Source organism: Spermophilus citellus (assembly GCF_964194105.1).
Source record: "Spermophilus citellus genome assembly, chromosome: 10".
Classification (NCBI taxonomy): domain Eukaryota; kingdom Metazoa; phylum Chordata; class Mammalia; order Rodentia; family Sciuridae; genus Spermophilus; species Spermophilus citellus.
In genome coordinates this window covers 5,994,166-6,111,741 of record NC_138197.1, presented here as the reverse complement: position 1 = coordinate 6,111,741, position 117,576 = coordinate 5,994,166, and the positions used below count along the sequence as shown (strand labels likewise).

General features: G+C 42.5%; 3 protein-coding genes, 1 long non-coding RNA gene and 1 pseudogene across 6 annotated transcripts in view; 3 read left to right on the top strand and 2 right to left on the bottom strand.

Annotated features, from left to right (window-relative positions):
* Positions 1-4,247: 4,247 nt before the first annotated feature.
* LOC308658982 (dynamin-1-like) lies at positions 4,248-32,878 on the top strand. Of its 2 annotated transcripts, XM_081311940.1 has the most exons (16): positions 4,248-4,495; positions 17,320-17,393; positions 17,606-17,755; positions 18,041-18,244; positions 18,504-18,602; positions 18,685-18,845; positions 19,858-20,000; positions 20,121-20,256; positions 20,446-20,513; positions 21,596-21,734; positions 23,718-23,804; positions 26,234-26,304; positions 26,469-26,520; positions 26,731-26,742; positions 28,963-29,076; positions 32,677-32,878. In XM_081311940.1, exons 1-16 carry the CDS (start codon positions 4,335-4,337, stop codon positions 32,851-32,853), a joined length of 1,848 nt encoding a protein of 615 aa, XP_081168066.1. In that variant the 5' UTR covers positions 4,248-4,334; the 3' UTR covers positions 32,854-32,878. The 2 variants fall into 2 exon arrangements, with proteins under 2 accessions (XP_081168066.1, XP_081168067.1); XM_081311941.1 differs by lacking the exon at positions 26,731-26,742.
* A 3,410-nt stretch (positions 32,879-36,288) lies between these two features.
* Positions 36,289-44,063, bottom strand: LOC308659081 (golgin subfamily A member 2-like; annotated as a pseudogene). Its single transcript has 18 exons — positions 44,058-44,063; positions 43,444-43,482; positions 43,115-43,177; positions 42,932-43,025; positions 42,732-42,838; positions 40,829-40,887; positions 40,371-40,512; positions 39,797-39,960; positions 39,539-39,626; positions 38,791-39,128; positions 38,443-38,556; positions 37,866-38,111; positions 37,710-37,785; positions 37,424-37,515; positions 36,947-37,165; positions 36,764-36,866; positions 36,563-36,669; positions 36,289-36,483 (listed from the first exon to the last, which is right to left on the bottom strand). The product of its transcript is annotated as a golgin subfamily A member 2-like (transcript).
* A 350-nt stretch (positions 44,064-44,413) lies between these two features.
* On the bottom strand, positions 44,414-44,984 carry LOC308658659. Its single transcript, XR_014024220.1, has 3 exons — positions 44,911-44,984; positions 44,596-44,639; positions 44,414-44,477 (listed from the first exon to the last, which is right to left on the bottom strand). It is a non-coding gene; the product is annotated as an uncharacterized lncRNA (long non-coding RNA).
* A 2,307-nt stretch (positions 44,985-47,291) lies between these two features.
* On the top strand, positions 47,292-78,344 carry LOC308658658 (A-kinase anchor protein 9-like). The gene is made up of 7 exons (XM_081311474.1): positions 47,292-47,385; positions 69,098-69,154; positions 72,095-72,340; positions 72,864-72,908; positions 76,187-76,240; positions 76,617-76,790; positions 77,742-78,344. The coding sequence occupies exons 1-7, from the start codon at positions 47,302-47,304 to the stop codon at positions 77,937-77,939; spliced, it is 858 nt and encodes a 285-aa protein (XP_081167600.1). The 5' UTR covers positions 47,292-47,301; the 3' UTR covers positions 77,940-78,344.
* Positions 78,345-108,852: 30,508 nt separating this feature from the next.
* LOC308659080 (A-kinase anchor protein 9-like) overlaps positions 108,853-117,576 on the top strand; it is a gene marked incomplete at both ends in the record, with an annotated part of 26,020 nt that continues 17,296 nt past the window's right edge. The window contains 5 exons of the mRNA XM_081312073.1: positions 108,853-108,966; positions 110,117-110,209; positions 110,966-111,322; positions 115,400-115,562; positions 116,876-117,088. Coding sequence (XP_081168199.1) covers positions 108,853-108,966; positions 110,117-110,209; positions 110,966-111,322; positions 115,400-115,562; positions 116,876-117,088 — 940 coding nt within the window. The remainder of the gene's footprint in view (positions 108,967-110,116; positions 110,210-110,965; positions 111,323-115,399; positions 115,563-116,875; positions 117,089-117,576) is intronic.

The following is a 117,576-nucleotide window of genomic DNA, read 5'->3' as shown; positions in this document are numbered from 1 at the left end:
CCGCCCACCTGTTCCTCTTCCTATCAATAAATGGGGTTGGAGACAGAGGACAGAGGTGGAATTACCTTGTTGCTGCCCCTGTCTTCTGGAGTGGCCTGGGGCAGGCCCCCTGCTGCCCTTAGGGCCATCTCTTCTGAAGAGGACCAATGTGTGGGTAATAGGTGGTCCTCGTCTCCCCACACCTGGTCGCCACATGCAACAGCACCCTCCGCTTCCTTTGGCAGACTAAAGAAGTCTCTCTCTGGACAGCGCGATGTTGATGGGATTGCGATTACACTAATCACAGCGCTCACTATTCACTGTTCCAGTGCTTCCCTAAATTGTAATGACATCACTAAATCCTCCCAGCCTCCTACAAGTTGGGCTCTATTATTATCCATCCCCCTTTCAGAGATGAAGAAACTGAGCTCAGGGAGGTAAAGTAAGTGACAGTAAGACATCAGGTCAGAAAGTGGTAAAGGCGGGATGAACCCCCTTTTCCGCAGGACAGGATGAGCCCTGCATCTTGTTAACCTCTTCATGCCCTGTGTCTTGCATGAAGCCTGGCCACTGATCCAGACCTGTTGGAGAATACATGACGAATGAATGGGCAACTCCAAAGGCCAGCCTCTGAGCAACTTAGTGACTAAATATAGTGGCTTGAAACAGGAGTTATATGAGGCCACTGTTCAAATCAACTAGTGGTTTTTTGTGGTTGTTGTTTGTTTGGTACTGGGATTGAACTCAGGGGCACTCGACCACCGAGCCACATCCCCAACCCTATTTTGTATTTTATTTAGAGACAGGTCTTGCTGAGTTGCTTAGGGCCTTGCTAAGTTGCTGAGGCTGGCTTTGAACTCTCGATCCTCCTGCCTCAGCCTCCCAAGCCCTGGGATTACAGCTGTGAGCCACCCCGCCCAGCCCAGTGTTTTTGAGCACCTGCGACGTGCACAACAGAAATGCTACCAGAGGGGCTAGTGTATAGTTTTATGTGCATTAAAAAATATGTGGAGGGTATGGCGGAGAATATCAGTGTGGAAGCTGAGTCACCCACTTCCGTCCACAACTTGACTCAAAGTCACTTCTTGACTTTGTGACCTTTGCCACATCCTCCGTTACTTTTATGTAGCTCAGTCAAAATGAGCTAATGAAGGGTGGGAGACAGCTGGTGCCTCCCTTGGCCCAGTGACCTGGCTAGAAGGAGACGCCCAGTGAATGCAATGGGTTTAGCACAGTTGGTCAAAACTCTGGAGGGAGAGAATCCTGCCTCCCGGGTACTCAAAGCAGAGGGTCAGAGCCATTTCTAAGACTCTCATTCAATTCATCTGCCCCCAGGGGACCCAGCTGCCCTGAGCCTGGGACACCCATCTGTAGCAGCTCTCCTTTAGCCTCTGCTAAGCCCAGTGCAGAAAACGAGGCCAGGTAGGCTTCAGGTGTGTCCCCTTTCTGACTTCAGACTTCATGCTGTTTCCCTGCCCACCACATTCTCCCTCCTTCACACCTCCAAGTGGTATTTGGTGTATTCCCCCCACTTTTTAAAATACTTAATTTTTAGTTATAGGTGGACACTATATATTTTATTTTTTTATGTGATGCTGAGGATCAAACCCAGGGCCTCACACATGCTAGGTGAGCGCTCTACCTCTGAGCCACAACCCCAGCCCCACTTTTTTTTTTTTTGGTGGTACTGGAGATGGAACCCAGGTTTAGGGCCTCACACATGCTAGGTAAGTACTCTGTACTCTATCACTGAGCTACACCACCAGTCCTTTTCTTTTTCTTTTTGAGACAGAGTCTTGGTAAGTTTCCAAGGTTGATCCTTTTTAGTCTCTGAGTAGCTGTGATTGTAGACGTGTACAGCCACACACAGTCCATTCATTCATTGTTCAAGTCCAACCCAGCAATTTTTAGTAGACCAGGGAACAATCAAGGCACTACCAAATAGTAAAAAAAAAAAAAACTATGCAGCCCTGAACAAGGAATGTGGCAGATTTGGAAGATGTCTAAGACATTGCTTCTAAAAGGAAAGTTGCACACAGTATATATAAGAACTTCTCCAACTTTGATGTGCACAGAAATTTCCTGGAGTCCTTGGTTCTTTTTAAATACAGGTCATGATGCAACAGGTCTCTGCTGAGGCGTGAGACTGAATTTCCCCAGGAGGCCCAGTCTGCTGGCGTGATTATCAGTGACACAGAATCCTAAAGTATTTAGTATGATCCCATCTGTGAAAACAAAATAGAACAAAACAAATTCATATGGGGGGCGGGATCTAGAGGATAAACCCTAAGTTATAGATACCCGTCATCTCTTGGTGCAAGGATAATCTGAGGCCTTCAAATATTTGTATAAAGCCTGATTTTTATAAAAAGACTAGCTATTATAATTAGGGAAAAAGATAAAACCAATAAAAGCCCAGTGGTGACAGTATCCCTCTAGGCAGACATCTGTCAATGCAGCCCGGTTGAATGTACTGTTCATCCCAGCTCCCATCACTGCCCTCTCTGGTCCTCAGAGCATAATAATAGGCCAGCTTAGAGCAGCCACTCAGGATGCAGATGTGAGGCATATGGAATTGATGTTTCAGCTGGCTGGAAAGTTGTCCTCATCCAGGTTCTCACAGCTGGGGACTAATAAGAGCCTCCTGAGTACCTGGCCTAGGCCCTGCCCTACATGAGCATTCTGCTCTAGCACCATGTCCATTAGCCAGATTACACAACTAAGGCTCCGAGATGTGAAAGGACCTGGGTCAGACAGCTTGTCTAAGGCTGGGCTAGACTCCTAACCCACTCCCTGGGGCTCTGAGGGGTAGGGTCTACTGACTCCCCCTGCCTGCCTGGAAAATTCGTCCCCTACATGGGGCAGTCCCTTACTTGCTTCAAGTCTGCTCTTGACCAACCCGTTCTGTGTCCACTCTCCACAGCAAAACAAACCCTGCCCTGCTTCCTGGCCTGCAGACCTGCTTCCTTGCTCGTCACCATATGGCAAGCTGTGTCTATTGGCTGACTCGTGTATCATCCCTCTTTCTTGCATTAGCCTGTAAGCTACATTTTAGTAAGCAACATGTCATTTTGCTCGCAGCTATATCTCTGGGGCCTAGCACAGTGCCTGGTTCCATAATACGTACTCCGTGCATGAAAACTGGACAGTCTCCAACTCCTGGGTCACTGCTCTCCCTCACAGGGAAATGACCTGCTGAGCCTCCAAACATCAAAGTATGCTGCCTCCCTTTCTAGCCTCCCGGTGGAGAGTTCAAATTGTTTCTTAAGTGAAGAGGCAGATGGTTGTGCCTGGAGCCTCAGGGCCTCTCTGTGTGGAAAGACTTAGCAGGGAAGGGTTACGGTGGTCCTGGATTTGAATCCCATATTTTGCCACCATCCTGATGGAGTCAGGTACAGGGCGTCTCTGTCTAAGACAAGAACTTCTAACTCTCCCAAGGGTCTTGTTAGCATCGGGGTCTTTGTCCCTGCTCTTCCTCTTGATCTGCCCGTGACAGACTCTCTTCTCCAAGGTCACTTCTTTGGAGAACCCTAATTCCTTCCAGTTTAAAACGACTTTTCCACACCCACAGATAACGCTGCATACTCCCCATTGATTTCCTCCATTGCTCTTGCTATGAAAGGTTTCTGCTTTTACTATTCCATTTGCCTGCTCATCGGTTCCTGTCTATCCTGCCAGCTTTGTGTAAGATCTGTGAGGCCAGAGACCTGGCTATCTTGTTAGTGCTGAATCTGCAGGCCCAGGATGGGGCCTGGTTTATAGTGGGTGCTCAGTAGGTATGGTTGAATTAATGCTCCATCCTTCTCCTTCTAGGAACAGAGAAAATGAGGCTCAGACAGGAAAGGATATGCAGGAGACCAGTGTCAGACCCTAGGGCAGAAGGCAGCAAGGTCAAGAGGAACTCTGTCAGGGGACTGTGACCTTGGAGCAATTTGATAGTCTCTCCAGGCCTCAGTTTCCCCAACTGTACGATGAAGTAAGACAGGTGAGACCACCATCCAATATCCCATTGCGAGGGGTGGTATACAGCCCACTTCCAGAAACGATATCTTCTGCAAAGCATCAGTACCCCTAGATACTGGTAAATCGCCCCAAAAGCCGCAGGAGAAAACTACAACAACCATAACACCCCGGGAGGCGCCTGCGCACGGCCGCCTGCCCGCAGGGCCGCGGACGCCCTCTCGTGGCGGTCTGACGTAGTGCTCCGCTCCGATCCCGGAGGGGCGGGGGGCCCACGGCGCCCGCATTCGGGGCGCGCGGCTGCAGCGGCGGAGCCGGAGCCGGAGCCGGAGCCGGGAGCGGGAGCCGGAGCGGGAGCGGCGGCCGGATCGCAGCCCGCGGGGCCCGCCGCAACCATGGGCAACCGGGGCATGGAGGATCTCATCCCGCTGGTCAACCGGCTGCAGGATGCCTTCTCCACCATCGGCCAGAACGCGGACCTCGACCTGCCGCAGATCGCCGTGGTGGGCGGCCAGAGCGCCGGCAAGAGCTCGGTGCTTGAGAATTTCGTAGGCAGGTAGGAGCGGCGCGCCCCCGAGCGCGCCCCCCACCCCGGGGCCCCGGGCTCCGACGGCGCCCCGACCTCCCAGCCCCCGGGCTGCGGCGGCGGACGGCGCGCCCCCACCCGCTGCGGGAGGAGGCGGCCCTCCCCGACCGCGAGCCCCTGGGGGCGGCGGCGCCCCCGGCTAGTCTGCAAACGTCGGCCAGCCCGGGGCCACGGAATCACGCCCCCTCCTCCGCCCCGTCCTTTAGGGGAGACAGCGCTCTGCCAGGAGCAGAGAAGTGCCCCCAGACCCATCTCCGCGGGGGCCGCATTACTCAGCGCCTCCCTCTGCCCGGGAGTCCCTAGGACCGGGCAGCACCCCGGGGCAGTGCCCCCTTTCCTAGGCTCCAAGGGGTCAGCCCCTGGACCGTGACAAGGGACCTCCCCCAGGTCCTGGAAGAGGACACAGCCCCGTGGGCATCGAGGACCAGGCAGTCTCCCGGCTGACACACACACCTCTGCGGCTCCCGCCGCCATCCGTGCGCAGCGCGGCGCAGTGGGGGCGCGGGCTGCGGGGCGAGGAAGGGAGGGGGGAGAAAACACTTCGGGTCGCTTCTCAGCTGCAGCCCCTGGCCTCGCCTGCCCCCGGGTCGGGGGCGCCTGCCAGTGTGGTTCTCCCCAAGGCCTGGCAGAGGGATTGTGATGCAGGGAGCAGGCAGCGGAGGGCAGAGATGACTAAGACAGGAGGCAGGAGGCGGGCAGGGGAAGCCATTTGCAGAACCTAATCCCCCTCCCGCCTCTGATCCCACAAGGCGCTGGGAGGGCCAGGTGACAGAGTGGGGAGCAAACGCAAAGACAAAGGGTCCTGGGATGGGGGGGGCGGGCAGGTCATGACACCCCAGGCTCCCCTCTGAGACGGAGAAGATAGAGGTGGCTTTCTGGTGCTGAGAAGGAGCAGAGAGGATTCCGCGGTGCTGGAAGCGGATGGGGGGCTGGGCAGGCTGAGGCAGGAAAGCTGACAGTGACCTTCCCCTCCATCATCAACATCCCTCCACTCTCCAGGAACCTGGCTTTCTTCCGATGACCTTCATGGCTAAGGAAGTGGTTGGCACGCGGGAAAGGAGGCAGGGGCCCCTCCCCCCAAGGGGACAGCAGTTCTGTAGGGTGACATCCAGGTTCTGCTTTGAAACCTCAGGCTAGTCTCTTGCCCTCTCTGACCCTCAGTTGTCACATGTTTAATATAACAGTTGGAATGGACTGGATAGTTGTTCCTGCCCCTCAAATGTCCTGGGAAGACCGCTGCCAACCCTAGAGAGTCAAGAGAAGGACCTGAGTATCTGTGGGATGTTGGAAAGTCTCCCCCCAGGACATGCCCATCTGGTCAGCACAGAGGGAGGCCTTCTGTCTCTCCAGGACAGCTCCTACAGAACACCCCTTCAGATCACATGACCCCAGAGCTGCAGAGAAACCTATTCGGCACCTTCCCACAGCCCTGTCCAGCACTCAGGGTTAGGGCAGAGGGTACTTTGGAGACAACGGTCCCCAAGGGTGTCCAGCACTTGTTCCATATTCTACCTCTTGTTAAATATTTGCTGTGCCAGGCCAGCTGGTCTGGGCAGGGGTATAGAGTCAGGGACCTCAGCTCCTGTCCCTGCAGCCCCTCCCTCATGCCCCACACCTTGCTGAGTCCTCCACAGGCTCACAGCAGCCCCCCCCCCCAGAGGCAGGCACGTGAAGCCCACCCTACAGATGGGGAAACTGAGACCCTGGAGGTTAATTAAATGCCTTGCCAAGATCACACATTCAGGAAGTGCAGCCCATGTCAGTCCAAGCCCGGGTTCCTGAGGGTGACCAACAGCAGCCTCTGAGGGCCAGTCCCTGCGCTGGGCGTGGGAACGTGCAGGTGTGTGGACTTCGTTTTCCTTATCTGAGGAATGGGAACACTGACAACTGCTGCCCTGCCTTCCTGAGCCAGTGGCTGTGGGACACGAGTTCATGGGTGGCAAAGCCCTTTTGTAAACATGTGGGGGGAGGTGTTGACAGTCTAGATGTGTGCCGCTCCTGGCTCCCGCTTCTGGGAGTCCACTGGGCAGCAGGCCAGCCCTAGCCCCACCCTGGCCCCAGCCCCTAGCCCAGCCCCAGCCCCAGCAGATTCAGCCACTGTTGGCTCGTTCAGGGGCAGAATGAGGTGTGAACTCTGCTCAGGAGGCCTGGCCCTCTTGCTGCCCTCCGCATCTCAACACCCTTGCCGGGATCCCTGAAGGAAGATGTGTAGGGTGCCTGACACCCACCGGCCCAGGGAGCTGGAAGAGCCCTCCTCTAAGTGTGGGGGAGGGGTGGGAGAGCACTGGGATCCCGGAAGCGAGGGAGGGGGCCGGTGCTGGGGCAGAAGCAGGGAAACCGAGGCTCAGTGGCCCTCAGACAGCCCTGCCCGCTCCCTCACAGGCTCCCGACCTCTCCACCCAGGGCTGGTCCCCAGTCTGGTGAGCATGGTAACAGTAGCTCTGCCTCCTGGGGCTTCCCAGGAGCCAACCCCCTGAGGAGAGGAAGTGGAAATCGAGTTGGAGGAAACCAGCTGAGGTAGGCTAGCCTGGGCTCCTGGGTACCCACGAGGACCTTGCCGCCAGCTCTGCGATGGAGGTGGCCCGGCAGCTGCCCAGGACCCTGCTGGGACTTGTCTGGATCTATGCTATGTCTTCACTCCCCTTTCACAGAAGGGCAAATGGAGGTTGGCTCCTCGGGTCATTTAGCAAGCATTCCTGGAGGCCACGGAGCCTTGAGGCCAGGGATTTTGCAGGGAGGAGACAAAGGCAGAGGAGTGTGGCCAGCGTTGGAAGGGCAGAGAAGGCCTCCAGGAGCAGGCGGCACCAGGGTGAGCGATGAACCGAGAGGAGCTATGAGAGTAGCTGGGGGGAACTCTGGGCCAGGGAACAGAAAATGCAAAAGCCCTGGGCCAGGACAAAAGGCAAAGGCCCTGGGGCAGGACAAAAGGTGGTGTCGAGGAGAAATGAGATAAAAGAGGTAGGCAGGCAGGGGCTCGGTGAGGAATGTGTGTGTGTCTTCATTTTTCTTGGAAGCCTTTAAGTAATTCAATGACTTTAACTGATTCTGGCAAGTGTGTGACTTGGGGACAGGGTCAGAGAGAAAGCAAGAGTGGCTGCTGCATGGGCACGAGGCGGGGGCCTCGGCCAGAGCCATACCTCTGTCGAGAATTGTGGGGTTCAGGATCTGTGGTGGGTGGACACAAAAGGTGGGAAAGAGGGATCAAAAATGACTTCAGGGCCTGTCATCCCGGCGATTCAGGAGGCTGAGGCAGGAGGATCACAAGTTTGAGGCCAACCTTAGCAACTTAGTGAGGACCTAAGCAACTTAGCAAGACTGTCTCAAAATTTTAAAAAAAGAAAAAAAGGGAAAGAAAGGAGGGCTGGGGCAGCCCAGTGGTTTAATCCCGGGTACCAAAAAGAAAACCAGGTCTTTGACGCATGCTCAGAAGCAGGAATGTCGCCGTTGATGGAGTCAGGGATAGGGGGGCAGGGCAGATTGGGGGCCAGGGAAGAGGGTGCTGGGTTAGACATACTGAGCCTGAGGTGCCCATTAGACTCCCGGGGAAGTGTCAGGAGCTGGGGGAAGGCGGGCTGGAAATGGAAATTTGGGAGTTGTCGTGTAAACCCGGAGAGTAGATGAGCTCATTCTGGGGTAAGTTCAGAGGAGGATCCAGCAACACCTGGCCCTAGGTCAAGGGGCCTGTCCAGGGTCCTGGAGCGCTCCTCCAGGGCCAGAGGCGTGCCCGCCCCGCCCCGCCCTCCAGCCCCCCGGGAAGGCTGAGGCAGGGGGGATTTGTGGAGAGGAAGGTGCAGGGGCTGGAGCCAGGCCTGAGGGTGGCCCACCTGGAGCGTGTGCTCCACCCCTGCCCAGCTGCTGTCTCCTCATCTGTAAAATGGGGACAATGACACCTCCCTGGTGGGACTGCAGTGGAGCTGGAACTGGAGGGCCTGGCGTGGAGGACGCGCCAGTTCATCCCTGCTGGGGCCTGGGCAGGCAAGGCTTTGATGTCCTGCAGCCTGGGAGGGGGCCACAGTTGGGGTGGGGATCGGCTCCATCCAGGTGGGGTAGCGGACCCCTGGGAACCTCTGCCTGGATGGAGCTGGGGTTTTAGGTGGCTGCCTACCTACACCCCATGTGGGTCCCCAGCTGCTTCCCCAGGGGCCTGGTGCTGGCCTTGACCTCTGAGAGCCCTTCTTTGGTCAGGCCTGGCCCTCCTCTGGGAGACACCCACTCCCCACTGTAAAGCTCTGTGCTGTCCCTGAACACTCTGGGGCGCACACTGGTGTTCCCGTTTCTTAGACTGGGAGACTGAGACCAGAGAAGACGAGGGGTTAACTGGGATCTGAGGCAGGGAGTCGCTGTCTGACTGCAGATATTTCCTTGAAACCTGCCCTGGGCCAGGCCCCAGGGACGGGGCTGAGAACCAGGTAGACCTACCTGTGCTTCGGGAAGGTCCCAGCCAAGAGGACAGGAGACTGTGAAACCCACAAGGATCCCACGGGAGCCTGAGAGTGAAGAGAAGCCCTGGCCTGGGGTCAGAGAAGGCCCTCCGGAGGTGGCACTGAGGCTGGACAAGCAGAGGGAACCAGTCCAGGTGCCTGCTTGGCCCCAAGAGGGGAGAAGCCTGCGAGATTGAGGACCCTGGTGAAGGACCCTGAGTGAGAGGCAGAGGCCACAGGCCAGACTGAGAAGGTGGGGGAGGCAGGATTTTTGTCCCTGTCCCCAGAGAGCTGTGGCAGCTGCCCTGGGCGCCAGCCTCCGTGTGCCTCAGCGCACACACCTGCCCCATGCTCAGTGGTGCTGCCAGGGACTGCGTGTGGAATCCATTCCTGGGGGCTGGACTTAAGGAAAGGTGCCCTGCCAGGGACATTCTGCCCAAACCCCGCCCCTCCTGGTGGCCCAGAGGAGCTAGGAATGAAAGTTTACCCTGGCAGACAGCATCTGATCCCGGTGCCAGGAGACTGAATTTCCCAGGCTTTGGCCAGGGTCAGAGGGTGGGAAGGCAGAGGGTGGGGTGGGCAGGCAGGCAGGTGGGGCAGCGGCAGAGGAGCCAGTCACGGGTGCAGTCTTGTCAGACGTGGGCAAGAGCAGAAATGGAGGCCCACATGCCATATGGCCTAACAATCCACCTATAAATCAAGCTGCGGCTGCTAAACACGAGGCGTTCTGTTCTCCCACCTTGACGCACACCTTCACAACCGCCTGGTAGGCTGGGTTTGAATTTAGGACTTGAGGTCCCTCTGAGTGGGGACAGATGGCCCTTCCCCCTGGGCTGCCCTGGTCCCTCCTCACTCCACCTCACGCCACCAGGAGCCTCCAGAGCTCACCCGGCCCTCATTCTCCACTCCTCCATGGGCCCAAGAAGGACCCTCCTTGGGCCTGTGCTGCCCCCTGAAACAAAATCCATTTGCAGGAGGCAGACCCAGGGGTGGGCTAGGGACTGCTTGAGAGGGGATCCCAGGGTTCCCAAGGTAGCCTGGGAGGGGTCTGCAGGCTCTAGCTGGCTCCCTTCCCTTGGCTCCTTGCCCCCCGGGGAGGGTGAAGCCGGACAAAGTCCAGAGGGCCCCCTGAGTGTGAGACCCAGGATCAGGGCCCGATTCCCCATGTCTAAGGAAGACAGTGCCCACCGCAGTCTCCTTGGAATCAACATTCCACTTGCAGAGCAGCAGAAATGAACACCCCAGGTTTTTAGATGGCCAAATGGCACACAGAGGGTAGGGAACCTGCCTGAAGTCACACAGCGATTAAATCAAGAGGAAGGACAGGAAGCGGCACAGGTCTCCACACACATGTGCCACCCCATCTCCCCTCTCCTCTGCTCCCCCCAGCGTCTCTGCGCTCTTACCCATTCCTTGGGCTGAGATCTGGGTAAGAACTGAGAGTGGAGCCTGGTGCAGTGGCGCACGCCTGTAATCTCAGCGGCTTGGGAGGCTGAGGCAGGAGAATCATGAGTTCAAAGCCAGCCTCGGAACTTAGCGAGACCCTGTCTCTAAATAAAATATTTAAAATTAGGCTGGGGATGTGGCTCAGTGGTTAAGTGCCCCTGGGTTCCATCTCTGGTACCAGGGAGATTGAACAAGGGCTGGAGTTGGGGCTCAGAGGTAGAGCACTCGCCTAGCACTCATGAGGCACTGGATTTGATCCTCAGCACCACATAAAGTAAAATAAAGACATTGTGTCCGCCTACAACTAAAAAATAAATATTAAAAAAAAAACCTGAAAGTGGTCTGGAGAGCAGCTCTAGCAACTCGGAATTATCCTAGGCAACGGGGGAAAGGAATATCAGGTTGAAAGATACTCAGGACGGTCTTCTAGATGGATCTTCCCAGGGCCCTGGCCAGAGGCCCCGGGATCCACCTCCCCTCACCCTCCCCATCCAGTCCAGCTTCCTGCCCTGTCTACCTACCCCTGACCTCTACTGCCTTCACCCCTCTCAACCCAATCCATTCCCTGCACAATAGTGGGGGACTCTCCAAGCCCCCCATCTAACCTCTTCTGCCTGAAGTCTACTGTGGAGACCCTGCCCCCATAACCAGGCCCCAGCTCCCGAGTTGGGCCCCTGAGGCCTGGCCCCCGGCCCTGTTTCCCCCAGCCCTGCCTCCTGGGCCGCCTGAGCTTACAGGTCATGGGAAGAGGGAGCTGAGCCCTTTCCCATGGTCCTGGGTGCCCACTGCGCCCCGTTGCCCCAGCCCCATCTCCCTGCTTCACTGGCTCCTTCCCCCCGAGTCTCTCGTCAGCCGTCACCTACTCCAGGGTGCCATCCCCATCACCCGCCCCACCGACCTGACCCTCCTGGTGTTGGGTACGGCTCTATTTCCTCTTAGGATGTCCTGACAGACAACAGCAATGACCGTGGCTACTTTTCACCTCGAATCCGTTCATTACCATGTTACTCTTTTATCAGATACCTTTGGTCTCAGCACAGGGAGAAAGGAGGCCACTGGCCAGGAGGAGGAGGAGGATCTCTGTAGCTGAGTCACGCTCACCTGAGAGTCCCCAGCTGGAGGGAGTACAGAGAAGGTACCCAGTGCCTGCCAGTATCCAGGTCTGGTTGCCCAGTGGGCACCCTCTGTGGGGCCTTCCGCAGCCAGGACCTCAGGGCAGCCCCTCTACAGTCCAGGGAGGGAGCTGCTACATTGGCTCCCATTTCACGGATGGGAAAACGGAGGCCTGGAGCAGGGGCGCACTTCTGTGTTAGAGCTGGTGCTCCTGGTGAATCCAGATGTAGCTCCAGATTGAATGGCTCCAGCGTGTTGTCTGGTGAGTCAAGAAGCTTCTGAAACGTGGATAGGGACCCAGCTCAGGGGCACAGGGCTTTATCTCTCTGAGTGTCAGTTTCTTCCCCAGGGAGATGGGGAAACTGATGGCATCCACCTCCCACAGCCGTGGGAGGATCAATCCAGAGGACGCAGATCCCTTAAGCAGCTTTATTGTGGTGTAATAAAAAATTTATATACCATAAAATTCACTCATGCTAAGTGTATAATTCAAGGATTTTTAGTATATCTATGGAGTCGTGAAACCATCTCCACAGTCTAATTTTAGAATATTTCCTTCACCCCCAAAAGAAATCTCAGGATGGTGTGGATTTTGAAGCTGCTGGCAAAGGTTTGGCCGACAGCCAGCAATCCATCAGCAATTATTATTATTGATAATAAAATGTTTACAAAGGTTATCCCCCGGTGTTGGGATGATGATTGGTCATTTCTAAAGTATTTATGTATCTTCTGGACTTTTTCAAATGGAGAGCATATGATTTTTTAAAATTGGGGGCAAAAGAGAAATATGTTTCCTTTTTGGAAATACAGCCATCAACACTCGGAAGGAAGGAAGAGAAAAGAACATCAATGAAGGATGGAAGGAAGGAAGGAAGGAAGGAAGGAAGGAAGGAAGGAAGGAAAGTTAGTAGATCCTCCTTAGTGGGGAAGAGGAGGACAGGGTACTGGTCCAGAGCCCTGGTGCCCACCCTACCCTGTCACCAGCTTAACCACAACTTTGGGGCCAGACATGTCAGCCTTTGCTCCTGGGTTTCCATGCCTGCCCAGTGAGGCTGAGGGGGCACTGAGAGCTCACCTTCCAATCTTCTTGGCACTGGGCAGGGTGATCTGGGTGCTGCCACAGAGTGTCCAGGTGCTGGGACATGGTGGGAAACAGCGCCAGCCCAGTCCCTGTTCTTGGGACCAGCAGGACTGTCAAGGAACTGTCTTGAAATATCTAAACCTTGGGGCTGGGGCTGGGGCTGGGGCTCAGTGGCAGAGCACTTGCCTAGCCTGTGTGAGGCACTGGGGTGGACCCTCGGCACTGCGTGTGTGTATATATAAGCAAATAAAAGAAAGGTCCATTGACAACTAAAAAATATATGTTTTTTAAAAAGTAGAAACATTTGAAAAAAAATGTAAACCTCATCTTGGAATTCATGCGCTGTGATGTGGGCGGCTGTGGGCTCCCAGGGGCCTCTGGGATGGTGGGAACAGAGAGGGGCTTGTCGCCCAGGGCAGACTCACCCCTTCCTGCTGTATTTCTTGGCCAGCCCACTGCCGCGCCCAGCTCCCTGCCTCAGAGGGCACCTTGGAGCCTGCCCAGCCCCTGCCTTCCATTTTCAGGGCAAGATCTGGCCTTAGACACTCCAGCTCCCGGGCCAGCCAGCTGCTGGAGAGCCGCCTTCTAGCTCCTGCCGCTCAGCACCCAGCACAGCCCCGCCGCTCTCTGCGGCTCAGAAGCGTCGTCTTTATTTATCATCGCGGTGACAGCCAGTTCTTCAGGCATTACTGATATAAGCCTCGGAGCAGCCTGATTTCCTGATGTGGAAACGGAGGCTCAGAGAGGTGTGGTTGTTTGCCCTCGGCCACACAAGTCCATGCAGGTCTGACCTCAAAGCCCAAGAACTAGTGGGTCCCCCCACTGTCACTTTTATGCAACAGGGTTGGGAACCGGGATCCCTGAGCTCTGGCCCCAAATCTCAGCTCCTAGAGTGGAAATGGGGTCCCTTCAGCCTTTTGGTGAAGTTTCTCCAGACCCCCTTCCGGGGGCGACAGTACCAAATCAGACAGGGAGTCGGTGGCGTTTGGAGGTCCTGAGGTGTGCATTTTGTCCTCTCTGCTCCAGGTTTGAAGGTGCCTCTGCAGATGGCGAGGCAAGGCCTCCCTGGGAAGCCACCATCTGCTCAAAATGAGTGGGAGAGCTGGCAGGCCACCATCCACCCTCCCCCGCACGGAGCAGCACGCGGCCACCGCGGCTGCTGGGCCCCCACACACTTTGTCTGGGCACCTGCATGTCCTCCTTCCGCCTGGGCAGGAGCTGGCAGGAGCTGGGCAGGAGGTGCAGGGGTGCCACTGACTGGAGGCTGGATCAGGCTGACTTCCCCCAGGGATCTGTTAGCCTTAACAGGCACCGAGTGGGTCAGTGTAGGCAGGGGAAGGAATGGCCGAGCCAGGCTCCTTCTCTCCCGCATTGCCTGAGCCCTCCCTTGTGTCAGGCTCTGCCATCGGCGCTGTCTGTCAAGTCGTTGGGACTGGGAAGCTGGCCTCCAGGTTCTCTTCCCATCCTGGCCTTCTCTCCATCGCCGTGTGCCTTCCCAGTTCCCTGCCCTCTCTGGACTTTGGTCCCACCTTCTGGACAGTTATGGAGGAATGGGACATTGTCCACAAGCTTTGCTCTTCAAATTCCCATCCTTCCCTCTAACATTTCATGATCAGGGTCCCGAGATTCAATTCGGTGGCCATAAGAAGTGAGGTGGAGGAGGGTTCTGTGGGATTTGGGGATTGTTGATGGAATTTGGGGATCATCCCAGGGGGGGAGTGAGATCAGGGGACCCTCAGCAGCCCGCTCCAGTTGCGGGGCGGGCCTGGGCTCAGCTCTGGTGTGAACCAGCTCCGTGAATCCTCCACTGCTGCCGGCAGGGAGGTGCATGAGGCAGGGTTAATATGACGCCAGAGGACGTTGAGGCCTGGAGAGTGAAAAGACGTGACCAAGGCCACCAGGCTGGGGAAAGGCAGATGTGGGGTTCCAGTCCAGGGCATCTGCCTGCATGGGCTTTGAACCACTCAGCCAGTGAGCCTTAAACCTGACAGGGAGCAAGACAGCCATGTGGGGATGGGGTTTGAATCCGGATTCTGCCTCCCTGCATGTCTGAAGGTTGTGCGTTTGCACAAGCTGCCTCAAAAATTTGATGTGCCTCACTCTGTGCACCTGGGCCCTGAGAGCAATGGACACCTCCCTCCCTGGCACCCCCATGACCACCCTGCGGAGGAGAGACTCTTCCCCCAGACATGGCCCTGCCCGCTAATCTCTGCTGTCCATAAGCTGCTTGTCCTTTGAAGAAGCCCCAGGGAGGCAGTGATGTGGGGCAGGCTGGTCCAGGCCGTGGACCACCCATCACCCTGCCTAGGTGGGCCCTGGGCTCTGCATACCCCCTCCCTATTTGGCACCTCAGAGACCTCCACGCTCAGGGGTGGGCCCTTCTGCTCAAGGGGGATGCCTCTTGGGGAAGAACTCTAGGCAAGGTCCATGTCTCTGCATGGGGGACTCTCCGTGGGGAGTCCCATCCTTTCCAGCCCCTCCTGCAGTTTCCATGGCAACAGCAGTTGCCATGGTATTGCTGGGCAAGAAGCTGATGGGGAAGAAGGTGGACCCCAGGCCCCCACGCCCACTGAAGCCTCTATGAGAACAGCTGTCCTATCTTCATGGTCCTGGGGGTCCCCCAAAACCGAGGGGTTGTCTCCCAAGGAGTCACTGAGTAACACCTAGGAGAGATAAAGGAGGAGGTCCCCCCAGGAGGCCCCGCCCTGTGTGCCAGCCACTCTGCAGTGCAGGCCACACAGACTTGCATGTACTGTTTACTTGCCTGTCTCCTCCCCACATTGCGAGCGCCTGGGGTGGGGAGCTGTCTGACTCATCATCTCCCGTCCCCAGGGCCCAGCACAGGGCCTGGCACAGACCAGATTGAATTGAATTACATAAAAAGTGGAGTCTGGCTCCTCGGGTTTAGGGGGTGACACAGTTGGATGGGGAGGTTTCCAGGCTCTGGGGGCCAGCCTGCACTTTGTTTGAATCTCAGCTCTGGGGCTGGCGAGGCAGCTTAGTGGTGGAGCACTTGCCTGGCACGTGCAAGGACCTGGGTTTGAATCTCATCACCCCAAGGAAACAAAACCAACAAAAGCAACTTCTATCATAATCCCAGCTCTGGGGGCTGGAGTTATAGCTCAGCTGAGACTGCTTGCCTAGCATGCATTAGGCCTTGGGTTCAATCCCCAGCAGCAGCACCACCAATAAATAAATAGATGCAAGGAGAAGAATAATCCTAGCTCTGCTGTGTGACCTTGAGTGAGTCACTTCCCCTCTCTGAGCTTCAATTGCTTCATCTGTAAAATTATAATTTCCATATCAGAGCATGTTTGAGGAGTTGGGATTCACTCAGAATTTATTGAGCACCTCTGGAATACTGGGATTCTGAGCCCTGGGATCTGTGGCAGAGAGAAAGTGCTGGCCCTGCCCTCCCACAGCTCATAGTCTGGCAACAATGAAATTTGCTTGGCACCTGAAAATGCAGAAGCTACCTGCCATCTCCTTTCCATTGGCTCCTCCTCACCAGCTCTGCTCTCCCCAGAAGTGGCTCAGGCGAGGGCTCCAACAGGAGGCCTTGATCCTGGGAGCCCTGGGCCTCTCTGTTGCCCCAGGCCTTGAATCTGAGTCAGGCCCTGGGCAGGTGGTGGGAGACCTGGCTTCTACCTCTGGCTCTGTCAGTCCTGTGTGTTCCCCTCCTGGTCTCCATGTGTTGCTCCATGAGGCGGCAGCTGGCCACAGTCCCTCAGGCTCTGGCCTGCTTCCCCCTTTCCTGGGTCCTGGGGATCCCATGACAGCCTGATTCCTGGAGAGGCCTCTGCCCTCGTGTCTGCCTGGGGTGGGGTAGGGCGAGGTGGGTGGGGTGAGGGAACAAGAAGAGCTGACAGGACAGAGTACTTGCACCCTCAAGACTCAGCCAAAAGGACAGCTGGGGTTGACATCAGCATGAGCGATGTCTGCAATACAGACTGGACTGTTGGGTCTGGAGACAAATGACTTGTGACCCCTCAGTCCAGATCCACAGGCACTGGATCCATGGGGGGCTGAGAACAGAGAGCTTTCACTGCATGGTAGAACAGATCCAAGTCCAAGGTCCGCTCTGCTAGATACTGATTGTGTAATCTGAACATCACTGAGCCTCAGTTTCCTCATCCATAAAATGGGGATAGTAGCAGCAACTACCTCCTGAGGCTACTGTATGGAGTCTAGAGATATCGCCCACAAAGCAGCTGGCACACAATGGGCACTTTTGAAGCCCAAATTCTTTTCCTTGCCTCCTCCCCGCTGCATCTGCCTGTCCTCAACCCCAGCCAGATGGGACCTGAGAAAAGGGAAGTGAGACGTTGCCCTTCCCCACAGAGAAAGGAAGGGGATGAAGTGCAGGGCCATTTCTCGGGATCCACTCTGTGGCCACTGGACACTGAGGGTGTAGGCCAGCCATACCTCAGTTTCCCCCAGGCTGAGTGGCTGAGGCTGGGTTGGGGCAGGAACTTCCTGTTGGTCCTGAACCAACACAGGGCATATCTAAGAGGCATCTGGGGAATTGCTGGTGCAGTCTCCTGGCAGCTTAGGTGCATAAATTATGTGGGGACTTGGAAGAGGGTGTTTTCCACTTTTCTGGGTGGCATCACCCCTTCAGGGCCTGAAGCCCTTGTTCTAAGGTGCGGTGGGGTCAGCACTTTAAGGGGATTTTGGATCTCCCAGCTGCAGAACTGGTACTCCTGATCTTGACCTTCCTCTGATCCTTGCAGGGACTTCTTGCCCCGAGGATCTGGCATTGTCACGCGACGTCCCCTGGTCCTGCAGCTGGTCAATGCTAACACAGGTACATGCTCTCCATCAGCCCCAAGGTGAGGGGCTACCTTTCTATTGAACTTGAAAGTTACCAAGGAAGGGCTTCGTTCCCTCCTCGGGTTCCATTCCTTACCTGAACAAGGGAGATAAAAGTGTTTGGAGTCTGTTTCTGGTGGGAGATGGGGTGCAGGTGGGTTCCGGACTGTGATGCTCGCCCCCTTCCTCTACCCGCTTCTGGAGTAGAATACGCGGAGTTCCTGCACTGCAAGGGGAAGAAGTTCACTGACTTCGAGGAGGTGCGCCTGGAAATCGAAGCCGAGACCGACCGGGTCACCGGTACCAACAAGGGCATCTCTCCGGTGCCGATAAACCTGCGGGTCTACTCGCGGCACGGTGAGACCTGGCCCCGCCCTCCTGCTTCTTTGCCTAGCCACGCCCCCAGGACACTTTCTGGCTCCGCCCCTTTCTGGCGCAGACTCCGCCCCCGCAGCCGCCCCCTCCACGCCCTGCTAGCCCGAGCTCTGCCCCGCCGTGGCTCCGCCCATCCTTAGCCCCTACCCTGGTCCTTCTTAGACCCCGCTCCCACGCGGATCCCGTGGGTCCGACCCTGTTCTGTAACTCTGCGCGCCCACGGTCATGCCCCTTGCTTTGAGCCATCCCTCTTGTCGCCCCGTCCAGTACTGAACCTGACGCTGATGGACCTGCCCGGAATGACCAAGGTGCCCGTGGGAGACCAGCCTCCGGACATCGAGTTCCAGATCCGAGACATGCTTATGCAGTTCGTCACCAAGGAGAACTGCCTCATCTTGGCGGTGTCCCCTGCCAACTCCGACCTGGCCAACTCTGATGCCCTCAAGGTGGCCAAGGAGGTGGACCCCCAGGGTAGGTTCCCACTTGGCAGTCCGTGTGCCAGGCCCCGGGGGTGGTTGCTTCTTAGTTTAGGGGAGCCCCTGCAGGGTCTAGGTGGAATAGCGGTGGGAGCAGATCCATGCTTTTAAACGTCACTGTGTAAAATATAGGAGGGGTCCCAGGAGTGGGTGAGGGGATGGGCAGGGAGACGGGGAGCAGGGTGGGTGGGCTTGGGGATTTCCTCCTGAGGGCAGGTCTACATGAGGACTGCCCTCCTGCTGCCCACCCCCAGGTCAGCGCACCATTGGGGTCATCACCAAGCTGGACCTGATGGATGAGGGCACAGATGCCAGGGATGTGCTGGAGAACAAGCTGCTCCCCCTGCGCAGAGGTAGGCGACCACTCCCCTACCCACTGCCTGCTCCTCTGGACACTCCTGAGAAGGCCGCTTCCCTGACCTTGACTGCCCACAGGCTACATTGGGGTGGTGAACAGGAGCCAGAAGGACATAGATGGCAAGAAGGACATCACGGCTGCCTTGGCCGCTGAGCGCAAGTTCTTCCTCTCCCACCCATCCTATCGCCACCTGGCTGACCGCATGGGGACACCCTACCTGCAGAAGGTCCTCAACCAGGTAGGGGCACAGGCTAGGACAGAGCCTGGGGATACCAGCATGACCAAAGAGTAATTTAAATGTATCTTGAGGGAGACTGAGAGGTTCGCACCCATCATGCAGACGAACAAACACCCAGAAAAGCAAAGGAGGCTGCCCACATCCCATGGCCACAGAGCTTTGCAGCTGACCCTGTGTGGGACCTACCTGGGGAACCCCAGAACTCCTGGGACACAGAAAAGGCCAAGACCTCGTGTGGAGGGGGGCAGTGACAAGGGCTTGGTTTGGGGGCCATGATTGGTGTGTACGCAGCTGAAGACCTGGTTCCTTTCGAGATGGGGAGAGATGGACCCTAGACTGGGGTCAACACCCCCCGGGGTTTCCCTGGGTGCTTCTCCATCTGGAATGGGCCTCTAGAACTCAGGGCTGTGGGTTTTGACAGGAGAGGGGCAGTGGGGAGTGCCACAGACCTGGGTTCCAGCCTGCGCTGAGACACTCTCCAGCTCTCTGCGCCTGTATTCCTATATCTATGAAATGGGGAAATGTCGCCAGAGTCTGTTTCATGGGGTCGTTATGAAGATACAGGTAGATACAGTGTGGGGGGACCTAGTGAGAGTGGGCGCCTCAACTTGAGAATTACCTGAAGGGCTGAACCCTAGAGGGAATGAGGGGGCAGCCCTCAGCCTCCCCTGCGTTAGAGGCATTTGGTTTGCTTTATGATATCTGAAAACGTTAAACTGGTCAAAAATCAAGTAATGTCAAATACAAATCCGGGATTCTGGTTTTGTTTGAAAATGGAGTTATGTGCTCATTAATTCAAATAATACACCTCTGTGAACTCATGCCAAGGGGAAGCCTGCCTGCAAGAAGATTTTGTTCTGGAGCAGGGCAGCCCTCGGTGGCCCCATGTCCATCCCTCCAGTGTTCACCTCACCACATACGCAGGGCCCCCTGGTAGCCCGCTCTCTGCCTGGCTCCCTGGAAAGCTGGGTTGGTTCTGTGGCCTTAACCTTTTCCTCACCTTCACACCCAGCAACTGACAAACCACATCCGGGACACACTGCCTGGGCTGCGGAACAAGCTGCAGAGCCAGCTGCTGTCCATCGAGAAGGAGGTGGAGGAGTACAAGAACTTCCGCCCTGATGACCCTTCACGGAAGACCAAGGCCCTGCTCCAGTGAGCCTCTCCCGGCCCTGACGTCCCACTGCTGAGCTGTCCCCGCCCCAGCCTCTCAGCACCCTCTTCAGCACAGGACTCCCCAGGGCTCTCTCCACGGGGCCATACCTCTCTCCACAGGATGGTCCAGCAGTTTGCAGTGGACTTTGAGAAGCATATTGAGGGCTCTGGAGACCAGATCGACACCTATGAGCTGTCTGGGGGAGCCCGCATCAACCGGATCTTCCATGAACGCTTCCCCTTTGAGCTAGTCAAGGTAGGACAGGAAGCCCCAGGGATGGAGGACTCAGGAAGTCTCCACTCCCACCCAGGACATTCTGATGTGGTCCTTTGCTTAACTCTCCAAAGGCCCTGGTGCTCGGCCCTGGGAGTGGATGGGCCCTGCCTGGGCCTCCCACGCAACAGGGACAGGCCCTGACCATCTTTCTCTCTGTTGTCCTCATAGATGGAGTTTGATGAGAAAGAACTTCGAAGGGAGATCAGCTATGCCATCAAGAATATCCATGGCATTAGGCACGTACTGGGACCAGGGAGGGGGGTTGAACCCCAGAGGGCAGGGAGGGGGTTAGCTCTGATGCAGAGAGCAGGGAAGTGGCCCCCCTCAGGAAGGACCTGAGAGTCCTGCTCCCTAGTCCCCTCAATCCCAACTTTCTAGCTCCCAGCTCAACAGGCTCCAGCCAGGGGAGGCAGATGGGGGGGCTAGACCACTGCACTCCTTGCAACCCGATGGCCTCCTCTACTGTCCCTGGAGCAGGGCCTGGGAGCAGGGCACAGAGCCCAGAGTACAGATGGCCTGAGAAGTACCCTCTAGGGCTGGGCCCCTGCCCTTCCCCAGGGTGAGGCATCTCCACCCAGTCCTAGCCAGGTTACTGAGCGAAGGTGCCCACACCACTGGGCAGGGCCTGGGGCACAGCATCAACCCACCACACCCTCCCCGTCCCCATCAGCCCAGTGTTGACCGTTCGCCCACCTCCCGAGGCCATCCAGCCTGTGGAGCAGGAAGGCTTGGGAGGTAGACTCTCCTTGACAGCTCAGACCCCTGCAGAGACCCAGATCCGCACTGTGCTCACTCAGCCACTCCAGGCAGCAGAACAATGTAAAGCACTTCCTAGTGCCAGGCGCAGACAGACTGACATGTCCCTGGGTTTGTGCAGACTCATTTCGGTTTTCTTAGAATGACCCAAGACTGTAGACAGAAATGGAACTAGAAAAGAAAATCCGAGGTTGGACTTGGAGTTTACCTGCTGATGAGCACCATGGCCAAGATGCTCACTCCTGGGCGGCTCTTCGGGAGAACCCAGTTTGGCCATTGCCAAGCCATTTCTGGCCACAGAGCTTTTTGTAGGACCACTTAAGAGGCAGCAGGACATGTAAATGCACACAAGCAGCCCTTGTCTTGCCCCCAAAGACCTTGTAGGGAAAGCCCCTCATTAGAATCCCTTCACCCATCTGACAGGTGGGGACACTGAAGCCCAGAGAGAGTAATGGGACCCCCGCCCCCACCCAGCTCAGAGGTTTGGGAGGGGCCCTGGCCTGTCATTCCTGGCAGGTGCTGGCCTGTGACACTGTGCCCTTCTCCCGCTCCGGGCGTTCAGAACGGGGCTGTTTACCCCAGACATGGCCTTTGAGACCATTGTGAAAAAGCAGGTGAAGAAGATCCGAGAACTGTGTCTCAAGTGTGTGGACATGGTTATCTCGGAGCTAATCAGCACCGTTAGACAGTGCACCAAGAAGGTAACCCAGGCCAGCCTGCCTCTGTCCCTACCCTGCACTGCTGCCAGGCACTCCCTCCCCAGTCCCCACTGCCTCCTCGGTAGCATGTACAGGCCTCAGCGGGGTGGGGGAGGCAGGCAGCCACGGGCCAGCAGAGGGAACCCCGAGCTCCAGCCCTGGGGACCGAGGGATTGGAAGCTGGGAGGACTGGTCATGCTCTTTGGCAATACTCCCTCCTCCCTCCTTTTCCTGCCCCCCTCCCACCCTGCTCTGGGAGGGGGAGCCTTGGGGGCCACCTCAGAGGCCCAGTAGTGATGACTCAGTCCACAATCTATGCAGACTAGGAGACTTTGAGGAGTGGAGGTCCCTCCCTGAGCCTCGAGGGGCAGCAGGGTCCACTGGGTCCCGCCAGCAGTATGTCTAGTCCCTGCTCACAGGCTGCCCCTCCCCAGGTCCCTTGCGCTGGGCCATCCCAGCCACACCCTTGGCACAGCCACAGAACCGTGGGACCTAGGCATCTCCTGGGCTGGCCTGCAGGGCACTGCTACTCTCCGCATCCTCCTGCCTCTCCTGACTGGCCTCCTCCCAGCTCCTTGGCCTCCATCTTGCCCTCAGAATCACCTGTGACCCAGGCCTACCAAACCCCAGCTCTGTTCCCACACAGGGGGGTCCATGGAGGGGTTGGACCCAAGCATGGGAAGAAGGACAGGGAGCTGTCTTAGCTTGGCCCAGCTGGGTCTCACGTAGGGATGGCAGACAGCAGGACTGGAGGTCCCCCTGGGTGGGCCCCACCATCCGAAGTTCATTGAGCCTCCCTCCCTGAGGAAGAGCTGTTCACAAGCCAGAGGGTCAAGGACTCTGGGCCCACTCAGCCCGACAAGAAGGACAAAGACATCATCCTTCATTCATTCCCCCATCCCTTCTACATGCCCTCTTTGAGCTCTGGAGGCATGCCTGGCCCCTCCACCCCTGCCTTTGGGACAAGGACTGCCCATTTGGACGAGGGAGATTGGGTGCCACAGGGAGGCCCCTAACTCAGCTCTCAGTGGTCTGGTAGGGGCAGACTTTCTGGAAGAGGTGACATCCAACAGCCACTTGCAGTGCAGTCAATCATCTTGTCCAGGTGGCTGAGCTCAGTGTGGCTGAGATGACGGGACTCACAAGCAGAGGGGAAGAGTTTGGAGAAGCGGGGGAAATGGGTGCTGCTGAGCTCCTGCTCCAAGGAGTGGGTAGAGTCAGCCTGGCCTGCCAGCCGGGAGCTAGGCAGAGGAGGCTGGGGACGATGGTGTCAGGCAGGTGCATGCAAAAGGAGGATTTTACCAAGAGGGCCCAGGGCCCAGTCAGGCCCCCGCGGGGTACTGCTCATGCTGCTGGCACCCCCACCTCCGCATGTCCCGGTGCCCTCGCATGCCTGTGGCTCCTGCATGTCCTTTGGTGTGACCGCTGGTTTCCCCCTGCAAACCTGCCCCTTCCTCAGCTCTGACAAGGAGCATTGCCTGTGCCCAGCCTGACTCAGGAGGCCAACTGGCACCGTGGGCCCTGACCCCCCCAATTCCTCCTGGATAGGACTCGAGGCTCTTCCCCACCTGATTACCCAGCTGTCCCTCCAGGCCTTCGGAAGGCAAAGGGCAGCCACCCAAGGGCCAGTGCACACCTTGGGAGCTAATGGTCCTCAAAGGTCTCCATCCCTCTGGTCATTCTCCAAGATGGCAGCTGTCCAGGGAGCAAGCTGGTTCCTGTGGTGCTCCTCACCACCGGAACTGCCCTTCCCACCAGAGGTTGCCCCAGTAGGCCTCAGAGAGGGCCCGCAGCCAGAAAGAACTTTGAACCACGCGCTGGGGTTAGGGGTGGCCGTGGCTTGGTGCCATCAGCTTCCTGGGATCCCGGGCCCTCTTCCCGCCTTGCCTCTGTCCCCTTGTCCCTGGGCCCCTGGACTCTGGTGGGCCTCGGGGCCCCTCCCATGGCCCCCGTGCACGTGGCTCTCTTGCCTCCCACCCTTCCCAGCTCCAGCAGTACCCTCGGCTGCGGGAGGAGATGGAGCGCATCGTGACCACCCACATCCGGGAGCGTGAGGGCCGCACCAAGGAGCAGGTGAGCGCGGCCCCTGGCCCCCCTGCCCCTCTCTCTCCTGCTGTGGTAGAGTGCGCAGAACTGCATTCACACTGAGGTGCAGCCATCCCTAGAACTATTGTCATCTCTCAAAACGGAAGCTCTGTCCCCCATGAAACACTGACTCCCCACCCCACCCCCATCCCTGGCAGCCACCTTTCTCCTCTCTGGGAGTTTGCCTACACTAGGCCCCTCATGAGTGGAATCATATGATATTTACCCTGTTGTGTTGGCATATTTCACTTAATATATCTCCAAGGTTCATCCGTCTTGTGTCTTGTAGCACGTTCCAGAATCTTTGTCCTTTGTGTGTGTGTGTGTGTGTGTGTGTGTGTGTGTGGTGCTGGGATTGAACCCAGGGCCTTGTGCATGTGAGGCAAGCACTCTACCAACTGAGCTATGTTCCCAGCCCTTGTTTCCTACTCTGACTAATTCTGCTATGAAAATGGATGTACAAATATCTTTTCAAGTCTCTGCCTTCACTTCTTTTGGGTCTATACCCAGAAGTGGAATTGCTGGATCATGTGGTAATTCTACGTTTAGTTTCTTGAGCACCCGCCATCTTGTTTTCCACAGTGGCTGAGCCATTTTACCTTCCCATCGTGTGTCCTTCTCTTTCTTAGTCTGGCTTTCTTGGCTTTCTGGCCTCTGTCTTTCTTGTTGTCTCTCTTTGGGCCTCTCTTTGCTGTTTCTCAGGCTCACCTTATACTCCTTGTGGTTGACTCCTTCCTTTTAGGTTAGCATTCATCAAATATTCATTCACAGACATGGTCACTGAATGCTGTCTCTGAGCCGGGAGGAGTGGCGAGGAGCAGGGCCCATTATACCACTCTTCCCTGACCCGCCTCGGCCACCCCTCTGTCTGTGCTCATCTCTGGCTCCCATTTCCCACTCCTGTCCTCACATCTCCTCCACAATGATACGTCTGCAGTTCACTCGTATTTTTGCTGTTGATGTCATGTTTAAAAATCTTTATTCGTCTCTTTCTAATTTCAAAAGTGATCGATACGCAATAAAACATTCAATTCATATAGAAGTGATTAAATTGCGAGTAAGTGCACCTCCACTCACCCTTCCCCACCCCCGCAGTTTGGTGTGTCCCCACCCAGGCATTGTCCTGAGTGCTCACACTCATACACACACTTTGCAAACTGCACCTTTGTCTTCAAGAGCCACCATCCTGCTGTGTGTCTGCCCCCTTTTTTTCTCTAAAGATAATTATAGCACTTCACATCTTTGAGCACCTATTATATTTTGGGTGCATGCCGGCCTCACCTCACTGTGTCTACGCCAGCCCTGAGAGGCAGAAGCACCTCATTTGTAGGATTTTAGGCTCAGTGAGGACAGGCCCCAGGCTCCTAGGAAGCAGCCTGCCTCCTCAAAGTCACCTTGATCACCTTGAGTCTCTTCTCACTTCATAATGTGCCTGGGGAAGTGTTGTCCCAAGACAGCTCCTAGAAGTTCTCCTTATTCTTCTGAACGGCAGCAGACTGCCTATGGTTTAGGGAGTGCCATAATCTACTTCACCTTCTGATGGCCACTGGCTTGTTGGTAATTTTTCTCTATTACCAATTATACTGCAGCCAGGCATGGTGGTGCGTACCTATAGTCCCTGCTACGGGGAGGCTGAGGCAGGAAGATCATCCGACCAGGAGTTCAAGGACAGCCTGGGCTGTCCATAGTGAGACCTTGTCTCAAAACAAACACATAACAACAACAACAACAAAAATAAACTACCCTGAACACTCTGGTACCTATACCTTTGTTCAATTGGTGAGCGTGTTGCAAGGGAGTATGTGCATCTCAGTGTTGTTGTTAAATATTGCCAGGGCTGAGGTTATAGCTCATGGTACAGCACTTTCCTCGCACATGTGAGGCACTAGGTTCCATCCTCAGCACCACATAAAAATAAATAAGGTGAATATATTTTTAAAAAATAGCCAAAGCACCCTCCAAGAGGTGAAGTTAATTTATACCACCTGGGCTGGGGCTGGGGCTCAGTGGTAGAGCACTTGCCTAGCATGTGGGAGGCCTCGTTCAACCCCCAGCGTCACCAAAAACAAACAAACTCTTCCACTAAGAGTATAATGCCCCCCAGGGGTCATCACTTATTATTAATAGGTGGAGAAAGGGCCTCCTTGTTGAACTGACATTTCTCTATTATCGAAGGTGAGCCCCTTTTCCTCCATGAGTTGCCCATTCATGGCCTTTGACTCTTTGACTATTGGCTATTTAATTTGTGTTTCTTTTATCTTTCACTCACTGATTGTAGGGACTTTATTTTTATTAACTTGGTGGTTTTAATGGATGCTAAACTTCTGTATGTGCCGCAAGAGCTTTTCTCCCACATGGTCATCCATTTTTAAACTTTGTGGTCTTTTCCGCTTGCTGCTGACCTGCGTAACCCGAAGGTCATGCTTCTCATCGATATTGAGCTGGCTTACATGAACACCAACCACGAGGACTTCATAGGCTTTGCCAAGTGAGTACACTCCCTGCGCAGCAGAGGTGACACACTGTGTGATGTGGCAGGTGTAGGCAGACACAGGGCCGAGCCTGCCAGGGTAGGCCTCTGGGTCCTGTGGCCCCTGCACAGTGGGTGGTGGGGCTGAGAAGCTCTGAGGCTCCTCCCTCCCTTCCTCTTAGTGCTCAGCAGAGGAGCAACCAGATGAACAAGAAGAAGGCTTCAGGCAACCAGGTGAGTGGGCCCCAGCATCCCAGCGGCTCGAGGGATGGAGGGTACTGGAAGGACGCCAAGCTCTGGGAACCCCCCTCCCCTGAGAGGAAGGGTCCTATGGGGGCCAGGGAGCCTGTCATCTGCCAGCCACAAGCATCCCACTCTGCCTCAGTAACCCTCTCTCCTCTCTCCCCGATGCTTCTCGTGGTTGCTATGGTTACCTCTTTGCAGGATGAGATTCTGGTGAGTACCAGGACTGGGGTTCTTTGGCTTCTGTAGTGAGGGGAGGAGGGGGCCCTTTGGAAATGGGGGTCTGCAGTGGGCAAGAGGGCACCCTTTGGCTTGAATCACTTGCACACACTGGCACATGAGTGTCCCACACCTGCTCACTGACCAAGCAAGGTCAAGCCATGCACAGTCCCATCCACCCATCCATCAGGGTGGTGAGCCAAGCACCTGCTTCAGGCAGAGTTAGACCATGTGGGCAGGGGGCCTGATACTAGGAGCTGCTCCTTAGACATCTGTTGGACGGACGGGTGGATGAATGGATGGGTGAGTGAATACTGGGGTGGATGTTGGATGAGTGTATCCACTCATGCTTGTGGGGACAGGCCCATAGGAAGCTGATGGCCTTCACTAGAGCTGGCTAAAGAGATACAGGAAGTCCAGAGGCGAGTCCCTCCTCACCTGGCTTCCTGCTCTTTGTCCTTCATATGTCTGCAGAAACCACTCATCAGGAGCCCTTGCTCGACCCCAGCTGTACACACGAGCCCTAGAGCATCAGCACTTTCCCCAGTAGTCTCCCCAAACTGTAGTTTCCTTGTAAGAATCTAGGTGTTGGTGTGACTGTTGGCTCAATGTCTCTTTCCCTCCCAGGCCCAAGGGGAGGGCTGAGTCTGTCTGGCTCATTATTAAGTCCTCAGCCCCAAGCCCCTTGCCTGGTGCATAGTAGATCCTCCATAGAAGACAGGCATGAGTGGACGTAATGTCCTAGGGAAATGCAGTTGAGCCAGAACTCACAGGTGCCAGTCCCTGACTGAGCCTCCCCTGCCACCTGAGGGCTCCAGGTAGGGTGGGAGTTCTCTGGCGCTGGGGCTGCAGAGAGGGGCTTTGGATATGCAGGAAAGAGTCCAGGGCTGGGAGTGGTCAGGAGAGGACAAAGGCTGCAGGTCGGCAGAGAGTAGGTGGCAGCCCTGCTGGCCAGATCCTGGGATATGGAGTGGACTCAGTTCCAAAGATAGTGACAAGACACTGCAGGGCTTTTTGCCGGTTTGGTAGGGCAGGCAAGAGATGGTGGACACCTGTCTCTGTGTCCCTGTGAACCTGCCAAGACCCCTGTGATCCCCCCTCCGCTTGGCTGCTGATTGGCTGTGAGGTTTGACTTCTCAGAGGTGAGAAGTGCCACGGAAGGGCTTTGGGGCTTCAGAAGCAGGTCCAGGCCTCCTTAGGTCTTTCCTGGACGCTCAGAGATGCAGGTGAGAGCCAGAGAGAAGCAGCTCTCTCATCCTCTCTGGACAGTGACCCTGCCAGTGGAGTGGCATTCACAGGCTCTGGTCTGTGGCAGTGTTCAGGACAGTCCTGGGGACCGCTGCTTTTTGTCATGAAAAGGGACCTTTGATTGTAATTCTGAGCTTTCCCTAGGAAGAAGAGGGCCTAGGTAATTCATCCGCTTCCCCTACCCCAGGGAGCATGGGGCAAAGATTGCTAGAACTGTACAAGTGTAGCTTTCATTGTTCACACCACAGAACAAACGGAATCTTCCAAGAATCCTGCAGGGTGCTGGGTTACACTTATGAGCAAGAGCGTTCACAGTTTAGCAGAGAATGCTGCATCAATAGATAATCTCTCTCTCTCTCTCTCTCTCTCTCTCTTACACACACACACACACACACACACACAGTATATTAAAAAAAATCGCAGTCATCATTATAGAAGACCTAAGGGAGTGATCAAAGATTATCATGGGGATCCTGTTTTACATGGTGGGCCAGGGAGGGCCTGCTTGAGAATGTAAATCCTGAGTTGACACCCAAAGGAAGGGGAAGTACTTTCTAGGCAGAGGCAACAACTGCATGTGCAGAGTCCCTGAGGTCAGAAATAAATCTTAGGAAGATTAGACCTAAAACTTAAAAGACCCTTGCAGTTGTCTTCCCCACTCAGCCACAGCTTCTTGCACACTTACATCAACAGGGAGTTCACTCTCAACCAAAGCCTCCAGCCCTTTGCTCAGAGAGCTCTGGCTGTAGAGGCCCCTCATCTGGAGCTGACCTCTGCCTTCCTCTGTCTCCTACTCTGTTCACTTGTGGTTCAAACCAGGAAAGGTCTGGCCTTCACCCTCCCTGACCAGTTGGGCCTCCAAGTGTTGGCAGGGGGTGGGCTTTTAAATGCCTTTCTTTGCCTACCCCATTCTCCATGGGGAAGCCTGGCCCCTGCCCACTGACCTCCTTGCCTCTTCCCGTCCAGGTCATCCGGAAGGGCTGGCTGACCATCAATAATATTGGCATCATGAAGGGGGGTTCCAAGGAGTACTGGTTTGTGCTGACTGCTGAGAATCTTTCCTGGTATAAGGATGATGAGGTGAGCAAGGGGACACAGGTCATCGAAGAGTCCTGCAGGTGGCCAGAGTCAGGCTCAGACCCTGTCCTGCCCCTGGAGTGTCCTCCACCACACCACAGGGTTTTTTTAAAGTCTCATAAAAGACTCATGGGTAGAGTAGAATGCAAGGTCCGGAGGCAGCCAGTCCTGGGCTCTGAGGGAGGTATTCTCTCGCCCAAGGTGAAAGGAGAAGGTGGGCTGGTGGGACGGGGGAGCTCGGGCTGAGTGCCCTGGAGAGGGTGGGCCCTGACCCGCCAGTCCAGTGGCCTTCCTGTTTTCTCGCTCCAGGGCGTGCCGCCTCCTCCATGGCCCCTACAGGCCCATGACACACACGAGTCCAGCTGCCAGACATGCGGTTAACCCCTGCACCCCAGTCCCCTGGGCCCCTGATATCCAAGGGAGCTGGCCATTGTGCCTCCAGGCCGAGGGACAAGGAGTGATGGTGCCCTGCAGGGCCACCCACAGAACACCTCCCTGCTACTAGGGCACCCAGAAACCCCTGCCACCTCCCTCCCCTGTTGCTGTTCTCCTTTAAGAATGAGTCTGTTTGGCGTCCACATCTGGATTCCAGAGGTGACCAGAGAGAACAGGGAGGGCTGTGGGAGATTGTGGTCATGAGCTCCAGCTGGCCAAGGAGTGGGGGGAGGGACCCCTTCTTCCTGAGGGGACCGTTGGAGGTTAGGGTGCTGTCGATGGGGAGTAAGTCTTGGGGTGGGGGCCAGTGATTTTGGTTTCCATGTCCTCTCCTTGGTCCCTGTCTCCTCCAAGTCTGCTCTGGGCAGGGGCCCCACCTCCCCCCTTGGGCGGGGCCCTCTGTCGTCACTGGCGGGGGCGCCAAGCCATCTGGACCTCATTACCCTAACCCTGGCCTCTCCCTGAGTCCAGAGGACCCTGGAAGGGATGGAGTGTGAGGTGGCGTGGGGCGCCATTGGGGGGTGGCTTCCTGCTCTGTCACCCTGGCTGGCTCCCTAGACACCCCTCCTTGGGTCCCGTGTTACTCTATGGGGGCTTCTTACACAGGGCCAGGGGTTGTTGTGCCCTGTGCCTGGCTACACTGGGGAGGAGTGAACTTGACTGAGAGGGTCCCTTGTCCTCATACCTGTGGGTACGGGTCCTTTTGAAGCCTTGTGTGTACGGTGGAGTTTAGCTGTGTGTGAAAACTGGCTGGGGAGTGGGGGGGGGCTGTGTTCTGTGTCTGGGGCCCGGGGCTGTAGCTTGTGGATGTTGTGGGGGGGGTGCAGATGGGTGTGTTTAGGGTGTGAGCACCAGGTGTGAATGTGTGCTTCAGTGTGACTCTGCGTGCCTATGCTTGGGTGTGCGTGTAGGGATGGGGCTTGAGACGGAGGGGGCGCGTGGGAAGTTTGGGGTGTAAGGGTGGGGGAAGGGTGTTCCGCTGTGAGACTGTGTCTGGGTGTGTGTGCGTGCACGTGTGTGTGCACTTGTGAAGTGTGTGTATGCCTGGGGCGAGGGCGTGGGCGTTTGTGTGTGAGTTGTGCTGGTGCGTGTGGAGGTGTGTGGCAGGGGTGTGAGTGGATTTCTGCACCAGGACTGCTGGGGACATGGAGGCGCACAGAGGCTGGGGTCCGGCTTCCTTCTCCCCCTTAGCTGCCTGCGTCTGGGGTGAGGGAGGCCCTCGGGGCAGACAAGCGCTGCCCACGTCCCCAGCTCCCCGTGACCCCGTCTTCCCAGCCTTCCTCCGCTGACCCCCCAACTCCCCACCAGTCCCACAGCAGGGTGGCACCCCCATCTCTCTGCACATCCTCCCAGCCCACCCTGTGCCCCCAAGTCCCCTGCCCCAGCTGCGGGCTCCGGTTCTGGGATGGCAGGCGGGTCGGTCCAGCTTGCAGCGGCGGCGCCGAGGGTCTAACCCAGCCCAGCCTAACCAATGTGCAGACTACAGTACAATGCAGGAGTCCTGAACAGATAGTCTAAACACTGGGTAGACGGAGTGGAGGTGTCCTCTGGTCGTCCAGGCAGCAGGGTCCGACCGTCCGGTGGTAGCTTCAGCTCCATGGCCTGGAGATCCAAGGCCCCCCCCAACCCAGGCCCTGTGTCCCCCCAGCCCCAGCCCGGCCAGCCGCAGTCCCCTCTCTGCTCTGGACTCCCCTTCTGCCTCCTTTGACGTGGCAGGGGTGAGCGGGAGCTGGGCTGGGAAGGAGGGGCCTGGGGAGGGGGCTGGCCAGCAGGAAAGGAGGGGTGGGGGAGGAGGCCTCTCCTACCTAGTGTCCAACCCCCAAGCGCAGGGCGGGTGGCGGGCCTCCCTCGAACGGTTCCGGATGTTCCCTGGCCGTGTGTGCAACTTCCTCCTCTCCTCCCCCAGCGGCCCTCTGGGGCTAGCGGCCACCCGCCTGGCATAAAGAGGGCTTTATGTGGCTGCATGGGCCCATCGGGTGTGGGGGTGATGGGGGAAAGGATGACGGATGACGCACCAGGACGGGGAAACAAAGTCCCCCTAAACCCAGCTTCCCTACCTGAACCTTAAGTGATTTTCCTGTCCAAATCCTGAGTCCCCTGGAGATCATCCCTCCAACACAGGTCCCATGGTGTTGGGTGGGCAATTGGGTGGAGCAGAAACCCCTCCTACTCCTGGAGCCCTGGCCTGGGACACCTTCTCCTGAGATCCCTGAACCCCACCCTGGGATACAGCAGCCTACAGATGCATGTATGTTCACAGATACACACTACAGGCCAACCATGTTTAGCCCCTTGCACACACTGTATGTAGGTAAATCTGTGTTCCCACGCACAGGTCCTGTGGTCACATGCACGCAAACACACAGGCATTCACAACTGCCCCACATCCACAGTGTGCACACATCCACACCCATACACAGCATGGTCACACTCACACGTGCACACACCTCTGTACCACAGACACATGAACACCCACAGAACAGTGACAGGATGCATGCTTAGGCTTGCCTGTGCTTGCACAAATGTAACCACACACGTGCACAACCACAGACACTCCATCTCTGGGCTTGTGCTATGTGTCTGATTGCTAACACATGGGCAGCTGGGGGAGTGGGATGAGCTGGCCCTTTGAAGCTCCAGGCTGGTGTCCCCCCTTCCCTGTCTCTGTAGTCAGGAAATGAAGTCAGAGGCCACCAGGCCAGGGGCGAGAAAGACTCATGTGAGCTGTCCCTGCCTGGGGCTGGCCTGGCTTGCCTCCAGGATTCGCTTAGGGTGGGCTGTGGGACCCACACTCAGCCTCCCCTGCCTCTCCTGCCTCCCCAGTGCCTTGGGCTCTGGGGTATATGCAGAGCTGCTGGATTGGCTTGAAGTCAGGGGGCGCTGGTGGTGCCAATTCAAGTCAGGGTCCCACAGGTTTTATTGGGCAGCACCTGTGTGGTGGGAGGGACTAGCACCCAGAAGCTCACCACTTCCCCTGGGAAAGTCCTCAGGAAGGTGCCAGTAGAGGTCTGAGTCCCAAGCCAGGGCTGCATGCTTTAGTGTCCCTACGGTTCAGGGCTTGGTCCCTTTCCAAGTACTTTTCAGCGCTAGGTGCTGACCAGTGTGGAACACTTGGGGACTGAGGCATGGCATGCCAACCTCACCCGTGGCTCCTCCCTCCGCCCACAGGAGAAAGAGAAGAAATACATGCTGTCTGTGGACAACCTGAAGCTGCGTGATGTGGAGAAGGGGTTCATGTCCAGCAAGCATATATTTGCCCTCTTCAACACAGAGCAGAGGTACCTGCCTGGCCCAGCCGGGCTGCTGAGGCCCCAGGTTCTGCAAGCCCCCAAACACTCCTGTTGAGTAGAAACTGGGTACTTTCCAGGAAAGAGCAGGACTTGCCCGAGGTTCACAAGGAGCCATTTATTTGACCCACAACTGTTGACTTTGTCCTGTGCTCTGGACATCATATCTAGATCTCTTCCTCTTCCTCTCTTTGCCCTTCCTTCTTCCTTCCTCCCTCCCTTTCAGTCAGTTGCTTAATGCCTGATCTGCACTGATGCTCTGACAGGCACTGGGGACAGAGAAGAGTCCTGCTTAGACCTTGTCCCTTCTTGCATTGCCCAGTTTCTCCTGGGGCCAGTGGAAGCACCAGGTGAAGCAGCTCAGCCAGCCCTGGGTTCCCGCATTTTGGCCTGTTGCTCCTAAGGGTGACCTACACTTTTCAGCCTGGGGAGAGTACAGACAACAGTGTCTGCTAACTTGGGCGAGTCAGTCTCTGAGTTCCACCTGGCCAGGCCACAGTATGGGCCCGGTGACCCCACCTGCCACCATTCCCTGGCCACTGACTCTCACTCTTCTGCTTTTCCCCAGCAGGAAGGGCCCAGCCTCACCTACGCGACCTGCAGCCCCCCGACCAGCTGAGGCTCCCCTCTTAGACTTATAAGTCTGTGGCCACTGGCATCCGGCTGCCTGCCTCCCCTTCCCCCCAGGTCCCCTCAGAGGACTCCTGGGCTTTCCGATCACCAAGGGGCCTCCAGTGCTCCCTCCAGCACCCCTTTTAGCTTTGCCCTCCTGGTTCAAGTCTTCTTTCCAGCCTGGTGGCTGCTGTGGAGGCTAGGGGTAGAACACAGGGTAATCAGAGGTGGGGGTGGCCCCAGGGCCAGGCTCATGTCTGAACTGTGGGAGCACTGCCTGGGTGGCGAGTGAAGGTTGTGTGTGTGGTTAAGCAGGGCTGCCCTGCCTGCACCAGGCTAACTGGGAGCGCTGGCCCAGCCACCTCCAGCTCCTCCATTCCATTTGCCTTCCCTTTCCTATCTGTCCATCTGTCCGTTTCCTCTTTTCCAGAAACCTTGTCCACGCCCACAGCTGTGTCACCTGTCAGGGCGTGGCTGTTCCTGCCTTACCAGCTCTCTCCTTCCTTTTCTCTCTCGTTTTCTCTTGGTTTTCTCTCCAACTGCCAGCCGATCAGGTCAGGCAAGTCCGTCCCGTCCTGAGAGCCCCAGGCCCCCCTTCGACCTCTAACCAGATCCCTCCTATTCCTCGGAGACCTCCCTCTCCAAGCCTGCCTGGACAGCTGCTCTGTGACTTGACAGTGGCCCCCCACCCCAGCCCCAAAGCATCCCTTTTCATCTGTGACTTAGTCTGCCGTAGTGGTGAGCTGACACATCCAGGCGTGACGTTGGTGAAAACTTGTGTCCCTCTGTGGTATTGCTCCTGCCCTGTTCTATAAATATCTATAAATACTCTATACATATACATCTATATGGCTGACTCAGCCGTGCCTCTAGTGTTGGGAATCAGTCACCATGCTATCTCCTTGTGGACTCGTGTGGCCTCAATACAAGGGAATGCTGTCGCCCTGATGTCCCCGGCTCCACAGTGTGCCACCTTCAGTGAGCCTCTCTGTCCTGCTTGGCCTGTGGACAGCCAGCCCCCTCAGCCATCCTTCTGTTGCCGCTCGAAGCATGGGGGCGCTGTGCTGGCAGCTGCTGGCTCTCTGAAGGCCTCCAGTCTTGCTGTCTCTCGGCTGAGAATAAAACTCATTCCTGGATGATGGGGAAACATGTGTCCTCTGCTGGCTTGTGTTCTCTGTGGGGCTTGGGATGGGAAGGTCTGCACACGGGCTGGGTGAAGAAGGGCTATGGCTAGTATGCTGTAAGGAGTGTGAAGGTTGTTAAAGCACCTGGAGGTGAACTTCTCATCCTGTGAACCCGGCTGTGGCCACTAGGGGGCAGGGCCACAAACTCAGCCTAGAGGGAGAACCTGTGGCTGGGGTGGGCACTCTGAAGGGACAGCCAGGAGGAAGAGGCTCCCAGGTGTGGAGAGGCCAGGGGATGGTAAGTCTGGACTGGAAGTTGACACCCTTAGGTGTTGCATCCTGTGACCCTTCCCCACTGTTAGATAAACCTTGCTTCTTCACACATTAGGACAAGACTGCCCTGAGAGCCCCCATGGTGATCACCCTGGAATCCTCCAGGCTTCACCAAGCAGGGTAGAGGGGACAGGCTTGGAGGATGGCAGACAGCCCTGCTAGGCACACTTCATGCAGTCCAGAAGCCTGCCCTCTGCTGGCAGGACCACTCCCTGCTTAGTGCTGCCAGCTGTCAGGACCCAGGGAAGCAAACAGGAACCCAAGGCTGAGTGGTATGGCTAAATCCATTTATTCAGAAATAAAAAGCAAAATAAACAGGAGCTGCATCACCAGGGCACCACAACCCCATTCCTGCCTCCTTCCTTTGTCCTATGCTATCAATAAATAAATTTCCCAATCCCAAATAATTATTAGACTCTTCTCTCCATTTGCCAGCTCCAACTATGATACAGGGGGCAGTCCTACCCCAGAATTTACAAAATGATACACAGGTACAATATGTACACTGGGGGAGGGGAGGGGAGGCCCACCCCCCCCAGCAGCCTCTGCCCTGCCTGGCCTACAGTTAGCCTCAACTGTCATAAGGCCTGAGAATGCTGCCCAGTGGCCCTGCCCAAGATATTTCTGAGGATGGGAGCCCTCAGGACTGCCTGCGCCCACGCTGCCCTCGCCTAGCCTTCAGTAACCCTAAATGTTTGAAGACCCATGAGAATGCTGCCCAGCTGACCTGCCAAAGTGCTTCTAAGACGGGAGCCCTGCTGAATGGAGGACTGCCCCCGCCAGACTCTGCCCCAGCCCCACCTACAGTGAGCCCCATCTTAAGGGCTGTGAAAATGTTGCCCAACTTGCCTGCCTCAAAGTACCTCTTGTAAGAGGATAGAGCCCTCTAAATGAAGGACTGCTTGGTGAGGGCAAGGGGGCCACCATAGAGCCCTGCCCCTCTAGAAAATTATGAGCCTCTGGCCCTCTTTCTGGAGCAAGAGTCCAGAAATCAAGACTCAGCCCTAGCCAAGGTGGCAAAGGGTCTGCACCTGTTTGTCCCCTATTAGGGGTCTTAACTTGCTAGTCCTAAGGGTAAAAGGGTAACTGGGAAGGAATGGCAGGGACAGGGGGGTAAGGGACAGGTGGGGGAAAAGTCCCTGGCCCCTCCTCCCCGGCCTCCGACTTAGATGACCATGATCTTAACCTCATCATTGTCATCGGCACAGTAGAAGAAGGGGACGCAGGGGTTGGTGCCCAGGCCGAGGCGTTCCTGGGGTTTCTGGATCTCGCGCAGCAGCTGTATGATCTGCTGCGCAGTGTGGTTCTCAGGGGGAGAAGCCGCCCCAGCCTCTCCTTGTGCTGGCTCCACGCTGTCAGCAAGGCTCAGCTCTCGAAGGTCTTTGGAGAGAGGAAAGGCCTCTGAGCACGGGGCAGCCCTCTGCTGCTCCTCCTGTCAGCCCGTCCTGAGGTCTCTACTCACCACCCTGCTTGTCAGTTGCTCCAAATTCCTGGGGGCTTGCTGGCTCTGGAGTGGTGGTCTCAGCAGGACTCTGGGCCGCTGCCAGGAACTTGCCCTGCCACTCGTTGCGCTCCCCCACAAGCTGCAGCACCAGCTCCTGCAGCTCCAGCAACTTGACCTGAAGGGAGAGGTGCTCAGTGCCCCGGCCCCCGCCCAGCCTGCAGGCCTGCAGAGAAGAGATGTTCAGGGGCTCCTACCTTCATCTCCTCCTTGTCCTGGGCCAGCCGGCTGATGTACTCCTCCTCCTCTCGGTGGCGCTCCTTCAGCACTGCCCTCTGATTTTGGTAGAGGGCAATGTATTCTCCTGCAGGGGGGGCAGGGCACAGGACTCAGATGCTGGGGCTCCCCCAACAGGCCCCTATGCAAACCCCACTGCCTTGGGCCCCAGGTGGGCTCACCGATGGTGTCCGTCTCTCCAGAGAGCTGGATGCAGCGATGTTCCAGTTCCTCCCCCCGCTCCTTGAGCTCCACCTTCTCCTGCATGACCTCCAGGAAGCGGCTCTGAGGCCAAAATAGCAGGGTCAGGACTCAGGAGGGAACTGTCCTGTATCTACACTTCCTCTGTTGGGAAAGGCTCTCACCTGCAGCTTCTCCATGGCCATCTGTAGAGCCTGGGTGCTCTCCCCAGACACACAATTGTCCCCACTCCTGGGGACCAGGGCTTGCTCTGTGGGCTCACTCTGGGATGTGGCTTCCAGATGAGCCAGGCGCCGGCAGTGTGTCTGCTGCTCCCTCAGCTGCCTGCGCAGCCGTGCCTTCTCTTCCTCGGCACTGGCTAGAGCCGCATTAAAAAATACCACCTAGAGGCAAGACATGTCCTTTTTATTGAAGAAATGCTCGGGACAAACCAGGGAGCAGAGAGCAGAGCAGCCCTCCCCTGGGCCTCAGTGGGTCACTACTTTTCCTAGGGGGGCACGTATCCAATCCCTGTCTCCACGGGAGGCATGGGTGTTGGCAGAAATGGGAGTGGGAAAAACCAAGGTATCAGGACATCCAGAAGGACCACAGAGGGAGGCAGAAAAGGCGAGCTGGGGAAGGGACAGAAGAGCACAGCTCACCATGGCCTCTCGGCTGTCCAGGTCCTCTGGGATGGTCAAACTGGGCCGAGAAGCCTCCTCCTCCTTTTCTTCCTCGTCCATTTCATCTTCTACTGCAGACAGCCAGAGGGATCCCTCAGACAACCCAAGGGGAGGCCCAGGAAAAAAAGGGTCCACTTCTGACCCCTCACTGTGTACCCCTGGGCCAGCCTCCCCAGAGATTAACAGCACGTTCCGAAGGCTTCCTCTAACACTGTTCCACCACAGTCCCTCTTCAGGCTCCCCTCCTTGGGACGGTTTCACTCACCTTCCCCAGGAAGAGCCAGGAGGCTCAGCTGGGCCTGTAGCTGTTGGTTTTGCTGACTGGTGGCTTCTAGGCGCTCCTACGGATTGGGAAGTGAGTGAGAAGGCATAGAATGGCCAGGTCCTCCACTTAGGGGCCCGGCCTCAGCAGCCCCCTCACCTGGGTCTCCTGCAACTCCTGGCGGGCGATCTCCACTGCCATCTTGCCCTGCACCTCTTCATGCTGCAGCTGGTCTATAAGCTGAGTCTGCAGCAGAACCTGCTTGTGTAGCGCCTCCTTCTCGGAGGTCAGCTGCTGATAGGCAGCCACGTGCTGTTGATAGGCTGCCACGTACTGCTGCAGGTGAGACAGGTACTGGTCTCGCTGCTGTTGCAGATCCTGAGCCTCCTGGCTCTTCAGCTCCACCTGTGGGAAGGCCCTGGGTGTAAGGGCAAATGTCACTTGCTTCCAGTTCTTGATCCCGCCCATAAGTGACGGTGGTGGTTAGTGGTGGAGGGTAACAGAGCCCCATGCCTCCAACACTTAGCCTCACATTTTGTAACCATCTTTCCCTACCACGGGAACTTCAGGCCACAGATGTGGAAAAGCAAAGAGAGCCACACACATCTGTTAAGTGCACCCTACTAGTGCCCAGTAACTGAAGCTAAAGAAACCAGGGTTAGTGGTGTGAAGCATTAAAGCCTCTCATCATGGCTGTCTCTTCCCCTACAGTGAGGGCACATGGGGCAAGGGTTACCGTCTCCTTTAGCTCTCCCAGCTTCTCCTGTAGCTGACCCAACTTCTTGGCCAGCTCCTTCCTGACGTGCTGCTCTGACTGCAGCGCACTGGTGATCTCCATATTCTCATTCGTCTGAACAGAAAGCAGGAATCAGTGCCATACAATGCAGCTAGAGACCCCAGGCCTGGGTGTCCACCTGCCACAGTCAGAGAGTTATCCCTCCCCCCACAGACACCTGAGCGAGGCTTTAACTCGCAGGGTGCTTCACAGCCACCATTTCGTGGGGGGCGGGGTGGGGTGAAGGCCAAGACAGAAAGGCCCAGAAGGACCTGATGAGGAAGGCCTGTGAGCCCATGGGCCACGCGCCAGCCTTACGAAGCCGTTCTGTAGCTCCGCCAGCTGCTCCTTGAGCTCACGGTTCTGGGAGAGCGCGCGGCTGATGGTGGTGCGGTCGTTCTGCATGCTCTCCAGGATCTGCTTGCGCTCCTCTGCCTGCTCGCCCCAGAGCTCCGCAGCATGCTGGAGCTCCAGCAGCCGCTCCTCCGGCTCACGATTCAGGCGACTCAGGCTATTGTTATCCTGCACCTGGACATGGAGCTGTCCAGCCAGGTTCTCCAGTTCCTTCTGCAGCTGCTCCACATCTGCCTGCAGCTGCTGCTCTGCCTCTTAGGGCCCTGCTGGGGGCTCCACGGGTGGGGGCTCCACTGAGAAAGGAAGCACACAATAAGGGACTTGGACCTCTGGCTTTTCAGAACCCTCTTCGTGGGTCCACAGCTCTTAATTCAGGCTCCTCACTCCAAACCTTGCCTTCCTAATAGTTCCTCATGCCTACATGATGGTCAATCCTTCAAGTCATTTCCCAATATAGTTCCTTACACTGCCATGCTCAAGTCAACTGTGGGAGGCTGGCAGTAGGCACACTATCCCTCTCCGAAGATGGGGACACACTGCTGGCTCAGAGAGGTGATAAGATTTGCCATACATCTTCTGGCACAGATCCCTTTCCCTCTGCCACAGTGTCCTTGAAATCACTCCTCTCCCTGAGGTAGTCTAAGCCACCCCCCCAAAGCCCTCAGACATACTCCGGCTCCAGGTGACCCTCGTCCCCACTCACCCATCTGGCTCCTCAGTTCTGCCAAGTTGGTCTCCAACTCCTGAACCCGACTCTCACTCTGTTCCTTCTCCTCCTTCAATGTGCGCAGCTGCCTCAGGCACAGGGGGAAAGAGCAGAGGGAGGGCATGGAGGACCCTGGCCCCGACTCCCTCTCTGCCCCCACCTCCAAAAATCCAGAACATGGACCCCTCTCCTGGTTGCACTCCACAGCAGGACGCACCAGGGAAACCCAGTAAGCCATCTGAGGTCAGGCCTCACCTGCTCTGACATCTGCTGCATCCTCTGCTGCCACATGGTCCTCTCTCCTTTCAGGTTCCCTCTGCAAAGCCTACCTGCCCCACATGTTTCTCCAGCTGTGCCCGCTCCTCTACGGCCTGCTGTAACTGCTGGTTACTATCAGGGGCTTCAGACTGGCTAGAGAACTGAAGTGGGGAAAGTGAGAAGTTTAGATCTGGGGAGCCCAGGTGTTTCACATGATGCCTCCATAGGGTGTGAACTAGATCAGTGTACGACTCAGGGTCATTACCACATAATAAAAGTGCTGGCTGAACCCTCAGGAGAGGGAACAGACTCCTGGATAACCATATACAGGAAATCTACAACACGATGGTGTTCAACCAAGATGATTTAAAAATAAAAATTTAAAAAGCCATATCATTGAGATTCTGATTCCACAGGTCTGGGCAGAGCTCCCATTTGTGGATTTTTTAACCATCTCTGGAAGATTCTATGGCAGGACCAGACAAGAACCCAAATTTTCCAGCTCTTGGTTGGAGGCCACCCTGATGACCGCACGGGGCCAGGGCTGGGGCTACTGCGGCTGCCGCCTTACTTGTTGCAGCAGCAGCTCAGACATCTCCAGCTTCTTTTGGAGCTCCTCTGCCCCCAGCTGCATAGCTGCTTTCTCTGCCAGCACCACACGGAGCTTCTCTTCCAATTCTGAGTTCTGCTGCTTCAGGTCCTCGTTATTTATGCTGTAGTCAGAGGCAGCACAGTAAGGAATGTACCAAGAACAGGAAGAGAAATTTCGGTGACCAACCCATTGCCCTTGCCACAGAACCATGGTATTAGAAGGGACTCCAGGAATCAGGAGTCACAGGTGACAGACCACAGAGAAGATACGAGTAGCCTGAGGCTGCCCCAGGAATGAGGCAAAGGCTGGGACTACAGTTTGGCTTTGGACACATCCAAGCCTATAAAACCTCTTCCCCATGTTCACCTCCCGCCCTCACCCCCACCCCCACAACCTCACTAAAGTCCTGGACTGCCCATTCTCCTTCCCCTTCCTACTTGTTCTTGTACAACTCCAGCCTGAGGGCATCTCTCTCTTTGGTTAGCTCCTTGTTGTGCTGCAAATACAGAAAACAAAGTCAGGATCTGGACCTGGCAGGCCAAAGAGGCAGCCAGCACTCTAACCATAGTAACTATTCCAGAGTGACACTTCCTCACCCTCAATCACACTTGACAGTTGTCCAAGGCATTGCTAAGCCCAGGGTTCATTTATGTTTTCATGTGTGTTTGCTTTGATTTGTGTGATAGGGAGTGTCTCAAGACGTTATCCCTGCTGGTATTTAACTCCTGGGCTCAACTGATTATTCTGCTCCTCTGTACTTGGGACTAACAGTGTACCACCAAACTCAGCCTTGATTTGTTGTTTTCCTTGTGCTGACAACAAAACCCAGGGCCCAAAGCATGCTAGGCAAGTGCTCTATCACTGAAATACATCCCAAGCCCTCTTGTTTGCTTTGACTTTTATTTATCTGTTTGTTTATTTTTTGGTGTTGGGGATTGGCCCAGGGTTGCTTTATCATAGCCTTTTTTATTTTTTTAATTTTGAGACAGAGTCTCACAAAGAGGTTGGCATTGAACTTGTAATTCTCCTGCCTCAGCTCCCCAAGGTGCTGAGATCACAGGAGATCACCAGATCACCACCCTGCTTGATTACTCATTTGTTTTGAATAAGAACTCAGTAAGGCTCGGCATGGTGGCACACGCTTATAAGCCCAACAGTTTGGGAGGCTGAGGCAGGAAGATCGAGAGTTCAAAGTCAGCCTGCCTCAGCAAAAGGGAGGCACTAAGCAATTCAGTGAGAACCTGCCCCTAAATAAAATACTAAATAGGGCTGGGGATGTGGCTCAGTGGTTGAGGGTTGAGTGCCCCCGAGTTCAATCCCCGGTACCAAAAAAAAAAAAAAAAAAAAAAAGAAAAAGAAAGAACTCAATAGGGGAAAAAGATCTAACAGATAAAAGATCTACAATTGTATCTAATACTGGTGCTACTGTTATTACTACTAGCTGTAATTATCTACACTAAGTGCTTTGCCAGGCATCATGCTAATGATCCCACTTTATAAACACTGTATGAGGCAGTTACTGGTCATCTCCATTTTGTAGGTGAAACACAGCCTTTAAGAAGCTAAGTGGCCTGTCTGGGATCACTTATGCAGAGCTCAAATTTGAACACCCTGGTCCCCACACAGGGATGGGGGTATAGTTAGAAGAAAGGAAGTTAAATCTGTTGTTCACAATTTGATTGGATAGTACATTCACATAGTCCAAAACGCAGAAGGTACAGAAGTGAAATGTCACTAGGTGTGGGGACACACACCTATAATCCCAGACTTGGGAGGCTGAGGCAAGAGGATTGCAAGTACAAGTCAGCCTTAGCAAGGACCTAAGCAACTTACTGAGACCCTGACTCAAAAAATAAAAAGAGCTAGGGATGTGAACCCCTGGGTTCAATCCCCAGTACTCGCCCCCCCCCCAAAAAAAAAAGAAGTGAAATATGTCTTAGCCACCCTGTTCCTCTCCCTGAGTTTATGTATTCCAGACATGTTTTATGTATATTACACACATGCCCCCTTCTCTCTCCACAAACGAAAACATACTAAGTTCTTGGGAACCTTCACAGCCCATGCATCATATATCCCTTCTCCTAGCACCTGGTAGAGGCCACAGCAGGCTAAGGGCATGGTGGGCTTCCCACACTCAGGGCTCCATATCCAGTGCTCACTGTGCAGAGCACCTGACTCATCCCCAGGCTTCCACTACCAACCACACCACACAAAGCAGCAAGAAACGGCCCATGCTGCATTCTGAGCAGCAAGATGCTCCATCCACAGAAGGGCCCTTTATGCTCACTCCTGCACTGGAAAGGTTAGGCTGCTGGTGGCGGGGCAGGAGGCTGGGCTCACCCTGTCTGCCTTCTTTTGCTGTGTGGAGACAGCAGACAGAGTCCGTTCCAGCTCTCCCACACGCTGTCGGGAAGACTGCAGACGGCCAGCAAGACCCTCAGACTCTCCTGGAATGAGAAGTCGAGATGAAGCCTCAAGAAATTACCCACAGGCCCGCCAAAGTGTCAGACTAGAGGCTGAAGAGGTCCCCAGACTCCCACCTGCTTTCTGCCTGACTGTGTTCTGAGTGTGAAACAGGGCTGTCTGTAATTCTGCTTTCTCAGACACCAGAATTCCTATGGTCTGGATGTGAACCTTTCAGAGAAAAACCAAAACAAGTGCTGAGGAGGAGGAAAGAGGTGTTTTCCAGGGAACATAGGGGACACATGGCACTGTCCACTCACCTGCAACTGTTCCCTTAGAGCTCCCTGCTCCTTTGCCAACTTCTCTTGACACACCTTTTTCTCCTAGAGGCAGAGGAAGAAGCAGCTCTTACTGGGGGAGGCAGAGATGGAACAGCAAAGACCATGTCCCAGAGAACCTCAGTGGCCCAAGCAGGCCCACAAATGAGACCTGAGTATGAGGTACCCTGAGTGGGACAGGGTGGGCCATGGGGGGATGGGCAGTGAGCCTTCTCCAGGATAGGAGTGGGCAGGACAAGACTGTGGCCTCTACCTGAGTCCTACCCCAATCCCAGGAGCCATGCAAGAAGCAAACACAGAAATCACATTACTTTTTCCAGTTGATCCAGAGTGTCTTGGTTCTGCTGTTTCTGCAGGGAAAAAGTCAAAGGAAGGTAATTGAGGTTGATCCCTTTTATGCCACTCTCCAGATCAGGATGGGGCAGGCAAGTGCCAGGGATGGGTCTAAAAGAAGTTGTTAGATCCCATGGGGACATGAACTGACTAATTCAAGCTCCCAAAGAAAGAGAATTTGGGTGTTGACTGGTGTTCGCTCACAGCTATGCAAGGGAGGGGCTGAATCTGAGTTCTCTTTAAAGGACAATACCATAAATCTCCAGAAATGGAGTTGGAGAAACAAAGACAACCCCCTGCAGCTTGTGACTCAGGAGGGTGCGTTCCCTCGGCAACTGAGCACATCCTATGGGCCAGGTAAAATTCTGAACAGTAGTGCTGTAGGAAGAAGAAGGATGGACAAGACCCCTCTTCTCCCTGGTGCTTATATTCCAATGAGCCTTTAAGTCTATGATGCTCAGAGCTGAAAGGGACCTTTGATTCCCTTTAATTCTACCTCTGTGGGAAACTCAAGCCCAAGGAGAAGTGGTTAGTCCAAAATCAAAGAGAGCAAATTAAGGACTGAACCAGGGCAGTATGCGGGGCTCCTGACAGCCATTTAGGCTTAGGCTCCTCCTGGAGCGACAACCTCAGGGCAAGTGGGGCAAGGACTCAAGAAATGGTCTTGAGGAGAGAGAGGACACAGAGAGGGAAGCAAAAGAAAGAGCCATGCGGAATGCTCTATGCTCTGAGGTCTCTCCAGCTGAGACCTAGGCCCCCCAGCACCCCATTCCCCTTGGCACCAGGGGCCCCCAGCCCCTTACTGCAGAGCCCCAAGGGAAACTGGAGCCCAGGATTGGCAGCATGAAACCAGGGGATCCCACTGGACTCTTACATATATATCCAGTCCGTTATCTGAACTTCTCCTCCCCACCTCTGCTCCCCTATGGACCCTAATTTCTTAGGTACCTCAGATACAAGACCATTGAGCTGTTGAGAAAGTTGTCGCAGGCTCTCGGTTGATGAGAAAGTCCTAGAGATGGAGACACAGGGTCAGGGGTAGAGATGGCTCCATGGGAAAAAGTTCATGGGTGGTGGCCATCCCTGACTCCTGTGGTCTAGGGTCTGCTGCCCCAGTAGGAGATACTCACTTTGTTTCATCCATAATATTAGGACCAATGTCGGCATCATGGTTCTGTTTGGGAAGAAACACATGACGTGGTCATTCAACTTCTAGTAAAAATCACCCAGGGATAGGGTGAGCCAACCTCATTCCAATAACTTTCCATCTCCCAAACCTCAAAGAAAAGCCGTGTCTTGGCCTCCCCATCCCAGTCCCCAGGAAGAGCACCTGGCTATAGAGACCAAGCTACCTGAAGAGAGGAGAGTCCGTATGAGCATTATCCTTTGGGAAAAGGATGAGTAAGCACACAGGAAGATAGTGGGCAAAAGGGAAAGGAACAAACCTGAGGTGACTCCAGGCTAGGGAGAGTAGGGCCTGGAGAAGGGATACGGCCAAGTGACACGCTGTCATCAGCAGCTGGTGGTGCAGGAGCAGTGTGGTCTTTGGGTGCCTGTCACAGAACAGAGCAGAGGGAGGGGGTCAGGGGCCATATAGGAGAGAACCTGCTTCATTGCTATGGACACAAGGGTGCAGAGCAGGCAGGACATTGTTTCTGCAGTCAGAGGGATAGTCATATGTGCTGGGAGCACCTGGGGGTATAGATACCGTTAGCCCAGGCTTCAGACTGCTTGGCAGCATTTCCGCCAGCCAAAGATCAAAGCAGGGGCTGCATGACCCCCTTCCTAAATACCTGAGGACCTTGTTCTCCCTGGGGCTCAGCAAAAGGTGGTACAGGCTTGGGCCAATGGCAGCCACAGCAGGTAGAAGGAAAGTGTGGCCAAGTCAGGGAGAAGAAATGCACTGTTCTAGAGAATTACTGTGACCCTAACCCTGGGATTCTGCTGGCCAGAGACTATGGGTGATGGACTTGGTGTCATAGTCTACTCCCCTCACCATAACCTAGTTCTACTAGAAATCACATTGTCTCCATTATTCCCCATTTCTGGAGACACCACTATCTCTACTTAGGGGACTGCAATCCCATCTCTGCATTCCTAGAGTAGAAAACCTCTGTGGGAACCAGTTATTGATGCAGCGAGGCTTTGAAACACAGTAGGTCTTCACCTCCACAACAGAGGGGCACAGGCTGGGTGCACAATCTCAGAACACTAGCACAGACTAGGATTTTTCTGATTAGAAAACATCCCCCTATGTGGCTGGCCCCTCACTAGAGCAAACGCCAGACACACAGCTGCAGGACTTATTGAGGCTCCCACCTCACATGCCACTTTGTATCCTCCAAGTTGACAAAGTAAGTCATAGCACCTGGGTAGACCTGACCACCTGGGTGGGAACAGCTATGATGACTGGAAAACTCTTCAACCCGTCATCCCTCTCCCTATGCCCAGTTCCAAAAGGATCTGGCTCTGTCTTAGCTCTATTGCTCTGGCTTGGCAGATGTCCTTGGACAAGTTAGCTAAAGAGAAAGTTCCAATACAATATCCGATGGAGGCCAATGCCTAGCCCTGTGTACCCAGACCCTGCCCCAGGACTGAGCTACCTGCATTCCTGAAAGGTCCTCTATGACTTCATAATGACCTCATAATGCCTGTTGGTTAACCTCACATCCTTTACAGTTAGTTGATCTGAACAAAATAGCCTCAATCCTTGCAACTATAATGCAAACTCACTTTTTCTTAACCTTACATTCCCAAACGTCAAACCCAATGAAGTAATCAATGAAGAAAATTACAAACTTTTAAGGTCTAATGATCTTTTAGGGATGGACACACAGAGGACAAGACCTAAAAAGTTTTGCTGTTGTTTTGTTTTTTAATCTCTCCCAGTCTGAAAGCACCACACTGGGCATTCAAAAGCTCAAGCTCCACACACCTTCTCTCAAAGTTATTCCCAAATTAATTTTAGTCTGGGATTTTTCAGCAGAACAGATCCCGCTGGGAGAAGTCGTTGAGGAGGGCTGAGCAGCGTGGGCTGCAGTGGGATGGAGAGGAGGGTGGGGCACCGACATACTCACAGGGGATCCGAAGGCCCCGCGGGAACTTCGGTTCTGTCCGGGTTCAGTCCTAGAGAGAAGCCCGAGGGAAAAAGCTTGGTGGGACCGCGAGCCGCTTGGAAAGGAACGGGGAACCGTGGGTGCAGGAGGAGCAGCAGTTGGGAAGTAGGGGTGACCGGACCGGTGCTGCCGGGAGCTACACTCCCGGAATCAGGGCCGTCGGGACCCTCGAGGAAGGAGGGGTTGTGGGAAAGAGTGCCAGGAGGGCTGGGTGGGGGGTGCTGAAGGGGATTTCTGAAAGTCCGGGGAGGAGCTGCAAGGAATCAGGAAAGGGACTAATGCCAGTTCCTCACCCACCTCCTGAGCCCCGGGGTCCGAGGCCCCCGGGCCGGGAGTTTCTGTGGTGCAGGAGGATCCAGGGCGAGGACTGGAGAGTGAAGCCTCAGGTGCTCGGGATGAAAAGAATTCGGCGGCCGCAGCCAGAAACCGTCGCACGAAAAGCTGCGCGCGCACCCAGCGAGCGCAGCCCCCGCCCCTTCCCGGAGTGGGCGGGGACAGCGGCTGCGCGCGCGCAACTTTCTTTGTGACTCCACCCGCCCACCGCGGCTCGCGGTGACCTGGCCACGCCCCTCTCCCCGTCATCTTTCTTGTTAACCAATCAGCTTGGGGAATTTAGGCCACGCCCACCACCCACCACGGACGCCTAGAACCGCCCTGGATTCGCTTCATTCCGCTTTAGCCGCCGGAAGAAATTTCGCGTTGGTTGCTGGGATCTTGGTGATGTGGCGCCCCCTACTTCCCCCTCCCCGCCCCGGTATGTCGGAAGAGACCAGACAGAGCAAATTGGCCGCAGCCAAGAAAAAGGTAAAACGCGCAGGGTCGCGGCCCCTCGAGCCAGACAGACCGAGTCCTTCCGACGGCCGGACCGTGGCCAGAGTCTGTGCGATTCCTGAGGTACCCGGGGCGAGCCCCTGGGCGCCCCCCAGCTCCCCCCACTAAAGTCTTCTCAGCCAGCCCCGCCCCCTCAACAGCTCAGCTCCCGCCCTCGCCAGTCGCCCCTGGGTGACTTTGGCCGGTGACTCCAGGGCTCCCCGCTCCAGGCGCGGCCCCGGCTTCCTGCCGCCCCAAATTGGATCTCCCTGGGCTCCCTGGTGGTCAAGGACCTCGGTCCCAGCCCTGCTTTCCCCTCCCCCACCGTGGAGTAGCGACTCCGGCGTCGGTAGGGAGGAGTGGAATGTAGTTACGTCACAGTCCCCCTCGGAACTGTCATTACCACCGCCATTACCACCGCGAGCTCGGCCTGTGATCTTCCTACCTGGTCCCATAAGTGTCTTCACTCCCTTTGGGCTTCTTTGGTCTGGGCACAGATTTCCACCTGGAAGGGAACTCTCAGGTCTGTGGGACCTAGTGCTGAGAGGTTTTAGGCTCCATTACTTCCAACTCACACAGTGATAACTCAGAAAGCCTACACACTTCACCAATGAGCTAATAAAAATGTTGACAGTATCTCCCGGTGACCATGGAAGAACAGGTTTGTGTTCTTCCTAAACCTGGGATTTTCTCCCAGGTGTCTACCTTCCAGAGTGGCTTAAAATTTTTTTTTTTCCCCTGACATCTTTACATTCGAATTCCCTGAGATCTGGGACCAGGGTGCCCTTCATTCAGTGTTTGCTGGAGTGAGGCCTGTTTGTCTAATGTGGAACAGGTCCTGGGAACTGAGCTTCACAGTTTGCATCTTCCCCAATTCATCTTCACAACTTGGGGTGCAGAGTGCTCTGGGATAATAAATGTGAGGCATCTCTCTGAAGCATCAGTTTATTTTCTTGAGAGCGATTAAACATTAATGTATATAAAGATGACATTTGTATATATTTTTAAGATTGTAATAGACCTCTCTGAAATGATATTTGGGTTGTGCTCTGTTGCCAGATTTGCTGGGGCTGTGTCTTTACTGCCTTCTGTTAGGATATGTTGATTTGTAAAACTTTGGGAAGTACAGAGGTATAAGCAGGACTCCAATATTTGGCTTCTGAACCGCCCAGTGTACAGTTCCTGCTTGCTTAATATTTACTTATCCACCCCTACCTCTGGAATTTAATTAACTAGTCCCTGAAATTTTTCCTGTCATCTTTAAAAACCAATATTTGTGTGATTATACACTAACATTAATGCTGTTGTTTCTCAATATTGGTGCATTAGATATTTATACCCTAAGTTGTTGCATACTCTTTTTGAGGACACTCAGACCATTTTCCCAGTGTGTGACCATGGAGGGAACATTATTATTATCTGCTTTTGTCTTTCAAACTCTTTCTTCTCCTTGCCTTAGAAAGGTGAATCTTAGTTTAGGAGGGATTTTTTCATCTATCCTTTTTTTCTTTTTCCTTTTTATCTAATGACCAATATATTTTCTTCCTACTTTAAGTGTAGCCCATCTGCTCTGAGATATACATGGAAATGATTCTTTTAGAATTGGGAATGTATCTCACTGGTAGAGTAATTTCTTAGTATGAACAATGTCCTAGATTCTATCCCCAGCACTTCACCAAAAACAAACACAAAACCATATTCATTTTTTTGGGAGAAATCAACAGAGAATCCCTTTCAGAAGACTAAAGGTACTGGTGACCCTGATGGCTCTGGTCCCTTGGACTTCTTCCTTGTACCCATTTACAGAGGTCAGCCTCTCTGTTAGTCAGTGTTACCTTATCAATCTCTGAGTAAATTTCAGTAAGAAGAGAATACAAAGGATGAGACCTAGAAGTACTACACAACATTCAGAGGAATGGAAAGGTCAAGTTTATACTTAGAGGGGCCATAGGATATCAAACAAATTTCATAAAGATTCTTGTGTGAAAAATTTGAGTTTGGAGCATTCAGAGTAGTAGTTTATGGCATGGTGGGGGTGAGGGAGTTCAGTAAAGGAAGATATTTTATACAAGATAAAGAACTGGCTTCCCAACTGTGCTGAGGGCCATCTCAGGGTTAAAGAAGCATTACTGTTCATCTGAGAGAAGTTACTTTTTCCTGGCCCTCTCACACTTGCCTGTCCAACTTCCTTAACTGGTGTCTGTAACTACAGTTCATTCACATTCTCATGACCTCTGCAAGAAAGCCTCTGGAGGGTTTTTAGGATTGGGAATGTATTTACTCTTTTCAATAAGTCCTTTTTCTCCTTCCCTGATAATATTCTTCCAATGAATATTATAGACACAAAACAAGAGCCTGATAGCAGCTACAGGAAGTCAGAGGCCCATTTTCATGCATGGCCTCCCCCTTTTCCTGAGGTGACCTCTCCTACCCTGCTGGAAAAGTCCTGAGTCTCCTTCATAGTGTATTCTTTTTAATTTTTTTACATTATTGATTTTCAAAACAAAGTGACAGCATGACAATGACAAAATGACAGCATAATGTGTTACAATTCTTATTACACATATAAAACACAAATTTTCATATCTCTGGTTGTATATATAGTATTTTGACACCAATTCATATCTTCATACATGTACTTTGGATAATGATGTTATCACATTCCACCATCTTTGCCAATCCCCTGCTTCCTCCCTTTATTCCCACCCCTCTGCCCTATCAAGAGTTTGTCTATTCCTCTCATGCTCCCCCTCTTTACTACACTATGAATCTGCCACCTTCTATCAGAGAAAACTTTTGGCATTTGATTTCTTTGGGAATGGCTAACTTTACTTAGCATTATATTATACAATGCTATCCATTTACCTGCAAATACCATGATTTTATTCTCTTTTATTATAGTGCAAGAATTAAAACCAAGAATCAATAAATGGGATGGATTGAAACTAAAATGTTTCTTCTCAGCAAAAGAAAATAAATCTGTGAGGTGAACAGATAGCCTATATCTTGGGAGAAATATTTTACCCCTCACACATCAGAAGGAGCACTAATCTTTAGGATATATAAAGAACTCAAAAAGCTAAGCAGAAAAAAAAACCTCAAATAACCCAATCAATAAATGGGTTAGGGACTTGATAAGACACTTCTTAGAAAAGGATATACAATCAATCAACAAACAAATTAAAAAATGTTCATCTTTAGCAATTACAGAAATGCAAATCAAAACCACTCTAAAATATCATCTCACTTCAGTCAGAATGGTAACAGTTATGAAGACAAACAACAATAAGTGTTTGAAAGGATGTGGGGAAAAAGGTACACTCATGCATTGCTGGTGGGACTGCAAATTGGTGCAGCCAATATGGAAAGCAGTATGGAGATTCCTTGGAAACCTAGGAATGGAACTACAATTTGACTCAGCTATCTCTCTCCTAAGTCTATACCCAAAGGGCTTAAAATCAGCATACTATAGGGACACATCGACATCAATGTTCATAGCAGCACAATTCACAATAGCTAAATTATGGAGCCAACCTAGATGCCCTTCAGTAGATGAATGGATAAAAAATGTGGCACATTATATTCATAATGAGGCTATTTACCCCACAGACTAAATAAGATCATGGCTGTGTAATACATTCTCCACTCTGAGAAAAGCATACTGAGTGACCCACTTGAGCTGCTTACAATTTAATCTTTTAATGATGAGAACACTATTGCCAGACACAGAGGCACATTGTAAGGTTGTGATTCTTTAAATGATTAAAGAATGATTAAAGAATCTCAGTAACCTAAAGATTTTTAAATTTTACTTAAAAAATGTCTTGTAATTTAAATTTTAATATGGGTTCTTACTGTTATTATTTTTAAATTCTGGAACATATCTGGGAAAATATATAAACCAATGAAGAGTATTTTTAAATGTTATATGCACATCCAAATGGGAATTTAGCATACACAAGGAAGAAGCACAGCTTGTCAGATTTTATCTGCAGCCTGATCTATTTTATGAGTCACAGTAAAGACTCATCACTTTATGAATGGGGCTGATCTTGGGTGTTTTGAAAGTTTTGTTATCAGGCCAGTGGGGTGAAGGTGAGCGAGATTGAAGTTTTGTAGATGGGATGGCAGTTTATTGATGAAATTTTGAGGATGGAGATTAGAAATTAAATTTTGGTAAGAAATGTGCACTGATTGAGATAAAACCCTTTCTCCAATTCCTGCACATTGTTTGCAAACATCTTGGTGAGTGAGTTATTTACCTTGAGCTGGAAAAGAACTAATCCTGATTGACATTTAAAATGGTTTTACATAGAGGCAGAATGAGGGTACATTTGTCTGGTTTCCCATGTGTTGGGATGCTTTAATTTTTTAACTACCTTCTCTTCTATAGCCTGACACCTTATCAACACATTTTTTAAGAAATTAATTTTTATCTTTAATGAAATATAATCAGAAAGAAGCCATTGAATATTCATGGGAATGAATTTGTGTTTCCCATGAGAGATGCTGAACAAACTGGTGAAGAAGGTAAAGTAGTCAGTCAATTTCACAGTGGGCCCTGCCAGCCAGATCAGCCCCTGCCTATGTGCCCAAGGGTGCTGCCAATCCATGGCAGGGTAGACTATTAGAAAACAATCTTTGTTCTTATTTTTCATTATATCCTATCTTCCCCTACAATTTATGTAAACACTGTAGCTCCTGAATCTTGGTTTTGGGCAAGCTGGAGAGAGAAGCTGGTGGAGACCTAGGAAGTGCTACCTATGGCAAGAAAGAGGGAGGAGATGTGGTCCAGGATTTTAGCTTCAGTGGGAGAAAAGTCTGAATACATCTCCATGGGAAAAGGTGTTATGGTGTGTGTGTGTATTTTCACTCACTGTGGGAGTAAAGCATCATAGTTTGTTCTTTCATTATTGATTTATGTTATGAAATACCTGTGTGTCTAGCATGTTCCTCAATCTCCACAAACCCTCTGTCCTGGAAAGAGCCTTCATACATATTGTTATGTTTTAGATGTGAGGTGTCCAGCTAAAGATCATGTTTTGAGACATTACAAAATGGTTTATAGGAAATAGGATTGTGTTATAAAAGGCTTAATACAATCAGGGAATTTATCCCCAGATGATATTAACAGAGCTGTAACTGAAGGTGGGTACAGTATGGCTGGAGGAGATGGGTCATTAGTGTGCTTTGGTATATATAGCTTATATCTAGGAGTGCAATCTCTCTCTGTTTCTGATCCTCCTATGAGCTACTTACCTTAACCACACTCTTTCTCCATGATGTTCTGCTTTACCTTGAGCCCCAAAGAATGGAATTGGTTATCTATGGATTGAGACCTCTGAAACTGTGAGTCCCCAAATAAACTTCTACTTCTCTTAAATTGTTCTTTCTGGTCTTTCAGTTACAGCAGTAAAAAAGCTGATTAAAGCAAATAAAACTAAGTATTCCTCCCTCCCCCCCCCCCAATAAAACTAGTGCTAGCAAAGGGAAGATGAGACTTAAACCTACCCAAGGTACAAGGCCTGCAGGTGGTACAGGTTACTTGTATAGGAGATATCACGGTGTCACAGTTTCTGAGGCATGAGAAACTACTTCACTAGTGCCCCCCATCAATGAAAGGCACAGTTTTCCCCCTAAGATCTCAAAGGGATGGTTCAGCCTACTCCACTGCTCTGCTTTGAAAGATTGAAGCAATTTCCATTCTTCAGGGGAAACTTTGCATAACTGATGGCTCGCCTAAAGTTACCAAATACATCAGCTGCATCATTATGAAATATTTATTCATAAGGAAGATACATTTTAAAAAGGGGAGGCTTTAAATGTTTTAAAACTCAACCCTTGAGGTCAAATAGCTATTAGAAAATTTACTTATTCTTAACTATTAAGAATATTTAAGGAGATAAATTAAATAGCTAATGCAAAATGTCACTCCTGTTCTCTCTCATTTATGTATACATATAGTCGTATTTATAAATATATTCAGATACATATATAAAATCAATCTATCTATATTTCTATGTATGTATGTATATGTATATATATATATATATATATATATGTATATATATATATATATATATATATATATATATATATATATATATATATATTCTGGCATTTTATTAAGGAAGGCTAATACAAATACAAAACAGGGAGGACTGTTATGTGGAAACCCAGCTGCTTTCTGAGACTTTGATTCTCCTACCAAGTGCCTTCTCTACCTCTTTCCAGGAATCTCATGTTTTCATCAGTTCTTTCTCCTCCTTTTTTCCCCTCTGTCCCTTCATCTTTGCTTCCTATCAGGCTATGTAGAATTCACTTTAGCCAGCACTTCTTAGTTATTAAATTACTATTGTCATTATCTATCTGTCAGAGCATCTCCTTTTGAAAATGTCATAATTTTCTCATTTGTCTGCTTTTCCTAATCCTATTGCTTAACCTTCTCACCCTTTGTTTCCCATTAGTGTATTTGATGCATCCCTGGCAATCTACCTATTACATGTTTACTTAAATAATTACACATGTTTAAAAAATAAACAGTGATTTTGGGGCATTTAATTTTCAATAGATGGTGCTGTGTTTTGGGATCTCCTGTTCTTTTCTCTTTTTTTGCCCAATGTGTTTCTGCAATCTATCGATGTGTCTTTATGCAAATTTAACTCATTGTGCTTGAATACTCATAGTGTATGACATGGGCTTTAATATGCTTGTTACATTTTATGCTTCATTCTCCCACTCATGGGTAAGTACTCTGGAATGTTTAGCTGTGCTGCAATAAACATCCTCTCACCTGGTTCTGTTTTGTTTTGCACCTGTTTTGAGTTCCACTATGGAATGACTTACAGGCCAGGCTGAAAGATAGGTTCTATAAATTCTTAGTTTTAGTAAGGTCCACTGAATTGTTCTTTGGAATGGCTCTACCAGTGTATATGCACCCAAGCTATTCATTTCTACCCTTTTCTTGTAGCATGCAAAATTATCCAACATTTAAAAGTTTTTCCCATATAATGTATGCAAAATGGATTGACTGAATTCAAATTGTAAATTGGAAACATTAGGTAGTTAATCCATGTTTTAAGAATTATTTTCTGAGTTTGTGTTTCTGCTGTAAGATGTACTGGCCAGTAAGTGGAATTACTGTGCTCAGACTGCACCCCTCCCTATATCCATACCTGTGACCGTGACATCACTTCCATATTGCTTCCACAAAAAGTAATGTGATTTCCTCTGATTGCAAGTTCCTTTGATGGTAAGTTAAGCAGAAAAGACACAGTGCTAGTTCTAGGGTGAGGCTTTAAGAGCAACAAGAGTTTCTGTCGCCTTTTTTGCACTTCTGCCATCAGCAGGAGAAAGATGCACCCTAGATAGCATATTGAGCTTTCTATTGCACTGAGTTACCTTAACAAATCACAAACCTCACCCACAAACCTTAAAGCAATACCAATTTACTCTTTACTGTTCTGCAGCTCCAAAGTGGATCATGCCGGGCTAAAATCAGGGTATCAGCAGGACTGTGATTCTTCTGGAGGCTCTAGGAGCATCAGTTTCTTTGGCTTGTGGGTCCCTTTTCTATCTTAAAAACCCACCACATCGATCTGAATTTGCCTCATGCTGCTGTTTCTTCTATTTTTCCTTCTGTTGTCTCTCTGTTTTGCCTTCCATCTTCTACATTTAAGAACTTCCATGATTACAATAAGCTCAGAATTTAATATGATCTTGTCTCAAAATCATTTAATTTACCACCTTCATTTAATTGACAGCCTAATTCTCTTATGCTGTGTAACCTAACTTTTATGGGTTCTGGGAAGTAGGACATGTACATCTATTGGGGACCATTAATACCACAGATAACTCTTAAAAATGAAAGCATTGTTATTCTGTGGCACACGCCTGAAATCCTAGCAACTTGGGAGGTGAGGCAGGAAAATTGCAAGTTCAATGCTGACATCAGCAAAAGCAAGGTGCTAAGCAACTCAGTGAGTCTCTGTTCTCCAAATATAAATATATACAAAATGGGGCTGAGGATATGGCTTACTGGCTGAGTGGCCCCAAGTTGAATCACTTGTACCTAAGGTGGGGGAAAAACACGAGAGCATTGTGGAGAAGATTTCAATCTAAACCCTGACCTGGAGCCCCGTGCAGCAGAGATCAACAGTGTAGCCCCAAGAGACCTGCAAGAAAGTAACAAAACATTCCTCAGCCATGTAAGTGCAACGGAATATTATACAATCATTAAAAGGATTAAGTCTGAGAGGGACATGGTAAATAGAGTGAAAACAACATTATCAGAAATAGTTTAGATGTTGCAGTGGTATACACCTGTAATCCCAGCTACTCAGGAGGCTGAGGCAAGATCCTGTCTGAGGGGAAAAAAGGGGGGGGCTTAGATTATAGCTCAAAGGTAGAGCACTACTGCCCTTTATCTCCACTACTGCGAAAACAAAACTAAACAAAATATGTACATTATTTCATTTGTATAAACATGTGCTTTTAGAATGGTATTGAAAAACTATTATAAATATAGTTATTCATGGGCTAGGGGTATAGCTCAATGGTAGAGCACAAGTTCCTAGGTTTAGTCCTCAATACCAAACAAAATTTATAAAGCAGTTCTACTAAACATAGTTAACTTTGAACAGACACATAATCAGCAAACTTAGATCAAGAGGTAGAAATAGAGAAATGGCAACAGTCTGTGCTTTCCAAAGTAGGAGAGACAGATGCTCCTGGGTAATAAGTACAGTGAGAGGTTAGATACAGTAGGATTTTGGATGTTACCCCCCCCAACATTTTGTTAAAATATTTAAAATGCTACTGACTGATTTTCTAGAATATTTTATAAGGAAAACTCTCAATATCAATTAAATGCAACCTAGCATAGTGCTTTTCAAATAGCAGGTATTCAGTAAGTGTTTGCTTCTCTCCAGCTGTGCATGCTGGCAAGATGAGCTGGTCAAAAGAGCTGGCTGCAACATTAAAGTAAGGAAAGAGCAAAGAATCATGCAACACGTGGACATGAGTTTCTCAGGTGGAGAGTGGGCCTGCTCTGCCACCTCAAGGGTCCTCTTCCACTCTGGAAGGCAAGAGGGCAAGAGAGCAAGTGCACTTGGAACCCCTCTGTTTATTAGGGAAAAGACATTTGATAGAATGTTCCACCCCAATAAGGCAGGGGATAGTGTTTCAGCAGGGGTTGCCCAATCCTGTTGGGTACTGCTCAAGCCCGGAGCTGAGGCTCTTCCTTGATGAGTGGGGGTAAAGGCCACTTGCTTGGTATAACACAAGGTGTGGCATATGTTGCCAGTCCAATATCCCCTTTACTCAAGGCTTTTGGAGGGGCTTAGCTCATGCACACGGCGGTCCCTGACATTTGCTTCTTGAATGAATGAGCAGAATGACTGAATAAGTTCTTAATGAGTGCAGTGTTACCAGCTAGGTTGGAATTTAATAAGAGTAATCCAGAATTTTCTTAATCAGAAGTCTCTTATTTCTGGTACCAGAAACCATCTAAAATGATCATTTCCCAAAATTTATTCAGAGACTTGGTTCTCCAAGTATCTCATTTGTTCATAAGACTTAAGTGTTAACATTTGATAATAGTTTTACAACGTACAACTTTTTAATCTTTTTCTTGGTAATTGGTCTTCTGTTCCTTTCTCTCTAGATTTCTCTAAATTTCCTTTCTCAAGACCTTATAATAAATGATCATTTTAAAAATAGCTTCTCACATATACAGTATAGTATCTAAATTTAAAAAAAGAATTTTTAGTTGTAAATGGACACAGTACCTTTATTTTATTTATTTATTTTTATGTGGTGCTGAGGATTGAAACCAGGGCTGCACATGTTGCTAGACAAGTGCTCCACCATTGAGCCACAACCCCAACCCCTAGAGTATAGAAGTATACTTTGTAAAGTATTTTATATTAACCAAAATCTGCAGTAATAGGAGAATGAATTATTTTATGTAGCCATTAAAATAATTCTACAAACACTTTTCAAGTTGGGAAAATGCCCACAGATAATGTCAGGTTAAAAAAAAAGGTATGTGTAAGTATTTATATAGGAAGACATCTGAGAAAACATGCACCAAGATGTCAGTTGTGGTTATTTCTGGGTAGTGGGTTATAGGCTATTTTAATTTTTTTATACTTTATTTTACAAATTCTCTACAACATTATTCTTTTATGATCAGGCACAATGTTCAGGTATCATTTAAAAAACAAAGACATTACATGCAGTATGATAAACAATTTAATGTTGTATGACTCTCATACAGAACAAGAACATGAAATGCAAAATAACTAGGTCTCCTACATTAGTGTAGTCATGGAACTCTAATTCTTACTTCAGTACCGCTTGTATTATGTAGTCAGAATTCTATATTATTGGACATTTATGGATCGCTTTTTTGTTTTTGTCATTCTTATCCATTTTCCTTGCTGTCAGTTTTTTGTTTTTTCCTATGAACTTGCTTGTCCAGCTTTGTATTTTCTCATTTGCCTCTTCCCCTAACTTGCTGCTTTAGATTTGTTGTAACAAAAGAACCAGAAACTGAGGTTAATGGAATGATTTATAAGAATCAAGGGCTAATGGAACTTAGTAGAAAGGACTTCGTGGCAATTCAGTTTTTCTGATGCTTGATAGTTCTTTGGTTTGCTGTTGGGTCCTCAGCTATCTCCTCAGTATTGATGTTGCAAGAAGCCCAATACTTGGAGATGTTAACTACATTATTAAATATTTTCAGAGCTGGGCTTGACCTCATTTACAAGTTACTGACAGAGATGGCATCACATAGGCTATCCTTGTAGTGAACCAACCAAACCATTTCAACTCCATTTTAAGTGACTTCATTTTTTCCAAGTAAAATTATTTATGTTTATATAAACAAAGTAGTCAATTATTAGTGAACAAAATTAAATAAAGGACAGTTGTGTAGTTAGAATGAAATTAGTCCTATAAATCACTTTTGCTATATTTTTAAAAAGTTCTTCAAATGTACTAGAATTCAGCAAAACCAAAGTATTACATCTCTATAGTCATTGATCTTAAAGTGTTCCTTTCATTTTGTTACTCAGGTATTTTCAGTCTTATTAATCTGTTTAATATTTATTTGACCTCCATGCAAGTCGGTGTAGATTCAGAGATAAAGAACCCACAGGCCTGCCCCTAATGTTTTCAAATTCTAATAGAGTAGAAAGTCAACCACAATACAGTAAGTGAAGTGCAGAGAATCATTTATTTACTCATTTGATAAATACATTTGTGCACTTATTGCTTGTTATATCTTGTGCTAGACTGTAGAATGTGAAAGACATGGAATCTGCTAAATGCAAGCTTCATTTAGTTAGTAGGCAGAAACATAAACAGATATTTATAAATTTAGGAGTGTAATATAATTCTGGCTCTATGAAAAACACAAGGGAGGAATATCTGATTCCATTTGGCAGTTAGAGAAGGCTTCTTGCATGGATAATCTCTGAATGAAGCCTTGAAGTTTCGAGAAAAACTAGGTGAAAAAGGAGAGAGGAAAATGAGACAGGAAGAGTAAAGCACCGAGGTGTGGAACAGTTTGACTTCCTTGGGGGAAGGTGTACAAGAGCTTGGTATTATTGGAGTATAAAGGTATAAGCAAGATATGGCAAGAGATGAAGCTAAAGAAGGTAGGTCTGAGCTCTATCCTGAGGGTCTTGAATTTCATGTTAAGGAGATTTTTATCCTGAAGGTTGTGGGATATGTTGATGGGTTTTAAGACAAGGAATAATATGGTTACATATACATTCATTCATTTAAATTCTTACATTTAAAAAATTATTTTTAACTGATACTTAAAAAGATTGAGTTTCAGATTGATCCATTTTGCAGCTGTATGGAGGATAGACTTGATGGTAAAACTATTTAGAGGCTGTTGAACTACAAATGAAAGACAGTGAAATAGGAGTGAAAGTGTGGGGAGATAATCAAGAAACATAGAGAGGATAAAATCAGAATGTGATTGGTTGGTAAAGGAGAAAACATGGATAGAAGGTTGGTGTTATCACTAAGAGAAAAACAAGGAACAGTTTCAGTTGTTGACTTCAGGAAAGATTGGGAAATCAGTTTTGGATATTTTGTATTAGAAGTTCCTTATGAGACATCTGAGTGGAATTTTTCAAAAATTTTGTTGAGAAAAGTATAACCTGTAGTGGCTAACCCAGATTGTCTGGGATCAAGTGTGACTTTGTCATTTAGTGGCTATATGTCTTTATGAAGTTATACTTAACCTCTCTGTAACTCAGTAACTCATCTGTAAATGTTGGTACTGGGGTTGATGTGAAGATTTAGCCTTTTAGTATAAAATACTTTAGAATATTGTCAGGCTGTAAAAAGTCTTAAAGAATTATGAGCCATTCTTAAAATCATTGTCATGTTGGAATTTAGAAGATTAAAGCTATATAGCAGAAAACTAGAGTAGAGAAATATGCTGGGATCAGATAATGAGGAGCTGTATGTATCACTTAAAAGTAGTATGAATTTTAACCTAAATATAGCAGAAAACTTTTTTTTAAGTGTGTTATATCTTAACCTCTGAAAGGGTTCTTTCCAAAAAATTTATTATTTTTAGGTAGGTATGCTGCCACCAGGTGGTAGGTATGTGTTACTGTTGTACAAATGAAGCAATAAAACTATCATTTTTTAAATGAAGTATTGATTTGATTAAGATCGCTGAATATAAACAGTCTAATTCTGGTAGGACTTCTTTGTTTCAAAACAAAAGCTAAGATTAGTTAAGATGAGGTAAGAGAGGGTTGTTGTAAAAATGCAGAGATTTCAGAGGAAGGACGGAGAAGTGTAGTAGGGCCTCAGAGAATCTGAAAAGCCATGGGAAATTGATGCCATTCTTGCCACCATTTCTTATCTCATTTCCATATTTTTGTATATTAACTTCCTTTATTTACACATCAGTTTGTGTATGAACAAAAATTATAGGATGAATTTCCCAACCTATGCTATATAGTGGAGTGGTTTCCCATTAAATGCATTTTTAAAAATTTTTTAAAAGGCAAAAAAAAAAACAATATATAAACAGTGGAAGCAAATCTCATAAAATAAACCGCTATCCAGTGGTTCCCAAATTTCGCTGTACACTCGAAGCTCCTGGTAAGCTTTTTAAAAATTCTTTTTACTGTTTAGAACACGCCCCATGCCAAAATCAGAAATATGATGGAAACCAAGTCTCACTATTTTAAAAAGATTTTCAAAGAGCAGAAAAGTTTAGAACCCATTGATAGAGCCACTTTGCATGATTTTGCAATACTTGAGTGATTATATATTATGGCTTCTTATAAGCCAGGTACTTTACTTGGTGTGCTTCTGTAAGGATTATTTAATGCCAGAAGGAAAACTGGCTGTATTGGATATAGAGAAAAGTGTCTTGGGCTGCAATTTATCTTGTAGGATGATCATGTGTACTGTAATTTAGAGGTCATTTTAGTGGCGTGGTTGTAATTACATGATGATCAAGTTATGCACTAATTTTAGAATCCTTCATACAAGATATCTCTTCTCTATAACCTTTCTGGACAGCTCTGCTACTTCCTTGTTCCCTACTTTCAAGAGAAGAATCTAATTGATTCACTCCTCTTATCAAAAGAGGGGGAAAACAGATGTCATGGATGGTAGGAGTTGTAAGTACTGGCCAGTTCCCTCAGAAGGAAGTTCTACATACTTTAAAAGTACTTCAGTGTTTCACCTACAGAAGAATGCATGGTAAATATATAAGATTAAAACAAGTGAAAAAAAAGACCTCTACACCTATCACTTAGATTAAAAATATTCATGTACCAATGCATTAAAATATTTATCTAATTCCACCCCTAGCACCTGAGCTAACTATAGTTCTGAATTTATCATCACCTTGCTTTTTATACCACATATGTGTACATAAACTATACTTGGTTTTCTGTTTTTGAACTTAATGGTGTCATTATGTGAAGTCTTCAGTGATTTTCCTTTTGTTCAATATCATTAGAGCATTTTCACTCCTGCAATAGTATTCCATTATAGAAATTTATCTCAGTGTCCATTCTCATCAGTGAGCATTTAGGTCATTTCCAGTTTTATTACTGTTACAAATACTACTACTGTGTTAGGTTTTGTCTGCAAGTGCCAAGGGTTTAGAGTTGTATAGAAATCATGAATCCTGTGTTCCCTTAGTCCTTGAGTACTAGAGAGTTTCTTTGAAAATGAGGTAGAAAGAGGGAGTGAAATCAAAAGCAACCTGGTGAGGCTGGTGTCGTAACTCAGTAGTACAGCACTTGGCTAGCAGGTATGAGGCACTGGGTTTAGTCCTCAGCACCATATAAAAATAACTTAATAAAATGGGAATTGTGTTTATCTACAACTAAAAAATAAAAAATGAAAAAAGCAAAACTTGTATTTGTTAATATTATCTACATGGTTTCATTATATAAATCATCAAACAGACATCCCTGGGAACTATTGATGAACACTGGATACCCATTGACCATTAACATGGATCACTGAACTGTAGCAGTTCTTTTATTTTTTTTTTCTATTTTTTTTTAGTTGTAGATGAACACAATATCTTTATTTATTTCCTGTGGTGCTGAGGATTAAACCCAGTGCCTCACATGTGCAAGGCAAGTGCTCTACCACTGAGCCAACCCCAGCCCAGTTCTTGTATTTTTGAGTTGATATTTCCTGCCAAAACTATATGCTTATCAGAAGGAATCATTTATAACCTAGACTTAAAAATTAATAATAAAATAGCCTGCATGACAATGAAATGGAGCAGAGGTAGGTGGTATCTGAATAATACTCTTTTGGATGTGATTTCTAGTAGGTATATAGTTTTATTATTCTTTAAAAAAATAGTTATTATTGAAGGTGGAATGGCAGTGGCGGGAGAAGACAGCCTGAGACATAAGCATACAAAGACTGAGTACCCTATCCCAAGCAGCAATTGTAAATGATATTCTTGCTAGACATTTTCTATCAAGCATCTGAAATGAAACTCTCACATTGATTTGGATTGCCCTAGAGCCAGGAGTACTGGATTCAGTTGACTTCAGGCTAAAAAGAAAACACTCTTGTTTTCATCATAAACATAGGAAACGATGTGATAGTAAAATGAAATGAGACTCCAATATGAAACTGTAGCCACTGCTTTAGCATTTATCACTTTGTTCCTCACTCTCTCTTGGTATTCTAGTACTAATATCATTGTATTGATTCATGGAAGAAACTGAAAAGATTGTTTCATGACCTAAATTTTTTGTTGTATATGTTTATATGTGCATATTAGATACAGAGATCTCTGTGTGTGCATATATACTTACATGCATCTATATGTATAAAATAAGCAGATATAAATGGAAAACAGGCACCATAAAAAATAGTTATAGTAACACATGGAGCCATGATAATATTATCAGTAAATATTCCTTAAAGATATGTAGGGGTAGAAGGCAGTAAAGATCTTTCAAAGAAGAAAAAAATTACCTGTAGTCTCATAATCTACAAGTAATTATTTTTAATAATTTGTTTTAATTTTTAATAGTTTGTTTCTATGCACAAATATATTTTAAAACTCCATTTGATTCATTCTATGCAGTTTTGTGCTCTTATTTTACCCAGCTTTATACTGAGAACATTTTCCCACATTAGAATTTTTTGAAAATATTTTTTGACAGCTGCATAACATTACATTGCATTAAGTAATATAGTCATGTGTAGCCATGGACCTGAATGTATCATCTTAGGGGTTTTTTGTTGTTGTTGTTGTTGTTGTTGTTGTTTGTTTTTGGTTAAAGAAACTATGTAGGAGTTCTGAAGTTCTGAGAAAGAATGCCTATAATTAATGCTTAGAGGTGCCTCTTCCACAAAAAATCAGTTTTTAAAAATTCAGCAATTATTCAGAGCTTATATGCAGTCACTGTTCTAGACTTGGAGTGTATAATGATTGATTTTTATTAAAAATCCCACCTTTCTGGAACTTTCTAGTAATTTGTTCTGAATGATACTTAATAACATGAGAATAAAATAATGTTTTGGTAATTTTATGTACTTAGATGTGATTCGTTATGAACACTGAATCATTCCACTTTTTCTGTATCCTATACCATTTTTCAGTTGGGATTATTTAGTAATAGCTATATACTGTTTGTTGACTTGTATTTTCAAGCAACAGTTTACAAATTTTCATAAGTAAAATGCTGGTTTCCTTAGAATTGCAGGTAAAGAAAGGAGAAAGGAAAGGAAATAATTGAAAAATTTTCTCAAAAAAACCCCAAGACCTGGAGGCAAGTTTAAATGATCCTTCTAATGTATCTCTTCATTATACAGTTGAAGAAACTGAATTCTCCTGATGTTAAGTGGCTTTTCCACTGTCACATAGCTAGTACTATATGACAGCCCAGCACTATATTATATGTAGTCCATATTGTTTTGAAATTCAGAAATATTTGGGTTGTCTGTATACCCAGGCCATGAAGTACACAAAATTAAGATGATTCCTTAAGCTACAGAATCTGTTTTCTTTTTAAACATGAAGGTGATCGCATTGAATGAGATTATAGGCTATAAATAGGTTTGGTCGCTCAATGATTTAAAGTCTTGTCATCTTTTCCATTCTTGATTTCCTTAGTTTTATTTAGCACTATTTTTTTCTTACAGTTTTTTTTTTTTTGAGTGGGGGGTGTGTCTTGCTGATTCTGAGGCTGACCCCAAACTCCTGCATTCAAGAGGTCCTTCTGCCTCATCCTCTCAAATAGCTGGGACTACAGGCATTCTAGTAGGCCTGGTTTGTACCTTTTTGTTATTTTGGAAAATATGATTCAGAGCATCCTAAAATGTTGCTTTTATCTTTGCTCTCATTTGCCCTTCTTCAGCTGGTTTTTAGGTTAGTCATTATAATCTTTTTGTTTCCATGGTTAGGCCACCAAATTTTTTTTCTGTGACAGTTTATATAGCTTCTTGTTTATCATCCATGAAGGAATATTGAAAGGCTTAATGACAGCCCTGAAAAGAACATATAGTCACCATAATTAGAATTATTTGGGATTTCTTCCATTTTCTACAGGAAAAACATAAAAATCACTTTTTATAGTTATTTTTAAATACTATAGAGATTACCAGATTACATATTTTTGTAACATTCTCTTTGAGGTATGTGCATTTTCACGTTTGTTTTTCCTCTCGTCAAAAAACACTTGTCAGTTTGGCGATTTCATTTGTTCATGTCTTTAAAATTAATGTTCTAGGATTGTGAAATACTATGAAAAAGGACCTAAAAATACATAGAAAGCAAATTAGTATAATGAAAGGTTGGATTTGGAGTCAGATACTCTAGTTCTGTTTTGTTTTGACACTGATTATGATATTGATCAGGTAACATTGATTTTTAAAATATTTTTTTATTTCTACACAATACATTTATTTTGTTTATTTACTTTTATGTGGTGCTGAGGGCCTCGCATGTGCTCGGCGAGTGCTTTACCACTGAACCACAACCCTAGCCCCTAACAAATTGTTTTTTATATATCAGCTTCTACATTTTTGTCTCAGTAAGATGTTTTCTGACCTCTCCCCACAGTCCCACAAATTGAATTTCCATTGTATGCTGTCTTTAATGCATATACTTTCTCTTCAAAGCACTTTTTATAACTTGAATGTACATATTTCTTTATTTGTTTAATATTATCTTTCTTACTGGATTACAATTCATGAGAGTTCATATGTGTTATTTATCACTGCATGCCCTGTCATAGCTCATGATAGGCAGTCAATAAGTATTTGTTAAATAACTGAACTATATACTTACAACCTGATATAAATCCAATTTTTATGCTTTCCAGGCATAAAACTACAACACATCTCTTTCGGAAGGCCTTTTTAAAGAAAATCAGGACAATACAGTTTCCTATAACACAATACACCTCTTCTCTCTCTTCTCGCTGTCCATATATGTATATATGAATGACTGTCAGGCTTAAGAAATTGTGCTTTAACCCTTATTTCTCACTCCATTTAATAATAGTTTGGCATTATACTGTGAAGTTCTACTTTTGAGACCATGTGTTTCATTGATGTCCAGCACAGTGCCTGGCATGTAGTAAATAGTCAATGGACACACAAAAATACACAAAAACAGACTTCAATTAGTCATTTATTTTTGAAGGAACATTATAAAAACTTGGCATGTTTTTATATATAACATTTTGAAAATGTATTGTTTTATTGAGAATGATCATATATAAAATTATGAATATTGAGTTTAAGGAACTCAATATATTTATATTCAGTTGTTTATTCATGTTCTGGTCAAGATAAGACATTTACTTGTGATCTGGTCTACTTTTGAAAGATAAATATGTGAACATAATATCTTTCCAGTAAATCTTGCAACTATTTCTGTGACTACATATGTTAACACTTTTATAATTGGCTTCCAAATGACAAACACAGATGGCTGTAGTCTGAATTTTCAGCATGTTTTAGAATAAATGTTTTCTCAGTAATTTAAAGTGCATCATTTCAGTATCATATGGTTATCTAATTGATTCAGATTTTTTTGCTTATCTGCTAGCTTGCCATTTTTCAAATTTAAAATAAAACTAAATAGCTATAAATAATTGAATATGTGATACGATCTTATTCCTTTCACATTTTTATAAAACAGTAGTCTTGCCAGAAAGCTATTGTGGATATTATTTTTATGAGAAACTTTTTGTTCTCTTTTGGTTTTTTTGGTGGAGGGAGGGAAGTTATAGTGAGAAGGATTCTTTTTATGTTCTTATTCATTTATTAGCCATTTTTGTATTTGGTCTATTTAATAGTTACAGTAATTCCAATCATATATTTCCTCTTTTTAAAAAACAAAGAAATTTACTTAGTCTCATTCTTTTATCTTTCACCTTTTAAGAGTGATTCAAGTAATTTGAAAATTGTTCATTTTAATTTTGAAACCATGGAACATTTTAATAAAGTAGAATTAGATATGCCTTTTATATGATCTTGCTTAGTGTGGTGACTTTTCAATAAAAGATAAATTATCCTTTAAAAAAATTCAACATAGGGGCTGGGGATGTGGCTCAAGCCATAGCGTGCTTGCCTGGCATGCGTGCGGCCCGGGTTCGATCCTGAACACCACATACAAACAAAGATGTTGTGTCTGCCGATAACTAAAAAATAAATATTAAAATATTCTCTCTCTCTCTCTCTGTCTCTCTCTCTTTTAAAAAAATAGATAAAAAATTCAACATACATTTATTTAATATTGCTCTAGGCTTTTAATATATAGAAGAAGGGAGGAAAAAAAGTCCTTGCCCTCATGGGGTTTACCTTCTGGTTAATTTTTCTGAAAAAATAATATAACTCATATAATGAGTAATATAGGCCTAGAACATTATCTTTTTAATTATGTCTGTAGAAGTGATTCATTCTAAATATTATAATGGAACTACTTCTACTTTTTATTCCATATCTGTGTGCTACTATTTGCATTTAGTAACAGATATTCTTATTTTGGAGGGTTTTTGTTGTTGTTGTTGTTGTTTAAATCAAACTTTCCATTCTTTATTTATTTATCTTTCATTTTGTGCTGACGGTTTAACCTGGGCCCTGTGTGCATGCTAGGCAAGCACTCTACCACTGAGCCACATCCCCAGACCTAAGTCATTCTTTCTATAATGCAAAGTTAATAATTTTTTTCCTTTGTTATATATTTGACATTTGAATAAATTTTAGATATAAATTATTGATATAATCTGACACTTGGAATTCTAAGCAAAATCTTCATCTTTGCCTTGATAAATTTTGCTGACTAAATATATTCTAATGCAGAAACATGATATTTCAAGAAGTTTCTGAAATTGAGTATATTAGAAATCTCATTATTAGTATTTATTTTTTGGCATTGCATTCTCTCTAAGGGATGTTTTAAAATAATGCTCCTGGATTTTTGATTCTATTTATAGATAAAGTATTTGCCAATATTCTAGTTAGTTTGTTTTTAAGAATGATCTGCTATGCTTCAAGTAGTTCAAGTACATTCCAGCAGCTTAATAATGTGCAAATAGAGGCAACTGGTCTTGCACCTGTTCCTCAACGCACTGGGTAGTTACTAAATAACTGGGAAAAATGTTAAATGTGAAATATTTTTATACTTTGTAAGTATAATCATGAGCTATTTTTGACTTATGAATTAAATATCTTCTTTAAGGGAATAGGACATGTTTATATGCTTTTCTTCATCTACAGCAGATAATTTAAGTATAAAATGTTATTTATAAATAATATATTTGCCACATATTTTGATAGTAACATTAGCAAGATTGCTTTAATACTTTAGATAATAAGAAATTTATTTGCTGTCTTTGTAATTGGTCTGGTTAATAGTTATGGTAATTCTAAGCATATATTTCCTCTTTTTAAGGCAGAAAGGAACTTACATGTGGTCTTCTTTTTTCTCCTCTTAAGAGTGATTCAGGAGCTCAAATTAAATTTAAGAAGTCTTTGTCAGTAGTTGCTTTATACAAAAATCAGAAAACTTAACTCTATTTAAAAAAATACAGTAATAGCTCAGCAATAGATCCTTTGCCTAGCACGTACAAGGCTGTGGGTTTGATCCTCAGTACTACATAAAAATAAATAAAATAAAGGTATTGTGTCCATCAAAAAAAATTCATAAGAATAAATAAATAAAATGTAAGTGAGCAATAGGAAAAATACCTGTAATCTGAACTCCAAATGTAAACAAAAGTTGTTAAGGTTGTAGTTTTCCAGAATTTATCTATGCCTATGAATATAATGATATTTAAATTCATACTGGATATAATCATTGAAAGCTATGAGCCTGAGACTTGCCTTATCTTTTTAAAAATGAAGTATAATTTTCCTTTCATGAAAAGAAATAGATATGCTACAATACTACTTTATACCTGCTATTATATCACAAAGTCTTTAATAGCAATTGCTTGCATTGGTATTTTTAATATAAGTTCACCATAATTAGTCTAGTGTTACCTGGTATATAATGTGTACTTCTGATTTTAGGTGGTAAGAAAATATTTTAGGTCTTAAAAAACTTTGGATAGTATTGTAAGAAAGTTTTTACCGTTTTCAGTTTTCTTTCTGCTTATGATAACGAAAATCTGTCTGATGCTTGTCTGTCTTTAACAGTCTTTTATTGTCCATTTTTTTCATAGCCTTCAGCAACCTCTAACTAAAATTTCAATAATAGATTTATCATTTCTTTTATTTTCAGTTTATCTCTTAAAAGAAATAACAAGTGATATTAACTTTCAATTTAAAGAAAATACACTGTTTAAAATATATTAAGTAAATGATAACGTATCGATGACTAGGGTTTGGTACAAATTCTGATGATGACAGACAAATGATAAAACACTGCTGTTTAAAATTTTAAGTTACTTGTAAGTTTTTCCCACTATAAATATGGCTGCAGTGAGCATTTGTATAGCTAATAGGCTAATTATCTTTTTTGTATAAAAGATAATTATAGACGATATCTTTTGTATAAAGTAGTAGAACAGAACAAGTGTGTTTGGAGCTCCTTGTTTTTGTGTGTATTTTCATATAATCTTAAATCCAGAGATTATACTGTGAATGAGAGTCCCTCTATTCCCCTATTCTAGTTATAGAGTAGTTATTCCCCTAACTCAGCTAATTTCCTCTTCTTTAGGCAGAAGCCATGGAGGACGAAGAAAGAAGGAGAATGATAGAAGCTGGTAGAAAGAAGGTAGGAGAGCAGGGGACCGCCGGGCCAGAGGTGGGAGGCGGTGGCCGGGCAAGGGTGGGAGGAGGCCTGGGAAACGAGTTTGCGGCAGCCGGGTGCGCTCAAGCCGTAGTGTGCTTGCCTGGCATGCGTGCGGCCCGGGTTCGATCCTGAACACCACATACAAACAAAGATGTTGTGTCTGCCGATAACTAAAAATTAAATATTAAAATATTCTCTCTCTCTCTCTCTCTGTCTCTCTCTCTTTTAAAAAAATAGATAAAAAATTCAACATACATTTATTTAATATTGCTCTAGGCTTTTAATATATAGAAGAAGGGAGGAAAAAAAGTCCTTGCCCTCATGGGGTTTACCTTCTGGTTAATTTTTCTGAAAAAATAATATAACTCATATAATGAGTAATATAGGCCTAGAACATTATCTTTTTAATTATGTCTGTAGAAGTGATTCATTCTAAATATTATAATGGAACTACTTCTACTTTTTATTCCATATCTGTGTGCTACTTTTTGCATTTAGTAACAGATATTCTTATTTTGGAGGGTTTTTGTTGTTGTTGTTGTTGTTGTTGTTGTTTAAATCAAACTTTCCATTCTTTATTTATCTTTTATTTTGTGCTGACGGTTTAACCTGGGCCCTGTGTGCATGCTAGGCAAGCACTCTACCACTGAGCCACATCCCCAGACCTAAGTCATTCTTTCTATAATGCAAAGTTAATAATTTTTTTCCTTTGTTATATATTTGACATTTGAATAAATATTAGATATAAATTATTGATATAATCTGACACTTGGAATTCTAAGCAAAATCTTCATCTTTGCCTTGATAAATTTTGCTGACTAAATATATTCTAATGCAGAAACATGATATTTCAAGAAGTTTCTGAAATTGAGTATATTAGAAATCTCATTATTAGTATTTATTTTTTGGCATTGCATTCTCTCTAAGGGATGTTTTAAAATAATGCTCCTGGATTTTTGATTCTATTTATAGATAAAGTATTTGCCAATATTCTAGTTAGTTTGTTTTTAAGAATAATCTGCTATGCTTCAAGTAGTTCAAGTACATTCCAGCAGCTTAATAATGTGCAAATAGAGGCAACTGGTCTTGCACCTGTTCCTCAACGCACTGGGTAGTTACTAAATAACTGGGAAAAATGTTAAATGTGAAATATTTTTATACTTTGTAAGTATAATCATGAGCTATTTTTGACTTATGAATTAAATATCTTCTTTAAGGGAATAGGACATGTTTATATGCTTTTCTTCATCTACAGCAGATAATTTAAGTATAAAATGTTATTTATAAATAATATATTTGCCACATATTTTGATAGTAACATTAGCAAGATTGCTTTAATACTTTAGATAATAAGAAATTTATTTGCTGTCTTTGTAATTGGTCTGGTTAATAGTTATGGTAATTCTAAGCATATATTTCCTCTTTTTAAGGCAGAAAGGAACTTACATGTGGTCTTCTTTTTTCTCCTCTTAAGAGTGATTCAGGAGCTCAAATTAAATTTAAGAAGTCTTTGTCAGTAGTTGCTTTATACAAAAATCAGAAAACTTAACTCTATTTAAAAAAATACAGTAATAGCTCAGCAATAGATCCTTTGCCTAGCACGTACAAGGCTGTGGGTTTGATCCTCAGTACTACATAAAAATAAATAAAATAAAGGTATTGTGTCCATCAAAAAAAATTCATAAGAATAAATAAATAAAATGTAAGTGAGCAATAGGAAAAATACCTGTAATCTGAACTCCAAATGTAAACAAAAGTTGTTAAGGTTGTAGTTTTCCAGAATTTATCTATGCCTATGAATATAATGATATTTAAATTCATACTGGATATAATCATTGAAAGCTATGAGCCTGAGACTTGCCTTATCTTTTTAAAAATGAAGTATAATTTTCCTTTCATGAAAAGAAATAGATATGCTACAATACTACTTTATACCTGCTATTATATCACAAAGTCTTTAATAGCAATTGCTTGCATTGGTATTTTTAATATAAGTTCACCATAATTAGTCTAGTGTTACCTGGTATATAATGTGTACTTCTGATTTTAGGTGGTAAGAAAATATTTTAGGTCTTAAAAAACTTTGGATAGTATTGTAAGAAAGTTTTTACCATTTTCAGTTTTCTTTCTGCTTATGATAACGGAAATCTGTCTGATGCTTGTCTGTCTTTAACAGTCTTTTATTGTCCATTTTTTTCATAGCCTTCAGCAACCTCTAACTAAAATTTCAATAATAGATTTATCATTTCTTTTATTTTCAGTTTATCTCTTAAAAGAAATAACAAGTGATATTAACTTTCAATTTAAAGAAAATACACTGTTTAAAATATATTAAGTAAATGATAACGTATCGATGACTAGGGTTTGGTACAAATTCTGATGATGACAGACAAATGATAAAACACTGCTGTTTAAAATTTTAAGTTACTTGTAAGTTTTTCCCACTATAAATATGGCTGCAGTGAGCATTTGTATAGCTAATAGGCTAATTATCTTTTTTGTATAAAAGATAATTATAGACGATATCTTTTGTATAAAGTAGTAGAACAGAACAAGTGTGTTTGGAGCTCCTTGTTTTTGTGTGTATTTTCATATAATCTTAAATCCAGAGATTATACTGTGAATGAGAGTCCCTCTATTCCCCTATTCTAGTTATAGAATAGTTATTCCCCTAACTCAGCTAATTTCCTCTTCTTTAGACTTGACATGTTCATTTCTTACCCCTCAATATTTAATAAGTTCATTCACAAGTACCTAGTGTTACAAACTTTACAACCCGAATATTCAATCCAATAGTTATTCTGAAACTGTGAAGTCATCTATATTATTATCATCATTTTAATTTGGTGATAGTTTGATCTTTTAAAGAAAGTGATCCCAAAGAAAAATTATCATTGATGTTAATGATACTTTTTCCTGCAGCTTGCCGAGTTTCGAGAAAGAAGAGCTCGATTGGATGGACAAAACCCTCATAAGAAGCCAAAAAAGAAGAAAACCTCAAGCAATAAAAATGATGTTCATGGCTTGAATATTGATCAATCAAAGAGTGAGGAGATGTTCATAAATAGTTCTCAGGGTGTTGGATCGGCCGTGATGCCTGAATCCACAATAATGAGAACTCTAAACAATGAAGAAACACTTAAACATGAACAAGTTTTTTCTGTTGATGTAAGTATTCATCCAGATTTTAAAACATTCTACCTCTAACTAGAAAGTTGTGGCAGTGAAAAGTCATTAGCATCCACCTGAGGGAAGCTTGACAAAGTCATTGACTTTTTAGCATCAAGAATTGATAATTCTTTTAAAGAACTTGAATTTTTCTGATGGCATGTTAAGGATTTAGTTTTATTTAAAAGAGTTACATAAATTAGAGGAATGGTGTCTTTGATGCTTTTGGCTTACAGATGACATCTACTATATATGTAAAAGTTCTTGGTACTTTTGTATTTATAACAATGGCTTGTGATAAATTTTATATGCATTATTATAAGTCATTGTAATTCATAATGAAATGAAATTTTTAAAGATTTGGATAATTTTTACTAGTTTTTTAATAGTATTTTTGTGAATTTTCTATCATTGTTACTAACAGCAATGTCTTAGTAAAGCAGGATTTTTTTTTTTTTGTAAAGTATGATATTTAGCAGGGGAAAAATGTCATAATTGTAATCATGTTTTACTTTTGTTTTAGCTGGAAAGTGAGATTTCAACCACAGCAGATGATTACACTTTGGAGGTAAGACTAACATATCCCAATTAAAAATGTCATAGATAAAACTGATATTTTTTTCGAAATTATTGATTGTTGGTACTTTATTTCTTATAAATTATATGCTTCTGTATATATTTAATATAACTTAACATAATATAATATAAATGGATTGAAAAACTGAAAATTATATTTTACTGCTGTATCTTTTTCCAGTGGTTAGCTAAAGTCTTAACTGTTTGAATTGCTTAATCCTTAATTATATAGCAGCCATATTTTGGTTTTTAGGAAAGTGAGTCTGCATTTCTAGGACCCATCACCATTTTAAGATAGCCATTTAGCACAGTAAAAATTTTATAATTTAGTATGATTTTTTATAGTAATGCTTTTTACAAATGTTTGAATACTAGTTTAATAAAATGTGTTTATTGGAATTAATGTTGCTGTAGTGTTGTGTATGTGTGCATGTGTGTACATGTGTGTTACTGGGCATTGAACTCAGGGCCTTGTACATGCTAGGAAAGCACTTTGTCACCAAGCTACATTCCCAGCCCTTTTTCAGTTTCATTTTAAGATAGATTCTCACTAAGTTGCCCAGGCTATCTTTGAACTTGTGATCCTCCTGATGCACGGTGTGCATCACCATGCCTGACAATGATGATTTTTATTTTAGGTGATAAACTGTAAAATAGGCATTGGTCTCTTAAGAAATACCTGCCTTCTTTATATGTTTGCAATAAGTATCACTTTGTTATCTTATTCTTTTTAGATATGATTGTCATTTCTTTGCTCCCAAATTTAGAGTACATGGAAAATTATTATTTACTCTGAATGTTTAAGCAACTTAGTATATTTCATAAGTCTGAATTTATTGTAGGCTTCTAATAGAAAAACTAGGTTCTTTTTTTTTTTAAGAGAGAGAGAGAGAATGAATATGAATCTTTTTTGTAGATGGACACAACATGATGCCTTTATTTTATTTTATTTTTTTTTAATGTGGTGCTGAGAATCAAACCCAGGTCCCGCCCATGCTAGGCGAGTACTCTACCACTGAGCCACAATCCCAGCTCAAAAAACTATGTTCTTAAATTAACATATTACAGTTTTTATTTTTGTTGTTTGGGTGTGGGTGTATGTTTGTTACTGGGGATTAAACCCAGGGATGCTCTACCACTGAGCTACATTCCCAGCTGTTTTTATCTGAAACTGACTTGCTAAGTTGCTCAGGCTAGCCTTGTACTTGCAAACCAGAATTATCTCAACTTTATCCATGGTGTGGTTGACTCTGAGGACCTGCCTTTGAACATCTCCCAAGAAAATGCTCCAGTAGAGCAAAATCTTGAAAGTCATTCACAAAGACATTGTTAAAATTTGCCTTGAGCTTTTTTCTGAGCTGGCACAAAATAAAGAAAACTACAGGAAAAAAATGTCAGAGGCATTCTCTAAAACTCTCTAAAACCTGGAAGCTCTGAGGACTCCCAATAACTACTGATGCCTTTCTGAGCTGCTTGACTATCATACCTCCCAGTCTGGAGGTGAGATCACTTTTCTGTCAAAAATGTCTGTTGCCTGAAGGAGACTCAGGTCTCATCACTGAAGAGAGCAAAGATCAGATAGCAACTCTGCTTTTGTGGAGTGGAGAAACAGGGCTTTCAGGTTGTGTATTGGTGAGTATTGCATGCTGTAGCTTGGGGAATTTGGTGGGAAGGCCTGCAACTAACTAAAGATGAGGATGAGAAGAATGAAATGGAGGGGAGTGAGGTGAAGTTTGAGAACTCTTCTGCAAACTTATGAAAGAAATCTTAGATAAGAAGTTGAGAATCTTAGTTATGAAGGTTGTGACAATCCTCCAGTAGGCTGTCTTAAACCTGCTGCATTGTGACTAGTACTCAGGGCTGAACAGCGAACTCAGAGCAGATCATAACAGTCCAGGCACTTCAAGACAACTCTACAATGGGCAACATGATGACCAGAAAGTACTTGGAGATAGATCCTAACCAACTCATTGTGGGGCATTATAAATATGTTTAAACTGAATTAGAGGAGAACTAACTGAATATTTGCTATAGAGGTATTAGATATAATTATTATACTGGATAAATAATTTATGTAATACTGATAACATGATATTTGACATGATCTTTGATGGATATTTACAAATATTCATTTTATTACACTGTTACTTCAAAATAGAAATTTTAGTGTGTACTAAAATCAGAATGTGTCATTTCTGAGTCATGAAAAACTAATTGAAATTTAGAAGTATTATAATTTGAAAATTATCACAAGTGACTTTATATCTAGAATTAGTATTCCTACATTCTTGTGGTTTTTCACCAATTGCAATAATGTGTTAACAAAAGTTGGTTTTTTGCCTTCCCTTTAGCTTCATTTCTCAGAGATTATTCTTAGAATAAAAGTAGAGCAATCAAACTGATTTTTAAAAAGTCTCTTAGTTAGGACCCTCTCCCCCTTTTATTTGGCAGTTGTGGGTATTGGGCCTTGCACATACTATGCAGATGCTCTACAACTGGGCTACATCTTCAGTCCTAGGATTTGTACTTTTTAAAGTGTCATGGCTCATATAGACTTAATCCTAACTCTAGACATTCTGACTAGTCTGTCCTACATATTTCAGTGTTAACAATTTCATTCTCCTGGGTTCTATTGACATAGAATTGTGAAGGCTTAAGATATGGGCAGGAATGTGGGCAGGAATGAAGTTGGTTTTTGTACTCTATCATCCTCCTTTCTCTTACTACAACATATCTGTGCTACAGACAAGTGGTGATATGTTAAAGAAAACCCCCTCATCTGTCTGGATGGCGTGACTAGCAGTAGTACTATCCCCAGAGGAAAGTTCTTAGGGGAGTGTTCTTTACCTCTTTATTTCCCTTGGTTTGCTTACTAGCCTTTAATTAAATTTATACCAGTAAATGGTTTTATTTGAAAATAAATAGGGCTTAATTTTAAAAATATATTTAGCTAATTTTAAGGAAGCATTTTGTAAAAGAAGATCTAGTAACTTGAAGCTTTTAGTTATCTTTCTGAAGACTAAATAGGAACTGCACTTAGAACTTCAGTTACTTAAATGAAAGTGTCTTTTGCATTGTAAGAACTTAGATGTTTGAGGAATGATTGACATTTGATATGCCTCTTAGATACTTCAGTTAAATATAATCACCATATTTGTTTTGCTATTAAGGCATTTTCCCTAGATGTAAAAGATACAGTTAGTAGAAATATTATTGTTAGGTAAATAAAATTTGGTCTATCATAATATATCAGGAAATTTTTTTATACAGGTAAATGATTGCTGTAATGTGGTGAAAACAGAAAAGCCTACCAATTTATTAATGGTACAGTATATAAAACTACTCATGATACTAATGTTTTTTATTATTTAAAACCATTTGACTTACTAACCAAGCTTTCTCCTGTATGTAATTCTTTCTGTATGTGATTTCTAAAAGTTACTAGATCTTCTTTACTGCTTAACAAAACAAAGTTACCTCATTTTCATTATAACATGGAATTGGAACAAAATTTGCAGATATGCTGTTTAGGTGCTTTTAAGGTAATATCACATTAATAGCAAACCAGATTGCTATAGAAGTGAACTTCAAAGTGAAGAGTGATGTTTTAAAGTGGATTTTGCTATGGAATTCAATATTCGAATTCCTCTCTCAGGAATGTTGCTAGTACTGAATTATTAAAAATATTTGGTTGATTTAGGAAGAAGAATTTGGTGTCGTTGATTCTTATTCTGAACAAGGCACACACTATAGTGAGACTCGCCTAGAGTTGATAGAAAACGAATTAGTTGGGAAACCTGAACATGAGCCCGAAGAACTGAACAGAGAACTGGAAGAAATGAGGGCCACCTATGGGACTGAAGGATTGCATCAGGTACATTTACCTTCTGTGGCCTTTGTTTGCTACTCACAAAAACAAAAAAGGAAATTTTTTAAAAAATATTTATTTTTTAGTTTTTTTTTTAGGTAGACACAATATCTTTATTTTACATTTATGTGGTGCTGAGAATCGAACCCAGTGCCTCACACATGCTAGGCGAGGCACTACCACTTGAGCCACATTCCCAGCCCTCCAGGAAATTTTAATGATAGTTTATGTATTTAATGAGAATTACAGGTGTTAACTTAAGATTATCTCATTCATGAGAAAAATGGGGTTCTTGCGCATAGTATTAAGAATCCCATTTTACAACTAGAATTCAACTAATAGGGGTAACATGTATGTTACTTTGTTTATTTAACTTAATAAGATAGAGTAAAATAACTTTAGTGATTTCAGGATAGATGTTTTTCTAATGAGCCTGAAAGAAAATTGTGGTATAAATCACAGTTTTTAAAAAAATGATGACTTAAACCCATTAAGAATATCAGCAAGTCCCTGTAAATATTCTCTGCAGTTAGAGTGACATCTCTTGTATTAAGTAATAAGTTATGAACTCAAGATGAAAATGGGACATTAATGAGGATGATAGAATAGATATCAGTTTCATCCTCTCCAAAAACAAGTTTGTGGTGTTGCCTGGTAACAGATTGGGGGAGCTCCCCAATATAAAGGCATTTGCTTCTAGAATTAGATATATAGAAAAGCCAGAACAAGTGAAAATTTTTTGCATGTGCACATTAATTTCTTTGAGATTGATTTGGAAGTAAAACAAATTTCTTAAAGCTCATAGCTTTCAAATGTGGGAGATAGCATATAAATTGTAAGAATTCCACTAATGTGCTTTGAATCTCATATTTTTAAAAAAGTTGCTTGTAATAATGATAATCAGTTTTATGTAAAATATAAGCCTAGAATGTAATTCTTTTCTCTGATTTCCTTTAGTTACAAGAATTTGAAGCAGCAGTTAAACAAAGAGATGCTATTATCACACAGCTCACCGCCAATATACAACAGGCAAGAAGGGAAAGGGATGAAACGGTGAGAGAATTTTTAGCGTTGATGGAGCAAAGTCAAAAATTGCAGATTCAATTCCAACAAGTAAGTATTACAAGTAGAACAAGACTTACTCGATTTTTATAACGAATTTTTAAATTTTTTCACTTTCTAGAACAAATCTGTTATAAAGCCATTTGTTTATTCGTACTGGAAAAACTAGTGAATAAGTGTTATGTTAATCAAGAATTTAATTTATACTTCTTGGGTAGTTTCTTGCTGTTATTTTCTTTGTACTTTTCCCTGTCTCTATTTAAAAATTCTACAAAGTCTTATCAGGTGTATTTTTGCAGAAATTAACCTGCAGTTACACCCTACTTTTTCCAACCCTGGTATGGTTTTATGTTAATTAGGTTCTCAATTATAACTAGACTGACAACTGGATATATTCCATTAATCTTTAGTTGGAACTATAATCTAATTGCATTAAACAAAAGGGAGGAATTTAAGGTAAGAATACAGGCTTGTTTATAGAACTTAAGGGCAGAAATACAATCAGAACTCTGAGAGAAATTGGAACTAGAGTTTGAAAAGTAATCAGGAATCCAGGAAGAACTTTCAGTCCGCATTTTTCTCTGCCTGTCTGCCTGTCTTATTTCTCCTATTTTCTCAGCTTTATAATGTGAAAGGTAAATTCTTTGGCTCATTACCCAAAGTGCACATGACCTATCAGCATGTTGACAGCATGGAAACATGTTGACTGAGATTGTAAGCCTATGAAGTGAGCATACTTTCCAGAGAACCCCTGTGGGCTGAGGGTACGATAAAGTGTCACTTAAAATTTAATATTTTGAGGATTCTATTTTTAAGTTACAGGCTAGTGAAACTCTACGAAATAGCACTCACAGTAACACAGCTGCAGATTTACTGCAAGCCAAACAACAGCTTGAAGAACAAGACCATCTATTAGAAGATTATCAAAAAAAGAAGGAAGACTTCAAAATGCAAATTAATTTCTTACAAGAGAAAATTAAAGTATATGAAATGGTATGTGTATCTTAAGGAAGTCAACCTACTTGTAGCAGCTTTGTAATTAACTTTAAAGTTTTTAATGGAGGTGTTTATCTTTTTTTTATGCATATGCACCACAAAATTTCATAATTGAGACAAACTCTTTGAGTACATAAAATAATATATTTCAAAAGCATTGAGAATTTCGTAGTAATAGTTTTAAATATGATACTACTCATTACTCTGCTCCTTAAAAGTGATCTGCCTATGTTAAACTGAAGTCAGGAGAATCTATTTTTATAACTAGGATTTCTATCCTTTTTCCCCCAACTAAATGTATTTCTTCTTATTTTAGCCATGATTATAAAATTCTGAAAAAGAAATTTTGTAAATTTAAACTACAAAAAAATGTGGTTGATTCTTTTTATTCACTTGAGTTATATTCCAGTTTGGGGAAATTATTTAGTCAATAAGAGCTCCTGGTAGGAAATGTATCACATGGATTGTAATCTTTAATCTTTTTTTTTCAATTATTTTTTTATTGGTTGTTCAAAACATTACAAAGCTCTTGACATATCATTTCATACATTAGATTCAAGTGGGTTATGAACTCCCATTTTAACCCCGTATACAGATTGCAGAATCACATCGGTTACACATCCACATTTTTACATAATGCCATATTAGTAACTGTTGTATTCTGCTACCTTTCTTATCCTCTACTATCCCCGCTCCCCTCCCCTCCCATCTTCTCTCTCTACCCCATCTACTGTAATTCATTTCTCTCCTTGTTTTTTTCCCATTCCCCTCACAACCTCTTATATGTAATTTTGTACAACAATGAGGGTCTCCTTCCATTTCCATGCAATTTCCCTTTTCTCTCCCTTTCCCTCCCACCTCATGTCTCTGTTTAATGTTAATCTTTTCCTCCTGCTCTTCCTCCCTGCTCTGTTCTTAGTTGCTCTCATTATATCAAAGAAGACAGTTGGCATTTGTTTTTTAGGGATTGGCTAGCTTCACTTAGTATAATCTGCTCTAATGCCATCCATTTCCCTGCAAATTCCATGATTTTGTCATTTTTTAGTGCTGAGTAATACTCCATTGTGTATAAATGCCACATTTTTTTTTATCCATTCATCTATTGAAGGGCATCTGGGTTGGTTCCACAGTCTTGCTATTGTGAATTGTGCTACTATGAATATCGATGTGGCAGTATCCCTGTAGTGTGCTCTTTTAAGGTCTTCAGGGAATAGTCCGAGAAGGGCAATAGCTGGGTCAAATGGTGGTTCCATTCCCAGCTTTCCCAGGAATCTCCATACTGCTTTCCAAATTGGCCACACCAATTTGCAGTCGCACCAGCAATGTACAACAGTACCCTTTCCCCACATCCTCGCCAGCACTTGTTGTTGTTTGACTTCATAATGGCTGCCAATCTTACTGGAGTGAGATGGTATCTTAGGGTGGTTTTGATTTGCATTTCTCTGACTGCTAGCGATGGTGAGCATTTTTTCATGTACTTGTTGATTGATTGTATGTCCTCCTCTGAGAAGTTCAGGTCCTTGGCCCATTTGTTGATTGGGTTATTTGTTATCTTACTGTTTAATTTTTTGAGTTCTTTGTATACTCTGGATATTAGGGCTCTATCTGAAGTGTGAGGAGTAAAAATTTGTTCCCAAGATGTAGGCTCCCTATTTACCTCTCTAATTGTTTCTCTTGCTGAGAAAAAAACTTTTTAGTTTAAGTAAGTCCCATTTGTTGATTCTTGTTATTAACTCTTGTGCTATGGGCGTCCTATTAAGGAATTTTGAGCCCGACCCCACAATATGTAGATCGGAGCCAACTTTTTCTTCTATCATACGCAGAGTCTCTGATTTGATATCAAACTCCTTGATCCATTTTGAGTTAACTTTTGTGCATGGTGAGAGAAGGGGATTCAGTTTCATTTTGTTGCATATGGATTTCCAGTTTTCCCAGCACCATTTGTTGAAGATGCTATCCTTCCTCCATTGCATGCTTTTAGCCCCTTTATCAAATATATAAGATAGTTGTAACTTTGTGGATTAGTCTCTGTGTCCTCTATTCTGTACCATTGGTCCACCCGCCTGTTTTGGTACCAGTACCGTGCTGTTTTTATTACTATTGCTCTGTAGTATAGTTTGAAATCTGGTATCGCTATGCCACCTGATTCACACTTCCTGCTTAGAGTTGCTTTTGCTATTCTGGGTCTTTTATTTTTCCATATGAATTTCATGATTGCTTTATCTATTTCTACAAGAAATGTCTTTGGGATTTTGATTGGCATTGCATTAAACCTATAGAGAACTTTTGGTAATATCGCCATTTTGATGATGTTAGTTCTGCCTATCCATGAACAGGGTATATTTTTCCATCTTCTAAGATCTTCTTCTATTTCTCTCTTTAGGGTTCTATAGTTTTCATTGTATAAATCTTTCACCTCTTTTGTTAGGTTGATTCCCAAGTATTTTATTTTTATTTGAGGATATTGTGAATGGGGTGTTTTTCCTTATTTCCATTTCAGAAGTTTTGTTGCTGATATACAGAAATGCCTTTGATTTATGCGTGTTGGTCACTTCCCCACTTTTCCTCAAGCCAGGCCCTGCTCACCAGTTATGCTTACCACAATACTGGCTACACGCCAGGTCTGCTGCTCCCGGGAGCCCTATTTTCTTGAATGACTGGTCACACTCTCCCTGTTTTCCATTCTCTCAGACCCTAGGTTTGTGGAGCTTGGGGCTGAGAACCCTCGGTGAATTTTACTTGGCCTCCGGTAGCCACGCCCCCGGTAGCTGGTGCAAGAGACCTCAGTTGTCAGCACTGGTGGGAGCGGTAGCCGGGGGTTCCGCGCCCTGGGTCCCGCGCCACTCTTGATTTCCTTGGTCTGACTATCGTGCTCACGGGAGAGCTGGGAGGGGCCCTTAAGGTTTCCCCACTGTGTGGAGAGGGTGGGCTGGGGGTTACACACCTGTAGCTGCCGGTTTCAATGGAGTTATCTCCTCCACTGCATTCTGGTGACGTCAGTTCTCTGCCATGGTGGTATCCCGTGCAAATGGCGACTGTCCGTTCCCTTTGCCGGGTGACCAATGCAACGGGTGGGTCCTGACTGGCTCTCCCAAGCCCCATCTCAATCCTGTGGCCACTGCCTATGAAGGCTCGGTTGGTATTAACCTCCGCAGGTTCAGAAGGGCCGACCAGTTGTTTCAGCGGGATCGTTTAGTGCTGCGTCACAGTTGTTTGTCTGCGAGACACAGGCGATCCAGGCTCAGTGTGTGTTCTGAGAGGCCCAGACTGTTCGCCCCAGATCCACATCAGCCTAGCATTGCCTAGTGATCCTGAGCAAACAGCATTTAGACGGTTTACGACTCCCTATGCCCACGCAGCTGAAGAGGTCAGAGACTTGATGTCTCCGCGCCCGCCGCCATGTTGTGATCTTTAATCTTAAAAACAATTCATGCTAGTAGATTCTATTTTTTTGTTTGTTTTTTTGAGAAGTTGAAGTTTAGATGTGATTTGCCTGAAGCTGCCCCATTAACAGGTGCCAGAGTTGAGATTTTGAGCTCCTTGCACTACACTGCATTCTGATCCTTGCCATCTCTGTCCTCTTTTTTCTCTATGAGAGTTGAAACAAGGCAGTGTGATCATATAGTGTGATCATATCATTTGAATATAGCTGAACATCATTTTACAGTAACTCAAATTTCTTGCCATCACTCTGTGTGTGTCTACAAATGTCTATGAAAGCACCATTGGTATGGATTTGTGGGTTTCAAATAAATTTGAGCAAGTAGGCAAATACAGAATCTGTGAATAATGAAGATGCAGAATACATATAATACAGCATATTTTATAAACATAGAAGATTCTACAGAAAGTTGAGAAATTACCAAGGCAAGAATATTGTTTGGATAACAAAAGCATTAACTAGCACTTATTAAGTACTTACTCTATAACAGGCAGTATTCAAAGCCTCTTACACATATTAATGCATTGAATCATCACTACAACCCTATGAGATAAGGGTACCTTTATCATTTACATTTTACAAATGATGGTACCAAGACAACGCAAGATGAAAGAAATAATCCAGGTGCAGAAGTGATGTATTGATAGAGCCAGATTTCAAAGCTCAGTTATCTGACTCCAGAGACTCCTCTTTGAAAAATAGGAAATGTACAAATTAAAATTATGAGAAGGGCATGCTTTTCAACTAAGGTAATTTAAAGATTATGCAAGTGTTTACAGAAGATCTATTCTGTAGTAACCCTTGCAAAAGATATATGATGAACCTTAAGATGTCCCCTTTCTTCACTGAACCCATGGAGAGGTGTGGCATGTACACAAGTTACCACAAAATAAAAAATAAGTGCAGGTAACAAGTGTTATGATTGTTTTGACTAGGTCTGCTTTATGAGGAAAAGATTCAGGGTAGACATCAGCAGGGAGGTAATATTTGAGATAGATCTATAAATTGGAATAAAGTTGTATTTATATTTTGTTTACCCATAAATTGGTATAATATATGGAACATAATAGCTATTCAATACCTATTTGGTAATCAAGATAATTGTTTATGAATTCATAACAAATAGAGGTAGGCAGGATATTCTTTGCGGGGTGTGGAGTGGGCATAAAGACCCAGGCTGAAATGTTGAAAATGTATAGGGAGCAAAAAATAATTTACTTAGAAAGCAGTAGGCTTTGGAAGTGTCTTTCTGGAGGGTAAGAGTAGAAAGATAATCGAGGCCTAGGTTGAAAGTGCTCGGATCTAGGATTTTATTATCTCTTATTGTCACTAGGCAGTATAATTTCAGATTATCTAAAATTTATGTAATTCATTTTAGTAATGAAAATAAACTGTTTATTTGAATGTTAGCAACAATACTTTTATTGTTCTTATTATATTTTAATTTCTCAGTTTTCAAAAAATTGAATCCCTTTGACAAGTAGTTCTGTCAGAGCAGATGAAGTAACTATATTGATGGTCAAAGGCTCATTATCCTAATTCTCCAAACCTCCTGTGTTATAATAGTCACAAACAGGAAGTATATTATTCCCCACTCTTTCAGGTGTAGTTCTAAAAATAGAGGATTGCATCCTTGACTGAAGGGCTGTCAGTTTTGTAACATAGAACAAGTCATTTAAAACCATGTAATTTGAAAAAAGCTAAACAAAGAAAACTGTAAATTTGTGGTGTTTAATAGTTGAATGAAGAATTATGGTTAGTTATTTATTAATCATATTAGGTGTTGGACAGTGTTGAATTAAGTTATTTTCTTTTATGAGGAGTGTTCCTTTTATCTTATAGAAAATCAGGAAATAAAATTATAGCAGATTTTTCTATCAGTGTTAACATTTTTCAAAACTAGTTATTATTTAACAGTTTAGCTAAAATTGACCATCATGAAATGATTTTGCTTTTTAAAAAAATTTTTTAGTTGTAGATGGACACAATATCTTTATGTATTCATTTATTTTTATGTGGTGCTGAGAATTGAACCCAGTGCCTCACGCGTGTAAGGCAAACACTCTACCTCTGTGACCCAGCCCCAGTCCTGATTTTACATTTTATATAGGTTCCAAATGATTTATAAATTTATTTCTAGTATATGCATATATTTGTATAAAGTTCAGTAAAAATAAAATACCTTACTTATTTTATTTTAGCCTCAAACACATTCTGGGAAATAGAGGAAGTTTATCTTTATTGTACAGATAGAAATACCAGGATTAACAGATTAAACTAATTTACTAATGTTGCATTCTAGTGTAGAAATTAAGAAGGCTCAGCACTTGGTAATAACATATGATGTAATTGGAAAAGGAATATGTGACACTAAGACAACAGCTCATAGTCTCACTCAAGAGGCTGCACAAGATAACCTTGGTTTATGTAGTGCAAAATTTGGCCTTTATTTGTTAGGCTCAGAAGTCTTTTTTTTTTTTCTTGAGCTATATCAGAGGTGAATTAGTTCAAGAGGTTAATGTTTAAGTCTAAATATAAGACTGTGAATTTACAATGAGAAATAATTATCACAAACTTCAGATTTTAAGCTCATTGGATTTTATTTTCTTTTGGACAGATGAATTTTAAAAGCCAGGTAATAATTTAAAAAGTTGTTTATTAAGTATTAGATGAAAGGGTGTTGGAGGAATCAGATCTTTAGTTGCATGAGGTTGAGATAACCTGTTACATCCATCTCAGAGTTGTAATGTTCATGTCTGTAGACTAAACTTCTTAAATGCTCCTTGCTGTAACTCCCAACATTGTTTTCTGCATTAAGTATGGCTTTTTGAGAGGGATCAGACTTCTCAAAGGTTGACAGTGCGTTGGTCTTCTTCCAAGAACTATACTCAATTGATCAATGCCTACATTTTCTTAGTACATTCATTCAAGGCGCCTAGAAGTCCTGTTTGGCAAGGACTCGTGTCTCCTTAAGATAACTTTACTTCCTTACCCATATTTTCATCAGTTATATAGATTTCACTTATTTCCTTGGCTTTGGGAATACAGCTCTTAACTGTTTAATGAATATGCGTTAATATGTCTTGTCTTAGCCTAATCTCCAGTTCCAAAATTGAGTCCCCAGATAGGAACTGGGGAAAATTATCTGATGGTCTTTTATATTTCTGTTTGAACTGTGAGTCTAAGCCCAAGTTGGTATGCCGTAAATATATAGTAGTGGTCTTAGGTGTCACTTGATGTTTAGTCACTTAAGCATTGCATATCCCTAAATTTCTGATTCACTTAAAACCCCAGGAATGAAGTTAAGGAAGACTTAAAGGAATCCACTTTAGTTCTTGTTGTTTTTCTCATTTTATAGCACTTGTCCATGAAATACCTTCAAATCATTAGAATCCAGGGGAGGACCGGTATTTATTTATTTATTTATTTTGTTTCTTCTGAGAATCCAGGGGAGGACCGGTTTTTATTTTTTTGTGTCTTCTGAGAGTGTCTAGAGAGTATGTAGTACTATAACTAGCCATCAGAAATACTGAATATTTAGAATGTTGACCAGTTAATAAGAAAAATGAAAATGTGATGGTTTATATAGATATTTTAGTCAGACTGGTTTTTGTTTTGTTTTGCTTTTTTGGTGGTGCTAGAGATCAAACCCAAGGCCTTACACATGCTAGGCAAATTAGATTGCATTTTTAAATTTAAATATTTAATCACAGCACAATATAAGAGAAATTTCTTCCCAAGAAGGGTAAAACTGTTATATTGTTTGCTCATATGTACTGTCAGGTAGATAAGTCCTAGGTCTCCTTGTACTGGGAAAAATGGAGGGCAGGCCCAACAGTTGCTTTTTATAGAATTATATAAAAAGGAGACACCCATAAGAAGTTGCCAGAAGCTAAAAATGTCATTCTTATATTTTCATTTTCTTTTCTTTCTAAAGGAACAAGATGAAGTAGAAAAGTCAAATAAAAAAGAATTACAGGAAAAGGAGGCAATCATCCAGGCATTAAATATAAGACTAAGAGAAGAAGAAAAAAAGAATCTTGAGCTAAAAGATCAAGTCACAGCCACTGAAAAATTAATAAGAGAATTACAAGAACAAATTGCAAGTATGAAATTAGAGCTGGCTAATTCTAAGCAAAAAGAAAGACAGTGTTCTGAAGAAATAAAACAGGGTACAGCTGAAGACCTTCAGAAAAGATATCATTACTCAGATAGCCAGTTTGAATCTGATGTGGTACAGAGAATGGTGGAACAAGAAATGCAGAAAAGATTAGAACAACTCCGAGCAGAGGTGGATGAAATGTATGGGCAACAGATAGTACAGATTAAACAAGAGTTAATAAAGCAACACATGTCACAGATAGAGGAACTTAAAGCACAACATAAGGAAGAAATTGAGAGTGTTTTAAAATCACATTTAAATATTACAATTAATGAAGATCAAATAAAGTTAATGAACGTGGCAATAAATGAACTGAATATGAAATTACAAGATACTAACGCTCAAAAGGAAAAACTCCAAGAAGAACTAGGAATAGTTTCAGGAGAAAAATCTACTCTGCAGAGACAACTTGATGCCCTTTTTGAAGAATTGAACTTTTTAAGGGACCAAATTCAGAGAGCTAGAATGATAATAGCTGAACAAGAAAGTCAACTGAATGAAGCACATAAGTCCCTTAGTACAGTGGAAGCTTTAAAAGCTGAGATTGTTCTGGCATCTGAATCTAGGAAAGAACTAGAGTTAAAACATGAAGCAGAAGTTACAAATTACAAGATAAAACTTGAAATGTTGGAAAAAGAAAAAAATGCTGTATTAGACAGAATGGCTGAATCACAAGAAGCTGAATTAGAGAGGCTGAGAACACAGCTCCTATTTAGTCATGAAGAAGAACTTTCAAAACTAAAAGAAGATTTAGAAGTTGAACATCGAATAAATATTGAAAAACTTAAAGATAGCTTAGGCATTCACTATAAACAGCAGATAGATGACTTACAAAATGAAATGAGTCAAAAGATAGAAACGATGCAATTTGAAAAAGATAATTTGATAACTAAGCAGAATCAGTTGGTTTTGGAAATTTCAAAACTGAAAGATTTACAGAAGTCCATCATGGATTCAAAATCAGAAGAAATGACCCTTCAAATGCATGAACTCCAAGAGGAAATCGAAATATTAAGACAAGAAAAAAAAGAAAAAGGTACACTTGAACAAGAAGTTCAGGAATTACAACTTAAAATTGAATTATTGGAGAAACAAATAAAGGAAAAAGAGGATGACCTTAAAGAAAAGTTTTCACAACTTGAAACAGAAAATAACATTCTTAAAAATGAGAAAAAAGCTATTGAGGACATGTTGAAAATTTATGTTCCTGCTGAACAAGAAGAAAAATTGATTTTCATTGACTCCAGCAAGTCCATATCCAAAGATTGTAGCTGGCAAAAAGAAATGGGAATGCTTACAAAAGAGAATGAGGCCCTGAGGCAACAGTGTATTCAGCTAAATGAAGAAATTGAGAAGTAAAGAAGTACATTTTCATTTGCTGAAAAAAATTTTGAAGTTAACTATCAAGAGTTACAGGAGGAGTATATTTGCCTTCTCAAGGTAAAAGATGATTTAGAAGATAGTAAAAACAAACAAGAATTAGAGTATAAAAGTAAACTTAAAGCACTAAATGAAGAGCTTCATTTACAAAGAATAAATCCAGCTATAATCAAATTGAAAAGTGCCATGCTTGATACTGACAAAGCTTTTGTCGCAGAGCCATTAGAAATCTGTGAAGTTGTTGAGAAAGATACAACAGAACTTATGGAAAAACTTGAGGTAACCAAGCGAGAAAAGCTAGAATTGTCAGAGAAACTGTCTGATCTCTCTGAACAATTAAAACAGAAACATGGTGAGGTTAATTTTCTCAGTGAAGAAGTCAAATCTTTAAAGCAAGAAAAAGAGAAAATTCTATTGAGATGTCAAGAGCTAGAACTCCTAATTAACCATCATAGAGCAGAAAATATAAACATGTGTGATGTTCATTTAAGCTCTTTACAAGATGGAATAGTAACTATTATAAGCAAGGGTTCTCAAGGATCATTATCTAATGTAGGTGAAGATTTTGGAGAACAACCAAAAACAGTAGTGGAAGAGAAAATTTCTTTTGAAAATGTGGCTATTAGAAGAGAAAGCAAGCAAGAACAGTTATTTTCACCATCAGTAACAAATGAATCCTCACCTGGGACAGATCAATCAAGTGAAAACAATAAACTCCTTCGGGAACTTTATGTACTTATATCAGAACAGGTATGTTTACTTATTTACATATGGTATAGCACAGTGAAAATGTACATTTCGTGCTAAAAAGAGTTTTCACCTTCTTAAAACAAATTCATAAAAGAGAATGAAAGTGAATCATGTAATTCTCATTTGGATCTATCATTTACATTTAATTTTCCTATTTTTTCTTAAACACTGTTTTTCTTTTAGCTAATCTATTACATATTCTGCTCAGGAAGTAAAGCAATATTTTCTTTGTAAAGACAATACTTTAAATAATATTGTTTAGAATCTCAACTTTACAAAAGTTATTGATTTCATAACTTAGTATTTTGTTGCAATTTCAAAGACTTTTAGAGTTTTTATTTCATACTGGTCTTTTTCAAGGTTCCACAATTGTAAACAAACTCTTGAGTGTTTTAGAACCTTATGCAGTTGTTCAATAGTTACAAATTCTTTTTCCTTTGTGCAAGAAAAACACTTAAGTCCTAGAGTTTTTTGAGTCTTATACCTGAGGAGGAAAAAATAGTATTAATTCTCTGTACAGCTAAAGAAATAGAACAAATAAAATAATAGGTTATTTCCTTTTATGTCAGCTATTGATATTAGAAATAACAGAAAAGTCTGATGTGTATCTTCAGTATGATAATGCTAAATAAACTTTTTATAATTAAAAACATCTTTTAGCTATAGATGGACATTTTACCTTTATTTTATTTATTTATAATATGGTGCTGAGAATTCAACCCAGTGCTTCACACATGCTAGGCAAGCTCTCTACCACTGAGCCACAACTGTAGCCTGCTAAATAAACTTATGTGTTTCTAAAACTTAGGTAATAAATATCTTTTGCAGATATAAGAGTTTAGTGTTGAAACAGAGAAGAAGTTAAGGAGTATATATTTCAGTGAGGAAGACAGGTAATAAATTAGAAAATAAGACAGGAATATTGTTACAGTCTATGAAGAAATAAAATAGGGCATTGTGATAAAATAAAACAGGGAAGCTCACAAAAGAAATTGAGAATGATGGGTGGAGGTGGGTGGTGGTCTGGAGCTTGGAGGAATTAACATTGAACTGAGATTCGAATGAGAGGGAGGAGGCTGCATTATGGAAATTAGAGTAGTTGTACCATGAGTAAGTTTGAGGAACCAAATTGAAGGCCTATGTAGTTGAGTTTGAGAAGAGTTTGAAGAAGGAAGAAACTCAATCATAGGGAGCCTTATAGACTTTGTAAGTTTAGATTTTTATCCCTAAGTACAATAGGAAGTCATCGGAAAGTTTTCTGTTTTTATTTCTACTGACATGTTTATGTTGATGATCTTATCAAATGTGGTCATACTTTACGTTTTTAATAACTTGAATAGAGCCAAGAAATTCAAATTGCTTAACTACTATTGCTATGTTAAATATTGCAAATTGTTTTTAAAACTATAAATGGTGGTGATTACTCCTAAAAAATGTCAGACATAATTTAAATTTTATTAAAAAGCATTATTCGAAGAAGACCTGAATTTGAAGCACATTTGTTAAATTGGTGAAATTTTCTTAATAGGAATTTTGTTTCTGTATTGAAGATACTTGCAATGGTATTTAGATACTCTCTCCTTGAAATTAACTAAACAAAGTGAAGAAAAGCAAGTCTGTAAATTGCTCCCATTTATCATTACTAAAATAAACTCCATCATTGATACAGAGGGGAGTAAGGTATGTATGCAGGTGGAGGGAAGCTCACAGAAGAAATTGAGCGGTGACTTACATAGTGATACTGTTTACTTGTCTGAAATACTGCAGAGGCAACAAAATACTCCTACTCTCAGTATTAAACTTAGTAATTAGAGCAGATATATCTCACTGAAACCAAAATAAATGTGGCTGTTAAGAATTTTTAACTGGCCAGCTGCAGTGGCAAACACTTATAATCCCAGCTGAGGGAGGCTGAGGCAGGAGGCTAGTGAGTTCAAAGCCAGCCTCAGCAACAGTGAGGCGGTAAGCAACTCAGTGAGACCCTCTCTCTAAATAAAATACAAAATAAGGATGAGATGTGGTTCAGTGATCAAGTGCCCTGAGTTCAATCCCCAGTACCAAAAAAAGAAAAAGAAAAAAATAATTTTTTAACTGAAAAGAAAGAAATGAATAGTTTTGGAGTATAATTCCAGATTATCAGAGAATCTTTTCAACATTGGGGTGCAAGAAATAAGGAGTGGCAGGAACATTATAGATATTGCCTAATTATTGATGCTAAGAGAAGCCATAAATTCAAGTGTGTGTGTTTAAAATTGGAGGTAATTATTGGTATTGGAAGAGATACTAGAGCTTAGAAACATATACTGGAGCTTAGAAACCTCAAGAGGAACCATAATATCAGTTCTGTGAGTGAAGAGACACTACTATATAGGCTATATAGACAGCTGCTATATCCCTAGTACGTAGAATAATGTTTTGCACATGATCAGCAGTTAATAATGTTTTACGAATGGACGGATGAGGGGTGAATAGGGGAAATAAACAAAGCCGTTTTATCAAGAATCAGCAGTGAATCAGGATAGGCCTTCATGCTAGAATGAAAATCAGAATAGCTTTTGTCGCTTGCTATTTAGCATTGTTCTATAAGCCCTAACCATTCCAAAGATAAAAAGATACATGGCATAAATAGAAATAGATAATTCACAGGTGTAATTAAGAAATTGAGAAAAAAAATCTAAGCAAATAAACCAAAAAACCTAATGTGAAATAAATGTCAAAATTAGCCAAAAATATGTAAGACCAATACAAATAAAATTAGAATACTTTAATGAAAAATATTTGAATAAATGAAAAGTCTCATTTCTGAGTGGGCATTTTTTTATATTATAGAATGTCAGTTATCTCTAGATTTATCAAACTTAAAAAGTTACGGAAATTTGACTTAATTGGTTTATAGTTCAGCTGGAAGAGTAAATGCACAAGTAGAGCCATGAATATTTTTTTTAAAAGTAGAATGTATGTAACATGATATGTGAAAAATAATTTTTAGGTTTAAATATTATCAATTTAATAAATGAGATATTGAAATGAGTTAAGTATTCAATAGCATAGAAAAGTGTCAAGAATATCTACATTCAAAGGAAATAGAAGGAAGGAAATAAAGAGCAAAAATAAGGGAACTTGTAATAAACAAGTGGGAAAATTTTTCAAGAATTTTGGAGGTTTATTATTTGAAAAGATTATTTACAGGTATTAGATCTCCAAAAATATGACCAAGGGGAAAACACATAAGCAAAATCAAGAATGAAATAAGGATATAAGTACAGGTACCACAAGAAATTTTAAAAGTCATAAATAATGCTACAAATAATCTCTGCCAGGCTGGGGATATGGCTCAAGTGGTAGCGTGCTCGCCTGGCATGCGTGCGGCCCGGGTTCGATCCTCAGCACCACATACCAACAAAGATGTTGTGTCCGCCGAGAACTAAAAAAAAAATAAATATTAAAAAAATTCTCTCTCTCTCTCTCTCTCTCTCTCTCTCTCCTCTCTTACTCTCTCTTTAAAAAAAATAATCTCTGCCAATAGATTTGAAAATATAAGCAAACTCTAGATGGTGTTCTGGAAGAATATAAATTACCAGAACTAATGCAAATAGAAATGAATAAGTTCAAATGACCATTAAATAGAAATGAATAAGTCAGGAATCATTAAAGAGTTTGAAGTAGTGGTCAGAAGTTTTCCCTTTTGCCTCATCTCAAACCAAAATTCTAGACTTAAGACCATTTTACAAGTGATTCTTATTAACTCTCCAAGAACAAAAGTGTAATTGTCCACTAAAATAGGATTAAAGAGAGAATGGAAGAAGAAAGGAAAGAAGAAAAACTGAAGAAAGAAAAACCACCCGGTTCACCTTAGAAGGCCAATCTTAATATGAAGTCCTGATAGGAATTGTAAAGAAAATAAAATTGTAGAGTAATCTAAATTGTAAGTGTGGTTGCAGAAATTCCAAATAAAATATTAACAAGTTATACTAAGAGTGGACAAATAGTTAAACATTTGAAAAAAAATCTGTGACTGTAATCTCTACATTTTTATGTAGCAAGACAAAATCCATGATTATTTTAGTACATATCAGAAAAAAATTCATAAAAAATTTGACAACCCATTTATAAGTTAAAAAAAAAAGCTTTAGGAAATCAGGAATAGCAGGGAAATTTTCTAGTCATGATGCTGATTTTCATCAAAATGTTGACAGATTATATTTCTGATGGTGAAATTTAGAAGCATTTCCATTAGAATCAAGCATAGGACTAGGATACATACCCATTGTCAACATTACTATTGCAACATGGTTTTGTAGTTCTTAGTGAATGCTTCTCCAGTTCTTGCAATATGACAAGAATAGGAAATGAGAAAAAATATGAACAGATCAGGCAAAACTTTAAACCCAAGATAAGATGTTTTGAGTTTTTGTTAAGAAAATTATAAAATATTGAAGGACACAAAGACCTGACTGTGTGCTAATACATATCATATCCATAATGGAAAGATACAAAGAAAAATATCAGTTCTCTCCTAATTAATAGTTCTAGTCAAAATTACAATAAGGTTTCTTAATGAATGTGGACCACTGATTCTAAAATTGATATAGAAGAGTAAATAGCCAAGAATACTCAAGACAATCCTAAAAGTATGTATTTGTTATCAAAACTTATTACAAAATCATTATAAACAATATGGTTTGATGCCAGGATGGTTAAGTAGATCAGTGGAATATAATGAAAAGCCCAGAACAGATCTGTATCTTGTAAAAATTTAGTATGTGGCAAGAAGGCCCTACAAATCAATGAATCACTTAGTGAATCTCTACTACATTCCAGGCACTGTTCAAGTCATTCATAATTTAACAGTGAATAAAAATGGTCAAGGAAGAATAAAGTTTACTTTTTAGGGTTTAGATGAACATTAGAAAATACAGACAAATATTTCTGGTGGTCTTAAGTGCTATGAATAAAGTTACAGTATGATAAGAAGAATAAGATCCCTAAGTGTAGGGCTTTTTTTGCATAGGGTAGGTCAAGGAAGACTACTTTGGTGAGATAATATTTGAGCAGAGACAAAGGAAATCAAAAAATAAACCAAATTAGCAGAAGAAGCTTAGAGTATTCAAAATTGTTTGGGAGGAAAAAAAACAAAATTGTTTGAGCACAATTGACTTTTGATACTAGAGGTTAGAAGTTAGGGAATTAGATCCTTGTTGCTTTAGGGAAAAAAAATCAGGTTGGTTAAAAATGTACACATAAGAAGAAAATAGAATCTTAAGATAGGGAAAGACTTTTAATAAAGACAAAGCATGGGAAAAGATTTAAAATTTTTATTGTATCTTTTAAAAACAATAACGTAAAACAGATTTGAGGACTGGGACTAGATATTTGCCATGTATGTAAGTTGCAAACAAAAGCTATCAAGAATATAGAAAGAACAATTAATGTAACAAGAGGTCCAAAAATAAAATAATAATGGGCAAAAGATGTGAAAGACATGTGCCTGAATAGGAAATCAAAGTATCTAATAAACATGAAAATATTCTTTCAACCTTACTATTCAGTGTAAAAATAAAGTAACATTTTATACCCATTACGTTGGTGAAGTTAGTCTGATATAAAGAATGGTAAGGATGTGAGTATATAAGTACTCGATCTTCTGGAAGCATTGTAAATTAGTACTGTCATATAAAAATAATTTGATCAAATCTAGCACAGTTAAAAATGCACTATAGCAGTTATATTTCTAAGTAGTTCTCAAAGTGTGGTTCCTGACCAGAAGCACAGCATTACTTGGTAACGTGTTAGAATTCAAAGCTCTTTGACCTCTCCTGAATCAGAAACCGTGCGGATGGGGATAGGTTCCTAAAGTAACCTGTTTTAATAAGCATTCCAAGTGATTCTGATGCATGTTACATTTGAGAACCACTAATTAGAAAGAAATTAGCGCATTTATCTAAGGGCATGTGTAAGAATTTAACAGCAGTATTTTTTTAAATATCCAAAAATTAGGAATAAACCAATTTATCTCTTGAAAGGAAATGGACAAATTTTGGTATAGTCATAATACCACAGTTAAAATGAATTAACCTGTTGCCTACATGCTGCTAACTTTTTGTTTGTTTGTTTGTTTGTTTGTTTGTTTGTGGTACTGGACATTAAACCCCCTGTTACCTACATGGAATAATACCAGAGACATATTGAATAAGAAAATAAATTTGTAAAATTAATATTATTTGTGTAAGTCCATAAAAATACAAAATATACAGTGCATTGAGAATGCAAAATGTATTGTAATGAGAAGTGATAATGTAAGAATTGGACTGGATTTGTAGCAAATTATGATTATGGTTGCTGTGAGGAAGGAGTGATGAGAACATAGAAGTGTATAGGGAGTATAGGGAATGAAAAAATAGACAAAATATTATAGTACTTGTTAATTTGGGTTTTGAGTTTATTGCTTGCATTTTTTTTCCATATTTAAAATAGTATTTTAAATCCAGGCACGGTGGTGCATGCCTGTAATTCCAGCTGTTTGGGAGGCTAAGGCAGAGGAGGATTCTAAGTTCAAGACCAACCTTGGCAACTTATTGAGACCTTGCCTCAAAAAGGGCTGGAGTTGGGATTGTGGATCAGTGGCAGAGCGCTTGCCTCACATATGTGAAGCACTGGGTTCGATCCTCAGCACCACATAAAAATGAAAATATTGAAAAAAAAAGGGCTGGAAATGTAGCTCACTGGTAGAGAGCACCCCTGGGTTCAATTCCCAGTGCCATGAAAATAAAATATTATTTGAAAATAAAAATGAAAGATAAGGAATAGTCAAGACAACATAAGAGAAATTGGTATGAAAATTTGTTCTCCTGGTCTCCTTGGCTAACTACTCTTACACAGCTGTAGCCGATCCATTGCTGATAGTCCTCTTAGGGTTTTTAATTGGACCCTGCATCTTTAACTGTTTATTTAATAAGATGTATAAAACAAAAAATACATTCTGTAAAACTGATGGTCCTCCATACTCACTACAGTAGCTGTAAACCAATGATGATTAATTAATGATTTGACTAGTTCCATAAAACCAGTGGTTAATGTTATAGGCCAGGCTATATAAGCAATGACCAAACAGATTTCATTTTACCCTGAGACTCCATATTACATAAGAAGTGCTTCTCCCATAGGAAAGCCTCATCACTGTACCACATTACTAATTGCCTAGCATAGCCTATTTGCAATACAGAATAGCAGTTCTTACACAATGTAAAATTGTTCTCTTTGGTTCCCATTTCCCTTGGGCAGTGTACCTTATTGGGGAATAATTGATTAGATGTTAGTAGCCATTCTTTAATTTGTATTCAACTAGGGTCACTTTGATCCATTTCTCTTTTGATTATGATTATGAAAAAATCCCAGGAGAAATGAATGAGATGAAAATTTGATTAAGACATTGCATTGTTTCGCTAATGGCTTTATTCAGCTTCTGTACTACTTCTTGCTTGCTTGCTTGCTGGTTGCCAAGTCAATCTGGATGTGGTTTTCGCCTTTAAATATCCTAAAATGTTGAGGCTCTAGGCTGTTTCCTGCAGAGACAACTTGTTCCTGTAGGAAGCAGTCCCAGACAGTCAGAATAAAGACTCTCCAATATGGACAACTTATAAGCTATACCAAATATCAAAATTTGCTATAAAATTGAGGTAATGATACTTGAAAAAAGAAGTAGCTCAGTATAACTGAATGAAGAATGAAGAAAAAAATGTCATTGGTTCTCTTATGAAGTTTTAAACTATAATTTATTTCTCCTCTTGTTTTAGTATATGCAAAAAGTAAATTATTTTATAGTAAATTATTTTAAATTTTTCTAATATATATTCACTTTCAGAATGATTTAAGGCTACAGATGGAAGCTCAGCGCATATGCCTTCCACTGGTTTATTCAGCTCACGTGGATCAGGTTCGTGAATATATGGAAAATGAAGAAGATAAAGCTGTTTGCAGTCTTAAAGAGGAGCTTATTTCTACTCAAGAGGAAAAGATCAACGAACTTCAGAAAATATACCAGTTAGAACTACAGAATGTAAAAACACAAGAAACAGGTAAATAGTTTCTGACTTATAATTACCATGAAGCATCACTTAGAGTCCACCATTTCATAATTCTGTCCTTAGAACTCACAGGGGAAGGTGACTTGTGTATCTAAGCCCTAGTCTTATTTGTTCATATAATCATTGGATATTCATTCAAGTGCTAGAGAAAACTAAAATTACTGAGTCATTTTCCCATAGGAAATCATAATCTATTGGGAAAGCATATATAAAATAAACTGAAAATTTCTGAAATATAATGAATGGAGGGAGAAAAAAGAGTCTTGTCTTTCCTGGGGAGATGAGTAGGATGAGGGTATGGACAAGAGTAATTAGGTTGGAAATTTGGGGAAGGCTATGGAGTCTTAAGCATTGAGCTCTATCTAAGATTGCATCCATTTGGGAGAACTGGGAGTTCAGGTCGTGTTAGCTAGAAAAAACTGGAGAGATTGGAAGGAGCTTGATCAGGAAAGGTTTTATATACCCTGATGAAACATGTTTATGTTTTATGCTATTGGTGATAAGACCTACAGCAGGATTTTAAAAAGTGGGAGTAACAATAAGATTTTTATTTTAAGGTGATACCATTAGGATCAGTTGGAAAGGATGAAATTATTGATGGGAAGACCAGCCAGATTGAATTGAGTATGATAGAAAGTTAAGTTCAACACTTAGAGTTAGGTTTTTAGTTTGTCGTTAATGTTAGCAGAAATTAAGGATGATACCCAAGTTTCTAGCTTAAGAAACTAGAGTATGGTTCTAGTCATAAAAAGGAACCAATTTGTGAAAAAAATAATAAATTCAGTTTTAAATATATTGAGTTAAGAATAGAATACTTACTGACTTTGAAAAAATATATAGGAGTTAGTTGAAAATAGAAGTCTGAAACCTGGGAGAAAAATTTTAAGTATGAGGCAAAGATTTATAATCAGCATGAATGTCAAGGACAAGAGGTCAAGGACAAGAATGAGTTATCCTGGGAAACTAGAGAGTGAGTTAAAAGACCAAGATGGCATAATGGAAAGCAACAATGTTAAGGGACCATACAATGAACCATAAACAATTAGTCACAGTTAATGTTTTTCTTTCATGAATATTTGGCCAGTTAACTAGACTTCTTGTGTTCAAGGTATCTCTAGGCCTTTACTTTTGCTTTTAGGAATGAGTTTTATTATTGGAATTGCTTTGGTGAACAGAATAGAATTTCAAGCATATCAGATAATACCATGCTTTTTCACTTCAGGGGTTCTTTGAATATAGTAATATTTTAAGTTTGTATTTTTTTTAATTGATATCTTCTTGAGGTAGTCTGTCCACTATTTCCCAAATTTCATGTTAACTAATGGTTCATTTAATTGGCAAAAAAGTTAGTTTAGTGATTAACTATCAGCATTTTTTAGAAATAAAAATAAAAGAGGAAAGTGAAAGGTATGAACTACTCTCCTCTGGTCCCTTTTCAACACCTCTTTTGTTTCATGTTTCTGAATTGTTTTAATGATATAAAATTGTTGAATTTAGAGGTACTATACCATAAGGATAGGAGAAATGATATTGAATCACACTGTTTTCTTGTTTTCATCAGTCAGAATGAGTCAAATTAAAACCTGAGTTTCACTCAAAACATTTTTCAAAGAATAAATATTTTTATACATTGAAATAAAATGATTGTTATTTCACTGAGAAGTTTGTATTGAAATGTGTATTGTCTTCTCTTCCTGTTATCTTCTCTGTAAGATACCAAAAAAATTAAACAACTTGAAGAACAAATTCAAGAATTAGAAAACTTCGTATGCTTTTTGCGCCAACAATTGAAAGAAACTAAAGAAAATCATAGGGCAGAAATTTATTCTCTACAGGAGAAGCTTCAAGCCATTAGTGAGGCCAGGGTGGACCCAAGGTATCTATTTACTTAAAACTTCATTCAGTGGTATTTGTAGCTTAGTAACAATGATAGTATCATCTGGAATGGTTATTTTAAGAATAAAATATAACTTTAACAAAGAGATAGGATGTAACCTTTTTGACAAATAAGAGCAGGAGATAATTCTGTATCTTTGAAATGTGTGAAATAAATGTTGGTATAAACCAAAGACATTTTATTATAGGAATTTTACTTATACTCTTATAAAGATGTTATTATTAATCTATTTTCTGAATTAAAATAAGTCAGGTAGTAGACATTTACTTGTTTATTCTATGCCTAGGCTTTGATATGTTGATGTGGTGAATACTTAAATAGTCTAAGTATGATCATTCCACTATGACTTGAACATACTCCATTTGATTGTCTAATTGCTCAAATTCATCATGTCCCAAATAGAACCCTGATCTATGAAGAGAGAAGAAATGATCTTGAATTACCACTATTTATGTTTTCTTGGATCAGGATCTTCTAAAATTTGCTCCTTCTGTAGCCATCTTCATCCATCATGACTCCTTTCTGTCTTAACTCTCTGCCATTCTATGAAAAAATCTTGTTTTTTTTTAACCTTCAAAGTACATCAAAACTGTGCCACTCCTTACTGCTCCACTGGTCCCTGCCATTGTTGTGTGTTTCACCTGGATTACTCAACTTCTGTTTACAGTGTGTTCTCTATATAGTCAACACAAGCGCCAGAACCTTTGCTTTTATAATTTCAGTTACATCATGTTACTCTAATCCTCTTCTGCTCTTTACAGTCTCACTAGGTCCTGAGGACCATGACATCTTTGACTTTCATTTCCTACTGTCTTTCTTATCACTTACTATTCTCAAACCATATAATTCCATGGGGTTGGGGTTGGAGCTCAGCGGTAAAGCCCTTGCCTGGCTTGTGTGAGGCCCTGGATTTGATTCTCAGCACCACATATAAATAAACAAAGTAAAGGTCCATTGACAACTAAAAACAATTTTAAAAGATTAAAAAAAACCTCATACAACCCCACTGTGATCCTCAAACATATCACATATCAGTACGCTTCTGCTTTAGGGATTCATTGGCTTTTTCTTCTACCTAGAATGATTATTCTCCAGGTATTTGTATGCCCACACCCTCATCTCCTTTTGGATCTTTACTTGGATGTCATGTTCTTACATAAATTGAAATTGTCCCCAAAGAGTCTGTGTCTTACTTTTCTACTTCATTTTTTCTTAAAATTATTTGTTTTATATGTACACATACATTATAATCACTGTGTGTGTGCGTGTATGTGTATATATAAATAATGTATGTATGCACTTTATATATCCAAATGTATATAAATTTAGAGGAAGTATTGTTTCATTTTGTTTGTCTTCAATTAAGGAATTTAAGCCTTTTTAAAAAATATTTTTATTAGTTGTCATTTTATTTATTTATTTACATGCAGTGCTAAGAATTGAACCCAGTGCCTCATACACGCTAGGCAAGTACTTTACCACTGAGCCGCAACCCCAGCCTAGGAATTTAAGCTTATCTTTGTCTATTTAAGTCACTGATATATTCTAAATCCACATGATTCCTAAATACTAATCTTACCTTATTGTATAAGATTAGACATTTTAAGAAAACATTTTTACAAAGTATTGAATGCTTATATAACAATACAGAATTCAGACATACATACCAAAAGATATGTGGGTAGATAAAATTAAAATTAAACTAATTGTAAGTTAAAATTAAACTAACTGTAAGTTAAGAATCTTCTCTTTACTGTTGCCACACTTCATTTCCAATATAAACAATCACTCTTACTTTTGATATGTATTCTTTCAGACATTTTCCTATTTATATAGACATATATGTTAAACAGGTTTTTAATGCAAGTGAGAATTTACAAACTTTTTTTAAACTCAGTAATATATCTTAGATATATCTTTATATACATACATACATGCGCGCGCGCACACACACGTTTGTGTGTGTGTGTGTGTGTGTGTATATATATATATATATATATATATATATATATATATATATATATTGTATCAGGGATTGAATTCAGGGGCTCTTAATCACCAAGCCACATACTCACCCCTCTTCTTTTTTTTCAGAACTACTGTTTTTATTTAAAATAACTCGTGTTCAGATCTACCACATACCAGTTGGGTAATGTTAGACAAATCAAATTTAATGAACTATTATTTCTATATATGTAGTTTCAATAACTAATTATTATTTTTTTTTAGTTCTAGCATTTTTTTTCTTCTAACTAGTTATCTAAGACAGTAGGATGCATTTTGACATCATACATAAATGAAGTATAACTTCTCATTCTTTGGTTGTACATGACGTAGAATATGTGATGTAATCATATATGCACCTAGGGTAATAATATCCGATTCATTCTACTATCCTTTCTTCCCTCATAACCCTTCCCCTCCCCTCATTGCCTGTTGTCTAATCCAAAGTATGTTTATTCTTCCCTATCCCCCCCACCCCATTGTGAATTAATATCCACATATCAGACAAAATATTCAGCCTTTGGTTCTTTGGGATTGGCTTATTTAGCTTAGCATGATATTCTCCAGGTCCATCCATTTGCCACCAAATGCCATAATTTCATTCTTCTTTAAGGCTGAGTAATACTCCATTGGGGAGATATATATCACACTTTCTTTATCCATTCATCTGTTGAAGGACACCTGGGTTGGTTCCCTAGTTTAGCTATTGTTAATTTAGCTGCTATAAACATGATGTGGCTGCATCACTGTATTATGCTGATTTAAAGTCCTTTGAGTATAAACCTAGGAGTGGGATAACTGGGTCAAATGGTGGTTCCATCCCAAGTTTTCTTAGGAATCTCCATGCTGCTTTCTATAGTAGTTGCACCAATTTGCAGTCCCACCAGCAATGTATGAGTGTATCTTTACCCCACATGCTTGCCAACATTTATTGTTGCATATTTTTTCTTTCTTTCTTTTTTTTTTTTGTGGTGCTGAGTATTGAACTAGGGCCTTGTGCATTTGAGGCAAGCACTCTACCAACTGAGCTATGTCCCTAGGCCTGTTGCTCATATTCTTGATAGTTGCCATTCTAACTGGAGTGAGATGGAATCTTGTTGTAGTTTTGATTTGCATTTCTCTAATTGCTAGAGATGTCGAACGTATTTTCACATATTTGTTGATCGATTGTATGTCTTCTGTGAAGTGTCCAGTTCCTTAGCCCATTTATTGATTGGTTTGTTTTTCTGGTGTTTTTATTGTTTTTTAATTTTTTTTTTAGTTGTCGAACCTTTATTTTTTAAATTTATTTATATGTGGTGCTGAGAATCAAACCCTAGGTCCCTCGCACATGCCAGGCAAGCGCTGTACCACTGAACCACAACCCTAGCCCCTGGTGTTAAGTTTCTTGAGTTTTTTATATATCCTGGAGATTAATGCTCTGGGGTGTATGTGGTAAAGGTTTTCTCCCATTCTGTAGGCTCTCTCTTCATGTTATTGATTGTTCGATGTGAAGAACCATTTTAGTTTGAATCTTTTTATTGATTCTTGCTTATAGTTCTTGTGCTCTAGAAGTCTTGTTAAGGAAGTCAGTTCCTAAGCTGAGATGGTAGAGTTTGGACCTACTTTTTCTTCTGTTAAGTGCATGGTCTCTGTTCTAGTGCCTAAATCCTTGATCCACTTTGAATTGAGTTTTGTGCAAGATTAGAGATAGAGGTTTAATTTCATTTTGCTTCATGTGGATTTTCAGTTTTCCCAGCACCATTTTTTAGGCTATCTTTTCTCCATTGAGTATTTTTGGCACCTTTGTCTAGTATGAGATAACTGTATTTATATGGGTTTGTCTCTGTGTCTTCTATTCTGTATCATTGGTCTATGTGTCAGTTTTGGTGCCAGTGTCATCCCATTTTTTTTTTGTTGTTGTTGTTGTTGTTATGGCTCTGTAGTATAATTTAAGTTCTGGTATCATGATGCCTCTTGCTTCACTTTTCTTGCTAAGGATTGCTTTGGCTTTTCTGGGTCTCTTTTTTTCCAAATGAATTTCATGATTGCTTTTTCTAGTTCTACAAAGAATGTCATTGGAATTTTAATAGGAATTTCATTAAATCTATATAATGCTTTTGGTAGTATGGCCATTTTGACAATGTTAATTCTGCCTATCCAAGAACATGGGAGATATTTTCATCTTCTAAGGTCTTCAATTTTTTTCTTTAGTGTTCTGTGGTTTTCACTGTAGAGGTCTTTCACCTCTTTTGTTAGATTGATTCCAAATATTCTGTTTTATTTTTTGACTATAGTGTGAATGGGGTAGTTTTCCTAATTTCTTTTTCAGTGGCTTTATCACTGATTTGATGTATCATGCATTTGATGTATGGTTGTTAATTTTATGTCCTGCTGCTTTGCTGAATTTCATTCATTAATTCTAGAAGTTTTCTGGTGGATTTTTTAGGTCTTCTAAATATAGAATCATATTGTCGGCAAATAGTAATAATTTGAGTTCTTTTTCTATTCGTATCCCTTTAATTTCTTTCTTCTGTCTACTTGCCCTGGCTAGTTTCCAGGATTATATTGAATAAAAGTGGTAAAAAGAGGGTTTTCTTGTCTTACTACAGTTCTTAGATGGAATGCCTTCAGTTTTTCTCCATTTGGAATGATTTTGGTCTTGGGTTTAGCATGTGTAGCTTTTACAGTGTTGAGATATGTTTCTATTATCCCTAGTTTTTCTAGTGTTTTAAACATGAAAGGGTGCTTTATTTTGTCAAATGCTTTTTGTGCTCCTATTGAAATGATCATATGATTCTTCTTGAAGTCTATTAATGTGGTGAATTACATTTATTTATTTCTGTATGTTGAACCAACCTTGAATCCCACTTGAATATGGTGCACTATTGTTTTAGTCAGCTTTTTTATTTCTGTTACTAAAGGATCTGACCAGAACAATTTTAGGAGAGGAAAAGGGCTCATGGTGTTATTTGAGGGCTCATGGTGTTTAGACACCTTAGTCCATAGAAGGCCAGCTCCATCCCTTGGGCTTTGAGGTAAGGCAGAACATCTGGAAGAAGAGTGTGGCAGAGGGAAGGAGCTCACATAGTGATCAGGAAACAGAGAGACAGAGACGACTCCACTCTCCAGATACAAAATATATACTCCATACAGAGACTCCACTCTCCAGATAAAAAATGTATACTCCATAGCCATCCCCTCAATTCCCATCTCCTCCAGCCATACCCTACCACTTCATTTAATTCCTATCAGGGGATTAATTCACTGATTGGATTAGTCATTTCTCCTCTGAATCTTCTTGCATTGTCTTATGTGAACTTTTGGGGGATACCTCACAACCAAACCATAACAACTATATTTTTAATGTTTTTATATGCGAGTTGCCAGAATTGTATACAGAATTTTTGCATCTATGTTCATTAGGGATATTGGTCTGAAGTTATCTTTCCTTAATGTGTTTTTGTCTGATTTTGATATCAGGTGATACTAGCTTCATAGAATGAGTTTGGAAGAGTTCCCTCCTTTTCTGTTTCATGAAATAGTTTGAGGCTTATTGGTGTTAATTCATCAAAGGTCTTGTAGAACTGGTTAAGAATCTGTTTCGTCCTGGGCATTACTTAAATGGTTGGCTTTTGATGGCTTCTTCTATTTTATTGCTTGATATTGATCTGTTTAAATTGTGTATGTCCTCCTAATTCCATTTGGGTAGCTCATTTGTCTCTAGAAATTTGTTGATGTCTTTAAAATTTTCATTTTTATTGGAGTATAAATTTTCAAAATAGCTTCTGATTCTCTACTGTATTTCAACAGTATCTGTTGTAATATTTTTGGTGACTATGAATTTTAGTGATTTGAGTTTTCTGTCTTCATTAGCACAATTGAGTTTATCAATTTTATTTATTTTTTCAAAGAGCCAACTTTTTGTTTTGTTAATTTTTTAATTGTTCCATTTATTTCAATTTCATTTATTTCAGCTCTGATTTTAATTATTTCCTGTCTTCTACTGCTTTTGGTGTTGATTTGTTTTTCTTTTCTAGGGCTTTGAGATCTTATGTTAGGTCATTTGCTCATTGAGTTTCCATTCTTTTAATGAATTTAGCTTAAATAGTGTCCCAGAGATTTTGATAAGTTGTATCAGTTCTCATTTATCTCTGGTAAGTATTTTAAAAATTTCATCCCTGATTTCTTCTTCTATCCATTGGTTAGTCAATAGCGTATTATTTAGTCTCTAGGTGTTGGAGTAGTTTTTATTTTTTATTGTATCAATGATTTCTAATTTCATTCCATTATGATCTGATAGAATGCAGGGTATTATCTCTTTTTTTATTTCATAATTGTTGCTTTGTGGCATAAGATATATCATCTATTTTAGAGAAGGGTCTGTGTGCTGCTGAGAAGAACATGTATTCGTTGATGGATGTAATACTCTTTATATGTCTGTTAAGTATAAATTATTGATTATATTATTAAGTTCTATAGTTTTTTTTTTTTTTTTTTAGTTTTTGTTTGACTATCTATCCAGTAGTGAGAAAGGTTTGTTAAAGTCACTCAGTATTATTGTATTATGGTCTATTTAATTCTTGAAATTGAGGGAGGGTTTGTTTGATATATGTAGATGCTCCATTGTTTGGGGCATAAATATTTAACGTATTATGTCTTGTTGATGTATAATTCCCTTAAGCAGTATGAAATGTCTTCTTTGTCCCTTCTGATTAACTTTTGGCTTGAAGTACACTTTATCTGACATGGGGATAGAAACCCCTGCTTGTTTACTCAATCCATGTGAGTGATACGTTTTTTCCCGTCCTTTCATTTTCACTCTGGATGTCTTTGCTTATGAGGTGAGTCTCTGGGAGACAACAGATTTTGGGGTTTTGTTGTTTTTTTTTAATCCAATCTGCCAATCTATGTCTTTTGGGTTTATTAGTTTAGACCATTAACATTCAGGGTTATTTTTGAGATATGATTTGTGTTCCCAGTCATTTTAGTTTATTTCTACTTTTTACTTTGAATTAATTTCTCCTTTGATTGATTATTCCTTTTGTATGGCTCCTTCCTTTGCTGATTTTGACTTTTTTTTTCCATCTTCATGGAATACTTTGTTGATAATGTTTTATAGCACAGATTTTCTAGTTGTGAATTCTTTTAACTTTTGTTTATTATGGAAGGTTTTTATTTCATCTTTAAATCTGAAGTTTTATTTTGTTAGATATAGAATTCTTGGTTGGCATCCATCTTCTTGCAGAACTAGGTATATATTATTCTAGGACCTCCTGGCTTTGAGGGTCTGGGTTGAAAAATCACCTGAGATCCTAATTAGTTTCCCTCTATATATAATCTGATATTTTTTCTCTCATAGCCGTTAAAATTCAATCCTTATTTTCTATAATTGACCTTTTTCTTTATGATGTGTCTTGATGTGGGTCTGTTGTGATCTGTACATTTGAGGTCCTCTTGTATTTGATTTTCCATTTCATTCTTCAGATTTTGGAAATTTATTCATATTATTTCATTGAAAAATTGGGCATTCCTTTGGTTTGTATCTCTATGCCTTCACCTATCCCGATAAATCTTAATTTGGTCTTTTCTTGTTATTTCATCATTCTTGGAAGGTCTGTTCATGGTTTCTTACCATCTTCCCTGTGTAGTCAACTTTATTTTCAAAATTATATATTTTGTCTTCATTGCCTGAGGTTCTATCTTCCAAATGGTGTAGTCTATTGATAATACTTTCCATTGAATTTTTAATTGGTTTATTGATTTTTCATTTTGAAGATTTCTGGGGTTGTTGTTGTTATTGTTGTCATTTTCTGAGAATCTCTGCCTCTGCAATGATCTTTTACCTCCTCAAATTTATCTCTGATTTTATTCCCTATATCGTTCTTTATGTACCAGGTCAGTCTAATATGTACTTTCTAAACTCCTTTTCTACATTTCTTTTACTGTGTTGTCTATGGGTTTAATTATTGGATCATCTTGGTTTGTTTGGGCCACTTTGTTCCATTGTTTTCTCATGTTGTTCTTATGTCTGCCCTTCTAGCAGTGTGGATTTCAGGCAGTACAGTTTCTACCCTGTAGATTCATAGTGTCCCTGAAGATTTCTAGTACCTCGCCTTTAAGGAAGAGACAAATAATAACTGCACCCAATACAAACAATATACAGCCTTAAACCAAATAGCTCCTATTAAGGCATCCACAGTTTTGTTCCATTAAACTGAAATGATGTGTTCAATTATTGTCTGCAACATAAACAGTAAGTTTGCAAAAAAGTTTACAGTTTCCATTGGTGGACAAAGAGAGAACAAAAGTCATGTAGGGTGTGATGTTTATGAGGAAGGATCAGAAAAGATAGAAGTTAAAAAATTATAGGAAGAATGAAGGGAGGACTTAATAGAGGTTGGGTGTTAGCAAGAGAAAAGTGAGAAAGAGAATCCAAGGAGACAGATAAATGAGAGGGAAAAAATATATATATATATATATATAATAAAAAAAATTTTTAAAAGAAAATAATAAACAACAAAACTGTAATGTAGTATTCAGATATCCCAGTCCTCAGTAAACTGATCCATGAAAAATACTTGGTTTCAAAAATGGTAGACATGTGAGAGAAGAAAAAAAAAGGAATCTGGATGAAAAATTGAACACTTTTTTCCATGGCAGTTCAAAAGTTTCTCAGCTTCTCTTCTGAGTAGTTAGGTATGTTGTCTGGAGTTTGATGCTAGCTCTACCCTCAGGGTAGTTAGGGTTGCTAGGGTGAGAGGGTTAGTCCTGGAAGCGGAACTACTAGAGCCAAGGTGTAGGCTTAGGTACGTTCCAATCTCTTCACTGCGTGCCTATTGGTCTGAAGATTTTAAGTCATCACACCTCCAAGGCTCAGCAATTGTCTGTCCACATTGGAAGACCGCACCTTGGGAACCTCCTTTAGGTTATACACATGTGATGTAGGAATCTGTTCTTAGCCCACTACTTTGCCTGCAGACCCCATGAACCCTGGTCATCATTTGGTCTCCAAACTTGATCTCTCCTTTGCCTATCCTTTCAAATTCACAGTCAGGCACTTCTCTTCCATCCAGTACTGCAAGCAGCTGATTGGATGGGGAGGGGAAAGCCAGGTGGGTTTCCTTGATCAGTATTCTCCTGTGTAAATATCCCTCCATGCTTGATTTTCTCACTTTGGAACACTCTCTATCACACAGCATAGGTTTGCCTTGCACATTTTGGGGGCCAGACTTTGGTCTGCCAATAATTGACTCACCTAGCTGCAGGCCCCCCAGCCACTGCTTCGCAATGGTTCTTTCTGCTGTCCTCCATGCATGATGCCAAGAAAGCTGGTGGCTTCCCTCCTGTACACAGATGCTGTGCAGCATAGCTTACTGAGGTTTTTTGTTTGTTTGTTTGTTTTTTGTTTTTTGAGCAGTATCTCTGAGCTCTTAAGCTCTCCATACCGCAAAACACCTCCGTTTTCCTAGGAATGGGGGTTCCTTTAGTTCCTTTATTGCTTTACTACATTCACATAGGGATATTCTGGTTTGTACTTCTAGCTATTTTACAGATTTATTATACAAGATCTCTTGAGTCCATGATCTGTTTTGAGTATCCAGTATTAAATTCCAGTTAAGTCCTTCCTAGTTCTGGACTATTCACCCACCCATCTTGTTGAAAAGTGGCCTTTCTGCTTTTCTTGGTTCACTCCACAGATCTGTCAGGGAAGCAAATACTTTATTCAGCCATCTTCCTGCATTTCCAACCCTTTTTTTTTTATTTTGAAAGAGAGTCTCACTAAATTGCTAAGGCTCGTCCTGAAATTTTGATCCTCCTGCCTCAACCTCCCAAATTTCTGGAGTTGCAAGCACGCACCACTGTACCTGGCTCTTTTAATATATTTAATCCAATATAATCTATTCTATATTATTATATGTTTTGTGTCTGTGTAATTTAGATATCCATGTAATATGAATAATATGTATCATATATCTTAGGTATATAAGTAGTGTGTAGTATCAGTGTATATAGTATATTATATTATGTACACTGTTGCTATATAAGCATATCTAAGATGTTATTTTTAAAAGACTTATTAAAAATGTTTTTTTACATAATAAATTTTTATCATACATTTATACTGAAATTCATTAAATGACATAATATTCATTGTTACTTTTAAATGGAAAACTTAGTAAAAATGTTTTAAGTTACAATACTTGTAACCCTGGGGGAACTATCATTTTTGTCTCCCCACTGCCTCAGTACACATTATGCATGGTAGAAACTTTGGATAAAACACATAACACTAATTTTTTTATACTTTTTCATTTATATTTAGCTTCTCTGTTGATTCAGTGGTAATTAAAGAATCTGATGTACAGAAATCAGTAGTACATCCTGGAAGTTGTCTAAAAAAGAATATTGATCATGCAATAGAGGTATGTTATTTTTAATCTTCATTTTTAAACAGTTATGTACACTGATACTTTTTTCTTACTATCAGTTTTATGTCTTCAGTTTTGTAATTATGTAGTAAATATTTGGCTAAGATTAAGCATAAAGCATGAGGATAATACCTTATGTAAAAGATTCAGAATGTCTATAGAAATATTTTCATAGCATAGGAAAAACACAGAGATAAATTTGAGAATATTCCTTCCTTGTTACAGTTTAATTTTTTTCTTTGTAACATTTCTTTATGAACTGTGTAATAAATCAGCTTCAGTACCATGGCCAACATAGTCTTTTCTTCCTCTTATGGAAGCAGAGGGTATCTTCAGAATGGTGTATAGGATTCCCTAAAATCCAAGGTGCTAGGGCTGGAATAATGGATCAGGCCATCTTCCAACAGAAGTAATGATAGAAAAGCCCTTTTTTTTTACTGTGCTTGCCACTGAACCACTCTCTGCCTCTCCTCAACATTGTATTATTCAAAACTTTTTTCAAACCCCCAACTGCATCTTCATCTTCACTCAATAATTCTAAATTCTAGTAAAAATTAAAATCACTGCCTATTGCCCTTTCTCATTCTGGATATTAAGAAGAGATATGAGCCACACTCATCCCTTATTAAATGTCTGTTGGATGAAATTCAAATAATTTGTAAATAAACAAATACTTTCATGTTGACAGTATATCTACATTTCTAAAAGAAGATTTATTTTTTTTAATTGATAAAAATAATTTGTATGTGGAAAATTGTGTTCTTTTAATAAATACCAAGAAGAAAATTTGCTCATAATTTCATTATCAAACATAGCCACTTGTTAACATTTTACTTAAAATAAATATACATTTATATATATATATATGTCTTATTAATTATATTTAAGTATCCTTAACCCACCCTAGAATTTATGCTAATAATTACAGATATGTAAATATATTTCTCTCTTTGCATCTTTAAGTTTATAATAAGTGTAATTATTTCGTAGGATTATTAGATTAATATTTTTATTTAAAGATAACTGAAATTTATTTTTATTTGAAAGTGTCCAAAAATAGTGATATTTTTGGAATAATGAGTACATCCTTAAAATTAATGGTATAAAATCAGTGTAAATTGTCATATTTCACCCTTTAATTTAGTTTTCTAATGAATGTGGAATGAAACAAGAAACAAATATGGTTAAATTGTTGGAAAAACAATACCAAGAAAGATTAGAAGAAGAAATAGCTAAGGTAAGTTTATAGTTTATCTGGAAGATTTTCTTGGTTTATAGATTTTCTTGATCTTTGAACTGTCAAAAAAAAAGCATAGATTTTTTTGATGGTATGTACTTTGTTTTTATTTGTAAGTTTCATATATAGTCCACCAAACAGTTGTATAACAGCATCAACTATAATTGCTACTTCATATAATGTTTTGCGGTGCTTTTCATTGAGAAGAACATTTTTTTCTTGATATAGAATGGTAATTACAATTTTTCAGAATGCCACAAGTTTTTATATATGTGTTACATTGTAAATAGTTACCTTGTGAAGGAGTTTGGCATTCTAAAAATGAGGGAAAAGTTATGAAGAGAAAAAGTGGTTGTATTACCCTGATAAATTATTGTAATGTTAGATAATAACTACAGATACTGATGGAGGATTGTCACGGAACATTATCACTCATGGCCAAGTGAATTTTCTTGGAAGGAAGAAATATAAAGACTTTTATTTTTTTATTTTTTTACTGAGCATTTATTGATGTTATAGTTAGAAAAATTTTGCTTGTTTTATTTTAAAAGGCAGGCAGTAAAACACTTTGATGTTAAATTTATTGAAAAATAGCCTATCTCTGTATCACTTTATCAGAGGATTTATTTTTGTTTTTAAAACTATGAGGCCAGGCTTTTTTTCTAATTCATATAATTTTGAATAATGACCCACTTTTTAAATCCAGCTGGTATTTATAAATCTAATCCTTTTTGTTTGATTGATTGATTTCTTTAGGTCATTGTGTCAATGAGCGTTGCATTTGCTCACCAAACTGAACTATCTAGACTATCAAAGGGAAAAGAAAATACTATGTCATCAAAACAAGCACTTACTTTCTGTCAGCAAAATGAAAAACATTATTTTAATGAAATGAAATTATCTCAGGATCAAATTGATCTTCAGACCTCTGATGCATTGGACATGAAATTTAAAGAAGAATTTAAGCCACTTAGTAAAGAGTTAGGAGAAGATGGAGAAGTTCTGTTACCAAACAGTGATCATCTTGATGATATAGTAGAATCAGAGGTCCACCAACTAACTATTTCAGAAGAAATGTTTTCCAAAGACAAAACATTTATAGTTAGCGAATCTGTAAGTATGCTTCTTTGAATATAAAAAAGAAAAACTTATAAAAATATCTTCAGTTTAAAACAGTAGCAATAATGCTGATTAATAGAGAATGAAAGTATGAAGTCCAGTCTTGACTTTAATGTGTTTTATTAATTATAAGGTATTTGATTAAGTGAAACAATGTTGGTGTGAAGTATAAAATAAGTCAGGTCATAGTATTCTTGGTTGTCTTATGGACATAGTACATGTTAAGTTCTCATTGTAAATTATACCTGTGTTAATTTTATTTAAACTAATTGAAGGTTAATTATATTATAACTAGGTAATACCTGTGGCCAAAAGATTTGCTCAATTAAATGTAAGAACATAAAAGGAAATTGCTACGAATTCAAGAAGACAATTCAAAGTATCTTATTATCTATATACTAATTCTTTTTTCTTGTTAGTTGAGGATCTGTTACCCCAACTAATTGCAGCCTTTATCAGAAAACAATAAATTCTACTTCTTTTAAAATTATCTGAATTTCAAATTTATTTTATGTGTTCACGATAGATATATCTTGTTCAGAGGAGTATTCAAATAAAACTGTCAGCTTTTTATGTAATGCAAAACTTGTGAAATGTTTATGAAAACTAATTTAGCTGTAGCTGTTCAAGGCAGAATGATTTTAATTAGTATCTTAAGGGATTGAAGTATTCATAGAACCTATTGACTTGTCATGAGTGAGAAACTCATAAATGTAAAGTATTTATTTCCAAATAAAATTTATTATAATTTTTCTCTGAATAAGCAGTTTTCTATAATACTATGATGACCAATGAATAAAAATTAAATAGGCAAAATTCTTTTATTTTGTGAACTTAATTTTTAAAAATATTTTTGTAGTTGTATATGGACACAATACCTTTATTTTATTTGTTTATTTTTATGTGGTTCCCGGGATTGAACCCAGTGCCTCATGCATGCTAGGCAAGTGCTCTACCACTGAGGCGCACAACCCTGGCCCTATAAACTTTATATATATATTTTGTTGTTGTTTATATTATTTCCCCATTATAAAATATCAGGAGTTATAACTTTATTAGGAGAAGGGGCTGGAGATGTAGCTTGGTGGTAGAGCACTTGCCCAGCATGTGTGAGGCCCTGGGATCAATCTCTAGTATGGGCGGAAAAAAAAGTGGAGGGGGTGGGAGTTGGAGGGGGTGGATAAAGAATCTTGAGTATTTTGTTTTTCTCTGTTAGAATTAGATTTTAGCTAAACTATCTGGTAAGTAGCTGTTTCCTTTTGGAAAATAACATATATGGTGGTAATAAATTAACTTCATGTTGTTTTGGAATTATAAGTAAGAAAAATACTTTTTTAAAAAAAGTGATTTATGGGCTGGAATTGTGGCTCAGTGGTAGAGCGCTTGCCTTGCATGGGTGAGGCACTAGGTTCGATCCTCAGCACCACATAAAATAAATGAATAAAGGTATTATGTTCATCTACAACCAAAAAATAATTTTTTAAAAAAGTGATTTATGCTTTTGTTTAATAATAAAACTAAAACTCAGATGCTTTATGTTGTTAATATACTAACAAATAAGTATAATGAGAAATGAAATTTTAAGTATTGTTAATAAGGTTAACGGAATAGAACCTTATTTTGTTATTGTTTGGTATATACTGCTGCCCATTCATCCTAAATGTATCAAAGGGCTCAATTTGATCTAAAAGTCCCAACTTGGCTGTGTTCTTAATTCCAGAAAGCAGAATGAGATAATATTACACTTCTCCAGTGCCAGGTGAATTGTTTAAAAAATATTCTGCTTGTCTTAAGATTCTTGTTTTTGTATGTTTATGAATCCAATCCTGAATAAAAATGGGAATAAAAATGGAATGATTATATTTGAGAGAATAGGTATTGTGATACCTAGACCAGCTAAATGAATTGTTTACATCCATGACATACTGACAGTAGTTCCAGGCAAGGTAAAAGCAAACTTGGATTCTAGATTTTCTTACACCATAAGGAACTTATTTTTAGTTTTCTATATGTCAACTAATTCTGTAGAGAAATATCTTTTTTCTGTTTTTAATGTGAAACTTATAAACATTGCTAAAGGTGTTTAGCATAAAGATACCTGCATATTCAGTATTCCAGGTTTATTTGATTCTCAAATATGTTGTGAATGATTGACTACAAGTTATTCAGCACTTTTTATAACTTTGGTGACTTTAACTGTACATGCTAGCTAATATTTAACAGACCAGATGGTTTTTAGAATAGTGTTGTTACCCCTTCTACAACTTTTGTTTTAAGTGTCATAATCTTTACTAAAGCTTATCCATACTTTAAGTATAATGGTGAGTTTACTAAATACTTTGAAAATATTGAGTTTAAAATTTTTATATAATTCATACTATTATAGATATTAGGAGTAAATCATACCTTAACTGGATAGAAGCTATTGTGTAAAGTATGTAAATGAGAATTTTAAGGGGGACTCTTATCCCAAATGCAGTGGATCCCAATTGCTATTGTAAATAAAATATATTAGTCTTACTTATTTGATTGCTTGAGGTTTTTGCTTTGTTTCTAAAACTGAAGGGTTTTTTCATGATTTCATGGTAAATATCTAAATGTATGTGAAGGTGGTTTAGATCTTGTCGTGAAATGGAGCATAGAGGCAAAGACTTATCAAATTTATCTAAAGCAAATATTTATTTTATTGTAAATACTCTATTGAATTTATGTAGTAAATTTGGAAAATAGTTCATCTTTTTTTAGTTATAACTTTGAACTCTATATTTCATGTATTTTCTAGGTCATTAGTATATAATAAAAATTATGTACATATTGAAGCAATTGATGTATTTTAAAAAATGTATTGACTAAATTCAGGAGAGTAGTTGTGTACAGCATGTATACTTCATAGTCATTTTCTTTATAGTAAAAATTAAAATATAGTATTTATCCACATTTAAAGGAAAATACTGTTGGTAGTTAAAAGTGAACATGTTCATAAAATTTTTCCTTTTTAAAGTAACAATATATTTTCACAGATATTTTAGGAAATTAGTTACAAATTAAAATTTATGTTTAATTTTCCATTATGAGTCTTATATCTATGCTCATTTTTAAATAATAGGTTATAAATAAAATTTAAACTTTCTTTTAAAACAACAATTATTGGGGTTGGGGTTGTAGCTCAGTGGTAGAGTGATTGCCTAACATGTGTGAGGCACTAGGTTCAATCCTCAGCACCACATAAAAATAAATAAGTAAAACAAAGGTATTTTGTCCATCTACAACATAAAAAAATGAATTAAATTAAAAAAACAATAATTGTATACTGAATATTTTGGAAATTGATTTGGTTTGGCAATAACACTCAGGTGTGAGGAGCAGAAGTCTTTAAGAATAAGATTTTAAATATTATCTTAATTTTATAATACATTATTAATGTCTAATTAGAAACCTTAGAAACCACTACATTTTATCATTTTAAGCTTAAAACATGGCAGTAATGTCTTTCTGATACACAAACTTATGTAAATTTACAAAATTTATTTAAGAGACTTGTTGTAAGCCTGTTGTCAATACATACAATTATTTCTTAAAATTCTGGGGCTAAGTACTGGAAACATTTGAGCTCAGTTTTTTGTTTTTTGTGGAGGTTTTTTTTTCTGCATGTAGTTGTTTTAGTAAAAACAGATAAGTAGATGGTGACATATAAAAGCTCAGATAACTAAAGCAAAGTTAGTGCTTTTTTGTAATTTCACACAAATGATTAAGTTATGGCGATTGAGAGCTTTGGCCTCAAGTGTGTATTACCATCTTAAAAACTATTTTAAAAATGGAGTCAGTATATGCCAATGATAGCATTCTAAGAAGGCTATATTTTTAATGCCTCCGAATTCTAAAGTGTTCAAAACAAATGTGGAGTCTACTATTGACTTATCCTACCCACAAATGTTAACATGCATTAGAACTGTCTTAAGTGACTGTAAGTCAGAAATATGTCTTTTATTTGAAATCCTTACTTTAATGGAAAATGACACTGGTTTTCCAACACTTCATCTTCCTTTATGTATTCTTTCCCTTCTTGTTTAGCTTGAACATGCAAAAGTTACACAAACAGAATTGATGTGTGAGTCATTCAAACAGAAACAACAGGCAACAGAGTTCCTTAAATGCCAAGAAGAACTGCGAGAGCGCCTTCATGAAGAGTCTAGGGCCAGAGAACAGCTGGCAGTGGAGCTCAGTAAGGCTGAGGGTAAGTACCTTGCCTTTGGCAAGTCAGAGTAGCAGAACTTCAATCTTAAAATAGAGATTTTGATGTACAGCCAAATTCAGAAACAAATCTACTCTAATTTAGAGCAGCCATTGGAAAGTAGTTGTAGTTTGTCTTCAGAGTTTTTCCAAGCAGTTTTTAAAACTGCATATACACATTTAAATATAAAAGGAACTTGTAGAATTACTGAAAATATAAAGGAATTTTAGAAAATAGAGAAATGGATGGTGGAGAATTGTTACCATGATCCCACCATCCTAAGACATGCCTGTAATTTAAAAATGAGAAAACCGAAGGTAAAGATGTTATTGAATTGTTTAAGGTAACCATTAAATAGTGACCATAGGCTTTAAGCCTCTAAAGCCTTGGGCTTTGCCTCTTCCCCCATGCTGTGGTATTGACCTTAACCTTCTAGAATTAAAATACCAACTTGAGAGAAAATGTTTTGTTAGAGCTTCATAGTCATACATAGTAGCTGAGTTCATCTCAACAAACTCATACATGCATGGAAATAAATTTCAGTTCATGATCCCCTTCTTTTCCCTCCCGTCTTCTTTCCCCTCTCCCATTCTCTTTACTCTATTAGAATTGTGATTCGATTTATAATATCTGATTTACATTAAGCTAGAAACTTGTCTATTTTTATCATTTTACTAAAGTGAACTACGCATATACAATGTGATGATACTTCAGTATAGCAAAGTATTTGAAAGTTTAGAGAAATTTCACATTAATGTCAGGTTGGTAAACAAGAAGACTGCATTAGGCCAGGCACAGTGGCACATGCCTGTAATCCCAGTGACATGCCCAGGGACACTGAGGCAGGAAGATTATTAACTCAATGCCAGCCTCAGCAATTTAGCAATGCCCTAAGAAACTTAGTGAGACCTTGTTTCTAAATAAAATAGAACTGGGGATGTAACTCAGTGATAAAGCACCCCTGGGTTCAATTCCTGGTACTCAAAAAAGAAGACGACGACTAAATCAAATGTACATATTAAAAGTTAAGGGCTGGGGTTGTGGTTCAGTGGTAGAACATTTGATAGCACACATGAAGCACTGGCTTCAGTCCCCAGCACCACATAAAATATACTAAGTAAAGGTATTGTGTCCATCTTCAACTAAAAAAAAAAAAGTCAATAAGTTGCTGCTATTAATAGCAAATTCATTCAAGACTCTTAATAGGTTGGAATGATTTAAAGTTTTGCTAACAGCTCTTTTGTTCATATTAAAACATATTAATGTTCAAATTTAAATGAGTTGTAATTTCATTTCCTGTTCATTTTATCTTACAGGTATCATTGATGGCTACGCAGATGAAAAAACTCTTTTTGAAAGGCAAATTCAGGAAAAAACTGATATAATAGATCGCCTTGAGCAGGAGTTGTTATGTGCAGGTAATAGGTTGCAAGAATTGGAAGCAGAACAACAAGAAATCCAAGCAGAAAAAGAATTATTGTCAAGACAGAAGGCGGCAATGAAAGCAGAAGCAAGTCCAGTTGTACAACGTACGTATTTTCAGACTTTGGAACACTTTTCTTTTCATTTATATTCTTTAAACATTAAGAATGATTTTCCCCCCTTTTTTTCAATGCCATTATTCATATACCATATAGGAACTTGAAAAATAATAGCAGAGTGGGCTGAGGTTGTGACTCAGTGATAGAGCACTTGCCTAGCAAGTGGGAGGCACTGGGATCCATCCTCAACACTGTATATAAGTAGAATAAAGATCCACTGACAACTAAAAAAAGTATATTCAAAAAAATTATAACCAAACATACCTATAGGTAATTGTCTTATTAGACAACCAAGTAGAACCAGGGTTTTCTTTTCTTTCTTTTTTAATCTCTGGCAGATGTTGACTGTTAACAGGAAAAGACAATTCTTTACTTAACCCCAAAAATCTGCCTCAAGAGAGGGTTACAAATAATGGGGCAGAATATTTTATAAATTGTGTAAGCTTTAGGCTTTTTAATAGAAAAGAGACAGCAAA

Coding starts and splice junctions, on each gene's coding strand:
- LOC308658658 (XM_081311474.1), top strand. CDS start 47,302: ATGTGGCGCCCCCTACTTCCCCCTCCCCGCCCCGGTATGTCGGAAGAG. Junction 72,341..72,863: donor AACAAGTTTTTTCTGTTGAT/GTAAGTATTCAT, acceptor CTTTTGTTTTAG/CTGGAAAGTGAGATTTCAAC. Junction 72,909..76,186: donor CAGATGATTACACTTTGGAG/GTAAGACTAACA, acceptor TTTTTTATACAG/GTAAATGATTGCTGTAATGT.
- LOC308658982 (XM_081311940.1), top strand. CDS start 4,335: ATGGGCAACCGGGGCATGGAGGATCTCATCCCGCTGGTCAACCGGCTG. Junction 18,245..18,503: donor CAAGGAGGTGGACCCCCAGG/GTAGGTTCCCAC, acceptor GCCCACCCCCAG/GTCAGCGCACCATTGGGGTC. Junction 18,846..19,857: donor TGCAGAAGGTCCTCAACCAG/GTAGGGGCACAG, acceptor CTTCACACCCAG/CAACTGACAAACCACATCCG.